General features: G+C 38.9%; 2 protein-coding genes, 3 long non-coding RNA genes and 1 other non-coding gene across 8 annotated transcripts; 3 read left to right on the forward strand and 3 right to left on the reverse strand.

Annotated features, from left to right (window-relative positions):
* Positions 1 to 10635: 10635 nt before the first annotated feature.
* Positions 10636 to 12816, reverse strand: LOC143878946 (uncharacterized). The gene is made up of 3 exons (XM_077381161.1): positions 12714 to 12816; positions 11569 to 12659; positions 10636 to 11415 (listed from the first exon to the last, which is right to left on the reverse strand). Exons 1-3 carry the CDS (start codon positions 12814 to 12816, stop codon positions 10636 to 10638), a joined length of 1974 nt encoding a protein of 657 aa, XP_077237276.1.
* A 23178-nt stretch (positions 12817 to 35994) lies between these two features.
* LOC143878566 (uncharacterized) lies at positions 35995 to 39138 on the forward strand. Its single transcript, XR_013251017.1, has 4 exons — positions 35995 to 36120; positions 37057 to 37157; positions 38594 to 38764; positions 38928 to 39138. It is a non-coding gene; the product is annotated as an uncharacterized LOC143878566 (long non-coding RNA).
* Positions 39139 to 47711: 8573 nt separating this feature from the next.
* On the forward strand, positions 47712 to 85353 carry LOC143878567 (MLO-like protein 3). 2 transcript variants are annotated; one of them, XM_077380838.1, is made up of 15 exons: positions 47712 to 47839; positions 47928 to 47985; positions 48092 to 48303; positions 48566 to 48682; positions 48969 to 49029; positions 56159 to 56247; positions 56341 to 56415; positions 56513 to 56601; positions 82152 to 82201; positions 82294 to 82334; positions 82421 to 82594; positions 82722 to 82757; positions 83551 to 83618; positions 83760 to 83820; positions 84911 to 85353. In XM_077380838.1, exons 1-15 carry the CDS (start codon positions 47714 to 47716, stop codon positions 85169 to 85171), a joined length of 1518 nt encoding a protein of 505 aa, XP_077236953.1. In that variant the 5' UTR covers positions 47712 to 47713; the 3' UTR covers positions 85172 to 85353. The 2 variants fall into 2 exon arrangements, with proteins under 2 accessions (XP_077236953.1, XP_077236954.1); XM_077380839.1 differs by having other exon boundaries at positions 83773 to 83820; positions 84911 to 85042.
* LOC143880513 (U6 spliceosomal RNA) lies at positions 56691 to 56789 on the reverse strand. Its single transcript, XR_013251737.1, has one exon. It is a non-coding gene; the product is annotated as a U6 spliceosomal RNA (small nuclear RNA).
* A 2473-nt stretch (positions 85354 to 87826) lies between the features above and the next one.
* Positions 87827 to 111513, forward strand: LOC143878620 (uncharacterized). Its single transcript, XR_013251043.1, has 3 exons — positions 87827 to 87953; positions 111038 to 111097; positions 111256 to 111513. It is a non-coding gene; the product is annotated as an uncharacterized LOC143878620 (long non-coding RNA).
* A 4460-nt stretch (positions 111514 to 115973) lies between these two features.
* LOC143878568 (uncharacterized) lies at positions 115974 to 118433 on the reverse strand. Of its 2 annotated transcripts, none has more exons than XR_013251018.1 (2): positions 118079 to 118433; positions 115974 to 116207 (listed from the first exon to the last, which is right to left on the reverse strand). It is a non-coding gene; the product is annotated as an uncharacterized LOC143878568 (long non-coding RNA). The 2 variants fall into 2 exon arrangements; XR_013251019.1 differs by lacking the exon at positions 118079 to 118433 and adding an exon at positions 117765 to 117821.
* Between the last annotated feature and the right edge of the window lie 23678 nt (positions 118434 to 142111).

Below are 142111 nucleotides of genomic sequence, written 5' to 3' on the forward strand. Positions count from 1 at the left end.
AGCTCCCCTCGGTTGCCCTTGAGAAGCCCCCCTTAGGTACTAATAACCCATTCTTTGTAGCTGAAAACCCATGCCTTTCACCTTGAGGACCTTCTTCTGGATTTGATGGACCCTCTGAGGGTACTTCTCCTACCCCATTTGAGTGCCCATAATCCCTTCTCTAATACCATCCAAAAGTCCCCTCTATTGCCCTTGAGAAGCCCCCCTTACGTACTAATAACCCCTTTTTTGTAGCTGAAAACCCATGACTTTAATGGACCCTCCAAGGGTACTTCTTCTACCCCATTTGAGGGCCCATAATCCCTTCTCTAATACCATGCATAGCTCCCCTCGGTTGCCCTTGAGAAGCGCCCCTTAGGTACTAATAACCCCTTCTTTGTAGCTGAAAACCCATGACTTTGAACTTCAGGACCATCTTCTGGATTTGATGGACCCTCCAAGGGTACTTCTTCTACCCCATTTGAGGGCACATAATCCCTTCTCTAATACCATCCATAGGTCCCCTCTATTGCCCTTGAGAAGCCCCCCTTAGGTACTAATAACCCCTTCTTTGTAGCTGAAATCCCATGACTTTCAACTTCAGGACTATCTTCTGGATTTGATGGACCCTCCAAGGGTACTTCTTCTACCCCATTTGAGTGCCCATAATCCTTTCTCTAATACCATGCATAGCTCCCCTCGGTTGCCCTTGAGAAGCCCCGCTTAGGTACTAATAACCCCTTCTTTGTAACTGAAAACCCATGCCTTTCAACTTGAGCACCATCTTTGGATTTGCTGCACCCTCCAAGGGTACTTCTCGTACCCCATTTGAGGGCCCATAATCCCTTCTCTAATACCGCCCATAGGTCCCCTCTGTTGCCGTTGAGAAGCCCCCCTTAGGTACTAATAACCCCTTCTTTGTAGCCGAAAACCCATGCCTTTCAACTTGAGCACCATCTTTGGATTTGTTGCACCCTCCAAGGGTACTTCTCCTACCCCATTTGAGTGCCCATAATCCCTTCTCTAATACCATCCATAGGTCCCCTCTGTTGCCGTTGAGAAGCCCCCCTTAGGTATTAATAACCCCTTCTTTGTAGCTGAAAACCCATGCCTTTCACCTTGAGGACCTTCTTCTGGATTTGATGGACCCTCCGAGGGTACTTCTCCTACCCCATTTGAGGGCCCATAATCCCTTCTCTAATACCATCCATAGGTCCCCTTTGTTGGCCTTGAGAAGCCCCCCTTAGGTACTAATAACCCCTTCTTTGTAGCTGAAAACCCATGCCTTTCACCTTGAGGACCTTCTTCTGGATTTGATGGACCCTCCGAGGGTACTTCTCCTACCCCATTTGAGGGCCCATAATCCCTTCTCTAATACCATCCATAGGTCCCCTCTATTGCCCTTGAGAAGCCCCCCTTAGGTACTAATAACCCCTTCTTTGTAGCTGAAAACCCATGCCTTTGAACTTCAGGACCTTCTTCTGGATTTGATGGACCCTCCGAGGGTACTTCTCCTACCCCATTTGAGGGCCCATAATCCCTTCTCTAATACCATCCATAGGTCCCCTCTATTGCCCTTCAGAAGCCCCCCTTAGGTACTAATAACCCCTTCTTTGTAGCTGAAAACCCATGCCTTTGAACTTCAGGACCTTCTTCTGGATTTGATGGACCCTCCGAGGGTACTTCTCCTACCCCATTTGAGGGCCCATAATCCCTTCTCTAATACCATCCATAGGTCCCCTCTATTGCCCTTCAGAAGCCCCCCTTAGGTACTAATAACCCCTTCTTTGTAGCTGAAAACCCATGCCTTTGAACTTCAGGACCTTCTTCTGGATTTGATGGACCCTCCGAGGGTACTTCTTCTACCCTATTTGAGGGCCCATAATCCCTTCTCTAATACCATGCCTAGCTCCCCACTGTTGCCCTTGAGAAGCCTCCCTTAGGTACTAATAACCCCTTTTTTGTAGCTGAAAACCCATGCCTTTGAACTTCAGGTCCTTCTTCTGGATTTGATGGACCCTCCGAGGGTACTTCTTCTACCCCATTTGAGGGCCCATAATCCCTTCTCTAATACCATCCATAGCTCCCCTCGGTTGCCCTGGAGAAGCCCCCCTTAGGTACTAATAACCCCTTTTTTGTAGCTGAAAACCCATGACTTTCAACTTCAGGACTTTCTTCTGGATTTGGTGGACCCTCCAAGGGTACTTCTTCTACCCCATTTGAGTGCCCATAATCCCTTCTCTAATATCATGCATAGCTCCCCTCGGTTGCCCTTGAGAATCCCCCCTTACGTACTAATAACCCCTTTTTTGTAGATGAAATAGAGTTGATTTTCAACTTCAGGACCTTCTTCTGCATTTATGCTAGGTTTTATTTTTTACGTTAATTTTTGGGATGGAGAAATGCGATTTCATTTCATGTACATATCAGGTACCACATTTCCACCTACGGAGTCAAATCAATGCAAATGGTCGTCTGCTATTTGTTTATGCTAGGCTTTTATTTTTACAATATGTGGAGTGGAGAAATGGGTTTTCAAAAACACCTTCTTCAATACCATGTAGAGGGCACAGTTTATAGTTGATGGGCCTTCTTTAATACCATGTGGAGACCCATGTTCATTGTTGAAGCAGTCATGGTTCACTTGTTTTATCTTCGATTTCATTTATTAAATTATTGGTCCAATGGTGGTCATTGAATTCCAATACCTAGTGCTTATCTGCTTTGTTTCTCAAAAGGTCTGATGCTATAAGTTCTTTTTTAAATGCATGTGAGCTAATACTCGCCTGATGCCCATGTGGATGAGAATTTTAACAGACCTCCTAATCTGTTTTGGGGGTTTGTCCTTGTTGTTGTGCTTTCAGAAAATTCATATAGAACACTGATGGTTGCACTTATTGGTTAGCTCTTTTATTTCTTCTTTGCTTTGCTTCATATCTAAGAAGCCAGACCTTAGAGGTTACAGACATGATACATATTTTCAGGTAAGTATGAGAATTGTAATAATTGTTGGTTTGCTTGGTAGCTTTTCTTCATAATAGTACTGATTGGGAATATGAGTTTATGCTATGGGTTGGATTTTATTGATTTTCTTGGTAATTTATTTTAGAGATGATGAGGACGAGATTTTTAATGATTGTCAATATAACTAAGTTTTTGGGTTATGAATTGATCTCGGTGATTTTGATTTGGTTGTTCATTGTTATACAGTTTTTATCCGGTCAGGAGCCATTCAAAGCCTTGAAAGATGGTGATGCGAAAAAGTGATAGAGTGAAAGTAACAAAGCCTCCAAGAAGGACAGAAAGGAGTTTAGAAGGGGAGGAGACGAAAACTGCAGCTGTGAAGAAGAGAGGAACAGATGTAAGTGTGTATGTTGTTAATTGTATCAATGATAGTAAGTTAATTCATTTACGACATATATTTTGGCGATGTAATTTGTTTTGCAGGCTCCATACGTCCCAGCACGATGTTCTCCAGCTTCTTTCAAATCGGCAATGGACATGATAAAGTTCAAGCCAGTCCATTTTCATGCCATAGAAAAGACTCCTTTCCGACATCTGTTTGGCATGGAGGACATTATCATGCACAAGCCTCTCATAAGAGCTATCCACGATAAGTGGACTCCCGGCACTAACACGTTCACGTTAGGGAGTATAAATGTCTCCTTCCTTCCAAGAGATGTGGCATTGGCATTAGGACTGCCACTTACTGGAGAGCGAATGGACGTGGTGAGGGTTCTGTCATTCGACAGGACAAAACCGCAACCTAAAGTGCCTGGCTGGCCATTTCCAGAGGCCAACGTCAAGGCATCGGTTATTGAGAATGAAATTACAGCATTAGTTAGAGAACGCAATAAAGTTTCGATAGAGAAGACAGTGAAATATGTTCTCCTGCATCTTTTTGCCTCTGTCCTTTTCCCAAAAAGCGCACATCGAGCTGACGAGCTCTTCTGGCCCTACATCGACGACATAGGAAACATTGGCAACTATAACTGGGCGATGGCAGTGTATGACTGGCTCGTAGATTACCTAGACAGAGTCAGCAAGGGTGGCAGGTACCTTGGTGGCTGCTCGTTGGTAATTCAGGTAATTTGGACTCATGACATTTAATATTCTAACCGTGCTGTTTATAGTTTGATTAACATGGTGTTTCGTATGTATGCAGGTATGGTTATACGAGCATACCACATTTTGGATTCCCACCAATCCAACTGCTCGTCCACGTGTCCTTAAATGGGACTGGAAAGCAAACGAATCAAAGACATATCGATTAATGGAGCAGAAGCAGATAAAGAAATCGGAGGTGAGATATGAAAAATTTGTTAACGTATATATCAATACTAGTATCTTGATAACTGACTATGTTTTCTAAAAATTCAGGTGGTGGTGACATTGAAAGTATCTCTGTTAGAGAAGTCACAGTACCTACAGGATGAGGTAATGCAGTCGAGCATGACTATGTTGCGTACGTTATTTTATTTTACTTATTGATTTTTTAAATTTGATCATTGACTGTCATGTTTAAACATTAGGATGTTGATGAGACAATGGAAGTCGATAAGGAACAGTTGGAATCCGAGGGGATAGTTTTGGGAGTAGAAAGTGAAATGGAGAAAGGAAGTAGTGAAGATGAGTCGAAGCATATAAAATTTTTGGCGAGAGAGGGAGATGTAATTGATAGACAGTGGCAGATGATTACAGCAGCATGGGAAGAAATAAGAAAAAGAGAGGAAGATGTTGGAAAAAGAGAGGAAGATGTCAGAAAGAAAGAGGAGGATTTGAAAAAAGGATGGGAGTGTATGCGGAGAACAAATGAAGGGACTGGGGGAAGAATGGAGGGGGTTGAGGTGGAGGGGGTTGAGGAGGAGAGGAAGGGCGAAAATGCATCTCAAGGTGCACGATTCTCTTCGCAGCTGTGCGAGGATTGGACGGATTTAGCTGAGCTTGGATGTGACATGGATGCAGCCGCCACCCTAATAGATGTATCGGCTCAGAACCCCAAGTCACATGAAGAAATATTCGGCACCACAGACGGGGTGATCCTTAACCCTTTACAACGATTGTTCGAAATGGAGGTGACCAAGGAAGAGGCACCATCTACTGAAGTTGAGATGAAAGTGAGTGGTGTAAGGGATGAGATGGTGGATTCCGAATTAGGGAGCATTGTGAGGGGTGTGAAGATGGATGGAAGGAGTAGGAAACCTGGGAGAGCCAGAAAAAGCCCCTACTATTCAGGGAAGACCCGAAAGAGGAGGCAGAAGGAAGGGAAGAAACAGGGGGAGGACCCCAACATACCTAAACCACCGCCCAAGAAGAAAGGGGATGACGGGAAGATGCGTAAGGGAAGGAGAACAGCTCTGATAGAGAGACTTCTAAAGCATGATAAAAGGCAAGTAGATGTGAATTATATTATACCATGATTTAAGTTGATCAGAATTGAAAATTATTAACTAACAATTTAATACAATTTTGCAATGATATCCTCATGGAAACGGATGATGTACACCTAATAGCTGAAGACCTACAACATCTATGGAATGTCAGACAATACCTGACTGGCACTGTAAGTGTCATTTTTTATCATTAATTTCTACATTACTGTAGGGAATAATGTACATCTGACATTTACTTCTCTTCCTTGAAGATTGTCGATATATATGGGAAGCACGTGCAGTCCTCCAACGACAATGGGTTAGCAGATCCTGCAATGGGGGGAATTGTCTTCGTTCCATCGGTGGTACATGTAAGTGTTATTTCTATCATCCCACATTGAGGTTTACATAAGATTTTATCTGTAGTATCCCATTGAATTCCTTTTTTTTATAGGGAACTCTTACTGCAGTAGGGACCGAAGTCACTGAGGTCCAGAGGGTAGAAAAGTGGAGGACAGCGAAGGACGCTCTACACAGTAGACTTATAAACCACCACCTCGAAGCAGTAAAAATGGTACTATTACCATTATGTGAAGACAACCATTGGGTTCTCCTCATTGTCGATATGGTCAACAAAATCTTCCACGAATGCAATTCCTGTAAAGGAATAGAGTTCCAGGAAAGAGCAGGATTGACCGTAAGTGGGTTAGCATCTTTAATGTTTTCCTACTTATAAATCTATACGTATAACACTTTTGTTTCCTAAACCTGTCAATGTTAACCACTTGCAGGTTGTGTTGTTGAAAGAGTACTTAAAGGAAAGGGGCTGTGATATAGACCACTTTCAATATGCGCAGATGGAAAATTTCCCACAACAGGCCAATGGGTCAGTATATTAGTATATTTAAATGTTTATTTTTCTAGGCTATGATTTTGATTCGCTCAATACAACTGTTGTTATGCAGGTTCGACTGTGGTTTGTTCGTGCTTAAAGCGATCGACCATCTGTATGCAAATGATCCATTTACTTTCAGCAAGTCTGACATTCCCGCTTATCGGCTGCAGCTCTGCGAAAGATTCTTGCGCGGAGAGTTTGGGGACTGTGGTGATTTCCTTAAGGGGGATATATGACTGAAAAATGAAGAACCTCTCTTCAAGTTCTGATGGATGTTGTAAACATGGTGGACATTGATGGTCTTTCAAGTGAAGTTTTCTGTGTATTTGTAAGCAAAATGGGGTAAAATGGGCTACATTTATTTGTTGGGCGCATATGTGTAGGACAGAAAGCAGGGTGTAGAGACACAGAGGGAGGGTTTGTTTGTATCTCAGCATACTGACAACTATGTATTTGTAATGAAAAATCAAGTTATGTGAAGTGATGGTGTTTGTGGCATTGGGTTCATTGCGAAATATGGTAAAGGTCTTTGAAAATCATCAAATATTTGTTCATAAAGTTTTGGGGGAATTTATATTTCTATTGGATGGAAATATGATTTATTTGTAATTGTGGTTATTCTCTCTACTTTATATTTTCATCGTCATAGTTGGCAATGGGACCCCTGTTTTTTGTGCTTTTCCGGTTTTGTTTGGTTGGTTGAACTGTTGGGAAGAAAAAAATTCTTCCTCAAAGTTGTTCATAAATTGCACACTTAATTTCTTACAACACCCACCCTCTTCTTTCCAAATGGACTTTCCACCCCACACCATAGGATGATCCATAACGTCCATTTGATGGGCCACAATTTCAATAGTTTGTGTACGAAAAGACAATTCATACCAAATAAAAATATAAAATAAATGGGTTAGCAGATCCTAAAATGGAACCTCCAAGGATTCTCGGAATTCCGAGACAATGTCTCGGAACTCCGAGATTCGGTCCAGTATAATGTGAAAACAACCGTCTATTCTCGGAGCTCCGACAAATTTTCTCGGAACTCCGAGATTCGTACCCGTAGCCTAAAAAAAAACCTGTATATTCTCGGAGCTCCGAGAAAATTCTCGGAACTCCGAGAGTCGTTCCAGTAGCCAAAAAAAAACCTGTATATTCTCGGAGCTCCGAGAATAGATCTCGGAACTCCGAGATTCGTTCCAGTAGCCTAAAAAAAAACCTGTATATTCTCGGAGCTCCGAGAAAATTTCTCGGAACTCCGAGATTCGGTCCAGTAGCCTAAAAAAAAACCTGTATATTCTCGGAGCTCCGAGAAATTTTCTCGGAACTCCGAGATTCGTTCCAGTAGCCTAAAAAAAAAACCTGTCTATTCTCGGAGCTCCGAGAAATCCGCTCGGAACTCCGAGATTCGTTCCAGTAGCCTAAAAAAAAACCTGTATATTCTCGGAGCTCCGAGATTCGGTCCAGTAGCATATACAAGAAACCAGAAATTGTCGGAGTTCCGAGAGTAATTCTCGGAACTCCGAGATTCGGGCAATGGAAAAAAAAAATTTTCTTTTGTTCTCGGAACTCCGACACAGTGTCTCGGAACTCCGAGAATCGGCCCAGGAGCTTCATAACCCTGGACCCGGTTCCTTTTTTTTACTTCACTTTTCTTCTCTTCTTTCCCTATACCTAAACCACTTCTCTTGAAACCGTAAGTCCACTTTTTCTTTCGTTCCGTCATTTTCTCCCTACATCTTCCTCCAAAACCCGCTTCTCCCTTCCAAATCCCTCTCTTCTTCCTAAAACCCTAGCATTTCACCCCTTTTTCGTTTTTTCTTTCTTCCCTTCTCTCTTTCTCTTATTGGCCTCCATTTTAGGGCTATTTCTCTTCTACTTTACATATCACTTTTGTCTCCATCCATATTTCCTGTCACCATGCCTCCTAAAACCAAAAATCTCAACATCGGAGGCTCCTCCCAAGTTGAAGACCCCGAATACGTTCGTGAAGAAGTTCCCGACGAAGAAGGGCCTTCACGGAAGAAGTCCAAGGCCAAGGCTGTGGCTGCCGAGGTTGTGGCCAAGTCCTATTTCACTGGGGATAAGGCGAAGAAACTCTGGGACGACGTCGGCACTAGGCGCGTCCTCACCGGTAGGTACATTGATCCCCCTGTCCTTGAAAATTTTGATTTAAAGGCCAAATTTGATGCCCTTCATTGGACACCCATCCTTCACATTAATGAACCCGTTTACCCTCGATTGGTGCGTCTCTTCTATGCCAATCTCACCATTTCCCCTTCCTTCTTCAAAATCGAATCTAAGGTGAAGAAAACTGTCATCAAACTCACCTATCAGACTTTTGCCACAGTATTTGGGATTAGCCATGACGGCCTCTTACACTATTTTTGGCCGGACGATGGGACGCATGAACTTGATGATATTTATCATGACACTGTCTATGGGCGGATAACACGGCGCTACCACCCTAATATGCCCGTACAATCTGCCGACCTCATTCCGGTTGCGCGCGTGCTCCATAACTTCATGTACCACATCTTCATACCTCGTGGTGGGATGCGTGAAGCCGTAAGACCCTTAGAGGCATATATTATCTACAGCATCCTAGAGGGCCGCCAGCTTTGTCTGCCATATATCATGTTTCGCTTCATGTTTCAGACCCCTGAACGCTACCGATCTTCCTTGCCATATGGCATGATTCTCACCCGTGTCTTCCGGCACTTCGGCATCACCTTGGATGGAGAGATGACCATGACTCCTACTGCCCCGTTTGATGTTCCGACATTTAACCGCATGGCTCTTAATGAAGCAGCGATTGACATCGATGTTCACGATGGAGGAGGCTATGAAGCCGAGGACCAGCCTGCACCGGCACCTCAGCCTTCAGGAGATACATCTCAGTTCTGCACTCGCCAGGATTTGGCTCACATGCAGGAGGCCATTGAGCGATCCATGGCCTCTCAGTTTCAGCAGTTGTCTACCCATGTCGACTCTGCGATTTCGACTCGCTTCCACACCATGACTTCCCACTTTGATGACCAGTGGGCCGCCTATTATCGCTACATCTCCAGTGGTCAGTGGGGCCAGGCGCCGGGCAGTTCTTCTCATCACCCACCGCCTCCTTCGGAACAGTAGATAGCTCTAGTTCTCTGATGATGGATCCTGTGTTGTTCAGATTTCTTTTTATATTAGCCTTATCTATATGTTTCTATAGTGTTTGGATTATCAGTTGGTTGTATGGATCATATTTAGGTAGTTGCTTGGATAGTAAGTTGGATCTTTTTGGGATGTATTCCGTTTTATATAATTCTGTCACTGTTATGATGTGTCGTGGATGCTATGTCCTTTGAGTGGTTGTACGCACTTTCATTGGCTCACACCTACTCTCTTTCCTTTTGTTCCACCTTTTTTGGTGATGACAAAAGGGGGAGAATATTTGAGCTCCCAAGTCATAATAATATGCATATATTAAGGGGGAGTAAAGCTCTATGCTCCATTTTTTTGGGACATCAATGCCCATGAAACGAACAAAAAGGTCAATAAATAAAGGTTGCAAAATGACAAACTTTATTGCGCCCTTTCTTACCAGCAGGGAAAAGCTTTTTGCAAACTTTTTTGCAAAATGACAAACTTTTTGCAAAATGAACAAAAAGGTCATATATATACAACCAATTTAATTTTCCAGTTCTTGAATTTTCTTACCAGCAGGGAAAAGCTTATTTTAACAATGCTTGCAAGGTAGAACTCATTCGAGCTTCAGAAAACTGGGCAGCCTTCAACTATGACAACCCATTCCACCTTAAGAAAACATGGTTTCCCTCCAAAAATTATAGTATACCAGTAATTACAGTATACCATTAATTACAGTATAACAAAGAATACAGTATTCCACCTTCAAAAAATTGGATTTCCCTCATAAAACTGGGCAGCCTTCAACTATGCACACCACTAATTACAGTATACCATTAATTACAGTATAACAAAAAATTGAGTATTCCACCTTCAGAAAATAGGGTTTCCCTCATCAAACTGGGCAGCCTTCAACTATGCACACCACTAATTACAGTATACCATTAATTACAGTAGGGTCCAAAAAATTGAATATTCCACCTTCAAAAAATTGGGTTCTCCTCAGAAAACTTGCCAGCCTTCAACTATGCACACCACTATACCTCAAAAAATTATTATATACAGCAACTAATTACTGTGCACACTTTCAATTAATCCACTTCTCCTCCTTCATCCAACTGGAGCCTCCAATGCATTCTCCGCGGAATAATTACGTGAAAAAAGGAGCTGCACAAGGTACACCCGACCTACAACACCACCACCACACCGAATAAGTATGGAATCGGGGATGTTCTATACTACTTATTGACCTCAATATATTACGTATCATGTAACTATTGAAAACGGGGGCAGAGGGTCCAATGGAAGATTCATCAGGGAGTTGTCTCTCCATGGGAGGTTCTCTGCAAGTCCTTTTGTTGTGGCATAGTTTCCACAGATCGTACATTTGCGATGCACTCCACTCTGCAATTCGCGGTCAGTTCTTCTCGTTCGCGGCCGTCCAGGTGGTCTTTTCGCTATTGGAGGTAATACAGTCTGCAGAGGTTCTGGAGGCAGTTCCCATTGAGTGCGATCTACTGTAGGGTGAAGCACCTCACAGTACGTTTCCCGATACATCTGTATACGAAACCATTTATGGCAATAATCGTACTCATCAAAATCTGTGATGGCAATGGCTGCCATGGCATGTCCGCACGGAAGCCCAAGCGTTTGGAACTCACGACATGTACAGGTTTGTTGCAGCAAGTTTACGACATCATGATGATCACGGGACCTTACTTCAAATTCGTGCACACCTACTCGATAAGCAGTATATCCGCGACCCTGTTCCCTGGCCAGTCCCAAATGTTTTTCTGCATAATGCGTGCACTTTGTTTCCCATTGAAGGCCCATCGCTTGACGTTTCTGTATGTATTCGGAGCTCTTAAAACGAGTCAGCTCCACCACAGCTGCAATCGGCAATTTTCTGGCATCCTTTAGCACTGCATTGTAACACTCCGATCTATTGGTGGTCAACACATCATATCTTTCCCCCTTGAAGTAGAAACTAGCCCAGTTTTCCTTCGGAATAGCGGCTATCCAGTTATGTGCATTTTCATTCCTCGCCTTAATTTTTTCCATTGTGTCTATGAAAACACTCTCTCTCAAAGCCCTAGCAGCTCTCCAGAACAATTTCTTAAGTAAAGGGTCTTTGAAGTCGGTGTACAGATTGGCGGCGAGGTGACGCATGCAGTAGCTATGGTTTGCAATAGGCATTACTTTAGGCACTGCTTGCATCAACCCCTTTTGTCGATCGGAGCACAGGGTCAATGCGCCTATCCCCTCAGGCAATACGTGCCGCTTCACCAAATAGAGGAACCAGCACCAGCTATCTTCGTTCTTAGTCTCGACAACACCAAAAGCTAATGGAACTAAGCCGTTGTTCCCGTCTACCCCAACTGCGATCAGTAAGATTCCAAGATACTTTCCACGTAGATGCGTCCCATCGACCAAAACTATCGATCTGAGTGTTCGTTGGAAAGAACGTATGCTGGGACCAAATGCCCAGAATAAGCGAGCAAATTTATCATCTCCCCCTGGACGTAGATCTCTCGCTCGAAAAACACGCATGTAGGTGCCCGGGTTTGTTCTCATCATCTCAACTATCAGTGCAGGGAGCAAGCGGTACGAGTCCTCCACATTTCCACACTTTATTTCAAGGATGATGTTCATCGCAAGGTGTGCTCTACGGTAGGTCATGGTTATACCCCAGTGCGACTTCATGTACTGTCTTATGATCCTTGTCCCCACATCTTCTGGACGGTCAAATAGGGGTAAGCATGTCTCGGCAACCCATGGGGATGTAGCTAGATGATTATCATTGCCCTTTAAGTGAGATGTACACGTATGGTCGCTCACAAACTTCTTCACTAACACATAAGTCATACGGCTAATGCCTGATATACGCCACTTGCAACCTGGTTCTTTGCATACAACGGCATACTTCTTGGGAGTTGACCGTGACTTCTTGAACATGAATCGCTGCCGAATTGCATACTCCTTAACGGCCTTCTTGAACTGCTTCATATTTGGATACATAGCCCCAACAGTTAACTCATCGAACTGAAGATTATCTGCATCTACCTCATCAGCCCCAACATACATGTCGTCTACTTCCAGTGGCCGACTTGTGCCAGCAGGTAGAAATGGCCAACCATTGGCGGTAGGGGGAGCCACTTCTGTTGGCCTACGATTTTCACCAGAATCTTCGTTCTGATTTTCATTTCCATTATAATTTTCAGGATCATGGGCGGCCTCATCACCCTCCTCATCCTGAACCTCAGCCTCGTCATCATCCTCATCATCATCCTCTGCAGGATCATCATCATTGTCATCTTCAGTTCTAAATTCTTCGAAATCACAACCGAAGACATGAAAATCATCCTCCAAAACGTTAATATGCTCCAACGGCACATCTGCATCATTCCCGGGGACAATGATATCTTCGAAGGTAGGGTTCTCATACATATCGTCCGAGAAGTTTTCATTTAGGCCAACTCGTACCCTACACAGTTCAACAATATAAAATTAGGATAGTAGATTGAGTACTTCAATATAAATAAAATTGTACAAGACATACCTTGAACTAAATTGTGCCGAGTCACCTCCTATGCTTGTATTACCCAATTCTGTTTCATATTCTCTTTCTAAGTCTACTTCAAAACGAGAGTCGGGACTGACAGTTACTCGTTCCGATGGATATCTTAGGTGTGGAATCGGTGGAACGGAAGTAGGAGGTATGCATGCATTATGAGAGGGATTTTGAGAGGGAATCGGTGGTACAGAAGTCAAACGTATGGGCAGGTTATGAGAGGGATTTCGAGGTGAAAAGGAAGTAGAAGGTATGACATTGTTTGTGGGCAGAATTGAAGAATAAGATGAATTTAGGCCATTGTCAATTTTTGTTATGTATAGCATCACAGAGTTGAAATTATCTTTCTCAAGCACCTTAACCAACGATTGGAAGATTTCATCGCTATCGACGTCGATTAGAGTGCTTATATATGGATCAACAACATATCGACATTTGATGGATAGTGACACCCCTCCTCCAATACTCCCAATTCGACTGTGGATTAGAGCCTCCAATTCTTTAAGATTCATTCGGGGACTTACCAATAACAATTTCTTACTCCCACCAACATATTCCCAATTAACTTCATCCTTCAGTATGCCATCATAGTGTAACAGCAGAGAAAGCATTGTGCGTGCCAGTTTACGAAGACCTGCAAAGGGCAGACAAGATATGATAAGAAGCAGTACGTAAAGAGGGCTTCTCAAGGCGAATAAGTAGAGGCCGACATAAGCAAAACCTTCGGAGGCACACGTTGAAAGAAGAAAATATGACCTTCCTGATTGAAAACTTGTCTGCAAAAGGAGTATATGATATGGTTAAGACTTAAACATGAGAAGAAGATGATAACATATTTTGATTCTCAGTACATTTAATACCAGACTGAAGCATGGAAATAATTTAACATAAGTGAACATTGCATTTCAAGTACACAGGTCACAGTACGAAATCTAGTTTAAAGACGAAATCTACGAGAAATTAGTTTAACATGTTACATCTGGCAAGGATATAATATTTTCTTAATTAAATTACAGCAAAAGGGATTATGGGCCCTCAAATGGGGTAGGAGAAGTACCCTCGGAGGGTCCATCAAATCCAGAAGAAGGTCCTCAAGGTGAAAGGCATGGGTTTTCAGCTACAAAGAAGGGTGAAAATCCGATATAGGGGGTCCCAAGTTGAATTAGAAATGGCAACTATGAGGAGGGAGAATACGGTTGTTTAAGAAAACTAGAATTTACCAATTTGAAAAACTTAAACCGATTAAGAGATCCAAAAACAATATTTTAAGCATACAAGTTAAATCTAATGGTGCAATGCAAATGAAAGAGCAAAGAGATAGAAAGAGTGCACCCGAGATTTAAAGTGGTTCGGTCCTCAAACTCGAGGCCTACTCCACTCCACCAACCAAACCCGTTGATGGCTTCACTATTTGATCTTCTTAACCTTGGCGAAGATCGGTGCCAATTACAATTGCCTTAACCTTGGTGGCAATCCTCACCACGGAGAAAAAAAGGGCTCCGCTTCTCCGAATACTCGCCCGAATACAAATCTTGAAAGATGAAAGAAAGAACTAAAAGATCCCTTCACAAGGGTTACAAAAGATGTACAATTGAGAGCCTATGATCCAAATCCTAGAGTTGGTGATGAGAGGCACAATTGAAGCTTGATTCACTCTTGGGTATTCAAATGAGGTTTAAGAGTGTTAGGATTTCTAGTTTATATGTTTAGAACACTCATATTTATAGGAAAACCAAAATATGACCGTTCAATGGCATTGAGGTAATTCCAGCAAAATTCCAAACGGCTCTTTTTCAGACCGTTGGAGTGTTCTCGGAGTTCCGAGAATAATTCTCGGAGTTCCGAGAATTCTCGGAGTTCCGAGAAAAAATCTCGGAGTTCCGAGAAGCCTCACAGAAATTGGAAAAAGTCTACTGGACCATTTCTCGGAGTTCCGAGAATAATTCTCGGAGTTCCGAGAATTCTCGGAGTTCCGAGAAAACCTCTCGGAGTTCCGAGAAGCCTATGCAGAGCAGATTTTCAATTCTGTTTTTGGGCTTCCAGTTCTCAACCAAGATGGGATTGCTATGAGGGTTCCAAGGTGTTGGAACTCCACAAATACAATCACTTGTTTATTTAGGGTGTGTGAGATTACTTTAATTATGCCTCTAAAAACCTAATCTAGGTTTGGATCAATTACATTAAGAAATGGTCTTCAATATTAATTTCTTCATGTCTTCAAGTCTTCATGACTTCTTGCTTGATGACTTTGGCCTTCCAATTAGTGGTCCAATGTGGGCTTCTTGGCCTTCAATCCAAGCATCCTTGATCTTACTTTATCAAGATCTACAACTTAGACAATCAAACACATTAGATATAAATGATCACTTGTGTATTGGAATCATCAAAACAAGATGGGAATGCCAAGGTAAAAACCATTGGGCTTACAATCTCCCCCTTTTTGATGATGACAAGCACAAGAGATTTACAAATCAAAGCATATATTCTTTTCACATTTTTCTTACACTAGAGACTTTACTCTAGATTCTTCTCCCCCTTTGTCATCAACAAAAAGAAGGGGTAAGAAAAACAAGGGTTTAAAATTTACAATTTTAAAGCTCCCCCTTTTTCAAAGAAAAATTCAATTTTAACTCCCCCTAGTTAAAATAATTTTATAATACAAGAGGGGTTATCAAAAAAAATATACAAATGAAATATATTCAATTTTAAGTTCAACAACCCCTAATCTACACAATATGAATATCATCATATGGGGGTTTTGGGAACCCAAGATTTCTTGGTCCCACATCTAGCCCTACTCTTGGATGCACATTGGAATTGGTAATGACCATTCATTCCACAAAAATGGCATCTAACAAGAGGGTTAGATACACTAGTCCTATCATGATAAGCATGTTGAGGTCTAAGACTAGTTTTACTTAGGATTATGTCAATAATTTTATTTCCATTTAGAAATCCATGTAAACATAATCTAAGTCTTTCATTTTCATTATGAAGATGGGATGTTTGAACTAAAAGCTCATTTCTTTCATCTTCATAAGAATTGGAGGAGCTTGCCATATTTTGAAATTTTAAAAGTTGGCAAGTTTTCTCATCCAAGCTACCCTTAAGGGTATTAATCTCAAGTTTATGATTTTCAAGTGTAACTTGTTCTTGAGATATGGAAGAAGATAAATCACTTTTCAAAAAATCAAGTTCTTTTTCTAACTTTAAAATGGATTTTTTAAGAACTTTGTTTTTGGAAATTTGGGTATGCAAGGTTTCACATAATTCATCATAAGGTATGCTATCACTTTTACTACTAGATGAAGAATATGAGGGGTTAGAGTTTACCTCAACTTCATGGGTGATTGTCATGAAGCAAAGATCATCTTTTTTATTTTCTTCCCCTTCACTTGAGCTTTTGCCCCATGTGCTTAACGCATCCCAACCGGCGGCAAGAGCCTTATGCTTCTTCCAATCCTTCTTACCCTTGTACTTAGAGGAAGTTGATTTTAGAAGTGGACAATCCGGTCTTTTGTGTCCAATCTTCTTGCAATTGAAGCATCTTAAGGCTCTTTCAACATCACTTTCTTCTTTCTTCTTCTTATCTTTCTTATGCTTCTTTCTCCACAAGCTCTTGAATCTTCGTAAAGCTTCTTCTTCGTCACTATCCGCTTCACTTGATGAGTCTTCCTTGGAAGCCTTGAGTGCTAGGGATCTAAATTCCCTCTCCTTCTCCTTTGGCTTCTTTTCCTCTTGTCGGCTAGTAAGGAGCATCTCATGGGTGATGAGAGATCCTACAAGCTCCTCTATGGTTAGCGTCTTGAGATTTTTTGACTCTTGAATTGCGGTCACCTTTGGATCCCAATGGGGAGGAAGAGACCTAAGTAACTTACTCACAAGCTCATCGTTAGGATAAGATTTACCAAGATTAGCTAGTTCGTTAGAAATAATAGAAAAACGAGTATACATTTCCGAAATACTCTCGTTTGGACTCATTCTAAACATTTCATACTTGCTCTTTAACAAGTTTATTTTGGAATCCTTGACTTGTGATGTTCCCTCATGGGTAGTTGCAAGGGTATCCCAAATAGTCTTGGCGGAATCAAAAAGAGCAACTCTATTAAACTCCTCGGTAGCTAAGGCACAAAACAAGGAATTTATTGCTTTGTAGTTCAAATTAGCTTGCCTTTTCTCTACCACATTCCATTCTTCAAAAGGATTGGAAGGTACATTGTATCCATTTTCAACAATGTACCAAAGTTCCACATCTATCGAAAGAAGATAGATGCGCATCCTTGTTTTCCAATGTCCATAGTTTGACCCATTGAAGAAAGGAGGTCTAGTTGTGGAATGGCCTTCCGGAAGTCCGGTTCCAATTTGGTGTGCCATTTCACAATTAGAAGTTGCCAAATAAAATCTTTCCCTAGTTAGATTTTGAAATAACTTTCACAAAAATTTTAAAATCTTTTAAGAGCCAAGGCTCTGATACCAAGTGAAAATCCGATATAGGGGGTCCCAAGTTGAATTAGAAATGGCAACTATGAGGAGGGAGAATACGGTTGTTTAAGAAAACTAGAATTTACCAATTTGAAAAACTTAAACCGATTAAGAGATCCAAAAATAATATTTTAAGCATACAAGTTAAATCTAATGGTGCAATGCAAATGAAAGAGCAAAGAGATAGAAAGAGTGCACCCGAGATTTAAAGTGGTTCGGTCCTCAAACTCGAGGCCTACTCCACTCCACCAACCAAACCCGTTGATGGCTTCACTATTTGATCTTCTTAACCTTGGCGAAGATCGGTGCCAATTACAATTGCCTTAACCTTGGTGGCAATCCTCACCACGGAGAAAAAAAGGGCTCCGCTTCTCCGAATACTTCCCTTATTTGATGGATCCGATTATGGTTCTTGGTCAATCCATATGAAGATCTACCTTAAAAGCCTAGAGTTTGGGGTTTAGCAAGCTATTGAAAATGGCTTTTCCATTACAAACCCTAGAAAATTAAAAGAAAAAGACATTAGATTATCACTCTTAAATACTAAAGCCATCATTGCATTATGTAGTGCCTTGTCCCCTTGCATGTTTGATAAAGTTTCATCTTGTAAAAATGTTAAGAAAATTTGGAATACGCTTGAAAAGAACTATAATGAAACTATTTGTCTAATGGCTTTAGATAAACCTAATGAAGATGACAATGAAAATGAAACAATGTTATATGAAGAATTATATGATACTTGTGAAAAATTCCATGATAAATTAATGGAAGAAGTATCTAAAAATATTGCTTTAACAAAGGATATGGATAAGTTGAAAAGCAAATTTAATGCACTCTTATCTAAAGAATATGATTTTAAGTAAAATGAATAAAAAGTTTGAAGAAGAAAACTTGAGACTATCGAATGAACTCAAATCATTAAAAAATCAAAAGGAAGAATTAAGAATAAACTCATCTCTTGAAATCAACACTTAGAAAAACCACATAGACGAGATGAAATTCAAAAATGAAAATATTTTATTGGAAGCTCACGAACTACAAGAAAGTACTAATGTACTCGTAAACATTCTTGCAGTGCTACTTGCTCTTCATCTACTAACTCCTTATCTTGTGATTACTGTGGTAGATATGGGCATTACAAGTCTAAATGTAAATTTAGATTTGTAAAATCTAGTAGGTTTGTTTGGGTGAGAAATAACTCATTTGGGTTCCTAAATCCCTTACTTGAGTAATTTCATGATTGAGTAGATTTAGGGGTTGTGATTCAATGTCTAATCATTTGAATACTTGTATGCTAGCTACAATGTAATTAACTTGATTTTAATTAAAAATCATAAAACTAGTTAATTGTGCTTAAATGGTTACATTGTTTGAAAGTTTGTTATACTAGATACAGTGTGCTTATTTTGAGTGACTATCTTGTATCTAGTTAGTTGTGACTTATATCAAGTATCTATACGTACAATACTTACTACATCATTTATATACTTGATATTTATAGTGCTTCATGATCACATCTTTTATGTTCAAAGTTGATAGTTGTATTTCAATGGTTAAATCATTTGAAAAAAAAATCATATGCTTCAATGTTTGAATCATTTAAAAAGAAGTTAGAGATACATGTGCCTATTCTTGATTATCTTCTTGTATCCATCTTTTGCTTAAAAGTTCCATCTTTGGTCTTGTTTCCTACAGACCGTAGACACTCCATTTTGACCGAACCCCAAATAACTTTATTTGAATAAGAAAACCCATCAAATAGATGAATTAGTGCCCCAAAAATCGTCATAGAGTAGTTTAGAGTCCAAATAAGGTCCCTACAAAATTTCAATTAGATTGGATAGAAATTGCCAAATAAGACAAACAAAATTAAGATTGTTAAGGCAGAAAGGGGTGAACTATCTAAGCAAAGGAGTTCCAATATTAGTTTCATAGCACAAACAATTATAAAGAAGATAAAATACAAGCTTTAAGGGTTTGTTTATCAAATATTAGTGTGCTAATATCATTTCTCTAAGAAAAAGCAGAAGGGGGGTGGATCACCGAGTCGATGGTGTGTCAATACCAACTCTATGTACAAGTCACTAAGGTGGGAAAAGACAAATGCAAGGTGCAAATAACAAAGCAAGGGGCGCTAAAATCAGCACATCTCCCTTTATATAAGAAGTGTACGATCAGGTTTGTTTACAAACTATTAGGAAAGTCTATTTCCGAACTACGTTGGCTTGATCCTCTCCCACGAGGTACGTGGGCAGCTTGGGATCTTTGTCCCAAGTCCAGTCAAACCTTCAAAAAAGAAATCATTCAAACCTTTTAAAACAAAAATCTTTCAAATAAAACTCTTCAATAAACTGTTTTCGAAAAGATCTTCCTTTAAACTAGGAGTCTGTCCTAGATATTTAGAGAGTTTTAGAGTTAGGAGTTTGCCCTAAAGTTAGGAGAGCCCTAGAGTTAGGAGCCTCTGTGGGGTCAGTTTGGCGCATAGTCAAACTGATGGCTAGAATAGGATGTACGTAGTTGGCTCATGGTTTTTCTTAGGAAACAGCCTAGTTGCACATAGGATGTAGGAACCATCTGCATTAGTTTGGGATAAACTTGCATTTAATTAGGGCATATAGGGTGTCCTAAAATCTACAATCCACTTCAATCTTAATTAATCACCTGCAAGAAGCTTTAATAACTAGTCCAGTCTTTTAGGTCGAGTTTAGTTTAGTGGTCTAGGCACAAATAGGCATCATAGTTTAAAATAGGTCACTGAACTACGATGATCTTGATTCCAGAAAAAGGCTTAGATACATAGGCAGCTTGGATGACCATCCAGGTCCAGATCATACTGTTGCACATTTTTTATTGATTTAGAGTTTTAGGAGTCTGGTCTGGTATTTGTCATTATTTCTTGTATAGGTACATGATAGTGTATTTATTTCTTATATACTCACATGATTAGTTGTAGCATGTCTATCTTCTTATTGCTTTGTTTATTTGTTTACTAACATGCTTAGCCGTAGCATTTACTTGCCTACCACATTTGGTTTACCTATTTATTCACATGCTTATATGTAGCTCTTTACTGATTATTTGCTTATCTTATCTCATTATATCTGCTCATGTATTTGATTATCTGTTTAGCTGTAGCTGTGCATGTGTATGTTTACCATTTTCTTAAATATGATGAGTTAGGTTTAGGTGTGATGAGTTAGGATTAGTGGAGATAGGTATCAAGGTTACCTTATATTAGACTGACTCTAGTCTTCTCCGCCTCCTTGGGAGACAACAGATTCTAGTGTTCTTTCCAATGTCAGATGATACTGATATCAACTCTCTTTAGGCATGGATATTTTTATTTTCTTTTGTATGTTATTGCCCATCCCCGGGTCATGTATGCTTAGGTAGATGTTTTCTTGGGGATGCTGGTTCCCATTTCACATGATTTTTGCCCAAAAATTCTTCGAAAATAATAAAAATGGTATAAGAGACTAAGTGCGCTTGGACGAGTGGGGTGCCTAACACCTTTCCTACTCGTAACCAGGAACGAACCCTTTTATCTTTGGATTTATCCATTGCACAGAGTGTATTTTATGGGTTCCATGGCCTTAATCCATGGATGACGACTCTTTCATATTTTTAGATACGTCTTGATTCCCGGCTCTGTCTCCAAATCAAGAGGTATCTCATATATCGCTACTCATGCTATGAGGGCACCATTTCGAGAGTTCCTTGGTAGAGCTCTCCTTCACATGTGGAGATCGAAGGATGTGAGAGGGATCCGTCCTCCGCTGTCCGAGATCGTGGGTCCACAGGTTGGCGACTCTACTCGAAAATTCTCAGAATATTGCCTAACTTTGTTTAAAATGCCATTATTATTAATTTTGAAGAAATTTGGGTAAAAATCATGAAAAACGGGGACCTTGTCGTTCGAATCCAGGGGCACCAAGTAGGTGCGTAAAAATGGATGCACACACTTCACTTCATGCATTTTTATTTTTGGGCATGTTATTTATATGAGTCGGCCTCGGAGGCAGATATAGTCAGGCCTGGCAAGAGGTGATGACCTGTACGGGGCAATGACTGAGATCTATACCCATGCTATGCAGCCAATGAGAAATGATCCATGGCTCTGTATATCGTTAAGATATTAGGGATATACGGATAGAGATGTGGATCAGCATAGTGACCCATTTGGTGTAATTGGGGCCTTACTTTGACATTACTATATTATATGCATATAGGATGTACTAGTGAATTTAGCACATATAAGCCTAGTTATGGCCCGGCCTTGACCCATGTAGTGTAGAAGAAGAGTAGTTTGCCTTATGCGGCTACTCGATTCGTCTTGTAGTACTCACCTGTCAGTTATGAGTCGAGACTTCCTTGACTCCGCTAGATTAGACTAGGCTGGTGCCCCTGATTATGATATATATATATATATATATATATATATATATATATATATATATATTTAAAATATGAGGAATAAGATTGTACGCTCGACCGTACCTAAAGTTAGGTACGGTAGAGTGCCAAATCACACGGGTCCCCCATTTTTGGTGGGCATCTAAACCATTCATTTGCAAGGCCCCATCATAGATAGGGTGCATACAAAAAATCAGCACCATTGAATCATCCTAACCCCTCCAAAACTGGAGGCCAAAATTGGCAGATTTGTGGACAAACATTGTCTGTCCATTTTGGCCTCCACAAATGGATGGGTTAGGATGATCCTATGGAGCTGATTTTTGGTATGCACCCTATCTATGATGGGGCCTTGCAAATGAATAGTTTAGATGCTCACCAAAAATGTGGGACCCATGTGATTTGGCACTCTACCGTACTTAACTTTAGGTACGGTCGAGCGTACAATCATTTTCCTCTTAAAATATATACATATTATTATTAGATTAGGGCTTATTTCTTAGTTAGGTTTTCATTCATAATCTAATCATTTATTCCTATCTATCCGTTCTGTGGATTCTCATTAGATTGTTGGCTTTTACCCATAATCTTTTTATTGATTTATTTGTAATAAAATTGATCCGTATTTTCTATCATGGATTTACCACTCTTATATCGTGACCACTAATGGATTAGTTAAATCTTGCCTATCTATCCCATGGGTGCATGATTATTGCTGAGATCCAGACCTATTTAGATTAGGGGTGTTTATCCTTCCTACTCTTTCATACTTAAAAGAGAACAGTCATATCCAAAGACGACTTAAAGGAGTGGACTGAGGATTCTTTGAGATCCTGTTGGTGTAGGTCATATTATCACTGTCTATCTTCTTTTGACCTTCATAGACAATCTCTTTCTGACATTCCAACTCAAAATACTAATAGATATGCTCAAGATTGCTCCTTTCTCGATCTGTGCAGAATCTTTATCTGATGATTATTGGTTTAGTGTATGTGCTTCCAATTTAAAAGTCTGAGTTTAGTAAATGACTATCCGTCCATAAAACTAATCATTTGTAGACTTATTTGATTCATGTAGACTTTCTTCATTCATTTGCCAAATATAGTCTCCACCTATTCCACTCGATTTACCAAATGGCTGAATCTGAGGAAATGTTAAGAAAAATAAGAGACATGATGAAGACCCTCATCACGGAGATGATAAGCGTGAAAAATGACATAACTTATTTGAAGGCTCAAGTACAGGAGAAATCACCAGTTTCTGAGAGTCTGATTATCCCGAACCCTCTCACGATTATGAGGTCGGTCCAACCTGTGAAATTATCAATGGATGATGATGATACATTACATGCCAAGGGGAAGTGTAGCGAAAATATGACCAAGGTGGATAAGGAAAAATCATTGCTAGAATAGCTCGGAATATTAGACTTTAATGATGAAAATATCTGAAAAATCATTAAAATTGGTAAATTCTGAAAAACCCCATGCAGTTACTCTCGGCAAGAGATGAATAATCCATCTAGTGAAATCAATCAAAGTTGGTAAATTCTTCAATCATTTCAACAAGTTTTTTTTTAATAAAGAAAGAAATTGCCAATGACTCTGTGTTTTGGAGTTTGGTCTTTTCTTCAACCATTTTAAAAAGTTTTAAAGAAAAAAATTGCCAATGGCTCCGTGTGTTTGGAGTTTTGTCATTTCTTCATTCATTTGAAAGGTTTTAAAGAAAAAGATTTTACATAAAGAAATTTTCGATGAAGTAGCTCCGTGTGTTTGGAGTCCGGTATTTCTTCTTCAATCATTTGAAAACATTTTAAAGGAAAATATTTTATATAAAGAAATTTCCGTTGAAGTAGCTCCGTGTGTTTGGAGTCTGGTCATTTCTTCATTCATTTGAAAGGTATTAAAGGAGAACGTTTTACATAAAGAAATTTCCGGTGAAGTAGCTTCGTGTGTTTGGAGTTTGTTTATTTCTTCATTTATTTGAAAGGTTTTAAAGGAGAAGGTTTTACATAAAGAAATTTTCGGTGAAGTAGCTCCGTGTGTTTGGAGTCTGGTCATTTCTTCATTCATTTGAAAGGTTTTAAAGGAGAATGTTTTACATAAAGAAATTTTCGGTGAAGTAGCTCCGTGTGTTTGGAGTCTGGTCATTTCTTCATTCATTTGAAAGGTTTTAAAGGAGAAGGTTTTACATAAAGAAATTTCCAGTGAAGTAGCTCCGTGTGTTTGGAGTCTGGTTATTTCTTCATTCATTTGAAAGGTTTTAAAGGAGAAGATTTTACATAAAGAAATTTCTGGTGAAGTAGCTCCAAATTTTAGAGTCTGGTCTTTTCTTTAATCATGGGAGAGTTTTAAAGAAGTAAGAAATGAGCACTGAAATTGAGCTCCGAGTTTTAAAGTCTGGTCTTTTCTTCCTTCGCCCATGACAATTAACAGTTAAATGCCAAATTTTGGCCTGTCTAATTCTCACTCCGCAATGTACCGTTACCTAATGAATTAGGAATTAGGTATATCTGCGCGGATTTATATGGAGCCTTTTTCACATGACCATATAAATATGGGGTAATCTGCTACCTTGAAAGGAAGGAGTCAGGATTATCCGGATAGCTAGTACAGATAGATTTTCAGCAATAGTCTATGTAGCTATCGCCCTGGTATTGAATGTTTGAGTTTCCTCAAATATTTGAATAATCCCGACAATTGACCGAGCGATTTTTGGTTTAATTACCGGGAAAAATCCATCCATCAATAACCAATGAAATAATCTTGACAATTAGTCAAGCGATTTTTTGTCTAATTCTTGAGAAAAATCCTTATGATCAATAAATATTGAAATAACCCAGACAATTAGCCGAGCGATTTTTGGCCTAATTGTCGATAAAATCTTTAATCATTAATAAACTATGAAACAATCCAGACAATTAGCCGAGCGATTTTTGGCTTAATTGTCGACAAAAATCCTTATCCATCAATACAAACAAACGAATGTTTAAAGTATGATTACTTTGATAAACTCTTTAAGTGATTGATTTGTACTTGTTTTGGTAAAGTCCCAGTCTAATAGTAAAAAAAATGCGTGTTTAGTATTTGCTTGTTTTTAATAGAAGTCCTTGTTGACTGATATGGATTGTCGAGTTCAGGGATTAAAGAGAGGCTATCTTATTTAGGTGTTATTATTACCGAGTTAAGGGATTAGGGAGTGGCTATCTCATTTAGATGTCATGATTGCTGAACTAAGAGTCGGTGAGAGGCTATATCCCTGATGCTCGCAGAGTTTGAGTTTTGTTGAAAAATCATTTTGTTAGCTTACCCTTGTGAATACCATCTCAAACAAAAAACCAAAATTTTATCAATTTCAATTTCGGGACGGCCAAAATGTGTTTTCTGTTCAGCTTTGGCATTTGTATGACAAGCATACTTTGCCAAAGAGGGGCATCTGTAGACACCCCATTTTGACCGAACCCCAAAAACCTTGTTTGAATAAGAAAACCCATCAAATAAATGAATTAGTGTTCCAAAAATCATCATAGGGTAGTTTAGAGTCCTAATAAGGTCCCTACAAAATTTCAATTAGATCGGATAGAAATTGCCAAATAAGACGAACCAAATTAATATTGTTAAGGCAGAAGGGGGGTGAACTATCCAAGCAGAGGAGTGCCGATATCAGTTTCATAGCACAAGTAATTATAAAGAAGATAAAATACAAGCTTTGAGGGTGTGTTTATCAAATATTATTGTGCTAATATCATTTCTCTAAGAAAAAGTAGAAGGGGTGGATCACCGAGCCGATGGTGTGTCAATACCAACTCTATGTACAAGTGACTAAGGTGGGAAAAGACAAATGCAAGGTGCAAATAACAAAGCAAGGGGGTGCTAAAATCAACACATCTCCCTTTATATAAGAGGTGTACGATAAGGTTTTCAAGAGGGGGGGTTCCTTTATTTTTTCATTTGGGGTGAAAATGGGGTAGCAAAGGAAGAGGAAAAAAGGAGTGTGCATTATCAAAGTAATCTTGTGCCCATATCATTTCCCAAAGCAACAAAGATGGAAGAAAAGACAAGTTAAGAGTGTTATTTTCATAGCCCCTTTTATTACTCGAACCACCTTGTTTCCAAGAAAAAAAACTTACAAATAGCCACATGGGGGTTGTCCAAGTGGGAGAGGGGCCTGAATTTATGATTTTCTCATACAAAAGGGGTGGTGCATTCTTGGATGAGGGGCTGTCCAAGGAAGAAATAGGAAACGAATATACTAGTCCTTTTCATTTACCCCTATTATTGCCTAGACCCCTTTGTAGCATAAAGAGGAGGCATAAATTCATTAGATGGGGGGCTGTACCAAAGGGAAAAGGGGGTGCAAATTTATTATGTGCCTATAAAAGGCAGCATAGTTCGACCAAAAGGGGGGTTCTCTATTTTTCTTGTCAAAACACACACACACACACACACACACACACAGAGAGAGAGAGAGAGAGAGAGAGAGAGAGAGAGAGAGAGTAGGATTTGTAAAACCCTAACTCTTCCGTAATTCCTTTTTCTCCGGCCAAAAAGCTCTGGTGAGCTCATCTTCTCCGACGAGAACGTTTGCTAGAATCCGTCTAATTTGAAAACTTATGTCCACTTTCTTCTTTTGTTCATCATTTCCTTCATGGAAATCAGTCTTTACAAACCCTAACCCTATCCTTATAGATCCAAACCTTAGATCTCTCAATTTCTTTTCTCAAAACCCTAGATCAAAGCTCTAGATGTTCTTCTTTTTTTGTCATTCTTAAATTTCAGCTAGCTTGAGGCAAAAGAAAGAGTAAAAGAGGCAGATATGTGTTTAGGGCTTTAAGGATAATCTCAGATGTATAAGAGAGGGATCCAGAGAGATTGATTGAGAGAAGTACATATGGTTTGAAAGAAGGGGTTGAGCGAAGAAAAGAGAGATTAGGAGAGGGTTTTGAGAAGAAATTTTAACGAAATCTGAAGCAAAGAGAGTGAGAGGAGAAATTTGATCTCCTTCTCTGGCTATAGCTTCTTGAAATCCCAATAGGCAGCACAAGAGGGGAGGTGAATCGGGTGATTAAAATTTTTGTCTTAGTTAAGTGGAATATTAAAACTAATTTTACCAATTTAGCATTTATAGATCTAATCCTTGTTTATTTAAGAATATTAAAAAGATGTAGACTTTAGAGATTACCAATTACCACAAGAAGGAGGAGGAAGAAGATCGGAGATGACGCAATCATGTATAGTGGTTTGGTCACAAACGGACCTACTCCACTACCTAAGTACTTGGTCTTTCGTTGGGATTTTCTTTCACTATATGATATTCTGCACGCCGAATCTTCAGGCTTTACAATCAACTCCTTCAAGGGACAAAGCCCTTTTTTACAAACCGCCTCCAAGGAACTATCCCTCTTCGCAGAACCGTCTCCAAGGAAATCACTTCTCTTTGCAAACCGCCTCCAAGGTAGTGATCCCTCTTCGCAAACCGCCTCAAAGGAAAAAGCTCCTCTTCGCGAGTACAATGAATAATAGAAGAAATTTAAGCTCTCTCAAGCCTCTAAATAGGCAAATAATACAATGAATAGCTCACCAATCACTCCAAATGATTACAAATATAAGCCCTAAGGAGTGCCTCTTGTTGAATGTAAAAACATAAATCAAAGCATAGAAGATGATTTAATAAACACCTTAGATTTGAACGTTTAAGCTCCAAAAGATGTGAATCAATCTTGCAAAAAGTTGTTTAGAATGTCAATGATAGGGTATGTATAGCCCAAGAGGAAATATGACCGTTTGGGGGCATTTTATTAAAAAACTGTTAAGAAAAAATCAAGTCGCGTAAGCCCCAACGGCTAGTTTTCCAGAGGGGGTCGGTCAACCGGGGTGTCGCGGTCGCCCGCCCCTATCGGGCGCCCTTTTAATTTTCAAATTTTTTATTGTCGCGGTCGCCCTGCAAGGGCTTTCTAGACGATTGAATTTTTCGTCCAAATCCTATCCCCGGTCGACCGAGCCATGGGCGGTCGACCTCCAAGACCTTTCTGGATTGCTCCTTTAATTCCAGGAGCATATCCGCGGTCGACTGGGGTTGCCTTGATCGACTGGCCCACTATTAACGGGAGATTGTGGATTTCCAGCAATCGTCTCGCGGTCGGCCGGGGGACCCCTGTCGATCGGCCCTATTTTGAAAACTTGTTTTTACACATTGAAACTTTAGGGCTTTGGGCCATAGTCTTTGGGCTTTTGTCCAAGGTTTTCAAATACATTTTGGGGTATGTGGATGGTTTCCAGAGATGTCAATTTTGTTTATGAAAACCATTTGAAAACCTTTTGAAATTGCAAATACATTTTGACAAGAGGACTCCAATACAATCTATAAAAGGTATAACCTTGAGTCTTCTTGGATACTCTTGGCTCCTTAGCACTTTCTTGGACATCTTCAACTTGTGAGTGAACTCTTGAACTTGCTTTGAGTCTTGTGACTTCCGCTATTCCTTGAACATCTTCAATGGTACATGAGGTGGTCACCAATGCTAGTTCATCTCCAAGCTTCTGTTAGCACTTTGCTAGGCATGCTTGTGGGATCTTAGACTTGACCTCTTGACTTGAAAATCTTCCAAGGATGATGTCTCTAATGTATGTACAAGGTCATGTGATTCCTTGTGCATGTTGATCCGCAAGCCATGTGTTGAGTTGTACTGTACTATCTTTGGTTTGACATTTGACTTTCCTGTCTTAGGCACAATACTACAAAACAACACATTAGTCCATAGAGACTAATCAATTTGAGTTTGCTAGCATCAAAACAAGAAGGTAAAGGTGCTAGGAAATCAAATTGATTAGCATTGTGGGACCCGATCCCGCGAGAGGGGCGCGACCCGCCTCCCTCTTGGTCTCTCATACCCACGCGAGCGACGTGCATTTTTGTTTATTGATATAAATCATCTTTTCCGTGAACTTGGGATCACTAAAGAAATTCGAATTTCACGCAAAAGAGAATGACCAGAGTCGCCACCTAGGTAAAGGACCTAGAACCCATAAGTGACATTGCAATGATCTGCGATCCTAGAATCTAGATTCGTACCTGATTACGAGAATGGAAGGTATGATGAATACACCATATGCACCTTTCTCGCCCGGTAATCCGGTCTTCATTTCCAAAGGTTAACTCACTTAAATCTCTTTTAAAAGGCTCATTTAAACTCTCTTGATGTGATCTACTTGACATGCATCCTAAAAATCTAATCTCGATGTGGTTCCTAGATGTATTTTTTTTTCTTTCAATATATGTGATAGTTTTCTTAAGATATCTAAGTTTAGGGAATCCTAGATGATTTATTTGATTTATTTTCGCCGTTCACAGTTTATACTTATGCGGGCCAGGAGTGGATCCTACATGCAACTACATGCCTACTATTTTTTACGTTTTCATGAGATTGGTGAGATTTGATTTAAGTTGGATTAGATTGATTCAACTACATGAAATGCTCCTAAGACTAATGCAATGGACTTAAATTGCATTTTGTGAACTTTGGATTCGAAGAATTTTATTTTGGGAAACCTAGAGTGTAATTTCTATGTTCTCCTAAATCTAGAACCTAGAACTTAAAATTTAAAGGTTAAAATTTTAAAATTTTCCATTTTGAGGTAAATTCTTAGATTCTTTAAGGTTTTGAATTTCCTTGAGAGTTCCAAATTTAACAAATACAACTAATTATGCCAACAAAGTAACTAGCATGCAAAGTAACAAAATATGAAAAGAGAAAGCGAAGCAAAACAACTAGCATTGTGATTTCTATGCATACGATAAGAACAATTAAAGCGATATAAACATGCAATTAATCATGCAATTAGACAAAAGAAGCATCTATCATGCAAAAAGATTTAAGAGAAATGAGAGGGTGAACAAGGGAATGGAAGAGATGAAGAGGGGTGTTCGGCACTGGTGGGCGTCCTCCGGCACTGGATAGGCAATTCTGGGTAGTGGCTTTAGGCACTGATGGGCATCCTCAGACACTGGATAGGCAATTCTGGGTAGTGGCTTTAGGCACTGGATAGGCAATTCTAGGTAGTGGCTTTAGGCACTGGGTAGGCAATTTAGGCACTGCTGATGCACATAGTGTATGGTTTTATGGAAATGTATATATATATATATATATATATATATATATATATATATATATACACACACACACGATAGGACTAATTCATCACACACAAAGTACATACTGGCTTGATTACACGCACTGTGTATAACTTATATTCATGCATAATAAGTTGGTGATCCAAATACATGTGCACAACACATAATTTTAATGTATAGGCCTTGGGGAGGGTTAGGTTAGGATGTTGCAGCTAGGCGGGTGAGGCCCAAGTTGAGTCAGGTTGCGGGTCCGGATTAGTTTGAGATGGGGTGAGGTATGGGATGTGATGTATGGGTGATAGGATAGTAACTATGGAATATATGGCATATGGGATAGGGATAATGGGTATGTGATATAGTATGACCGATTGAGTTGAGATGGATGTATGGGCTGTGGGATGCAAGCAGGTGATTCGGCCAATAGTTTGAGGAAGGAAAATGTGAGGTCCGGCCAAAAGCTAGGGTGACGAGAAGGAGCGAAAGGGTGGTGGATTACCAAATAGTTTGGGTTAGTGTGTGATTTGAATTAGGTAGTGGACAGTTAGTGTTGGGAAAATTCAATTGGATTATGAGCCGTTGGATCAATTTAGGTTAGGTAATGGGCGGCTAGTGTTGGGCAAATTAGATTGGGTTATGAGTCACTGGATCGATTTAGGTTGGGTAATGGGCGGCTAGTGTTGGGCCAATTAGATTGGGTTATGAGTTGCAGGTTAAAAGTTCGGGTTTCCTTGGGCTGAACTGGATTAGTTTGTATTGGGTCCGGGTTGAACAAGGTTGGGTCTGAATTGGACTGGGTTGCATCGGATTGGACCGGGTTGACTCGTGTTGAGTTAGGGCTGAAACAGGTTAGGGTACGGCTTAATCGAGGTCTGGTGAGTTCGGGCTACGAGTTGCGGGTTTGGTGAAGTGCCGCTTGCATGGGGTGCAACATAAATAAGTAAAGGTCTGATGGGAATATATATGAGACATAGATGAGGTTGGATGGGATGTAAGAAATGAGGATTGCTATGTGCTGTTAGACTCGGATGACATATGAGATGGGGCTATGGGATGTGAGGATGAGGTCATACATGTTGGGATGTGACTTAAACCATGAGTGTTGTTCGGCTGAAATATGGTAGATAGGACATTTGGATTTGGGTATGGGTGAATGCACACAGTAGATACAAAGAAATTGATAAGGCTATTTACTAATGTGCATGCATGCAGTGCATGGGTTAAGCTATCTGTGATTGGGCTTGGACATCCATTTGTATGCACACATATGTGAACAGTGCATGGTTCGGTCATTTACAATTGATTTGGATATTATTTATTCATGTGCACTGCATATATGCTTTAACCAATGGGGCTACGACCATGGATTTAGGACTCATTTTGGCATGGGTTTGGGGTTTTCTTAGGCATGGATTGGGATAAAAAGAAAAGAAATTAGAGACGAGAGAAAGAGAATGCATGAATTGAACTATACTAATATGATCCTAACATGCATGAATTTAAGAAAATTTAATGAAAATCCTACCTCTTTTGATGCTTGCTACCAATTCCTCACTTTTGATGAAATTCGCCGTGGCTTGATCCTTTGACGAAGGCCAAATTTGGTGGTGGGAATGGAGTGATGAGCAAAGGCGAGAGAGAGAGAGAGAGAGAGAGAGAGAGAGAGAGAGAGAGAGAGAGAGAGTGCCAAGGTTTTCGTTGGCTCTTTTTTTTTTTTTTTTCAATAGAGGGCTGCTGGTCTTCTTTATAATAAGAGAAAGAGAAGATTGCCGTTTTTGCCCCCACCTTCAGAGAGAAGCTTTGCTTAAAAAAAAAGAAATTGCCGAAATTTACTTCCAACAGAAAAAGCATTGGATACTAATCTACTACAATACAGGAACTGGGAAAAGGGAATTTTTTTTAATCTCTCGATTTATCTCCTGCACTGTTTCTCATATGCTTTTACCCTTTTGCCCCTACATCATTCATATCTATATAGTTTTTTCATGACCTTAGACTGTGTATCATTCCTCTACCACGTGTCCCATCTCCCCTTCTCACTCTCTCTTTCTCTGATAAACGACAAAGGAATCCACGCGTCGGAAATATTTGTCAGAGATATTTGTCTTGCATCAGAGAGAAAATGAATGATTTATTTGATTTCTGAGATATTTTTGCATCAGAGATATTTTTTAGATTAGAGATATCTTCTTAGCCACGTGCCCTCTTATTCATCCCGTTTTTAACTTTTTCTCTAAGTTAACTTTCCCTCTTCTTAGCCCTACAATTTTTACTTTTTTACTGTACGTTCCCTTCCCTCTTCCTTCGGAAAACCCTACCTCTTTCTCCGTTCCGGCTTTATCCTCCTCGCGGTCATTTTTTTTGTTCTCTGTGACATCGGTGGCTACACGAAGAAGCTTGGGTCGAAAAATACCCTAAGCTAGCACTTTCGAGATTTCCACTGAAGACTTTCTTGGCCAGTTCGTGAATGCTTTGTTTGGTTACGTTTCTTTGAGTAAAATAGCAGGGAATGTAATTCTCCTAATTACCCGAGGGGTGTTTGGTAGGGATTTAGCAGAAATTGGAATTTTGATGGCCGGTTATGTCGGGCGCTTGTCGGGTGACGTGGAACCCTCAAAATTCGCCGGACGGGTTTCTCCAAATCGAAGGAAAAATGGGAGAATTTTTCAGGGAAATTCTTTTTCACCGTAATTGTCATAACTTTCTACTTTTGCTTGTAATTTTTTTCCGTAATTGTCATATCTTATTAGATTTTGTTGGTATTTTTTTCGTAATTTTCAAACTTTATAAACCATTTCTAGGTAATTTTTCATTTAAAACTTTATAACTTCTGCTAATATTATTTTTTTGTAATGCTTACTTTTTTTGCTTATTTTTGCTTTTGCTAGCAACCTTTGCCCATGTGCGCATCTTTGCACAAGGATGGCCACATGCCGAGAAGTGGCATAGGAGAAGTTTGCAAGCAAATTCCTATAAAAAAAAGAAAAAGAAATATTATCAACACTACTGTTTTCTTATGAGGGCACTCTCACTTTATTAAAAGTACGGTATGGCCCACACCATAGGATGATCCAAACCGTCCTTTAGATGGGTATAGCCTAAATATGTTATGCTCCAAAAATCATTTCCACAGGATGATCCTAACCCTCCAATCTGAATGTTAGAGGGTTGATCCTAACCCTCTATAGATCGGAGGGTTAGAATCAACCAATGGAAATAATTTTGGGCATAACCTACTTAGGCTATGGCCCATCTAATGGACGGTTTGGATAATCCCATGGTGCGGGCCATACCGTACTGTTTATAAAGTGAGGAGTGCCCTCATCAAAAAACAGTAGTGTTGATAACATTCCCCAAAAAAATCTTAAAAAATACGGTAAAAAAACTCATGCACATCTCCTATCCCCAACCAAACAACGTCGGGGAGATATGCACAAATCTCCCCGTTGACTGATTTCCTTTTGATTTCCCTTTGACTCCTTCTTCTCTAAATCCCCCCAACATCTACCAGCATCCAAACAGAGCAGAAGAGATTTGTTTTTCAGGCTACATGTCTCTTCAACCTCTTCTCTCTGTTGCTTCCTTATTTTCATGAATTTTATGGGTTTTGAATTGTCTCTGTAGGGAACACGATCGAATAAAAGCCAGCAAAATAATTAATAAAAAATATTTGTCTTCATTGGTTGCATATTTGTATTTTATGGCGGAGATCTTCCGGACAGAAAGCCAGCAGAGCAGTAGGGTTTGATTTTATTTCCTTCTTATATATGGATTTTAGTAGATTTATGTCTCTATTATCTTTTCCCTTTTTAATTCTTCTTTTTACTCTATCAATGCGTCTGTTTTTTTCCCTTCCTCTGTGATAGTTTCATCTCTTTTGGTTATGGAGCTTACCCTTTTTTACTCTATCAATATCATCTCTTTTACCTAGAGGAGGTTGGGGAATTAATTTCTTTTCTTTTCCCCTTTAATTTTTGGTTCCTAAAGAGTTTCTGATTGTTTTGTTTCATGTGGGCTGGGTATCGATGATTTTGAGGTACAGGGGAGGAGTTTGGCGTCACTTTTTTTTCGCATCTTGAAGACGCTCCTCAACAAGTAAGAACCGGAGCAAAATGAAGATCAAAAGAATCAGTTGGTACGAATTCGATTCTTTTTATTTTTCGACTTCTCTACTACTATGATATATGTTTTCCCTAAAGCGAAAGTTTGCATGTTCTTCCTATAAAATTCCATTTTTTTAATGATCTAAGGCCAATCAAGTAAGAGTCATTCCCAGTTTTTACATCGTCTGTAGTGCACCCATTTCCATTTGCTATAAGTCAGCAACATCATTCTTTTGGCTGCATCTATTTTATAGCATTGGCATGAATGCCATATCAGTGCCATATTGTTATGGCATCGAAAATATTGTAGTTAGCGGGTGAAGGGCCCCTCTCATCGACTAAAAATCACTTCTCTCCATGAGTAAGAAATTATCCACCTTTCGAGCTTGCATAATAGATTCAAGATTTTGTTATGACATGTTAAAGCAACCCACCTGCTTCACACTTCACAATTAATACTTCACAATTAATAGACTGCCCTACAATGAGTCAGTCCAATTCAATCATAATGAGGTTATGTGTTTTAGATTGCAAATTCATGCTCTCGCTTTGGTTTCCCCCCTTTTCTTGCTCATATTTATTCATTTTTCTCAAAATAGTAGAATTATTTGTTTTATTTTAATTCTCCTCATTTGTATGGGCTAATGCTTTTGTCAAAATTGATGTATTTAGGAGTTATACAGGGCACCCTTCAGTATATTTGAGATGACTTTATGTCTATGGCTAGAAGAACAGTTTTGGAGGTAAGATTATGTCGTTAATTATACAAAAATTGTCCATAATAACCTTCAGTACAAGGAAAAATTATTTGAAGATGCGCAGCCGCCTAGGGAGAACTCCAGGGACAGAATTGCCCCTTATCACCTTTTATTTTTCTTTTTCTTTTTCAACACAGATGATGATTTTTATTTTACTTCTACTTTAAACACATATGATGATTTTTATTGCACAAATGATTATGATTTGAATGCCCATTAATTTAGCTTGAAAGTAAAACTTTTGAGCATTGAAATTCTCTTAAGAGTGTGTTCTTAGCAACTTCAATTTGCTAATTAATCATCCTAAATAGTTCTTACCATTTGCCAAATCATTATTTATTTTTCAATTTTTTTGGGCGGGTTTCTTTTTCTTTTCATTCTAATCTTCTCTCTTATGATTCCTTCATTCTCTTTCGATTTTTCTCTATTTCTCGAAATCCATTATTATCTTAGGAAATCCATTTTTATCTTATGCTTTTGACGGATCTTTATGTTCCCATGTTGTTTTTTAGGTTTTATTGGAATACTTTATTTCTGTTTCTTCTTGGATTTGGGGGTGAATTGGTTAATGGTGATGATGAGGTTTGCTTGCATATTGGAGATATTTATGGATCCGATACATCATTTATTTTGAACTTTTTCCACAAGCTGTTACATTTTTATTCCATTATTTCTTTTTCCATGCTCCCAAAGAATCTTAGTCTTCATATTCTACTTCAACTGTTAGCTGACCCAGAGGACAATCATTTTGCAAATAATAATACTCATAGGTGATGATGGGGTTTGCTTGCATATTGGAGATATTTATGGATCCAATCCATCATTTGCTTTGAACTTTTTACACTGGGTGTTACACTTTCATTGTATTATTACATCAGAAAAACTTCTTTTTCCATGCCCTCAATTAATATTAGTCTTCATATTCTACTTCAACTGTTAGCTGACCCAGAGGACAATCATTTTGCAAATAATAATAGTCATAGGTGATGATGGGGTTTGCTTGCATATTGGAGATATTTATGGATCCAATCCATCATTTGCTTTGAACTTTTTACACTGGGTGTTACACTTTCATTGTATTATTACATCAGAAAAACTTCTTTTTCCCTGCTCTCAATTAATATTAGTCTTCATCTTCTACTTCCATGTTAACTGACCCATCCAGAGGACAATTATTTTGGCAGATAATAATAGTCATTGGAGAAGTGCTGAAGAAGATGAAGTTTTTTGCACCTGAGTATTTCAATCTACTGTTTGAAAAGAAGTATTCCATATCATGAAATGACATCCAAGAATACAGGTAAGCTTATACGATCTTTGAATAGCAGAGGTTAAACTGAGCATAGTTATTAATTTTGGTGATATACCCATCTTGGGAAAAGGGCATTTTGTTAAATATATTGATTTACTTACATGGGCTCATGAATATACCGAAGGAATATCTTTGGTATCAATCAATACGCTCATTTACTTTGAGTGTGTTTTCATTTGCACCGTACCCATGAAATAAATTGTTGTAAAGAGCAAAATTTGAGTAAACTACCGTGCTCCTCTTTTTCTTTTCCGTCACATGCTTGTTAATGTTGGATGAATGGATGTTCATGTAGATGTTCATATATTTTACTCTTCAAAACAATCTACATATGCCCATGTTAATGTTTTCTATTTATGCGATTGTTATACTCTATTGATATAATGTGGCTATGCTTTGTGGGCATGCATGAAGTTATTATGATTGGATTCGAAGTAGTCATGTGCAATGGAAATACCTCTTTTGCTCACAGGAACTTTACCATGAGTTGCATGCCTTGGACAGATTTAAACAAGACTAGGAGAATTCAATTGCAGCTCAAAGATGTGACATGGTTTATCACTACATCAAAAGTTTTGTGCTTTCAGCATGTTTACTGAATCCACTGTGTGAATCATCTCTGCGTCATCTCACTTTTTTAATTATATAAATCAGTTTATTGTAGATGCTAGCTCATGTTTCTCAACTGTACTAATTTGGCACAATATACTCTTTGTAAAAAGAATTCTATTTCTGCTTATACTATTGCTTTTGTTATCATATTGATGTTTGGTTGCTTCAGTTTGTTTGCCAAGGAATTGCATTGATGGGCGGGCTATGGCTGAAATTATCCTCTCTCTCTCTCTCTAAACAAATGGAATCCTTTCCTCTGGATTGCCTACGATTAAGGGTGCATGTCTTAACTACCTTTCTTTTATTTTGCAGATATGGATATGAATCTTAATCATTGAAAGATTTGGTTTGACACTGCGAAATATAGACTGATGAAAACAATATCTTCACTAGACTGCTTGCGTCCTTCCGTGGTATGTTATGTTATGTTACTGATTATATGATTGTTCATATTTATATCGAAATTTGTTCACCATTATGTTATGTTACTGATTATATGATTTATTGAAAATATGTTTTAATATATCTTTTGATTATATTTATTGAAAATATTTATTGAACCTTGGAAGTTATATTCTATGATAATGTGTTAGCATCCCAAGTTCATGTGTTCTGCGACAGAGAACGTGGAAAGTGTCATAGCCCTTCCAATATGATGTTCTTCACAGATACTTAATCAAAAGTTGATTTATTGAAGATTCATATTACCAGTCTTCTTTATTTGAATTTTAGTTTTTTCCACATAATTGTTCACTAAGGGAAGCACCTGCAATCCCGTTGCCCTTGCTGTGATATAAATTTTAGTTGTATTGCTATATTTGTTGTTGCTAGACTCCTCCTTATGAATATTTTTTTTAGCTTGGAGATTTCTATTGTGATTTCTAGCATATTTTTCAGCCTTTGATCTAGCTTTTAGGATTCCTCTATACCGTTTTAAAACCTCTTTGATTCACAATTTGTACCAAAAATTCAGCTTATTTTGCACAAGTTTATTCAACAATTCTACTCTCTTTCTCATTCTTTCATGGGTGCCTATGGGTAAGGAATGTTTTGAGGTTTTAATGGGTTATGTTCCCAAATAGGTTTTACTTTTCTAAGCCTTCATTCCTTTTTTTCCTCTTTAGTTGTTCACTAAGTGCATAAAAAATTTAATCGTTGGCCTTCTCTTTGTTACCACGGAATACCTATTTTCCTTGATTTTGAATGGAACTTTTACTATTACTGTTATTATCCATGAAGCTTCTGGCCATTCTGTCTCAGAAGCTTTACCCAAGCCACGAGCTCATGTGATTGATTTTATTTTTCCAATCAAAGCCGTACAAAAATTCAGCATGTATTAGTTGTTCCTATCTTACTGTTATAGTTGATGTATCGTTTAATTTTTTCTTTACCTGCTCTCGTTGTGTATTTTACCCTTTAATGTTTCAGCATAACTATATGAACTTCAATAGAAAGATTTTTATTAGTACTACCTTTGTCTTCATACCTCGGTACACTCCACTACCGTAATGATGTTTATGATTTTAGTAGCAAAAATTGATATAATTTAAACAAAAATGATACACTTGGGAAACTTACGAAATTTTTGGAAGCAATATTACAGTTCCTCTCTGACAACTATGTACATGATTTCTCAGGGCATTTCAAAATGGGGCATATTTCCTGTTATTGGTTCAACCTAAAATTCATTTTACGTAATTATTTCCTTATGCACTATTTAGTTTGCAGGAAATTGGATTGAACCGGGCATTATCCTTTGCCTTAATTACTCTATACTGAAAAGGCTAATCTACGGTTTTAGTTGCTTTTACGGAACAAATTTTCTGTCTCTGAAATTTGATCTAAACAGGGGGCAATACCATCGAGCACGGTGAGTCAAACATTGCATCTGTTGGGATTGAAGAAAGTTTATGGAAAAATTTGGAATGCTTCAGGTTCTTCGCTTCGGTCATGATGAAATACTTCCAACCTATGGCCTTAACGTTCAATGACCTGCATCAACTTCGAATATTTATCATGGGTATCCGTGCTTTAACTTCATTAGAACAAGATATAAGTTGATTAGAACCTCTTTAAACTCATATTTGAATAGATGCTTTATGTCAAAAAGTCTGTTTCACTTCGAAATATTCAGCAACAATAACTGCATACGACATTTAAGCCTTTAAATTGGCTTTGTGCAGGTTTTTCAAGTTGATCATGCTGATTCAATCCATTTGCAAGGATGAATTCCAATCATTATCTATGATGTTCTTGGGTAGAAATATTAGCTTTGAAGGAGGAATCCATGTCTACTTCAACCATGTTGTTTTATTTCGCAACTAATGAGTATTGCTAATGCAATATTTGTTCGGCCCTTGACCCTTGAATTAGAAGGTTCCAAAGTTAATTTCATCGCGACCTATGCTTTCTTTGATTTTTATTTAATGACTCATATAGTAAATGAATATAACTTTACCCATTAAAGCCACATAATTTCAATCTTACCCCCCTCCTTTATGCTTTTTAAATAAAAAAATCTATAGGCATCTTAGCCATCCGATTTAAGAGGAACAAAATATTATGGAAACCTCTATAGATTGGAGGGCTAGGATCAGCGTATGGAAATGATTTTTGGGGCACAACCTATTTATGTTGTGTTCCATCACATGGACGGTTTGGATCAACCTATGATGTGGCCCGTGCATCGCACGGGTTTTTTTACTAGTAATAAAGAAAGAGAGCCCAATGTGAGCTGCTTTCCCACTTGACAGAGATATTGCCATTTCTCGTTAAAAGGTAGAGAGAGCTTGCCTTTATTCACCCACGATGAAAATGAGTTGCTGATTTTATAGAAAAACCATTCTTGAAATTTTCTTTTCTTATGAGATATTTTGAATGGAAACAATCCTTTACTACTAAAAGGAAAAATCCCTAAAAAATCGTCTGCTTCTTTCCTACTATTACCCTATGTGTCCCGCCTTAATTTCAGTAAAACTTCCACATATGCCCTTTTTCACTACTTTTTCGTCATTTCCAATTCTCATATGCCCTTGCACATGAGTTAAAAACAAGACGCCATCTGTCTCCTTTTTATGCATTTTTTCTGTAATTGTCATAATTTTTCAATTTTATTTTTAGTTTTGGCCGTAATTGTCTATTACATTCGTTCAGTATTTTTTTCGTAAATTTTCTGCTTTGCTTCCATTTTTCCGTAATTTTTCATTTAAAACTTAGTACCCGCATGATTATTATTTATTGCTATTATGTATTGCTAGCCACCTTTGCACAAAGCGTACTTCTACCAATCTTCGTAGCAAAGGATGGGCGACAACCAGACAAGTACGCTCGGCGAAGGTGGCTAGCAAATCCCTATACAAAAAAAAATCTTAAAAACATACATAAAAAATCTGGTTGGCCCGCGGGCCGACCCGGCCCTCACGGGCTGGGTGCGGGTCTAAGCCTAATGACCCGTAAAATTTTCTGCATCACTTTGATCCTGCCCGTTTGACCCGTTTCCCCATGATTTAGAGGGAAATGATGTGATTATGAAAGTTTTATATATAGTGTAAGTCCTTACAGTGAGTATTGTTTTTCAAAAAGTACTGTACGGCTTACATCTTAGGATGATCCAAACCGTCCATTTGATGGGCCACAATGTAAGTAGGTTGTGTGCCAAAATTCATTTCCATAGGATAATTACAACCCTCCAATCAATAAATGTTTCCTAAATATGCCGTTCCTCTATAGATTGCAGGGCTAGGATAATCGCATGGAAATGTGTTTTTCTGGATTATCCTATTTACGATGTGGCCCATCAATTGGACGGTTTGGATCATCCTATGGTGTAAGTTATACATTACTTTTTTTTTTAATAGGGAGTGTAAGAAATATGTTTTTGGTTTGCAGGCTTTGTCACAAAATTCTTGTTACAATATATATGGTGTAAGCCCATGTAGTGAACGATTTTTTAATAAGCCGGTAGGGGTCCCCACAAAGCTCCAACTTACCTATCAAAAATTGGAGTGAATATTTTACGGCCTACACCATAGGATGATCCCAACCGTCCATTTGATCATTCCCAAATGTTGATCGCATCCCTACAATCTATAGATAACTGACATATTTTGGAAACCCCGTAACTGTGTTGGGATCATCCTATGGAAATAATTTTTGGCATACAACCTATGGTGTAAGTCCGTACAATCAAGTATTTTTCAAAAGAATCATACGCCCTGTATCATAGGATGATCTAAACTGTCCATTTAATGGGCCACAATATAAATTGATTGTTCCCAAAAAATAATTTACATATGATAATTCTATGCCCTTCTTTTAGAAAAACTTCATACTGTATCCTATTAGCTGGGGGCATTTACGTCATTTTGATGCTAGAAGTTTATCTGAATGAGAAATGATTTGAGGGTACAATCATCAATTGCATTCGAAAAGTACTGACATATGGTACCTGTCTACCAAAAAGAAGTATAGACATATGACAATGACGAAAAAACTACGTTATATGACGCATTCGGGACAAGTTACAAAATATTGACGGATGTCGAGCACCTGAAGAGGAACAACAATTATGGAAACCTCTATCAATTGGAGGGCTACGATCAGCCTATGGAAATGATTTTACAGGCACAACCGATTGATGTTGTGTTCCATCACATGGACGGTTTGGATCAACCTATAACCCTCTATAGACCAGAGGGTTAGGATCAACCTATGAAAATTATTTTTACGGCACAACCTATTTAGGCAGTGGCCCATCTAATGGATGGTTTGGATCATCCTATGGTACGAGCCATACCGTACATTTTAATAAAGTGAGGAGTGTGATCATCAAAATATGGTGAGTAGTGCCATTATAAAATATGGCAGTGAGGACATTAGCACTATATATAATTTAAAACCATCAATGTTCTTGGATGTTCCCACGCGGTTTGGGTTCAACCCGAATTTGAGTTCGGTCGGGTTAATATTTTTCGCAAATCGGGTGGGGTTGGGAAAAATCAACCTGAATTGGAAATCAGGTTGGGTCGGGTTGGGGTGTTGGGCAACCCGACCCGACCCGAAACCCGAATTTGGGTTCCATCTGAAGAAGTTCTGTATATGTGTTTTTCTTTTTCAACATTGAAATAGTCTCCACAGTCCACAATGGACGGTTTGGATAATCCTATGGTGTGGGCCATACTGTACTTTAATCAAGTGAGGACTATGATCATCAAAATATAGTAGTGCGGATAACATTTCCCTTTATTTATTATTAGTCTCTGTTTGTTTTGGATTTTGAGAACCAATTGTGAGTTAAAAACTGATTATTGATGACTTACTATTGGTTCCCAAAATCCAAAACAACCCGGCTTGCGTTGAGGTGGTCAACAATTGGTACCATATCAAATCGGGTCAACCCGACCCAACCCAGCCCGAATTGGAAAACGTGTTGGGTCGGGTTGAACCCAGCCGGGTTGGACATCTGGTTGGGTCAGGTTGGGTTGGAAAAATGGGTTCCTCGGGTTGGCCTCAACTCGACCCGAGTTACACCCCTAACGATGGCGAAAAATCTACTTTTCCTTATTCACTATGCGAGGGTCAAATTACAGAAAGTTTGATATTACGAATGCAGGACACCTGTAAAAATATTGACGAATTCCGGGCACCTTAAGATGAACAATAATTATGGAAACCTCTATAGATTGGAGGGCTAGGATCAGCCTATGGAAATGATTTTACGGGCACAACCTATTTATGTTGTGTTCCATCACATGGACGGTTTGGATCAACCTATGATGTGGTATGTACAATTCTTTGTCGGCCCATGCATCGCACAGGGCCTTTGCCTTCAAAATTTTCCACTAAGTCGGATTTGTCTAGGGTACTTTCGCCATTTCACTGCTGTAATGTCCCTGCCATTTGCCATGTTATTTGTAGGAATTCTTATTTCTGTATATTTTTTTATTTCTCAATCGGAAATCCTGATCAGGTGCCTATGGTTTTCAAAAGAAAATCCGTATAGACTGTATAGTATCCATTCTAACTTGATTTACATTTTATTTTTATCAATCTTAGTAGATAAAATTGTTACTAAGAGCCCAGTCTCTCCGATGGATCAAAAAGCTTCGGGGAGAGTTGTGCGTGTTCTGCTGATGTTTTGAAATAGGGTTTGGAGATTTTTATCATGTGTTTTGTTTTTGGTTCTTAGAAACCTCTAGATAGCGAGATCTTGTTCGGTGGTGGAAGCTGGCAATTGGAGAATTGCATGTTGATAGGTTGCTGAAATGATCGAATTAGGTTCTCCTGAAACTATCATTATGATTTGATTTTTTATAGATTCGAAACTTGATGCAGATTTGCTTAGGTTTGTGATATGTATTTGATACGTTTACAGTCTTATCTCTCTGCCTCTCAAACACTCTCTCCTCTTTGCAAAAAAATATCCCCTTTCTTTTAAGAAGAATGTTGAATTGAAGGGAGCCCCTGGAAAAACTCAGTTTCAGGCAAACATTCGATCAATGCCACCCCACAACATTTATTTCTTCCTCCAATAAATCAGAGAAGTTTATTTGTTCTTTCAAAGAAATTTTTTCCCTATTTCTTCTACTAATTGATCATGTTGCCATTTTTTTGATTATTCTAATATAAAATTTCTTCTGAAATTAACAATAATTATGTAGTAATATTGAACAATATTTTTAAAAAAGTTATACTAATTCATTAATAAAATATTGAAATAAACAAATTGTAAAATACCTTAGTGGCACGTACGGTGCATGTGCATATTTTACTAGTTACACTAACTAACCTTACCCATTATTATTGAAAGAGCTATCAGGGGTTATTATATATCCCAAAAAGCTCTCATAAGCCAATTAAGCAAAAGACAAGCTAGTTTTTTGCAATTACTAAACCATAGTTGTGGCGATATCATTTCCTAATACAAATCACTAACCAAAAAGCTCCTCCAAAGCAACCGGATCACCCCTTTTTTATTTAACTCAATGGCTGTATGATGATATCTAAAGCCTTGGGTGGGCCCCATATCATGTTAGACATATGATCGACTCACATTACATGGCCGAAACACACACATGGGTCACCCCATGGAAATTGATCTTATTATGTTGATAAAGTAAAAATCCATTTTTTTATTATCAAAAGCCATGTGTGGGCCTACTACATATTAAGTAAATGGTGGGGCCCAATATACAACCGAAACACATATGGGACTTATAATAATCGATTTTATTTGGTGGGCCCAAGCAAGGTAAAAATTCATTTTTCCATTAAAAACAATGTGTGGGCCCACTTACTTGACCCAAACTAGCAGAAATGATAATGTGGGCCCACCAAATCATCCCAAACTCTTTCTCATTTGGATTTTTATGAACAATCTCCTCTCAACAGTTGTTGGAAATGATGGAATAGACAGAAAAACACAGGGAATGGACTCCAAAATGAGGAGAACTAACAAACGCCTTTGTTGGATAAAGCGGAACAAAATGGGCGTCTCTACAGATGCCCCTCTTTGGCAGAGGTTACGTAATAACCGAATGCCAAAGTTAAAGAGACAACAACATTTTGTGTAGCTTTAGCAAACAAAGGACTTATGAATCTAAATGCAACCTGAATGCTGATGCGGACAACGCTACATAATGCAAGATTCTAGATGGAGTCCTAGAATTGGAATGTTATCAAAAATCATTTACTCTAAACACCATCACATGGTAGTTCAGAATAATGGAGAACTGGATCCAATCTGGGTGCGATAAATCGCGCAACCCAGAACGAAAGATAATTATGACGTGGCGCCATTTTCAAACAGGCAACGAGGGAAGGAGGCACCGTTTCCTGAATGGGCTCGGAGAAATCAGAGAGTTAGCCTATCTGCGAGCGAGATGGGAGGCTAATGGATTTATGATCGGATTCGATAATTGAGAATGAGACGGGATATGACAATTTAAAAACTGGAGGACTCGATAATTGGAGAATTGGAGGCTTACGGACTTGAGAACCGGAGAACGGAGAAACTGGATAATCGAACAATGGGTGGACCGGAGAATTGAAAGACTGAATAACTTGAAACTGGAGAATTGAAGATTTGATGAACTGAAGAATTGGAGAAATGGAGAAGTAGAAAATTTAGGAACTGGATACTCGCAGAGCTGAAAACTGGATAATTAAGGAACGTAATAGTCGGATAACTGGAGAATTAAAGAATTGAGAAATTGAAGAACTGGTTCACTGGGAATTGTAGAGCGTGATTACCGAAAAACTGGAGAGCTAAAAATTGATAATTGGTGAACTGGGGATTAGATTGGATTGGCATTTTGATTGATTCCTCTGGGATTGGAATTTGATCACTGGATGTTAGGACTGGAAACCGGAGAACTGGAATCTTGATCTAAGCAACGGGAACCGGGAACTGGGAATCTAGAACAAAGACATAATGGATACTAAAATTGGTGTACTCGAACACTGGATTTCCGGACACTAGGATTGGGTACTGGAATTGGAGTGTCGAAATACTGGGAACAGGAATACGGGAACTGGAGTACTGAAAAATGGAACACTGGAGTACTGGAGAGAGGGATACTGGACACTGGAACTAGAATACTGGAATACTAGAATATTGGAATACTGGATACTGAAACTGGAGGCTAGAACTGGCGTACTGAAATACTAGAATACTGGAATTGAAATTGGGTACCGAGATGCTTGAAATCGATGACTGGAAACTGATTAACTTGTGTCTGATTGAACTGGAGACTAATGACAACATTTTGATAATTTAGGACCGAAATAATTTGGGAGTTGGAGAACTGAAATGGATAAACAATTGGTGAACTAGTACTGGCGAATTAGGAATTGGTAATTGATGAACTAGTAAATTAATTTTTACACAAGTTTATTTGCATTTGAATTGTTTACTGGGGATGAACAAGAAAGTCTCACAGGGCTTGAAATTTCTTAGATCAAGATCTTCTTTACTGGGAAAATGAACTGGTACCTCGGAATATTTGGACACTGGTACAGAAGATTCTTCTTTTGACAAGCATTCAGAAAAATATTTCTTGACAAAGATGGTATTCAATGAACCGGAAGGAAATTATAAATTTTTATGATTAACCTTTTTCGAGAAACTGGCTCAACCACCATTGCATCCGAGGCTCTTCCAAGCTTAAGGTGCATTTCTGGGGTATGATCTTCTTATGCGACTTGCGCTTTCTCTTGTTTTTGCTTCTGAACTCTTTCTGAATTGATTTTTACTTAAACTGGATCATTTTCACTTGATTTCAGAAGTCCTTCCCTCAGGATTAGCATGACTTTGGCGTAGTTACAGGAAAACGACACCGGACCTTCTTTCACCGAGACGGTCGTAATATTTGACTAACTAGACAACGATTGATTCTACCCAAAAGGGGAAGATGGTAAAAGACACTATTTAAAGGATTGAGAAACTCTGAAAGGGTGAACTTAGAATAACAAAGATTAACTGACTATACTAACAAACACAGTGATGCTTATGACTCAGTTAACATTTTGTTTGGTAAGTCTAGTCATTCAAATAGTAGTTTCTCAATTGATAAACTTTGGACTTCTTCCTTAAAATAGTAAGGCCTTAAGAATTTGATTACCATTCCTTAGATTGCTTGGTTTTAATGTCCCTAGTTTCTAGGATGACACTTGAACTCGCTTGAACTTCTTTTCGATCTTCAGTCTTGATACCGGCTGTAGCCTTCTTATAATGATTTTCTTACCGTGACCAAGTCACATCTTCAGAATTTTTAACTTGGCAGACCGTGTTGGCCTTTTAATTTCCTAACAGCCATGTTTAGTTTCCTTTCTCTGTGAAAGTGCATATATGTTAAAACTTAAAAGTATGCATGTATATTATAGTGGCACCCGGGGGGGGTTTGTGGGGGTGGGGGTGGGGCTGCGCAGGGAGATATCACAGTTGTAGTGGCACATTGTGCAGGGAGATATCACAGTTGTAGTGGCACATTGTGTTTCCCATACTACGTACTGAAGTGACCCGCATTTTAAGTAACATTCGTCGTAAGTAAATAATTGGAATGACATGGGGCTTGGGATATCACAGTTGTTACGACGACCCACTACATTGGTACAATGAAATGTCTTCTACTTTACTTTCAAGTAACCATACCTTTCCTCAAATTACAAGTTCAATACCAGCTTACCTACAAAAAAAAAAATATTACAGTGGCACATTGTGTTTCCATTACTATGTACCGTAGTGAACCCCATTCCAGGTAAAATTGGTCCTAAGTAATTGTAATGATATGAGGCTTGCACATTGACACTCATTGGATGTCCAACCCAAATGTTATCAATTGTTTCGGATCATACGAATATGGACCCCACTACACTGGTGCAATGAAATGTCATCCCCTTTGCTTTCATGGTCGAACAAGTCTTACCATACCTTTCCTCCAATTACAAATACCAGTCATTTGAATGCCAATCCAAGAAGGAAGAATACATGGGAGATCTCTTCATACAAAGAGAAACAGTTGGACCAATTGAACCAAACAAGGAAGAAATGCTGCCATTTGAGGAAGATTTTTTTTATCATTAATTTTAGGGTTGGAAACTTTCAAAACAAGAGTAATTTGATAATAAATTGTCTCATTTTTGCATGGGACCATCACCCACTGAATGGATTGGTTGCGGATTAGTAATTCAATGGCTCTGATCATGAACACTTGTGCCATGTGTACGGTGGAGATGCATGTGTCGGAAATTTCTTGGACTCATGTGGGTCCGGGTACTAACTCAAATATAAAGTTGTTTAGTCTCAATCTCTCGCGAGAAATACCATGCAACCGGGTCAAAGAATATCATCCAGACTCCACCTGGACCACTGCAAACTTAAATGAATAATAAATTCCACCTCTCTCTCTCTCTCTCTCTCTCTCTCTATAAAGACTTACCTTCTCCAAACACTGCTGCAGAATGATCATCAATGGCCATGGTGAGCAGCACTACACGATCGATCCAAGAAACGCCCACTTGGGCAGTTGCAATTGTTTGCTTCGCCTTCATTTTCATCTCGATCCTCCTCAACTATCTAATCCATCGGCTTAGCAGTGTAAGAAATACAAATCCACCAAATACTTGATATAAGCTCTAGTTTCCTCCAACACCTTGATTTTAAATCGAATTTGAAATCCGTGCAGTGGCTTAAAAAACAACGCAAGAAATCCTTGAGTGAAGCCGTGGAGAAACTCAAAGCAGGTCTATATTTCTACCTCATCTCTTCCCTTTCATTCAGTATCTTTTTGGGCCTTGAAAGTAAAGCTATTTGAGTAAGGATTGATCAGTGTTTATTTTGTTCATGCAGAGCTGATGCTTGTGGGATTCATGTCCCTGCTATTGGCAATAGCCCAGAGACCCATTTCCTATATCTGTATACCAGTCAAAGTTGATGATACTATGCTTCCATGCAACAAGCTTCAGCAAAAAGGCACTGGAGAGAGAGGGCAAGAAAGCAGCGAAATTCACAGGAAATTGTCTTCTTCAGCTGTTTCTGTTTCTGATCACTGCGGCACTAAAGTATGGTTTTTGACTCTTTTTTTTTTTGAGCAACTCATCCAGTCATTGTGAATTTGTGATTCTTTCAATTCTTTCATGATTCCATCCACAATGGGCCCTTTGAAAATATTTTCTTAGCAAGAAAGTACTTTGCAAAGTAGAGATTTTATGCAAAAATACTTATATAAATCGGTGATCGAGCCTTTTGGGTAGTGGGCTATCTATGATGAAATCATGAGATGAATAGCGTAATTTTGAAAGTAATTTGGTAATGGTTTTGCAGGGAATGGTTTCTCTAGTGAGCCAAAATGGAATTCATCAGCTGCATATCTTTATCTTCGTGTTAGCAGTCATGCACGTTCTTTATTGCGTTATGACGATGGCTCTAGGAAGAGCAAAAGTATGTTGATGATGTTTTCTTTCCTCTCTTTATCTTTGGACTCTTGATTTAATACCCATCGGCAATGATATCATACAATAAATAGAAACATCTGTTTGAACAGTCGCTGGGGAAATGATATGTCCACACCCTTGTCCATCATTTTTAGTAGTAGACAACCGAAAGGGGATTGAAAATTCCGAAAAGGGGGTGGAAGTATCATTTCCTTAGGAAAGCCATTGTAAGACATTGGGACCCACAAAACGTGTCATTAGCAGCCACAATAAGGGTTGAATTTTATACGCAGATGAGACGTTGGAAATCTTGGGAGAAGGAGACACAGACAACTGAGTACCAAGTCGCCAACGGTATGTTTCTGCATCTCTTATTGCATGTGGGGCTCGTCTCGGGTGAGATTTTTCTTTTCTTAATTATGCAAGTATAAATTGATATTTAAATCCACTTATTTTTGTGAGTATTGCTAAACTGAAGGGTCCCCTTACAAAACCCCAGTGGCAAGGACTCCACATTGGATCCACATTTCCCTACCACATTTATAAATGCTGTCGGGGAATGGGGGGATCCAATGGAATGCCCTTGCGGATTGTTTTTCACAATGGCACCCTTCAGTTATAGCATTCGCCTATTTTGATTTATCATTTAAATGTCTTCGGATGGCTGTTAAATTCGTGAAACGACCAATTGCTTCATAAGCTGTTGGAGACGGTATTATTTAATCTTTTATACTTTAACACTCCCCTTCATGTGTGGCTACTCCTTTTAGGGTTGGCCTACATGTAGCACATGCAGCCCCTCTTTTGGGTTGGCCATTGCATGTGGATTTTAATATCTAGGAGTTTTGAACCCAGCGATCAATTTCTCCATAAGCTTAAGCTGTTGGAGATGGTGTTATTTAATCTTTTATACTAAAACAAAATTGAGGGAAAACACTCTAAAAAATTAAAGAAGAAAGCAACCAATTTCTCCATAAGCTTAAGTTGTTTGAGATGGAGTTATTTAATCTTTTATACTCTAACAAAATTGAGGGAAAACACTCTAAAAAATTAAAGAAGAGAGTGAAAGTGACGGTCGTCGTTCTGGCCATTAATTATTTGTTTTGCACTTTATTCAATGAATTTGTTGTAAATGGTAAATAGTCAAAGGCCTTTGTTATTGCGTTCAATCATCTTACTTTCCATGCAAGGTAGGGCCTTGACAGTATTCCAGAATTGCTCTAAAAAGGGTTGTTAAATGCATATATTTCCATATAACTGTTCGTTTATATATATGGCACATAAAACTGTTCGTTTGTTGTGAATCAACATAAATAAGCCTTAAGATCCCAAAAATCATCTCCCTAGGATGATACTAAGTCTTCAATCCTTAGCTTTTTATATATATGGCATCATCGTAGTAGATCCGATGGTTAGCATCTCCGATCTCTAGAGGCTGATCAGAGGGTTTGGATCTTCCTATTGATATTAAGCCTATTTATGTTAGGTCCTACAAATGAACGATTTGGATCTTCAGACCAGGGGCTCTAGTGTTTTTTTCTTCAAAAAATTACACTTTTTATGATGTCCACCTTCTTCAAAGATCTAAACCATTCATTGTTGGGACCCACCAAGGATTTGTGCTCAAAGAAATGAGAAAGAGTTCTTCTAAGAATAAGTACAAGTGGGGCCTACCTTCTTCAGAGATATCTCCATTTTGATCTCAGCCCTCTAAATTGAGTGGCTTCTTCTAGGGGTGTTCATTATTCAGTTATAACTGAATAACCGAACCGAACCAAATTGGTTTGGTTGGTTCGGTTTGGTTTTTTTCTTTTCGGTTTGGTTTCAGTTTTTTTTTTTTGGAAATTCGTTTATTCGGGTTTGGTTTCGGTTATCCAAAAAAAATTCGGTTAACCGAATAACTGAAGTTATGGATAAAAACCATTATTTTTTCAAAAAAAGTGCTATATGGTCACTCCGTAGGATGATCAAAACCTTCCATTTGATTTATCACAGCTTAATTAGGTTGTGCTCAAAAAATCATTTCGATAGGAAGATCCTAGCCTTCCTATCCAGATCAAGATTTTTTTTTTTTCCTCATTTTCTCCCACTATTCGGTAATTCGGTTATAACCAAATAACCGAATTTCTAATCGGTTCGGTTTTTCAAAATTTCGGTTTGGTTTCGGTTATCGAAATTTGATAATTATTTCGGTTATAACCGTATGAACATCCCTAGCTTCTTCAATAGTCAGTGAATGCTTAAACCATTCGTCACTGTGCATGTATTGGTCTACTTTCTTAGTTGTACGCCAAGTCACCGTTGACATTAACAGCTTAGGAAGTAGTCATTTCAAGGAACTGAAGGAATTGATTGAATTAGGTGGCCTTCTTCGTCACTTTTTTTTATGGGTGGACAGAATATCATGGAGTAACTGGGCTCGCTTTTGGAAATAAGTGATTTTAGAGAAATGGGTAGAACGGGCCAGGGTTCACAGACCACATTCTCTATTCTTTTTTAAGAAAAATTGCCAACGGGGGACATCAAAATATGAGAATTGCCAATGGGGGACACACTTATGAAAATTTGTTAGAGAGGGAAGAAATAGGGTTATCAAGTCTCTAAAAGGGGGTTATCAACCCTCTAAATGGGGTTATCAAACTCTCAAAAGGGGGTTATCAACCCACTTTAACAATTTTTCAAAACTGTGTCCCCGTTGACAATTCTTGTATTTTGTGTCCCCCATTGGCAATTTTTCCTTTTTAAAATGTTTCATTATCCACAATTTTAAAAGGGAAATGATATGTCCCTCACTCTGAACTGATAAAATCCCCCCTTTAACAGCTTCTGTGAGAATGGCTCACTTCACTGCATGGGGATTTTATCCATCCCTTTTAAAAGCACAAAAATGCTGACCATAATTTCTTGGAAAGAACACAACCTTAATAATTGTAAAGGAAAAAGGAAGAGGTCCCCCCCTCTTTAACTATTCCTGGAATTGGTATTGTCAACCATTGATTTTAGCATTTCTCACCACCTCAGTTTGACTTATTTGATTTCTTTTTGAAAAAAATTGTCAATTGGTGACACAAAAATGATAGTCGGTGAATGCTTAGACCATTCGTCACTGTGCATGTGTTGGTCTACTTTCTTAGTTGTACGCGAAGTCACCGTTGACATTAACAGCTTAGGAAGTAGTCATTTCAAGGAACTGAAGGAATTGATTGAATTAGGTGGCCTTCTTCATCACTTTTTTTTATGGGTGTACAGAATCTCATGGAGTAACTGGGCTCGCTTTTGGAAATAAGTGATTTTAGAGAAATGGGTAGAACGGGTCTTTTACCCAAATACCCCTCATGGCAAAAATACACATTGGAGTAGATTTTTCTCTCTCTTACTTTTCTCCTACCAAAATTTACCGCCAACCTCTTGCAGATTTCTCCATTAATGCCTGAAACCCACGAAGTGTAAGTGAAGGTTAGTAGCTTATCTACTCTCTTAGGATTTGTGCTTCCATTAATGCGTTTGAATCCTGTCTTTAGTGTGTGATAATAACCCTGTCTGTATTGTGTGTGATAACCCTGTCTTTATTGTGATTGATAACCCTATCTTATAACCCTTTTAAAATGGTGACTTAGGGCTTGTGCTTCTATTATCTCTGAAACCGTTCTTATAGAGTTGCTACAAGTGAGTTGAATCACTTCTAGAGTTGGTACCCTGCTAATAAAGTTGGTACTAGTGTTTAATCACCCGAATATAGTGGTTTATATAAATCCTTTTGTACATGAATCACAATTTTTTGCACTTGATAATCCCTTATTTGTCTGTTGGTAAGTCCCATATATGTACCTGATAAACTAGTTTTGACACTTGATACACCTCTAAGAGGCTTGGTAACCCCATTGGAGGGGGTTGAAAAGCCCTTGTACATTCTTGGTAATTCCCCTTTTACTTACTTGGTAATCCCTTTAGGTACTTGAAAATTCCCTTGCGTACAGAGTTGAAAACCCCTAATTGACTACTTGAACCCCCTTAGGGACCTGATAATCCCCTTAGAACACCTTCTGTGTTGACTTGCAAACTCCTATTGAGGTAGTGAAACCCCCCTTTAGAGTCCATAACCCCATTTATGAACTTGGTAACCCATTGTGTACACTTGAATACCCCTCAAGGAGAGATGCGAATGCCCTTTAGCAACAACTTGATAACCCCTTTCAGAGGCTTGATAAACTTTATTTAGAACCCATGTTTACAATTTTAGAAAAATGTCTGAAACAATGGTTTCTCTTCTTTTACACTTTGATGGGGATTTGAAGGATGATGTTTCTTGGGAATATGTCTGGGGGAAGAGGGCATTGTTATCGGTCAGCCGCAGAATCAATTTCGACGAATTTGAAGCTGCAATCCAAGGAGAATTAGTGTTACAGAAAGGTAGGTTTCACTATCGATAAAATATTGATATGTTGTCGATCCATAAATAGTTACTTTAATTGACGTCGATGACGATGATGTCTTCCAAACAATGTTGAGGATGTTTGACAGATACATGTTCAATTCTTTAATGATATACATAACGAAGAGCATAATTGACAATGGTATTAATTCTTTGAATTCGTTAATGCTTCTCCCAAACATTATTTGTACTAGTAGACCCTCTCTTAATCGTAGCATTCCTTCTACTTCGATTCCGTCTAAAAAACGTCGGCGTTTTGAAGTAGACTTGCAAAAAGACTACAAAAGTGAATTTGATGGGAGATATGCAAGTGAAGAGATGGGAGGTGCTCTAACAGAACTTGGGGTAAGATATTGTAGTTATTTGGCAATCTTTCAAGACTTCCAAATTTCAATTTATGAATTAATCATATGGCCGATTGAAACTGATTATATTGTCGAACTATGCAGGTCTCAAATTGACTTAAATGAAACATTGGCAAGTGGTTTGCATGCCAACCATGTTATGGATAAGTTCACATTGTTTTCGCATTTGGTAGGACTTGGAGCTATCTCCTTTGTCTTCTTGCACACGGTGTAACAATAGAGAATCCCATTTATTTTCACAAAAGGGATTTCTATTTTGCTAGCAGCTAGCCCTAATAGCAGTTAGCCATTGATTGATTGGGTGGGTCACCTATGACTTTAATGTAGAGAGGAGATTAACGTAGGACAGCCATATTTGACTCTGAACTCGGCTAGGCAATCATTAACAAAGTTAGATATAAGAGTAGAGAAAAGTACGGAATGTGTGTACTTGTGAAAAATAATTACGGATTTCGGATACCTTTTAAAACAAGCATCAAAGACAGGTGATTCTTCAAAATCGGGTAGAAAAAAGACCTTGATACCCTTCTGCCATCAACAGAAACGTCTTTCAGCTTCCTTTTTCATTACTGCCCATTAAATTGGCGCATTTCACAAGGCTTCTTTTGATTCATTCAAATGTGTATTTGAACAGACATAACCTTGGGTTCGTTTCTATCTTGGCCGTCGAAAATAACCAGAGACGGATGGATGCTTTACACGTGTTAAATTTTTTTTGGAACGCTGGCACCTCTGTACACAGCTGGTTTGGTTTGGATTTGAAATTTTCCTCTGAACCCAAAGTCCCTTAGGTTCATTTAAATCTTGGACGTCGCCAATATGCATAGACAGTCGGATCTACGACAAGTGGACATCAATATGAAACGGTGGTGTCTTCTAACAATACCGCCATATCTCAGTATGAGTTTCCGCCGGCGTACCCATTATTTCCGTCGGCATACCCCTGATTTCAGCCGGCGTACTCTAGAATCCAGCGGCATACATGATACGTTTGGAACACATGTTTGAACCTAGAAAATTCAACAGCGTACTCGATATTTCGGCGGCATACTCTAGAATCCGACAGTGTACTTGATATCTTTTGGAACACATGTTAGAGCCTAGAAAATCCGGTAGCGTACTCGATATTCCGGCGGCGTACTCTAGAATCTAGAGGCGTACTCTAGAATCTGGCGGCGTACTTGATATCTTTAAACGGTGGGTGTTCCTTGAATCCGACAGCGTACTTAATATTCTGGTGGCGTAATCTTGAATTCGGCAGTGTTATTAACCAAAAGAGACGTGAGAAATAATAAAATATTAATAACGTCACCGTTCTAAGCCAAAAGAGATGTGAGAAATAAAAAATATTTAATAACGTCGCCGTTCTCAACCAAAAGAGATGTATAAAACAGAATCCTGGAGGATGTGGGTGTGCCACGTGGCACCCCTCCTCAAAAAACATAAAACTCTCATAAGTTGATATATTTGGATTGTAGAAAAAATCTCACCATATCCCACGTTTTAGCAAAATTATTTTTATTACTCAATATCCCACATATAATAGCAAAATTGTTTCTATTTAATGGAGAAAAAATCTCCACTATATCCCATGATTTTATCAAAATTATTTCTTTCTCTCAATATCTTACGTGTATTAGCAAAATTTTGGCGAATTAATTATATTTTGCCCCGTGCATCGCACGGGTTGTTCACTAGTATTCAATAACGTAGCCCTTTTCGCCCAAAAGATAAGTGAGAAATAATGAAAATATTACTTTAAAGATAATGATTGACGTTGGGTTGTGAATTTGTCAGGAAGGGCAACATACGAGGACTCTATTGAGTCAGAAGGGTATTAGGGTCTTTTTACCACCCATTTTTTGAAGAATTACCCGTGTTTGATGCTAGTTTTAAAAGGTCCAAAATCCGTAATTCCTTGAAACTTTTACCCCCATTCCGTACTTTTCTCATAAGAGTATTAAAACCATTATTTGTATATAAAATATTAAAATTAGGACATGCTTGATACGGATAAGATTCTCTGAATCTTTGATTCTTTGTCATAGCTGGAAAGATCTTGCTCTACTTGGAGTGCGACTGTGCGAGCAAGATTTGGTGAGGTTGGGATCATGACTCAGTTATATATAAGGTGTTTTGTGATGCAACCGCGAGATTATATGTAACAAAAACGGAATAACAAAAGGGAAATGATATTCCCACCCCCTTAAACGGAAAAAATGGCCACCGGTCTTATCACTACCAAGCTCCTCACTAGTAAGGTATGGCCACCATACAATTATCCAAACCGTCCGTTAGATCTATAGATCGGAGGGTTAAGATCAGCCAATGGAAATAATTTTTGAGGCACAACCTATTTAGGCTTTAGCCCATCTAATGGACGGTTTGGATCATCCTATGGTGCGGGCCATGCCGTACTTTTTAATAAGGTGAGGAATGCGATCATCAAAATACAGTAGTCGTGATACCGTACTTTTTAACCGTACCTTTGACATCTGTTTAAATAATAAACGACAAGATAAGTTAGTGCAATTATCAAAACATGGTATTGCCAACGTCAGTAGCCTAAAATATTTCGCGTGAATTCAGCTTTATTTCTACCTGCTGAAAAATAACTGTATCTTTCTGCTTTTCACTGACCTTTATGGAAAACTGTATTATTTTGATCCAAAATCCTCCATTGCAGATCCTGGACGATTTAGGCTTATAAGACAGACAACATTCGCGAGAAGGCATATGAGTTCATGGACAAAAACATTTGTTCATATTTGGATTGTAAGTTCAATTTTTTCTTCATGTAAGAAGGCCATTTTTACTCAAATGGATTTCACTCAAAAGATTTTTCCTAATGAAATGTGAAATGAGCAGAAATGCTTTTTCAGGCAGTTCTTTAATTCAGTAGCCAAAGTGGACTATTTCACCCTACGCCATGGCTTCATCTCAGTAAGTATATTTGGCCACTGAATCGTCTTCTTATTTGAAAGAGACAATACTTCCAAAACAAAATTCGGTTTTTAATGGATGTATTATTATCTTGCAGACCCACTTGCCCACCACTAGGGTTTTCAACTTTCAAAAGTATATACAACGGTCATTGGAGGATGATTTCAAAGTTGTCGTTGGGATAAGGTCAGAAATCTTCTGACTTAGGTTTCGTTGCACAACTGTTTCTTTTTCAAATATTTTCATTTTTTTGACTGATTTTTATTTTAACTCTAAACAATTTGGACCATTTCTCAATTTGTGTGTGTCATCCACGTGGGCCATGCTAATCTTCTCTCTATGGTTCCAACTTCATTGGATGTCTAGAAGTAGGCGTGTAGTTATCCAACTTACTAAATATAGTAAGTAAGTTCGTACTTACTATACATATTAAATTTGATAAACTTTCTCTTTTGATTTATAAATATATTAAGGAAAATGATATGGAGACCTAGAGTGCAAGCTAAAACAGGACCTGCAATAAGACTATGCCACGTGTTACAGAAAAAAATATTTTTTATAATTTCCCTATACTTAAGGGATTGCTCACGTCACAAGTGATATTGTGGCGCGAAACAATTTGTTTTGTTGGGTCCCCTTTTAGATCCTACTCTCGGTTTCCCTAGGCATTCTACTATCTGTAAACATAACAAAATTACCATGGAAGTTGCATTTCAATCGTAATGATGGTACTAACCATCCATTAAATATAATCATATTGTTCAAAAACTGCTATCAATAAATACTATAAAATTACATAAAAATAACTTTAAGAAATAGTGAGCAAGGTCTTATTACGAGGTGTAAATCATTGTATGTACCATTCTTTTCTATCCAGAGAAATTGTATGATGAAGGGCCGTATAAACATGTACCCATCAACCTATCCTTGATATTTGATCCAACAGCTTTTGATTTTTGAGAAGCTGCTGTTGGATCAAATATCAAGGGTGGTACTTCTGTTGTACCACATTTACGTGTTTATACGGCCTTTCATCATATAATCTCTCATCTATCCATATAATCGAGCTGTGGGTGTGGATCTCCATATTGGTGCTTCTTGGTTTTGACATTTTTTTTTGAATGGCAACCCGCAAGCTTGCTGGTGTTGTCATCTTTATATTGGTGTTTTTCCCCTTTAGAATTGGGTAGGAACTTGATTCTTGGATAGAGTAGCGACCTAGGTTAGGGCCTAGGACCTAAAAGTCTCTGTAGAGGCACCGTTCCTCTTCCCTAGAAGTAGTCTGTGGTCCGATACGGTGTCAGGCGATCTCTACTAGAGAAAGAGGTTATTTATGTTAAAAGTGAAGATTACTTGCACGTTTGAGCGACTTGCATTGAGAAAAGCTGATGGAATATAGAGTGAATCCGGATTGAGAGCAGTAATATTTGGCGGCTACTAGATACATTTCTGCGTACGCAGGCGTGCCCAGGATGAGGTCCGCGAATGCTGCTAGGTACGCAGTTCTGCAATGGGAAGACGCTGCTCTCTGGTGGTATTTGCCCTCTTATTCTCAACGTCCCGGTTAGGGGCCCCATGAGCTGTTTGGGAATAACCCTCAAGGGGAATCCCTTTATCTAGAGGGTGTAAAATATAGCAAAGACTGAAAAACTTCCCAATAAGGCCCCTGAAGTGGCTTGTGCAAGCACCATAAAATGGATATCCAAATCCAACTGGTCCCAAGCACAATTGAACCAAATGAGGCTGAAACAGTCAAGGGTGGTGGTTCGTCTAAACTTAATTTGAAGTTCTAGCCAAGGTGTATTAAACATTAGAAGTAAACTTCAAAATCATCTTATCAACAGAGTCAGCGAGGAAGATGGCTTCGCATAGGAGTTGCCTAATTTCAGTGAGCAAGGGACGGACAAAGTAGTCCAAGTTTCACATCCGATAAATGACAAGATCCTCAACCTTGATGGCCTGATAGAAATTAGGGTCGACGTTCCTATAGGAAATCAGATTGATTAGTGTTCCACTGGAACGCCAAGGGTCATTCCAAAAGTTGGTTTTGGATCCATCTCCAATGAGAATTTGTGTATTTTCCAAACCGACATTTCTCGAACTCAAAATGTGATACCAAGAGCATTGTGAGGAACCTTCATATGGCATATGATCTTATTCTTAATATAGTTGGATCTCATTCAGCAGTTCCAATGAGATTCACGCTTACTAATGATGAATCAAATTTTCTTGGCGAGAGAAGCTTGATTCCAATAATCAATCCTGCAGATACAAATGCCTACTTGATTGGTCTTAAAAATGGAGTCCTAATTGATCAGGTGAATCCTCATTTCTAGCTCAGGGCCATCTGAAGGAAAAAAAACATGAATGACCCTTTCAATCTAATAAATCACCCCCTTAGGAAGACTACAAGAAGCAAACCAAAAGATTTGAAGGATATTGAGTACTGACTTGATTAGTTTGACTCTTCTTGAGTGTGTGAGACGAAGCTCGAAGCCAAACCTATGATTTTCTTTCAGTTCTTATCCAAAGCTTCATTTTTCAACAGTTTGAAGGGAAATAATGGGAGGCCGAGGTAGCTGATAGGAAAGGATCCCTCTTCCATATCACATTAAGAATAGCGAATTTGATAGAGGGTCCACGTTAGTAAAGAAAATATTGACCCTTGAGTGTGTGAGAGGAAGCTCGAAGCCAAACCTATGATTTTCTTTCAGATCTTATCCAAAGCTTCATTTTTCAACAGTTTGGAGGGAAACAATGGAAGGCCGAGGTAGCTGATAGGAAAGGATCCCTCTTCCATATCCCATCAAGAATAGTGAATTTGATAGAGTGTCCACGTTAGTAAATAAAATATTACTCTTGTGAACATTTATTTTCAGACCAAAGACATTTTTTTAATCAATGATGATCCCACATGATTCTAGTGGCATTTGAAACATCTGTTGTGGTAAACAACATTGTTATCCACAAAGAAATGGGAGATGGCAAGTTTTTCTTGGAGAAAAGGAAAGTACTTATTTTGTTGTCGATGGCTTCATCAAGCATAATAGACAACATTTCTATGGTGATGTAGAATAGATACACCGATATGGGATTGCTATGGCAGAGACCATTAGTGCTAGCAACAAAATCCCAAGGGGTTGACGATGCTCGAGAGCGTAGCAGTATCAATGCACTTTGATGTTCATTTAACCCACTTTAGATTGAAGCCTTGGAGAGCCATAAAGTGAAGAAGGCACCTCTGGTTGACACTATCAAAGACCTTCTTGATGTCAGCCCCGATGCACATGGCGAACTATGTTTTCATTTCAGTGGAATTTATGGACCAAGTCGTGAGAAAGAGTATTTGTTTTAGAGATAAGCCGGCCCTTGATAAAAGGTGATTGCATGGGGCTCATAAGACTACCGATAGCAATCTTCAATTTGTTGGTCGCACTTTCAAAATGATTTTATAATGAAAGTTTCACAATGAGATAGGTCTGGACATGTCTGGAATGGAGGCATCAGCAATCTTAGGAATTATAACAAGTCATATTTAAAAGAAATAAATCCAAGCAAGGGAAGCTAGTCCTCATAAACACATTTAATTAAACAAGCTGATATATAACAAGTCATATCTAACCAAGTATATGAAGCTGATAAAAACATTTTAACATACCAATAGAAAAGAAGGATAGATCATATACGAGTTAAGAGAAATAAATCTAAGAGAAGCTGGTCCTCATAAACCACGTTCTGGGCAGCATTCCCATTTACATTATGTCCGTGATAACCCCCCGAAGGTCATCCAGACTGTTGGAATATGTAATATGCCTAAGGGCATAATATACTTTCTACCTTTTATTGCTCTAATATAAATACATGAGTAAGGGGGAGATCTCTCTCCAACTTATTCATTTCTCTCTAACTCTTTCTCTTAACATGATATCAGAGCCCTAGGACTAGCATGCCCTAGGGACCTCCATTGAAGCCCCCCTGTCTTCTCCATCTCCGCGCCGCCACTCACCTCCATGCCCTCTCTCTCTCTCTCTCTCTCTCTCTCTCTCTCTCTCTCTCTCTCTCACCCCTCCTCGCTCCTCGCGCCCCTCCCTGTTTCCTCTCGGGCCACCCCACACCCCCTCGCTCCACCCTCCCGCCCCTCCCGTTTCCCTCTCGGGCCACCCCCAAACCTCGCTCCTCCCTCCTGCCCCTCCCTTTTCCCTCTCGGGCCACCCTCACCTCTCGCCTCTTGCCCCACCCCCAAGCCCTCAGGCTTCACCCCCCAGCAAACCCTCGCTCCTTCCCCCCTCTCTTCCGCCGCCACCCCTCTCCCTCCACTTTCTCCCGCCCCTCCCTCTCCTAATCATAACCCTAACTCTAAACCTAACCCTAACCCTAAACCTACTCTTACTCCTAGTGCCTTAATACACTAGATTCTTACTTTGGGATTATCATTTTGTCTTCTTTGCGGCTCCACCTCTGTGATTCATGGATTCCGTCTGGCATTGTGAGTTCGATGTATGCCCTCATTGGAGCCACGTGTAGCACCCTCGCCTTGCCTTAGTTTGCCCCTCCTCATTTCTGGTTGTTTTCTGCGCACCACCGTTGTCAAGGTAGTCATTTCCTTTGTTGTTCGTCATTATGGATCCCGTTATTGAGAGTCCATCGACAACAGTGGTTCTTGTAGTTAGTACGACACCCTTTTCTGCCTCTTCTTCTTCTTCTATATTTGTGGATGGTTCCTTCTCACAGATGACTACTGTTAAGTTAGATGGGGCAAACTATGCTACTTGGAAGGCCGCCGTCGAAACCTATCTTGTTGCTTATGGCAAGGCCCACGTTATCTGTCGTGATCTTCCTCCTAAACCAGATCCCACATATGATCGATGGGAATAGGAGGATACTCTAGTTCGTACTCTACTTTGGCAGATATGGCTCCTCACATTGTTGGTCATCTGATGCTTCTCCCTACCGCCAAGCAGATATGGGATCAGATTACTCTCCTTTACTCTGGTGTAGCCAATAACAGCCGTATCTGCTCCACGTACTCCGAGTGGATACTCCTTCGGCGTGATGATCTCTCCCTTGCCACTCACTACAGCTAGTTTATGGCTCTATGTACAGCTTGATGTCTTCATGCCCCCTCACAACAAATCTCACCGTTGCTGCTTAGCTGAGAGACCAAATTCGTCGTGTTCAGTACCTGGAGAGTTTGGGTCCGGAGTATACTCATCTCCGTCAGCAGATTATTGGATCAGATCTATTCCTTCACTCACAGAGGTTTACTCTCGGGTCCAGCAGTGCTCTCTTGGTGATTCCTTGTCCACCGTCCCTGTTGATGGCTCGGCTTTAGCGGCCTATGAGCTGTGGTCGTAGTCGTGGAGGCCGGGGCGATGGCCGTGCTGGTGGTGGCCGTGAACGGTCATTTTGCACTCATTATCGGCGAGAGGGCCATTACATTGACATTTGCTGCACTCTTCACCCTGAGCTTTGTCAGGCATGCTTGGCGCACTTGGGTGCGACTAGTTCTTCTGAGATCTCTCAGCCCTCTACTTCTGCTATTATGCCAGCTGATGATACTTATATCTTATCCTGTGCTGACTATGAGGAATTCTAGCGGCTTCGTCTCAATGCCTTCCCCCCTACTGCTGGTTTCGCCCACCTAGGTAGCTCACCCACTAACCTTCTATCACCAACGGTTCCCTGACATCGTCAGAGATCTCAACACTACCTACGACGACCTTTTCCGGCTCTGTCCCCGTCGCCGGCAATCCTTTTTCAGCAGGTTGGGATCTAAACCCGACAGAAAGAATTGAGTTGTCTTTACTGCTAGATTCTCCCACAAGCGACAACAACATGCTATTTATACCTCCTTTGGAGACCACCTTAACTCCCACCGAATAAACAAAGGAATCAATCTTTAAGTTCATGGAGGAGGTGATGGACTTCCAGAGAGGAGTCAAAATTAAAACAGAAGCATACGTCAAACAGTGGTCATGGTTGCCAAAAAGGTCGGTCTGGATAACCTGACCCAATTGATTCCCAAGGATCTCCACAGTTGTAGTCGCCTAGGCTTGAAGGGGGATGTCATAAAACCTAACTGATAGTTCTGGCCCCAGTATTATATGCCGGGAACCAGGGTTTCAGAGATGAAAGATATTCACCCAACGCATATGCACCCCGCCTAAGAATAGAAGTAGCCTGATACTCTGAGTCAAAGCTAAAAAGCACATCCATGGCGTTGATAGAGAAAGGTTTATGTAGGTCTTGAAGGTTCCATTGTTTTTTCGCCCATTCCCACACACATCTTCAAGCATCCAAGACCCTGATTTAAGGCTGCCAATAAGGCAGCGCTTCAAGTATCCTTTTCTTTCCTCTATAACTCCATCTGGGATATCAATTGCTAAGGCTTCACTGGTGGTCGCCACAACGGAAGATTTCTTAGTCCTCCATATCTGGTTGGGATTATTGTTTTTAGAATTACCCTCTCCATTTCTCTTAGTCGAACACTTTCTGTAGACATAACGGGTTCCAAAAATTCGGTAGAAGCATTTTAGACACATCCAGTCGCTAGCAGTTGCCGTCATCCGTCTATTCAACTCAGCAGGTTGACGGCCCGGGGCACTTCTAGCCCCAAAGTCCATCCGTCTTCCCCTCGTATCTCTGTCCTCAATACTACACAGGGATCCCGTATGGGATCTGGGACCAGTCCGATTAGACTTAACCACATTAATATCTTGGCCATAAGCGAAAACCAATCTCCGGCAGCAGGGGTTGGATATCCCCAGAGAATCAAATATTTCCAAGTAAGAGTAACCTCCATCGATACAAGCGAGGGATAAACCTGATAATCTCTCAAGATTAAGGCCACACGAGCAGAAGAACGATTCCGACGGGGGACCAGAATTAATACATCTCGGAGGACTGGGACGACGGCTTCTAAAACTATCTCTAATGGTCATCTCTCCTCCTCCGGCCTAGCATATATGTTTAGACTAGCATAATGAAAGCATAATGGTGGATTGGTGGTGGTGCGATTTTGAGGTGATTATGGAGCGGCGGCCGGGACTAAGAAAAGGTGGTGGAAGTGGCGTGTGTGTGTGTGGGGGGGGGGGGGGGGGGTGGGGAGATGGTGGAGGGGATCGGTGGCTGGAGGAGGAGCTTGAAATTTCAGTTATAGTTTGAAGAAGAGAGTATACTGGTAGATCAGTTATAGTTAGATTTTGGGTGCCCCTCTGGCGCCACCAACTTGTTGACCCTTAAGGAATGTGGGCAAGTTAAGCAATGCCAAGAAGTAGGGCTGTTCAATCGGTTTTAACCGAACCGAATTTAGCGGAAATAACCGAACCGAAATATTTTGGTTACCTAAATTTGCTAACCGAAACCGAACCGAATTAGTTGCTAACCGAACCGAACCGAAACCGAAATATAATTTCGGTTGATCGGTTAGTTCGGTTAGAACTGAATAATGAGAAGTACGTGCCTAATCGATTAAAATCAAGCCGATTTAACCAATATGTTTTTGTGTCCAAAACTGATTACTGGACTTAACCGATTTAACCAATATGTTTCTGTGTCCAAAACTGATTATTGTACTCAAAATTAAATGCAATTTTGAGTCTAATAAAGAGTTTTGGACTCTAATTCTGCATTTCCAAAAAAATCATGTAATCCAAGCAGGGCCTAAAAGAGAATAACAGATTTTAATATAACAAGAGAGATTTCTCAATAAATATCTTCAAATAACCATTTTTTTGTTCAACTGCTATAGAAATAGGGTTGGGTTTCATGAGATCTACAGAGATAGGGTTGGATTTCATGAGAACTATAGAAATAGGGTTGGGTTTCATGAGATCTAAAATGATATATACCATTAAAAAAACAAGAAGAAACTGAACTCACCTTTCCCTCTCTGTCGTTGTGGGACCCGATCCCGCGAGAGGGGCGTGGGGCGCGCCGCCACGCTCTCTTCTCTTGGTCTCTCGTACCCACGCGATTGGCGTGTGCCTTTTATTATTAATTTTAATTCATCTTTTATGTGAACTTGGGATCACTAAGGCAATCCGAATTCCACACAAAAGAGACTGACAGAGTCGCCACCTAGATGTGGGATCTAGGACCCATAATTAACCAGAAATCTAGACTCGCTACCTGGTTACAAGAATGGAAGGTATGGGGATTTATCCACCACATGCACCATTCCTGCCCGATAATCGGTCTTCAATTCCAAAAGTTAACTCTTTTAAATTCATTTTTAATGGCTCATTCAACTCTCTGTTAATGTGCTATCTATGTGACATGCATCCTATGATCTAATTTCAATGTGAATCCTAAATGTGTATCTTGATTTCTTAATTGGTTTGGATTCAATCTAAGTGAAAGTTCTCCTAAAATTCTAATTTCATGGAAAATCCTAAGTGATTTGATTGTTTCAACAGTTTTAAAAGTGATTAGCCCGAGTCCTCAGATGATCTGGTATTCATCCAAAGAAGCCTACGTATCCCCGCCTCCACGAGAATCAAGGCAACGTAGTTCTCCGCGCCTATTCTAAGCTAGGATGCCTAAGACACCTAGACTTCTATCCTAGACTCGATCTAAAAGACCGAACCGGTTATTAAAGTTTCTTGTACGATTATTTAAATTTCAGTGAATTGTGGATTTTATGACACCCTATATGCCCTAACTAAATGCAGATTAGCCCTAAGCTAATGCAGGTGGTTCTTACAACCTATGTGTGACTAGGCTGTATTTCTTAAGGAAAACCAAGGGTGGACTAGCGTATCATACTCTAGTCATCACTCGGCGATGTGGATCGCCGACTGACCGGACGGAGGCGCTCCTATAACTCTAGGACAGACCCCTAACTCTAAAACAAGCACACAACAAACAAACAATCAAATAACCTATCAAAAGAAAAACCCTAACTCTAAAACTCTCTATCTAGGAGAAACTCCTAACTCTAGAAGAAGATCTTTTGAAAACAAGATTTTAAAGGTTTTTTAAGAAGGTTTAAAATAGTTATTTACAAAAAAGTTTGGCTGGACTTGGGATGTAAATCCCAAGCTGCACTACGTACCTCGGAAGAGGATCAAGCCAACGTAGTTCGAAACGAACTCTCAAACTACGCTTCTAAAAGAAACACTCAACACTTTAGATTTTTTTTAAGGTTTTTGATGTTTTCAAATGTTTTTTGAGTTTTAAATTTCTAATGTTTTTGGATTTTAAAGCTTTTCCAATGCTCAGGACCTTAAAATGTTTTTAATCTTAAAGGGAACACGCAAGTAATACCACAAACTAGGGCAAAGCCCTAAAGCAAAAGGGGAAACCCCGAATAAGCAATTAGCGTCTCAAAGAGACAAACCACAACAAGAAAGATAGCGTCCCAAGAAGAGAGAAAACGATCCAAGATCCCAAGCAAGCAAAGCTCTAATAAGACTGAGTTAGCCTCTAATCAAAAGCAAAGTAATCAACAACTCTAAAGGAGAAACTCCGAACTAACAACACTAAAGAGGGGAACAAATGAGTCAGAGACTCTCTAATACTACAACTTAGAGGAGGAATGAGTCAAAGACTCCCAAATAACGCCAACAGAAGAACCAATGAGTCAAAGACTTCCTAGTAATACAACAAAAGAACGAATGAGTCAAAGACTCTCTAAAAGAAATGGAAACATGAGTCAAAGACTCCAATAACACCAACTAAAGGATAGATGAGTCAAAGACTCTCTAAAAGAAAAGGAAACACGAATTTGCACATTTGGCAGAGGTAAAACACCAAGCCGGGCCGGACAGCTACCTAGCCCTAGGGTGCAACAAATGTGCAACCCAATACCCATAAGGGTAGGGGTATGAAGCCAAGCCGAGTAGGGTGTTCTCCCAAAACCAAACGGCGCACAAAGAGGACTAACGAGAGAATGAGACCTGGCGGGTCTCCCAAACACACACAAAGATGGGCTCCAAGTAACCTTATCATTGCCCTTGCAAGGGGGAAGCAAGGCTAAGACAACTAATTGACCAAATTGGTCTCTAATTAACAGAGGCACAAATTGAGGTGCAACCTCAGAGAGGATTCTACAAATGAGGCAAAGCAGACCTTCTTAAGGAATTAAGATGTGACAGAATTTAAGGTCCTTTAGAGATTTTAAGATGATTTTCAATTAATTTCGGATTTTCAATGAATTTTATCAATTTTAATCATATGAGTGATTTTACAAGTGAAGTTGTTGCAAACGAACTCAAAATGAGTTGAAACTTCTCCAGCAACAAGATATGATGAGATGTAACTTACTGGAATATTTTTATAGATTATTACATTAAACTCATATTTAATTTGGATTTAAAAATTAATTGACCAGATTGCAAAAATAACACAGAAACTACTAGAAATAGAAATCTAAATTCCATGAAATTTCTACAGTAGTAAGATATAAGTGAAAATAGCATGCTGTGAGATTTTCATGAATTTAGAAAACTATTTACTATCAGTTTCGGATTTTTCAAATGTCAAACCAGATTATGAATTAAGACTACAGCTCATATGAAACAAGATCAAAATCACTTGAAACTTTTACAGAAGCAAGAAGTATAGAATTTAAGACTACTGTAAAAATTTGGAGAATTGTATCTGTGATTTGACATCAGTAACAATTCTCCCAAAATCTGATAATTTTCAAAGAATGCGTAAAATAATATACCAAACAAAATCCAAAAATGCTCACAAATTCATGGTAGAATGTATCATTATCATATTATTTTCCCACGAAATTTCATTATTTTTGGAATCTGTTTAGTATATCTTTTAGTTTTCTTCGTTAAAAATCATACAAAAATCCGAAAATATACCAAATAATTCTAAACAATTCCGAAAACAGTGTACCTACCTGTGATGAGTTCCTCGCCGAATCCGAGAGCCGAAAAACTCGAAAATTCCGCCTCCGTGCGATCGCTTCCGCTTTCTTTCTCTTTTTGCTTCTTTTTTTGTTTCTTTTTCTTCTTTTCTTGTTTCTTTTCTTTTTTTTTCTTTTCAACCCCTCATAGCAACTTTGTTAGAACACATGATAGAAGAGAAAATGAGTTCTCCTCTTACTCACCCTCATTGAACCATTTATAGCAAAGGAATGGGAGGGTGGTGGCCACCATTGTGGACTTATTCCATGGTAGGTGGCCACCATTGTGGACATATTCCATGGTAGGTGGCCACCATTGTGGACATTGAATTTTGACATGTGTGTGGCCCCATGCATGTTTTTTAAAGTCCTTTTGAGTAGGTAAAAGATAACCCAAATGGGTCCCATATGTGACCAAATTCCCAATTGTGCATAAAATCATATGCCCCACTCCAAAGTATGATCGGAACCGTTCATTTGATGGGCGACAATGTGATTTAATTTGTGCTCCGCTAATCAATCCTATGGGCTGATCCAAACCATCCAATAGATCAAAATGTGAATATGTTACCCCATTTTTAAATCACTCCCATTTGATGATCCGAACCGTCCATTTGATGGGCGACAATTGATGATCTTGACCGTTCAAATGGTGGGTCGCAATGTAAATTGGTTGTGCCCCCTTAAATCATTCCTCTATGACGATCCAGACCATCCAATTGATGGGTCCCCTACCTAAGTAGGTTGTGTCCTCCTAAATCATTTCAATGGGCTGATCCGAGTAACTCAACCTGATGATCGAAACAAAATTGGTTGTTAAAACGACTTCTCTGAGATCTTGACCGTTCTCTTGATGATCATCTTTAGGTGTTGGATCGAAGTAGGTTCAAAACTCATTTTTCACTAAAACAATGTGCGGGCCACCCTGTTTGATCCAAATCTAAACAAATGCTCAAGACGGGCCCATCAATCGGATCCAAATTCTCTCTTGTTCGGATTCTTGGGAATAATCTCTCTCAACACTTAACGGAAAAGTGCGAAACATGGCGGAAATGATTGAACGGGATTTCGCCCAAGCATAGCGAACTTGGGTCCGATCAAAATGGGGTGTCTACAGATGCCCCTCTTTGGCAGAGCGTGTGTAACACGCGAATGGCAAAGCTGAACAGACGACACATTTTGACTGACCCAAAAGCAAAGCAAATTTTTGGGTTCTCGGTTTCTAAGGGTGGTATTCACAAGGGAACACAACAAAGTAACATTAAGAGACTCATAAACAACAAGCAAATGGGAGATAACCTCTCACCGACCCGTAACTCGGCAATCACGACATCTCAATGAGATGGCTTCTCTCTAATACTCACAACTCAACTATTTAAATCAATACGCAAAGACTCTTTTAAAGCAAACACAAACATACTCTGTTAAAACAAAGCTTTTAAGAAAACGAACCCAATAAAATTACCTCAAAGAAAGCAGACCACTATCGATGCAGACGTAAATCAACCCTTCAAAGAATATCAAATCAAATTACTCAAAGAGTATGTAACACTCATAGAGTCTCAAATCAAACACTCAGAGAGCTTCAAACACATAGAAATCTTTATACTCAAAGAGCCTCAACCACCCGAAGAGTCTGTAACACTCAAAGGGTCTCAACTACTCAAAGAGTCTCAAACACATGCAAAAACCTTTATACTCGAAAGAGTCTCAACTACATAGAGAAACCTTTATACTCAAAGAGCCTCAACTACCCGAAGAGTCTATAACACTCAAAGGGTCTCAACTACTCAAAGAGTCTCAAACACATCAAAGAAACTATTTATACTCAAAGAGTCTCAACTACCCGAAGAGTCTGTAACACTCAAAGGGTCTCAACTACTCAAAGAGTCTCAAACCAACACAAAACATTTATACTCAAGGAGTCTCAACTACCCGAAGAGTCTATAACACTCAAAGGGTCTCAACTACTCAAAGAGTCTCAAATCAACAAAAAAACATTTATACTCAAAGAGTCTCAACTACCCGAAGAGTCTGTAACACTCAAAGGGTCTCAACTACTCAAAGAGTCTCAAATACACACAAAAAACCTTTATACTCAAAAAGTCTCAACTACCCGAAGAGTCTGTAACACTCAAAGGGTCTTAACTACTCAAAGAGTCTCAAACTGACACGAAAATATTTATACTCAAAGAGTCTCAACTACCCGAAGAGTCTGTAACACTCAAAGGGTCTCAACTACTCAAAGAGTCTCAAACCAACACAAAAACATTTATACTCAAAGAGTCTCAACTACCCGAAGAGTCTGTAACACTCAAAGGGTCTCAACTACTCAAAGAGTCTTAAATACACCAAAAAAACATTTATACTCAAAGAGTCTCAACTTCCCGAAGAGTCTGTAACACTCAAAGGGTCTCAACTTCTCAAAGAGTCTCAAATTACAACATAAAAACATTTATACTCAAAGAGTCTCAACTACCCGAAGAGTCTGTAACACTCAAAGGGTCTCAACTACTCAAAGAGTCTCAAATTAACACAAAAACGTTTATACTCAAAGAATCTCAACTACCCGAAGAGTCTGTAACACTCAAAGGGTCTCAACTACTCAAAGAGTCTCAAAACATTTATACTCAGAGAGTCTCAACTACCTGAAGAGTCTGTAACACTCGAAGGGTCTCAACTACTCAAATCAACACCAAACATTTATACTCAAAGAGTCTCAACTACCCGAAGAGTCTGTAACACTCAAAGGGTCTCAACTACTCAAAGAGTCTCAAATCAACACAAAATATTTATACTCAAAGAGTCTCAACTACCCGAAGAGTCTGTAACACTCAAAGGGTCTCAACTACTCAAAGAGTCTCAAATACAACACAAAAACATTTATACTCAAAGAGTCTCAACTACCCGAAGAGTCTGTAACACTCAAAGGGTCTCAACTACTCAAAGAGTCTCAAGTTAACACAAAAACGTTTATACTCAAAGAGTCTCAAAACAAATCAAAACATTTATACTCAGAGAGTCTCAACTACCCGAAGAGTCTGTAACACTCAAAGGGCCTTAACTACTCAAAGAGTCTCAAATCAACACAAAAATATTTATCGATCTTATATCGAGTTCATTGATAGCATAGCTATCTCCTGCCGAGAATAAATGGGAGTGCATGATCTTTGCTGAAAGCAAAACTCAAGTAGATTGATGAGATTTTTAGGTGCTGACTCTCTTTAACAGATGAAAAGCATTCTAATGAGGTTTGAAGGATGCAGGAGTAGATTATATACCCCGCTGGGAATTGAAGTTTATGAAACTTTGACTCCAAAAGAAACAACTTGATCAAGGAATTCAACTCAAAGAGTATGTTCAAGCTTCTCTGGTTTCTATTTGCTGAAAATATTTATCTCAATTTTCTTGTATTTGATATCTTTTATGACTCAAGTCATAAAAGATGCCCCTAGTATGATTACTTCCATGACAGAATCCATAGGAGAGCAAAATCAGGATAGGTAAGAAAATTCAAGTTTGCATGGGTTCTTTCTCTGGTATATGGGTAAATGGATATCCACAAATGGATGAGTCTGAGAATTTTTTTCTTCCATTGCTCACTACTTGAGGCTTTGATGTCTTTGGCAAGTTTGAACAAAATGTCTCTTGCCCTTTCCTTGATTTCTAAACCAGGATCTACTCTGAATTTTCTTCACATTTAAAAAGGTATACTCTCGCTCTTCCAGTGCCAAACACTTCGGACATTGAGAGAGAAAAAAATGATAAAAATAAGACTAAGACTTCCAATGACTCAATCAAAGAAGACTCAAATTACTCAAGGGACTTGACTCACTTTTGATTCACCCTTAGATAAAATGTGTTATTTTATTATGGTAAGGCTAGGCACTCTTAGAGTACTCTTGAAAACCATGTCAAGAGGCTCTAGTTTCCTCCATCGGGATTTCCGTCATGGTTATTAACCCCTTCGGATTGCTCAGTCTTAATGCCCCTAAAAAAAAAAGATATCAAAGCAAGTCTTGTCGACACTACTCGGATTCCAGGATCCTGCCCTGTGTAGAGGTTGCTTCTCTGTCTCCTTGATTTGTCTTTTCGGAAGAAGTCAAAATTAATGTCTTCCAAGTTTTCAGTCTAAAAGACCACTTATCTCAACTTTTGCTTTCCAAGCTTTCAGTCTAAAAAACTACTTATCTCAATTTTTGCTTGTACTCAAACTTAGGAATTCTATGTAACTGAGGAACTCCTTCTGCTTCTATTCAACTCAACTTTTCATGGGAAGTATTTGCCTCTGACTAGATTGTCTCTTCAAGTTTTCAATCCAGCATACCACTACCCTTACCTTCTGATAAGTCAATCATTTTGCTTGTTGACTTAGCAAGAAAAACGACTTTCACCTTTCTCTAGGCCGCCCTTTCGGGTTTTCAACCTAGCGGATCTTCAGACTCTCATTCTTTTCTTTCTGTTTTTCTTTTCATTCGCCTCGAACCTTTACTTGTTTCACCAGAAGGACTTTCTAGGTGGGCTCGGGTTCAAAAAGGGTTGAATACCTAAGGTTCTAAGGATTTGGACCGAATCTGGTATAGCCAGACTACCTACGTACCCCAAAAATGGAGGATCAGGTCCGCGTAGTTCGCTTAAGGATTTTTCAAAGAATGGTTTAGCATTTAGCTTCAAAATTTTGAAAAGGGATTTTATCCCAAGGTTTGACCGAACCTGAATTAATCAAGTTGCCTACGTACCCCTGAAGAAATGGGGATCAGGTCTGACGTAGTTCGGGTGCATAAATGCCCCGAGTTTATAATATGATTGAAAAGAAATTGTTTAATTTTGCTTTTGGCCCAAAGGGTTTACAAATGGATTTTAAAACATTAGGATTTTGGCTATAAAAGCTCAAATGATCAAGGATGGCCTCCTGATGTATTTGATGTACAAGCTCTGTTGCTTAAGGTTCAAAGACTTAGAAAATTTTCGAGGAGTCTGATGGCATGTCAGGCAAAACTTCAACCACTATGCTCCATTCTCATCTCAAAGATCTTGGATTTATGCTCAAGATTCCACAACTCCTTGTCCGAAAATCTTCTCTCAGTATTTCATCAGCTCCACAGGATGTCTGATGCTTATCTCTTTAAAATTTTACTCTTCAACTGGATGTCTAAAGCAGATGAAGTCTTGCTTTGCTCAACGACAGGGCATTCCCCTGGTTTATCCTTATAGGATCAAGCAAGACTACCTCAAACCCCTCTAAACAGGTTTATCAATTCTTTGCGTTCCTCGGGAGATAAAGTTTTGCCACTCCATCTTTCTCGAGTTTCGAATTTCGATACCACTATCAATGGCTTCGATTTCTTGTTCAAGTGGCTATGCTCGACGCTCTTCCTCTCGTTTGACCATCTTTCAGATCTCGAGGGGAATTTCGTCTGCATTCTCATCCGAGAAGGGGGTCTTGTAGTTGTTTTAAACATTTAATCCAAGAGTGAATCATAAAAATTTGAAGATACAGACTCAAATGCTTTATTGAATTGAAATACTTTGAAGTACATAGATGACTTTGAACGCGCCTCAGTAGGCTCTACATTGAATTTAATCAAAAAGCTAAACACCGACTTTGAACGAGAAAGACTGATTGACATGACACATTTTCTTTTCTTTTTTTAACATCAACATAACTGAACTTTTCCAACTTCGAGAGAAGAAAGTTGATGTACACTCAATGAAAGACAAATCTAAAGACACAGGACACTTCTTCAAAGGTAGTGAACCGGCACTGAAAGTTTATAGGTGATACACCTTTCTTCATGATAATGATAATTACAAAGTTCGATCCTGAAGTAGGAATCCCAGAAAAGGCAACTCCACAAGGTCTAGTTTAAATGGGGCAACAAAAGGCTTATGCTGACAATGTGGGTAAAGCAATAGACTGATGTATCGAATGAATTCAGAAATGGTCAGTCTTTTGGAAGAAGGGCTTTTTGTTGAACACAGACTTTTGACTTAGAAGCAATCACACTATCTCAATAGTCATGGGATAAAAATTCTAAACAAATAGAGAAAAGAGTAATCTTGACATACATCAACGGGTATGTTAATTTGGAAAGAATCCTCAATCTATTCCTTAAGATGTTCTTTGGGTATAACCGTTCTTCTTTTGTGAATGAAAGAGTCAGGAACGATAAACATCCCTAATCAAAATAAGTTTCGATCTCAGCAACGATCATGCACTCAAAGAATACAGGTAAGATCAAACTTTTCCATCAATGATTTCGATATGATCCAAGGGTAAAAGATATATGATAGGTAAACATTGATCAATGAAAAATCAATGGCTCAGATAATAGACCATGGCCATAAGAATGACAAAAGTAGAGTCAAGGGCCAGATCTAAAATCTGAATGATGGATATTAACAACTGTAGATCAATATGATTAGATCAAGATGAGATGAGATAGCATAAGATTGCTTTCAACGGATGGATCATGAATGACTAATCCTATGAGATCTTTGGAAATGAATGGGATTTACATCCTAACCCCAAAGGAAAAGTTTTTTAATTTTCGCACATTTTATCAGTGTTACCTGAAGGCATCAATCCTAACCCTAATCCAGCGGAGTGGAGAGAGGATCTCGACTCATGACTTTGTTTGTGTACCTATGACCGATCGTAGCCATTGGAAGATGAACTACGGCCTAATCTAGACACAAATGGGTAGGATATCCTAAACTAGGCTCACACACGTGATGCACATGTGTTCGTATACTACATGCATGTGTGGGTTAATCTAGGGGTAAGGCCAAGAGTTCCCTTAGCGCGAATCCATGTTCGATATACTGTACCAGTGTCCGGCGTATCAGTACGTGAACAAGAGATCCGTTTACGTACCATAAAGGTACTAGGCTAAGGGTGGAATGCTTCTCTAGCACAGAGGCACCAGGTGATGAAATCCCAGTCAACCATGCTAGATAACACTCCGGGTTCCTAAAATAGGACGTGTGTGCATGTGAGATGCAGGGTTTAGATGAAAGTGATGTAAGTGTGTGCAATAAGTTCGCGCAATCTATGATGCCTTCAGGTTTTGTTAGATTAAGTTTGAGTAAATGTGATGAGAAAATAAAGCATACAAAGTAATCTAACAAGCATAAAAGAGATAGAGTTTTCATGAGCCGGTTGAAATAGATTCAAATGAGTTATCCTTTGGAATTGTAATGAAGTTAGGTTGTCCCCAGCAGAGTCGCCAGTCTGTGGGCCCCGATCCCGCGAGAGGGGCGTGGGGCGCGCCGCCACGCTCTCTTCTCTTGGTCTCTCGTACCCACGCGATTGGCGTGTGCCTTTTATTATTAATTTTAATTCATCTTTTATGTGAACTTGGGATCACTAAGGCAATCCGAATTCCACACAAAAGAGACTGACAGAGTCGCCACCTAGATGTGGGATCTAGGACCCATAATTAACCAGAAATCTAGACTCGCTACCTGGTTACAAGAATGGAAGGTATGGGGATTTATCCACCACATGCACCATTCCTGCCCGATAATCGGTCTTCAATTCCAAAAGTTAACTCTTTTAAATTCATTTTTAATGGCTCATTCAACTCTCTGTTAATGTGCTATCTATGTGACATGCATCCTATGATCTAATTTCAATGTGAATCCTAAATGTGTATCTTGATTTCTTAATTGGTTTGGATTCAATCTAAGTGAAAGTTCTCCTAAAATTCTAATTTCATGGAAAATCCTAAGTGATTTGATTGTTTCAACAGTTTTAAAAGTGATTAGCCCGAGTCCTCAGATGATCTGGTATTCATCCAAAGAAGCCTACGTATCCCCGCCTCCACGAGAATCAAGGCAACGTAGTTCTCCGCGCCTATTCTAAGCTAGGATGCCTAAGACACCTAGACTTCTATCCTAGACTCGATCTAAAAGACCGAACCGGTTATTAAAGTTTCTTGTACGATTATTTAAATTTCAGTGAATTGTGGATTTTATGACACCCTATATGCCCTAACTAAATGCAGATTAGCCCTAAGCTAATGCAGGTGGTTCTTACAACCTATGTGTGACTAGGCTGTATTTCTTAAGGAAAACCAAGGGTGGACTAGCGTATCATACTCTAGTCATCACTCGGCGATGTGGATCGCCGACTGACCGGACGGAGGCGCTCCTATAACTCTAGGACAGACCCCTAACTCTAAAACAAGCACACAACAAACAAACAATCAAATAACCTATCAAAAGAAAAACCCTAACTCTAAAACTCTCTATCTAGGAGAAACTCCTAACTCTAGAAGAAGATCTTTTGAAAACAAGATTTTAAAGGTTTTTTAAGAAGGTTTAAAATAGTTATTTACAAAAAAGTTTGGCTGGACTTGGGATGTAAATCCCAAGCTGCACTACGTACCTCGGAAGAGGATCAAGCCAACGTAGTTCGAAACGAACTCTCAAACTACGCTTCTAAAAGAAACACTCAACACTTTAGATTTTTTTTAAGGTTTTTGATGTTTTCAAATGTTTTTTGAGTTTTAAATTTCTAATGTTTTTGGATTTTAAAGCTTTTCCAATGCTCAGGACCTTAAAATGTTTTTAATCTTAAAGGGAACACGCAAGTAATACCACAAACTAGGGCAAAGCCCTAAAGCAAAAGGGGAAACCCCGAATAAGCAATTAGCGTCTCAAAGAGACAAACCACAACAAGAAAGATAGCGTCCCAAGAAGAGAGAAAACGATCCAAGATCCCAAGCAAGCAAAGCTCTAATAAGACTGAGTTAGCCTCTAATCAAAAGCAAAGTAATCAACAACTCTAAAGGAGAAACTCCGAACTAACAACACTAAAGAGGGGAACAAATGAGTCAGAGACTCTCTAATACTACAACTTAGAGGAGGAATGAGTCAAAGACTCCCAAATAACGCCAACAGAAGAACCAATGAGTCAAAGACTTCCTAGTAATACAACAAAAGAACGAATGAGTCAAAGACTCTCTAAAAGAAATGGAAACATGAGTCAAAGACTCCAATAACACCAACTAAAGGATAGATGAGTCAAAGACTCTCTAAAAGAAAAGGAAACACGAATTTGCACATTTGGCAGAGGTAAAACACCAAGCCGGGCCGGACAGCTACCTAGCCCTAGGGTGCAACAAATGTGCAACCCAATACCCATAAGGGTAGGGGTATGAAGCCAAGCCGAGTAGGGTGTTCTCCCAAAACCAAACGGCGCACAAAGAGGACTAACGAGAGAATGAGACCTGGCGGGTCTCCCAAACACACACAAAGATGGGCTCCAAGTAACCTTATCATTGCCCTTGCAAGGGGGAAGCAAGGCTAAGACAACTAATTGACCAAATTGGTCTCTAATTAACAGAGGCACAAATTGAGGTGCAACCTCAGAGAGGATTCTACAAATGAGGCAAAGCAGACCTTCTTAAGGAATTAAGATGTGACAGAATTTAAGGTCCTTTAGAGATTTTAAGATGATTTTCAATTAATTTCGGATTTTCAATGAATTTTATCAATTTTAATCATATGAGTGATTTTACAAGTGAAGTTGTTGCAAACGAACTCAAAATGAGTTGAAACTTCTCCAGCAACAAGATATGATGAGATGTAACTTACTGGAATATTTTTATAGATTATTACATTAAACTCATATTTAATTTGGATTTAAAAATTAATTGACCAGATTGCAAAAATAACACAGAAACTACTAGAAATAGAAATCTAAATTCCATGAAATTTCTACAGTAGTAAGATATAAGTGAAAATAGCATGCTGTGAGATTTTCATGAATTTAGAAAACTATTTACTATCAGTTTCGGATTTTTCAAATGTCAAACCAGATTATGAATTAAGACTACAGCTCATATGAAACAAGATCAAAATCACTTGAAACTTTTACAGAAGCAAGAAGTATAGAATTTAAGACTACTGTAAAAATTTGGAGAATTGTATCTGTGATTTGACATCAGTAACAATTCTCCCAAAATCTGATAATTTTCAAAGAATGCGTAAAATAATATACCAAACAAAATCCAAAAATGCTCACAAATTCATGGTAGAATGTATCATTATCATATTATTTTCCCACGAAATTTCATTATTTTTGGAATCTGTTTAGTATATCTTTTAGTTTTCTTCGTTAAAAATCATACAAAAATCCGAAAATATACCAAATAATTCTAAACAATTCCGAAAACAGTGTACCTACCTGTGATGAGTTCCTCGCCGAATCCGAGAGCCGAAAAACTCGAAAATTCCGCCTCCGTGCGATCGCTTCCGCTTTCTTTCTCTTTTTGCTTCTTTTTTTGTTTCTTTTTCTTCTTTTCTTGTTTCTTTTCTTTTTTTTTCTTTTCAACCCCTCATAGCAACTTTGTTAGAACACATGATAGAAGAGAAAATGAGTTCTCCTCTTACTCACCCTCATTGAACCATTTATAGCAAAGGAATGGGAGGGTGGTGGCCACCATTGTGGACTTATTCCATGGTAGGTGGCCACCATTGTGGACATATTCCATGGTAGGTGGCCACCATTGTGGACATTGAATTTTGACATGTGTGTGGCCCCATGCATGTTTTTTAAAGTCCTTTTGAGTAGGTAAAAGATAACCCAAATGGGTCCCATATGTGACCAAATTCCCAATTGTGCATAAAATCATATGCCCCACTCCAAAGTATGATCGGAACCGTTCATTTGATGGGCGACAATGTGATTTAATTTGTGCTCCGCTAATCAATCCTATGGGCTGATCCAAACCATCCAATAGATCAAAATGTGAATATGTTACCCCATTTTTAAATCACTCCCATTTGATGATCCGAACCGTCCATTTGATGGGCGACAATTGATGATCTTGACCGTTCAAATGGTGGGTCGCAATGTAAATTGGTTGTGCCCCCTTAAATCATTCCTCTATGACGATCCAGACCATCCAATTGATGGGTCCCCTACCTAAGTAGGTTGTGTCCTCCTAAATCATTTCAATGGGCTGATCCGAGTAACTCAACCTGATGATCGAAACAAAATTGGTTGTTAAAACGACTTCTCTGAGATCTTGACCGTTCTCTTGATGATCATCTTTAGGTGTTGGATCGAAGTAGGTTCAAAACTCATTTTTCACTAAAACAATGTGCGGGCCACCCTGTTTGATCCAAATCTAAACAAATGCTCAAGACGGGCCCATCAATCGGATCCAAATTCTCTCTTGTTCGGATTCTTGGGAATAATCTCTCTCAACACTTAACGGAAAAGTGCGAAACATGGCGGAAATGATTGAACGGGATTTCGCCCAAGCATAGCGAACTTGGGTCCGATCAAAATGGGGTGTCTACAGTCGTCCAAGGAAGGAAGAAGATACAGAGGTGCACAAGTTGTTTGGGTAAGATATAGAGGCGCACGAGGGTGATTGAGGTGGCTGATGAAGTTAGGGATGATGTTGGTGGGAAGGAACTAGGAAGCAAAGTGGTGAATAACTGGAGAGAAGAGATGGCCGAAGTTGGGAGGCAAAGCCGCGGAGGCGAGACTCGAGAGAGAGAAACGGCAGAGATGAGAGAAGAAAACCCTAGCTTTCTGTTTTGTGAGATGAAGTGAATAGAAAAGAAAACCCAAGTTTTAGCTTTTAGGTTTAACTCATTCACCCCTTTTTTTGTTTTTATTACTCACGACACCAACCCTTTCACTTATTTTACATTTTTACTCATGAAGTAAGGGTTTTCATCTAACCCGTTGTTCGGTTATTTGGTTAACCGAAATATTTTTTGATGGAAACCGAAACTGAAACTGATAACCGAAATTTGGGAAGATATGAAACCGAAACCGAACCGATATGTTTTTTAACCGAACCGAAATAACCGATCTAATTCGGTTCGGTCGGTTATTTCGGTTTAAACCGATTAATGCACACCCCTACCAAGAAGGCTTCCAATATGATCCATGGATTGGCTCTTGATCAACTTCATGTAGAGGTTAGAGAACCCAAGCTGATTTAGAATGTTTAGATTTGATGGCATATGCCAAATAAGGTGTACTAAAACTTAGTATACATTGTACAACAAAAGTGAATCCAGGGGAATCTGGAGTTGGAAATATCTTCGGGATGAGAGGGCTTCAGTTATTCTAGTTTTTTTCTTTTTCTATGGGAAAAGCATGAACATGGTAGCGGAAACTAGATCTTTTCTTGATGGGCTCCATTTGTGTATGGAAATTAGTCCTTTCCATCTCATCGTTGAGTCAGATAGCAAGTTTCCTGTCAACCTTTTGAGAAAAAAAGGGAATGGTGCATTAGTCGATCAGTGGTTATTGGGAAGAGATCCTGAATGTCCAAGCTCTCTTGTAGCCTGTGATTCATCACAATTCCAGAGAAGGGAACATTATTTCCGACTTCCTTACCAACAAAGCGGTTGATTCTGGGTCAACTGTGACTACAGATTATGGAGGGAAATGTCTTGCGCCGAAAGGGGCTGCAAGATGTGATGGGCTGGGCCTCCCTGTCATTCGTATCATGGCAGGGTAGTTTTTCTTGGTTTGGGAGTGCTGTGTGGCCTTGTTGGAGCGGGTGTTTGCCTTGGATTGTCACTTTTTCCTCCATTTGTGTTTGGCTGCAGGTTCGTTGGGTCCTTGTAAGCCCAATGGTTCCCACCTTGACAATTCCCATCTTATTTTGATGATTCCAATACACAAGTGATTTAAGATCACTAATGTGTTTGATTCTTTAAGTTGTAGATCTTAATTGTGCTAAGACAACATTGCTTGGATTGAGGCCAAGAAGATCTCATTGGACCACATCATGAAGGCCAAAGTCATTGAAGTCCAAGACGAATGAAGACTTGAAGAATCGCATTGAAGATCGAAGTCAATTTAGATTGTAAAAGATCAAATCCTAATTTAGATTTTAGAGGCATAAATTAGTTAATTTAACACATCCTAAAATGTTTAAGAGATTGTCCTTGTGGTGTTCCAACACTTTGGAACCCTCATAGCAATCCCAACTTGGTGTATAGTTGGAAGCCCAAAAACAAGAATTGAAAATCTGCTTGACATAGGCTTCTCGGAACTCCGAGAGAATTCTCGAAGCTGTAAGCTCGGAACTCCGAGAAATGGTCTAGTAGCTCTTTTTCAATTTCTGTTTGTATTCCCGGAACTCTGAGATTTTTTCTCGAAACTCCGAGAAATATTCTCGGAACTCCAAGAACACTATAACGGTCAGATTTATAGCCGTTGGGAATTTTCGCAGGAATTAGCACTATGCCCCTGGACGGTCATATTTGGTGTTTTCTATAAATATGGGCATTCTAAACTTCAAGACAATCAATCCTAACACTCTTAAACTCTACTTGAACATCCTAAGAGTGAATCAAAGCTCATTTATGCCTCTCATCTTCTAAGATTAGGATTTGGATCATAGGCCCAAATTTGTACATCTTCTACACTTCTTGTAAACCCTTGTGAGGGATTTTTATTCTTTCTTTCTTATCAAGAACTTTGTATCGGGCGAGTGTTCGGAGAAGCGTAGCCCACTCTCCGTGGTGAAGATTGCCACCAAGGTTAAAGGTAATCAGAATTTGTGATCGGCACTGATCTTCGCCGAAGTTAAGAGGATCACATAGTGAAGCCATCAACGGGTTTGGTTGGTGGAGTGGAGTAGGCCTCGCGTTTTGAGAACCGAACCACTTTAAATCTCGGGTGCACTCTCTCTTAAACTCTTGCTCTTTATTTGCATTGCACCTTTAGATTTAACTTGTGTGCTTGAATTTCATTGTTGATCTCTTAATTTCCAAATTAGGTTTGAATTTTTCAAAAGGTTAAAACTTGCTAGCAACCTAATAATTTTCACTCCTCATAGTTGCCATTTCGGGACCACCCTTGGATTTTCAGTCCTCCACGACGCCAGTAGCTGTTTTCCTGCTTGTTATTTTCTTTTCAAGTGTTTCCTATGTGGTGTTGAGGCAAGACAGCCAGTCCTCTTAGATTTCCCTAATCATATACGACTTGTGGTCTGCCCGGGGCCGTATTTTCTGGGTTAAAAAAAAATTAAGCAAACAAAGCCAAAATTTGAAAACAAAAAAAACGTAAGTTCAAGCAAACAATTTGACAGAGCAGAAAAGGCTAAAATCCGATATTAACTGAAGGAAAAAGCAGAAAAATCAACAAAAAAATTCAAGTTTTTGAACCTCACCAAGAATTCTTCATAATCAATTAATCAATTCCCTTGAGCTAGAATCAACATTTCATCACACATGCACGCACGCAGAGAGAGAGAGAGAGAGAGAGAGAGAGAGAGAGAGAGAGAGAGAGAGAGAGAGAGAGAGAGAGAGAGAGAGAGAGAGAGAGAGCTTTCCTACAACATAACAATAGCTCTAGAAATCTAAGAGTACAGAGGTGCAGAGAATGATTTGATGTTTTGGGAGGAAATTTATACTTGTTTAAGGTAAAGGATAGTTCAAGAATACAAGTTATAAGATGTGGGTTTTACCATAAGAGGAACTAAGATGAAATGGGTTAAATAAAAAAGTATGAGCTTTGTTATTTAACTTTATTAAAGGACTGGAGTGTAGATTTGATGCTTTATGAGAATCATCCTATAAAACCTGTAAAATTCAATGAAGTTTCATGTGAGCCAAACTTCAGTACTAGGACTTAAATGACTGAAACCACATTTTTTATAGTACAAGTCATTATTTTCAGCACTAGTTGCGTCATTCTAAAATGCATTAATCAATATTTGTGGTTTCAAATGCGTCTGCTAATGCATTTAAAACTTAATTATAAATCCACTTCGGGGCCTCGTTATTTGAAATCCAACTACATTTTCTGTAATTTGATTTTGATATTTCACATTGATTTGAACCTTGCCAATTAAACTCAATTTTGTTTCTCTTGCCTGAACAGCCCTGTCATGTGGCTTCTCGTAGTTATCTTCCTGCTCATCGATGTACATGGTAACTTATTCTTAGCTTTCCAAATTCTGATTCCTTTTTCCCTTTACCCTGCGTATTTTTCAATTCTCATTCTCATTTTGATATTATCTCAGGAGTGTACATATATTTCTGGATATCTTTTATTCCTCTGATTGTAAGTATATCAGGACAAGAAAGCTTTTTGACAATTGGTTGGTTGTTGCGTTTTCTCAGTTGCCCATTCTGTTCTATGTACTGCAGATAGTGCTAGCTGTAGGAACCAAACTTGAGGTCATCGTTGCAAGAATGGCTCTTCGACTCAAAGAACAAAGCACTGTAATAAAAGGAACTCCTCAAGTGCAGCCCAATGATGAACTCTTCTGGTTTGGATGGCCCAAGTTGGTTTTGATTCTTCTGCATTTCACTCTTTTTATGGTAAATCTGTTGTCAAAAATATAAGTCCTTTTATTTTTTTACAACTATGTATCGATGACAGCAATAAAAGGTCAGTCTCTAGACACTTGAAACTAACACTCTTTTATCTTTTTTGGGGATTTTTCAGAATGCATTCCAGCTCACATTCTTCGTTTGGATTACGGTACGTACTTAATTACATCTTCTATACCAAATTCCAGACACTCATCATCTATACACAATAAAGAACACAAAAAAAAAACTTGCATGACTAGCTAAAGGCTAGGTGTACTATCAGAATTGTTAATTTGGCTGGCCATACCTCCAAAATTTCGGTGATTGGGAAATCCCTGATATGTATCACTGTAAGTTTTGCCCATTGAATGGAAGTCTGAAACTAGGGAATTTTTTCCTAGGAAAATGAATTTTCTACACTTTGGCTTACTTATTTTCATAGAAAAATCATTCCATAATCAAACTGTTTTCCATTAAAAATATAGGGAAATGTTATCAGCACAACCGTATTTTGGTATTTGCACAAACCCAGCTGTCTTTTCTTCTTTAATTGAACCCTGAGAGCTTTTTGGGAAATGTAATAACCTTTTGACAGCTCTTTCAATACTAAAAGACAAGATAGGTTAGTGAAAATATCAAAATATGGTTGTGCAGATATCATTTCCCAAAATGTAACTTTTTTTAGATAGGAACATTTTTACTGAACTATGACAACTACAAAAGGAAGCTTATCTTATCAAGTGATGCGGCAACCTTAAATAGAACTGTATCTTTTTCTTTAAAAAGCCTCCATTTCATAGGAAAGAGGCATTCCATTCTCCATTCTAGTAATGAAATATATTTTTAAAAGAAAGCAGTGATTGCACTATAATATAATTTTTACTTACAGATTTTAATAAAAATCTAAAAAGAAATTTATCAACTAAGATTTGGTCTTCACATTCTTTTTCCTTATTTTGCAGTATGAATTTGGGCTGAGATCTTGCTACCATGAGTCACTGGCAATTGTCATCGCAAGAGTTGTGTTAGCGTAAGCTCCATCTTTCATTTACTTCATAATTTGATTTTAAAAAATTTACCATGGGTTTAAAAAAAGATTTTTTATTCGTTTCTCGCTCTTTTTAAGTCAATGTAAAACCTTCTTTTTTTTCTTCTTCTTAATGGGTAACAGGATCGCTGTGCAGTTTCTCTGTAGCTACATCACCCTTCCTCTATATGCACTTGTGACACAGGTAAATGATTTTGATGACTACTTCAAATTAATGAGCTTTTGCTTGAAACTGACCATCATGATTATCATGTTAGCTCACGTAGAATCAGAGCGGCAAGAGAAAATAACACAAGAACAGCCTAAATATTTACGAGCACAAGAAACCTTTGGTGGATTGAAGATAACCCCATTTCTTCTTCAGGATCCATTTGATTTTACTGCTTAACTTGATTTTGGCTGCAATTTGTTTATAAACTTGCAATTTAAAAACAAACCTTAACATTTACCAAGGAGATTGAAGTTGATGCTCTTTTATAGGTGCTGATGTGCAACCAAATTACATTTAGGTCAGACTTGTTATAAAATTCATTTGGAATGCACACCCATATGGACCCTAAGAAAGGGGTTACCTTCAATCGTCCAAATGTGTAGAGATTTGTTTTAGATTGCAAGTTTACGCACAAATTATTTGTTTTGGTTAGCTCATTTGAAGGTGAAATGGTAGAGGTAGAAGTTTAGTTAATCAGAGAATCCCATACATGCACAAGTAAGCACACAGCAACTGTACATCACACCTTTGAGCCGATTCATTAGATCTTCCAATTGATTCAGAGCTTCTTTTGGATACCACTATAAATTATTTGCATTTAATCTTATATTCATAAAATATAGATAGTAAGCAGTTAATCATTCATGACAAGATTGACTGCAATCACACCCAGATTTCACATCTAGAAATAACAAGGATCCCTTCCTGTTAATACCTTGTATATCTCTTTGTCATATTGCGAAATGTAAATTACATGTAAGTATTCATCAAGCCTTAACTATTTTGGTACAGGCAACGTAAAAAAATTTCTCTTTTCAGAAGTCAAATGTACATCTTTATCTACGTAAAACAGCAGAAACTGCACAATATTTTGTTTCAAGCGTCTTACATAATTTTTCATTGTGCTAAGCTTGACATATCGGGTTCAATATTACATTTGTTTGGGGCATTTTGCTAGGAGGCATTGTTTTATTCAACTTCACATTCTATGGGAAATGCATTGTAAATTTGCTTACATAACCAAGTACATTGATCTTTTTTACTTATATCTGTACTTCAACAGATGGGTTCTCATTTCAAGAAGTCCATATTTGAGGATCAAACAGCAAAAGTTTTAAGGCAATGGCATGCTGATGTGAGGAGGAAGAAGAAGAAACAGAAGCAGTCTCCCTTCACTGATCTCGTTGGTGGAGACACTGCACCACGCTCACCCAAAGGTCCTTCCATGGTTCATGAAAGCCTTATGTCCATAATGGTAGAAACACCATCCATACCAAACCAACAAATGGTGAGCCAACATGAAATCATCCAAGAGGTACAATGACACGTTCAGAAGAGATGATAGATAGCAGATTTGGTGAATTAGAAGAATCTAAACTTCTTGGGGATAAGTGATCCCATCATATAATGTCACCCTACTTCTTGGGGATTTTTAAAAAATATTTTTGTCATAATCTATTGTAGAGGCTCTAGAAAAGTAAAAAGCAGGGCCTTCACTTGCTCAGTCATGCTAGATTTTGTGAAATCTTTGGAAATGATACGGGATGGACATTACCGCATCTATCTCGCAAACACACACACACACCTTTCTCACATTGGCAAGGGTTTTCCTTGAAGCCAGGGGCTAGGAATTTGCTCTAGGGGAGCATAGAATTAAAAAAAAAAACAATTATAATTAAGCCATAAAGACAAGGCATAAATTAAGCACTAAAATTCTGAGTATTTTTGTAGCTGCAAATTTCCCCTCCATTCGAAGGATTTGATAGAAACATGTTGAAACAATTAGGCCCTGTTTGTTTTGGATTCTGGGAACCAAAACAAGAAACATTCTTTAGAACGGAAGTCTCTAGAATGGAAAGGCCCAAATGCTTCTACATTCTTATTTACTAAATCTTTTACATCCACAAAAGTCTACATTCTTAGGTTTTCTTTTTCTCCAATATAATTGTGTTTGTGTAGTTATGAACTTATGATGTCGATCACATTGTCGATCTTTCAACAGTTTAAAATTCTCTGCGTAGTTTGTTGCAGGGTGAAGATAATTAAGGTTTACGTTGAAGATAGGCAGCATCAATTGCATTAGTTTGTTGCAGAGTGAAGATAATTAAGGTTTACGTTGAAGGTAGGAAGCATACATTCTCCCAAAACTGAAGGTTAAATCGATCAAAATCACAAGGGTTCATTGCCAAGAGTCACAGGGGTTGACCAGCCTAAATCATATGAATTAAGTTGAAGACCCTCAAATTATTAGCCAAACAAGGCAAATTCAGTTTCCGGAAAAGTGCAGGATCTCATTGAAAAAATATAAATCTACATCGTACAAAATACAAAATGCAAACAATGTAAAATCTATTACAAGAAACTAATCAATGTTTTAAGCTTTCAACAAATCCAAAACTTCACGTGAAAGCAAAATTGACGCATCGATGCACCATGCGAGGAGTTTACTAGCTTCCTTTCTAAAGACTGTCAATGTATATCCTAGTAGCAGGGAGACCAACAAAATTGCAAAATAAGAATAAGGCAATGAGGAGGATGAAAACTTGTTTTCTTGGTTTGCCCCATCCTGTGTCATTGTTGTAATTTTTTTTTCCTTTTTCCTTTTTCCTTTCCAATAAGACGTTCAATTTCTTAAAAAATAATAATTCAAACTTATCAAAGGGTGGTGATAAATTCACCCCCAAAAATTCCTCCATTCGCCCCTGTAGCAATTAATGTTAGCAACAGTTAAGTCCCCCCCCTGCGCAACATGGAGTTATTGCCCTGACCACAACTCTCAGCACAAAAAAAATTCCAATGCAAAGTGCTCTAAACTGCTTGGTTTTGGCGTACCTCAAGCAAAACCCATTTCTAGCACACCGCTGTGATTTTTTCGGTTGTAGAGTGGGAAGCTTGAAATCTGGGGTTGGAGAAAGGATTGTATGTATCAATAGAAGCTTTGCTTGAGGAAGAACGGATTCTTATTTTGTGAGTGCTGTCACGCCCCGAACTGGTGTCATACCCCGAACCAGGATCCGTGGTCCGATGCATGACAGCCACCGCACACTCATAGGGCCGCCCCCACGAGAGTGCAAGGCATCTCACTTTTCCATACACAACATTTAGAGCTAGCCCGGAACATCCACATCGGCGAATCAATACTGGTGGACCACCACGCATGGCTGACACCTAGCCCGGAACACACGAACGGCTAAGGATGGCCCAACGTCTGCTATGGGCAATCTAATTTCGACCATGGTCTATGTGATACCGGCCAGTGCCTATCCCCACTGGCAGGTGTGGGTACAAAAATCCTCGCCAGAGGTCAACATTACTGGCGATCCAATACTCCATATCAAGACTGAGTACAAAACTATTTCCATAAAATTTCATAGACGATTCATCATAGAGCTCAAAGCATATTTCGAAAAACTATTTTATTCACATCCATACACCAGTTTCAGTCAATTTTCATAGTTCTAAATCCAACTAGGTAAGAGTCACCTCTCAAGGAAGAATATAATTTAATAATTGTAATAAAGGAAAAATATCTTGCCTCGGGTTGGTAAGCAATTTTCTAGCCAATTTTCCCACATAAAATTAGCAAAGGACTTGCTTTGGAAATAAAATAAAGTGACAAATTACTGGCATCGGGAAGAGGAGAAGTAAAAGATCTATAACATAATATTCTTTGTCATAAAGATATTTATGATCTTATATTATTATGTTAATAGTTGCAGACCCGTGCAAGGCTAAAAACAAAAATTGATTCATAAAAAATTGTGGTAACCATGTTGAAAAGTTATTTTATAAATATTAAAATTTAGGGGAGAAAAATGCAAAGTTTATTCGAAATTATGAATGAAGGGTTGTAATTTGATAAATATAAAAAAGGGGTGTGAGGTGAGAGAAAATGTGTTTGAGACAAATATACCCTTTTTAAACTTCTTATTTTGTTAGTTTCGTTTACACCTTGCTCGTCTATCTTCTCCGACGAGAGTTCTCACCGTTGGTGGAGAAACTCCCTTTCTCATCGTCGTACGTCGGCGTCAATCTCACTGACGCACGACCTACTCGCCGGAAAGCATCCCCTCTTGCCGGAGATCAGATTCGTCCACTATTCCAAGGTAATTTTTAAACATTTCATCTAAGGTTTTGTTAATTTTGGGTTTTTTTCGTGATGGGTTGGATCTCACGTATCTCAACCTGTTTTAAGTACCTCTTTGGTAGTTTGTGAGAGGGATTTGCATGAGTATGTAGTTTTGAAGCCTTTGAAATGCTTTGCAAGGGGTTTCATTTGTATGGATTTAGAAATTTTTGGGTTTTGATGGGCTGGAACCATTAATTGTTTGAAACAAAATATTTTTATATAGGGTTTATAGGTTTTCAATGGTTGGGCTTTGATTTTGTGTTTGAAAGGGTTTCATTGAGGGCTTTAAATGGGAATAATGAGTAGGAAAATCAGAGGAGATCTAAATCCCAAGGGTAGGAGAGAAGAGTATGGGCATGGAATAGTCCTGACCAGTTTCCAATCATGTCTTTTTATAAAGTCCCCTCTCCTCGGGCAATCTATCACCTGGTGCCAAAGTGTGGCATGTCCGTATCCCTCAAAGAGGAGAAGCTTTCAGTTCCTGGGAGCAACAAATAACATTCTAACTTGCAATCATAACCAAAATAGGAAGATCCATCTGGCAAATTGGTGAACTCTTGTACGAATGCAGCATAGGTGATGAACCAGTTCTTCATTCATTGTTCAATCGTAAGAGTAGTTCAATTTAAGAGATTAGTTTTTTTTTTATCAATCTTTCCGCATGAGATGATATTTCATCAGTAGCATGGTTGAGAGGGCCACTAATCGTATAACAAGGCGTATCTTTAGGAAACTATATCATATGCTATTATGTCATTTTGTTCAAAAACTTAAAAAGAGAATGGAAGATCGTTTAGCGATAAAGGCACATCCTTACTGGAGATGAAGATGTTAGTAATTCATAGGAAATTGTGAGGAAAGGGATTAGAGACATCAACATAGAAGACTTGGAACAGAAATAGATGATGCAGCAGAAAGTCACAAGTCCTTGAAACAAGAAATTGGAGAAGGAAAGAAAAGCTCTCCATGGTGAAAGTCATGATAAACCACAGGCCCAATTCCTCAATAGTGAAAAAAGGTGAACAAGAAGAATTTAAATACCAACAGAAGGAAGGGGTCACTGATAAAAAAAAATGTCGCAGAACTTTTGGGCAGACACGGCTTGGTTAGGACAAAAAAAGTAGAGGGTGGTGTTGTTTGATATATTTGGATTTATTGATTTTGCTTGAAATTGGATGAGTCTACCTTTGCATTTGGTGAACCTTACCCAGAAAAACAATAATAACGGTGATAGGGTTGTTTGCTTGTACTTTTGAATTAGTGGTTAAAGTGTTATACAGAAGTTGTCTTAGGAAACGATTGAAGTCCAGACAGAGGAAGTTGTGTTTTTGGAGTTGAAAAAGGGTTTATTAGGTTGAATGATGCTTCCCAAGAGTGAATGGGACTGATATTAGAAAGCCATTGACGTCTAGGTAGGAGTTAAAATTTGTCGCAAGATAGTAGAAAGGCAAAATAGAAAGGTGTTTGCGATTGACTTAAGTTATTATAAGCATATAAAAAGGTGTCATATTATTGATATAGTCACTCAAGGTTTGAATCTGGAAACCTCTTCAATAGATCATGGTAGCGCATATAAAAAGGTGTCATATTTCATAGTGGTTCCGGCGTCTAAAATGTGGTTTTCAAGTCGTTCCGGGGTATAAGATGTGGTTCCCTAGTGGTTCCGGTGTATAAAATGTGGTTCCCTAGTGGTTCCAGGGTAGAAATTTGGTTCCGTACTGGTTCCGAGGTATAAAATGTGTTTCCATAGTGGTGCCGGGGTATAAAATGTGGTTCCCGAGTGGTCACGGGGTATTAAATGTGGTTCCCTAGTGGTTCCGGGGTAGAAAATGTGGTTCCCTAATCGTTATGAGGTATAAAATGTGGTTCCGTAGTGGTCCCGGGGTATAAGATTCGGTTCCCTAGTGGTTCCGGGGTATGAAATGTGGTTCCCGAGTGGTCCCGGGGAAATAAATGTGGTTCCCTAGTGGTACCGGGTTAGAAATGTGGTTCCCTAGTGGTTCTGGGGTATGAAGTGTGGTTCCCTAGTGGTTCCGGGGTAGAAAATGTGCTTCCGTAGTGGTTCAGAGGTATAAAATGTGGTTCCGGACTGGTTGCGGGGTAGAAAATGTGGTTCCGTAGTGGTTACGAGGTATAAAATGTGGTTCCATAATGGTTGTGGGGTATAAAATGTGGTTCCGTAGTGGTTCTGGGGTATAAAATGTGGTTCCCTAGTGGTTCCGATCTATAAAATGTGGTTCCGTAGTGGTTAAGGGGTATAAAATATGGTTCCCTAGTGGTTACGGGGTATGAAATGTGGTGCCGTAAGGGTTCCGGCGTATAAAATGTGGTTTTCAAGTGGTTCCGGGGTATAAGATGTTGTTCCCTAGTGGTTCCAGTGTATAAAATGTGGTTCCCTTGTGGTTCCAGGGTAGAAAATATGGTTCCCTAGTGGTTCCAAGGTATAAAATGTGTTTCCCTAGTGGTTAGGAGGTATAAAATGTGTTTCCCTAGTGGTTAGGAGGTATAAAATGTGTTTCCCTAGTGGTTAGGAGGTATAAAATGTGGTTCCGTAGTGGTTGTGGGGTATAAAATGTGGTTCCGTAGTGGTTCCCGGGTATAAAATGTGGTTCCGTAGTTGTTCAGGGGTATAAAATATGGCTCCCTAGTGGTTCCGGGGTATAAAATGTTGTTCCCTAGTGGTTCTGGTGTATAAAATGTGGTTTTGAAGTTGTTCCGGGGTATAAGAAGTGGTTCCCTAGTGGTTCTGGGGTATAAAATGTGGTTCCCTAGTGGTTCTAATGTATAAAATGTGGTTCCGTAGTGGTTCAGGGCTATAAAATATGGTTCCCTAGTGGTTACGGGGTATGAAATGTGGTGCCGTAAGGGTTCCAGCGTATAAAATGTGGTTTTCAAGTGGTTCCGGGGTATAAGATGTTGTTCCCTAGTGGTTCCAGTGTATAAAATGTGGTTCCCTTGTCGTTCCAGGGTAGAAAATATAACTTCCGAGGTATAAAATGTGTTTCCCTAGTGGTTAGGAGGTATAAAATGTGTTTCCCTAGTGGTTAGGAGGTATAAAATGTGGTTCCGTAGTGGTTGTGGGGTATAAAATGTGGTTCCGTAGTGGTTCCCGGGTATAAAATGTGGTTCCGTAGTGGTTCAGGGTTATAAAATATGGCTCCCTAGTGGTTCCGGGGTATGAAATGTTGTTCCCTAGTGGTTTCGGAGTATAAAATGTGGTTTTGAAGTCGTTCCGGGGTATAAGATATGGTTCCCTAGTGGTTCCGGTGTATAAAATGTGGTTCCCTAGTGGTTCCAGGGTAGAAATTTGGTTCCGTACTGGTTCCGAGGTATAAAATGTGTTTCTCTAGTGGTGCCGGGGTATAAAATGTGGTTCCCGAGTGGTCACGGGGTATAAATGTGGTTCCCTAGTGGTTCCGGGGTAGAAAATGTGGTTCCCTAGTGGTTACGAGGTATAAAACGTGGTTCCATAGTGGTTGTGGGGTATAAAATGTGGTTCCGTAGTGGTTCCGGGGTATAAAATGTGGTTCCCTAGTGGTTCTGATGTATAAAATGTGGTTCCGTAGTGGTTCAGTGGTATAAAATATGGTTCCCTAGTTGTTACGAGGTATGAAATGTGGTGCCGTAAGGATTCCGCCGTATAAAATGTGGTTTTCAAGTGGTTCCGGGGTATAAGATGTTGTTCCCTAGTGGTTCTGGTGTATAAAATGTGGTTCCCTTGTGGTTCCAGGGTAGAAAATATGGTTCCCTAGTGGTTCCGAGGTATAACATGTGTTTCCTTAGTGGTTAGGAGGTATAAAATGTGGTTCCGTAGTGGTTGTGGGGTATAAAATGTGGTTCCGTAGTGCTTCCCGGGTATAAAATGTGGTTCCGTAGTGCTTCCCGGGTATAAAATGTGGTTTCGTAGTGGGTCAGGGGTATAAAATATGGCTCCCTAGTGGTTCTGGGGTATGAAATGTTGTCCCTAGTGGTTCCGGCATATAAAATATGGTTTTTAAGTCGTTCCGGTATATAAAATGTGGTTCCCTTGTGGTTTGAGGGTAGAAAATATGGTTCCTCAGTGGTTCCAAGGTATAAAATGTGTTTCCCTAGTGGTTTCGGGGTATAAAATGTGGTTCCCGAGTGGTCACGGGGTATAAAATGTGGTTCCCTAGTGGTTCCGGGGTAGAAAATGTGGTTCCCTAATGGTTCTGAGGTATAAAATGTGGTTCCGTAGTGGTCCTGGGGTATAAAATGCGGTTCCCTACTAGTTCCGGGGTATGAAATGTGGTTCCCGAGTGGTCCGAGGGTAATAAATGTGGTTCTCTAGTGGTTCTGGGGTAGTAAATGTGGTTCCCTAGTGGTTCTGGGGTATGAAGTGTGGTTCCGTAGTGGTTCCGGGGTAGAAAATGTGGTTCCGTAGTGGTTACGAGGTATAAAATGTGGTTCCATAGTGGTTGTGGGGTATAAAATGTGGTTCCGTAGTGGTTCCGGGGTATAAAATGTGGTTTCCTAGTGGTTCCGATGTATAAAATGTGGTTCCGCAGTGGTTCGGGGGTATAAAATATGGTTCCCTAGTTGTTACGGGGTATGAAATGTGGTGCCATAAGGGTTCCGGCGTATAAAATGTGGTTTTGAAGTGGTGGGATGCTGTTGGCTGTACACAGAGTGCTGCAGAGGATGGCATTGTGTCTCTATACAGTGTGATTGCGGTACTGGATGCGGATTTCCATTCTCTTCCATCTACTCAACATAGGTAAATACATGGCCCCAATCTAGATAGGATAAAATGCAGGCTGCTGGAAGGTACAAATGCTCAGGATGTGAGGGCACTTGTCCTGGATATGCAAGCAAGATTGTTGCTGGATATGTTAGGAAAAGGGATCGAATCTGCGCTTGTAAATCCTGCAACGTTAATACCAGAGCCTTGGCAGGCCTCTAGTGAGACATTATCTGGTATTGATGCTGATGCAATGACTGTTGAACAAGCATTGGTTACAAGCATCCAGGCCTATGTTGATGATGTTCTTGATCTGGCTTCTCACTTCATTACCCGCTTGAGGCGTTATGCAAGCTTTTGTCGTACTTTGGCAAGTCATCATGTTGGACCCTCAGCTGGAACAGGGAGCACCCGAAGTATGGTGGCAAGTCCAACCCATAGTTCAGCGTCTCCTTCTGCCAATCAGGTGGGTCAAAATGGTGCAACGAGTTCCACTGGAAGCTCCCAAATGCAAGCATGGGTACAAGGTGCAATTGCTAAGATAAGCAGCAATGCTGATGGAGTTTCCTCTTCGACACCAAGCCCCATAAGTGGACCATCTCCATTTATGCCAATTAGTATTAATACAAGAACATTTCCTGGAGCACCTGCTGTCAGGCTTATCGGGGACTGCCATTTCCTCCATCGATTATGCCAACTGTTGCTTTTTTGTTACTTCTTTAGGCGAAGGCAATTGCCTCGCCTTATTGGGGCTGCACAGAGAAACCTTGATTCTAATATGCAAAAGTCTCAGCCTGTTACCGGTGGCAAGGTGGAGGAAATCAATACTTTAACAACAAGGACCACACCAGGGATGGTCAGATCCGAAGAAGGCCAGGCAGGGCAAGCTGGGCAACTTATACCTGGAGCAAAAGGGTTCGAAGATGGTTCTGCAGGCCGGGTCTCAAGGTTAGGTTCTAGTAATGCTGGTCAAGGATACACATCTGAAGAGGTGGGTCCAGGCATCATTATCATTCGATCGCATTATATAGATGGGAACTACACTGTCTTACCAGAGGTTGTGGAAGCAGCACTTGGCCCATATATGCAGGCCAATACATGTCCCCTTATGATCCTGATGAGGGGCCTTCAATCACAGGATGGCGTGTTCAACGTTGGGAATCCTCTCTTCAGCATGTTGTTCTTCATCCAATTTTCGGAACTCCTGCTTCAAATTATGGGGGGCAGGCACCCATGCAAACAGTTTGGGTTGCCAGAGTCAATAAAAGCATTCCACCAGTGGGTGACTGGAAGTGTCCCCAAGCAGCTTCTGTGGCACCAAGTTTACCTGATGATCGGAATTCATCAGATTCTAGTATTGAGAAGGCAAACCAGCTTACTTTTGATCCCTATGATCTGCCAAGTGATGTTCGAATGCTCGCTCAACTTGTTTATTCTGCTCAGGGCGATGAAGGCGCTAGCCCAAGCCCATCCTTAGGGGACTCGCTTAGTCCAAGTAGTTTTCCCCTCTTTCATTTAGTAGGCTAGCCCAGCCTTTAAGTGCGTTTGGGCGTTGGACATTAGTAGCCCAAACCCATCTATAGGGGACTTGCTCAGTCCCAGTAGGGTTTGCCCTCTTTTATTTAGAAACTTTTCTAATCTTTTAGATGGTAGCTTCTCCTTTTCATTGATTGAGCGATGAAAGAGTCATTTAGAGCGTATCCTTGAGAAGGTTGCCTTAGCAAAGAGTACTCATAAGAGGCATGTCTTGTCTCATTTGTGGAGTCCCTATTTAGAGACAAGCCTTGTCTCATTTAGGGAGTTCCTCTTTTAGGAGGTTTACTCAACCTCATGTTAGTGTCTCCCTCATTTCTAGAGCGAGTCTTTGACTCATTTGCCCTCCTTTATAGAGCAATAGAGAATTTTGGACTCATTGGCTTCTCATTTAGAATTAGTTATCCTACATGTTAGGAGTTCGCCCCGTAGCCTTTTAGTTCGTCTATTAGATAGAAGTTTATCCTTTAAAGTTGCTTTTACCTGCTAGGGTTCTTAGATTATTTTCTTTGTTCTTGAGACGTTTGTTTACTTGTTTGTGGATTGTTACATCTTATTTTGAGATACTAGTTTGTTGGTTTAGGGTTTCCCCTTTACCCTAGGGTGTTCCATTGTGTGTTCCCTTTGGCCTTTAACCAAAGGGGTGAAAACATTTAAAATTTTAAAATCCACAAACCATTGAAATCTTAAAATCTCAAGAGCATTGAAATCATTTAAAATCACAAAAACATTAGAAATTTGAAACCCAAAAACAATTGAATATTTTAAAATTCAAAATAAAATAAAATATTGAAATATCTTAAAATTCAAAAACAGTTGAAAAATATAAAAAATCTTAAGTCATTTTGAAATGCTTTTGAGCTTTAGGAGTGTAGTAGGAGAGTTCGTTCCGAACTACGTTGGCTTGATCCTCTTTCACGAGGTACGTAGTGCAGCTTGGGATCCATATCCCAAGTCCAGCCAAACTTTTTGTAAATAATGTTTTAAACCTTCTTCAAAAACCTTTAAAACCTTGTTTTCAAAAGATCTTCCTCTAGAGTTAGGAGTTTCTTTTTGATAGGGTGTTTGATTGTTTGTTTGTTGTGTGCTTGTTTTAGAGTTAGGGGTCTGTCCTAGAGTTATAGGAGCGCCTCCGTCCGGTGAGTTGGCGATTCACATCGCCGACTGATGACTAGGTCTTGGATACGTTAGTGATCCCATTGTTTTTCTTAGGAAACACAGTCTAGTTATACATAGGTTGTAGGAACCACCTGCATTAGCTTAGGGCTAATCTGCATTTAGTTAGGGCATATAGGGTGTCCTAAAATCTACAATTCATTGGAATCTAAATGATCGCTTAAGAAGCTTTAATAACTAGTCCGGCCTTTTAGGTCGTGTTTAGGATAGAGGTTTAGATGTCGTAGGCATCATAGCTTAGAATAGGCGCGAAGAACTACGTTGCCTTGATTCTCGTGGAGGCGGGGATACGTAGGCTTCTTTGGATGAACATCAAATCATCTAAGGACTCGGGCTGAAACATTAGAGTCTTAGGGTCTGTTGTTAGCACTTAGGGCTTGTGTTTGTATATCGATTCTTACATAGGATCATGATAGTTTGTGTTCATCTCCTTGCTTACTTACATACTTAGCTATAGCATTTACCTGCTTATGTGTTTTACCTAGTTGCTTAGTTGTAGCTCTTACTTGCTTAGTTGTAGCTCTACCTGCTTAGCTGTAGTTCTCACATGCTTAGCTACAATTCTCTATCGCTATTAGGTTATTGATTATTATTTCTTTACTATCATCTACTGACGTTTGCTCATTGCGTAGGTTTATCTTCTTAGCTGTAACACTTTACGGTATTACTGCATTTTTTATCTGTTATTTACTGCTTTCTAGATGAGATGTGTTAGGATTTTATATTAGGCGCTATGTATTCGCCCCATTGTAGATAGGCGCTATGTGCACGCCATAGGTTTTTATTACTGCAATTGCTATCTGTCATTTACTGCTTTCTAGATGAGATGTGTTAGGATTTTATATTAGGCGCTATGTATTCGCCACATTGTAGATAGGCGCTATGTGCACGCCATAGGTTTTTATTATTGCAATTGTTATCTGTCATTTACTGCTTTTTAGATGAGATGTGTTAGGATTTTATATTAGGCGCTATGTATTCGCCCCATTGTAGATAGGTGCTATGTGCACGCCGTAGGTTTTTATTTCATTATTCCGTTATTTGCCTAGCATTTTATTTATTCCTTATTTCATTTACTATTCATGATTAACTGTTAATTTTAGATTTACTTTCATGTACAGATCCTATACCTTTAGCTGTAGCTCGCATGTGTATATCCACTAGAACTTAGACACCCATTAGGCATGTCACTCATAACCTAGCTTTGCTTATGTGACACATCTCTCATTTCATTTTGTGTATGCTTATTTCTTTATCCTCAAGAAATGCATGCTTAGGTAGACGACTCTTGAGGATTGTTCCCATTTCATATGATTCTCGCCCGAAACTCTTCGAAGTTAATAATAAATGGCATAAGAGACCAAGTGTTCACACTCAGACGAATTAGGGGTGCTCTCAGACCTTCTCCATTCGTAATCAGGCACGGACCCATACATATCTCTGGTTATCCATGGTATACGGAGCATATTTTTGTTTAAGGATCCATGGCCGTATACCATGGATGGCGACTCTGAGTTTGTTTAGGTACGTTTCGAATCCGGACTTGTTCCCGAATCGAAACGTATCTCTTTTATATCGCCACTCGTGCTATGCTATGAGGGTGGCATCCGTTTCGAGAGTTCCTTGGTAGAGCTCTCCTTCACACGTGGATGATCCAAGAGGCCGCTGGGGGCTCGTCCCCCACCTCTCTCGCAGATCGGGGTCCACATACACGTTGATGGGTACTTGAAGGATAAAGTATCATTTGAGTATATTGGCGGGACGAAGATGTCTTTAATTGTGAATCGGCATATAAAATTTGCAGAATTTGAGTCTCTAGTTCACCAAAAAATTCATATCACAGCAACCGGTATCTCACAATCTATAAAATGTTGATATGTCGTGGATCCATATCAAATCGTGTTGTACGACATTCGAAATGACGATGACCTAGCTATGGTGATGATGCTTTTTGAGAATAGCCTCTTCAATTGTATGAGCCTGTACATAACCAAAGAGTACAGAGTAGGAGGAATTAGTTCAGCACTGATCCCCATCCGGAGGTAAAATATTCAGTCAGGTAGAAATTTCCATTCTTTGAACTCTCATTCCATTACACTATTAGGTGATGTGAAATTTGTCATTGCTCAGGAATATGAGGGATCGATTTCAACATTATGAAGATCCTATTTTATATGGAAATATTTGTGAACCTTCTTGTCGTCCTCTTGAACCGCCATTGATCCTCATAAATAAATCCATCCGTGCAGCGTCAGCAACACCTAATCCAAATGACGTTGGTGCTCCGAAGAACATACAAATATTGGGCAGAAACCGAGAAGATAGCAATATTCCTCGGAATCTGAAAAGATATTCAGTTGACTTGAACCAAGACTATGAGGACCCTATTTTTAATGAGACAGAGGAAAATACAACTCAACATATGAGCACTGCCATGTAATCTTGTAATTACTAATTACATTTACTTCGCCAGTTCTATGTTTCTCTCATACAATATTCATTCTAACGTACTCCCTACTGTGCAGGCATGATGCAGAGTTCAGCAGGGATTTCCATAGTGATATGCATGTTAGTGATGGCATTGAATGCGAGGATGGTAACAGTATAAAGGGTGATGATTCATTTGGTGATGATGACTTCGTTGAGGACAGTGTGCGCGAAGGTGACTTTGGTAAGGAAGATGAGTGCGAAGCTGTACGCCCCCTCGTTGGTCTACAGAACGTTGTGGGCGACCCGTTGTGTAATACATATAGAAGGGAGCGGTTGGAAGTAGATGAGATGGTTGTAGATGAATTAAATGAGGGACGTATAGGACTTGAGGAGATGAAGGTGGGGGGAATCTTCCCGAATTTGAAAGTATTTAAGAACAAAGTAAAAGAGTACGCAATTGAACGGAAGTTTGTATTCGTCCCAGTAGATTCAAAGCCTACAAAGTATGCTGTTAGATGCAAGGATAAAAGTTGCCCCTTCAGAATCAGTGGGAGAATTTCTTTGGATCATGTTATGGTAAAAATGTTTGTGCCAGAGCATACATGCTCAGGTACTATGAGGGGTAATGACCATCCCCTTGTCACAGCAGCTTGGGCAGCAGACACCTGTCTTGGGTTATTTTCCTGCCCAGGAGATGTGAGGCCTACTTTGATAAGAGCATACATCAAGGATAAGTGGGGTATAACCATAAGCTATGTGAAGGCTTTCAATGCGAAGGTCATTATACACGAAAAAATGTGTGGAAATGCCGAAGCGTCTTACTGCATCCTTCCTGCATATGCTGAAGAGATGGAGAGATGCAATCCTGGCACCATTATGTGTGTATATCGAAGTCGTCAGCTATGGACGGGTGGAGATAATACATTTTGTCGTTTATTTTGGTCATTCGGCCCTAGCATTCGCGCCTTCAGTCGAACAATTAAACCACTGATACTAATTGATGGGACACATTTGCGAGGCAAGTATAAAGGAATTTTATTAGCTACCACTGCAGTAGATGGTGACGGTGGATTATTTCCGTTAGCATATGCAGTGGTTGAGAATGAGATGTATGAGAGCTGGCTATGGTTTCTTCGTTTACTCCGCCAAAGGGTGATACCAGCAGGAAAAAACAACAACGAATTCACTATTTCCTCTGATAGGATGAAGGGTTTGCCTAGAGCTATAGACGAAGCATTGCCGGGATCATACCATAGCTACTGTATTCGTCACCTCAATGCCAATTTCCTGAAGACCTTTAAGAGCCAAATACTTTGCAAACTTTTTTCGAGAGCCGCATATGCTTTAAGGGAGAGAGACTATAAGGAGACGATAGAATGTATTAAAGCGAAGAACGCAAAAGCAGAGAAATTGATATATGAGATTCCTAAAGAAAAGTGGGCTAATGTATACTTTAAAGGGTCTAGGTGGAATATGTTGACAACTAATGCAGCAGAGTCCTTCAACAACGTATTAAAGGGCGCACGGGAGTTACCAATTGCGGCTCTAGTCTATCACACTAGATGTAAACTACAAGAGTACTTCCACCTTCGCCGCAAGGCTGCTTCTGAATGGAAAACGCATTTGACCCATAATGCAGAAAAATGGTTAGCCAGATCATGTCTGTATGGCAGTAAGTTTACACCTCGGCCGTGTAGTTGGAATGAATATGAAGTGATATCGTCAACTAATACGGATCGTGTGGACTTAGAGCAGAGAACGTGTACGTGTGGTCTTTTCCAAATTATGGGATTGCCGTGTGGGCATGCCATAGCAGCCATGGGAGTCAACAAGCTGGACAAATATAGGTACTGCCAGGATTGGTTTTTGGCTTCAACTTATCGGACTACATATGACGACGTGATTCACCCTACTTTAGATCGCACACAATGGCCAGAGCCATCCCATGTTTTAGAAGTAGTGTTGCCACCACGAGTAAGAAGACAGCCTGGACGACCCAAAAAAGTACGAATGGAAAGAGGGCTACAATTTGGACAACATCACAACTACAAATCATGTGGGGAACCTGGACACAACAAAAGAACGTGCAAAAATCCCCCCCTTGTAAATCTTCAGTTAAATATGACACTCATCGGTCCATCCGCACCTACAGAAAATACGTATGTTCCATTATTACTCACTCGATATGATTTCTCTATCAAACCCATAATTTTATTGATTGTTGCATGTTTTTCTTGTAGGTCCAGTGTCTCATTCGCACCTCCTTTCTTTGCTTAGGGATGGAGTTGTTGGTTTGTTTGTACAAAGTGGCATTGATTTTGGGACTCTTCATACTGCACATAAATATTTACTCACACAGAATTTGTATAAATTAAACGTTATTATAGACTTATAGTATTACATTTGTTGTACAGCTGATCGTGACTGTTGTAAAAGTGATCATTAATGTATCATTGGTGTTGGCAGTGTACAACAAAGTGATCATTAATTTATCAAAGTGTACGTACGATTACTCGAAAGTCCGAACCCAGCGTCGGACTTCCGAATGACATCCAGTGGGAGCGCAATTCCACTGGTCTCCCGTCGGAAGTCCGATACTGTGTTCGGAATTCCGAAACAACGTCCAGACATCCGACGGACCTCCAGTAGAGTTGCCATTCTACTGGAATTCATTCGGAAATCCGAACAGCTGTTCGGATTTCCGAGTTGGAATTCCGAAAAATATTCGAATTTCCGAATGAAGTCCAGTAGCTTGGCAACTCTACTGGAGTTCCGTCGGATGTCCGGACGTTGTTTTGGATTTCTGAGTCAGAATTCCGAACACAGTATCGGACTTCCAAATAAAGTCCAGAACAATGGCAACTATACTGGACTTCAATCGGAAATCCGACCATAGTCTCGGACATCCGACGGAAGTCCAGTAGAACAACGTCTATGTGGAATTGAATCGGAAGTCCGACGAATGATTCGGACTTCCGTGTCCGAAATCCGAAACAAGGTCCGAAAATCCGAACGAAATCCAGTTGAGTTGGCATTCCACTGCCTTCAATCGGAAATCCGAAATTTGATTCGGATGTTCGTATCGGACGTCTGACCCTTGCGTCGGACTTCTGACTGATGACCAGTACAATAGAAAGCCCATTTCAGTGGACTTAATTCCGAAGTCCGAAACAAAGTTTCGGATTGCCTATGTAACACCAATTCAAATCCCAGTGTTTCGCAAGGGGAATGGGGTTCGGAGGGGTGTATGGGGTCTTCATTACCAGAGCTTCTGTTTGAAAGAGGGGGCTACCTTACACAAAATGAAACCTTTAAGAGGAGTTCGCCTTAATATCAAAACATTGTACTGCCAATATCAGCGGAAATAATAAATTGCAGATTACATTTATAAATAATGAGAGACCAATGGCGGGGGGAAAAAATAGCACCTGCCTCTTGCTTTCATTGAACATAGGGACTGAAACAAAAAGTCCCAGCTGTGTCAGTTATGGGTTCAAAATAAAGATACAATCAACATTTAGAAGTTAAAACAAATAAAAAATTTCAGTGTGAACAATGAGTACTACTACTAAAAAATCATATGAGGCAATCTCTTATGTAACATCCACGACTTCTTCAACTTCCACTTCTTTGGCTTCATATTCTTCCTCTTCATCACTAGCTTCGCCATCTCATGCAACTGTCTCAAGTGCTTCTCCCATCTCCCCCATTCTTCCTGCAACTTCTTCCGCTTCTCCCGATCCTGGTCACTCAGAAGCTTGCTATTGAAGGAGCAGATGTTGAAGCCATTCCTCATCCACGACTTCTTCAAGTTGGCACTAACGCTGAAGAGAGCCAGGATTTGGAACAAGGCTTACCTGCAAACAAGCACAATTATCATAATGAATAACTAGAACATTTTGATGTTTCCCAATTGTTTGCAAAATATCCACTCATTCTAGCAGGTTGATTTCTTCCACCTACTTCTGGAACGAGGAGAGCAAGTATCGGATCGGCCGCCAAGCAATTGAAGTCTAATACATGTACAACCAACAACAATGACTCCCAGGTAAGAATGTGAACAACTTATAGGGATACTTTCCCATAGACCCCAGTCAACATTTCCGAAAGTAGCGAAGCTCGCATAGCCGTAATATCTTTCTGGGTGAAATCGAGGCTAGCGTCACGGGTAATGTATTCCATCTCTTTCATAACGAACAACCCACAGTCATGGCTACAAAACATGAAGCAAAACCGAGAAGAAGAATTAATCGTTTATGGAGGTATCGTAAACTGAAGTAATTGCATGTAACATACCTGTTACCTTGTAGGGGCCGATCGACCACTACATCAATGGGGAATGCACTTATATCAATGTCTTTGACCATTCTGAACCATTTAACAAGGTAATCGACCTAGAAATCAAGAATTCCGTACGTTAGGGCAGTAGTAAGAAAAAATTAATTAATAATTACCATACGAATCAAGTAAAGAGAATCGTAAAGAAGGAAGGTACGATGCCCCATATCCAACACTAGAAGTACCCAATGAACCATATCTATGTTAATTGGAATGAGTACTTTTCGTATCATATGAAGAGGGATGTTCTGTACACGAGTTACGAATCTGGAACATGCATCAGGACGTTCACATCTTTCGTCAAGAATAAGTTGCTGCAACCAGAAAAAGAAATGTTAGAATTGCCCGCAGCTTCAAAAATAAAAACCATTACTTATAAGTGAATTTAATCTCACAGGTAGATGGGTAGGAAGGCAAATGCATGATCCCTTTTCTGTTGTTCGCAAACATTCGTCCCGCAACTTCAAGTAATCCGTATATACATTAACAATCTACAGAACAGACCATAGGTCAACGAGAAGGAATTTAAGAAGATATGTGTACCAACGTATTATTCACGCTTTACGTTACTAACTGAACCATATAACATCTTACCGGAGATGATATCCACCCTCTACGATCGGTTAGTATAAGCAAGTCTTCTTTACACATGTGGTACCCATCACTGTGAATGAGTCTCTCACTGCAAATCGAGTAAAAAGTCACCTACCTCTATGGACCTTTGGTCATATAATTGTACTGAAACAACCTATGTATGAAATTAATCGGAGAAATTAGAATTCCAAAACAATGTAGGTTGTACGAAAATTTACCTAGGTTCTAGCGCTGCCAATGCGGATACCTTCATCGCTGCAGGCCCGGTGATATTCTGAAGAGCATACATGCTTTTCCGGTTGCTTATGACATACGGTGAACTGACTGCTCTACTAGGTTGTAACTTCCTTCGACGTTGCTTCACATTTTTTTCAATGCTCCCAATCACTTTTTCATCTTCTTTCTTATTTGATTTCTTACTCTGAGTGAGGTTCAAATGAGGACTGTCAAGCAAGATAATCATATTAGCTGCAGCATCCCTGACATCCCTAGTAATTAGGCTATCAATAGAGATATGTTCTACGCTATCATCAACTATGTGTTTCCCCATATCATCTACAAAAACACCATACCCTACTTCCCCCTTCGCAGTCACTATCTCGGCTTCCCCATCCATATTGTCGGCCTCTCGTTCCCTCTTTCTCATTATCTTCGTTGGGATATTATTCCCTGACTCCAAACCTTTCCTCTTTCTGGAATCTCTCCCGAACAAATGAGTTTTTACCTCCCTCATTTCACGTTCAACTCTGGTTAACCTCTCCAACAATGAACTCTTTGTAACAGATTCATCTACTTCGGACTTCTCATGTGCCCCACTTCCTCTCCTACTCCTCCTCCTTCTTTCCATCCCCTGCTCTGCTGCAGTTGGCGCCATTGAATCCCCCACTACACGCACAATTGGACCCATGCCATCCCCCACTGACCTCTTTGTAACGGAGTCATGTACCTCAGACTTCCCATGTTCCCCTCTTCCTCTCCTACTTCTCCTCCTTCGTTCCCTCCTCTGATATGTCGCAATTGGCCTCATTGGATCCCTCAGTACAAGCACAGTTGGACCCATGCAATCCCCCACTGCGACCACAATTGAACCGACTGAATCGCAAGGAATACTACCATCGTCGTGTTGATCATCGAGTCGAAGTAGAGATTCTTCCCTTGCCGTAGCTTCGACCCTCCTAACCACCTGCAATACATTCCATATTATTAATTACAAGTACGACTGTAAAAATAACACGAAAGACATACAACGACCAACATGCATTATACTCTCACCTCTGAGGCTTTCACCATCCCATGAAGAATACAGTTAATCAACTGTTGATGCTCCATCTTCTTCGTATTCATCTGAGCGGTCCACTTAAATAGACGCGGATCTCATGAGGAGAATTAGGTGCCCATAACATCGTATGCTCAAATAGCCATACCTGATATCAAAGTAGATTAGATCCGCATAAGATAGAAAGAAAAAACTATATGCAATGAATGAAAAATTACCTGTAAAAGGATAGAGCAACCAAATATATGTCACTTTCCACGGAGTGCAGCATGTGAATCTAATGATCTGACCAAGAACTCATGAACGGGATAAGCTCATGCAACATTTCCTATAGTCTGCAGATCAATATACGGGAAGAGGCAAGAACATGCCTTCTGGTCCCTCTGCGCAAACAAGACAGTGCTACAGAATAACAATATCAAATGCTTCACAGTCGACTTCACGAAGTCTTCTTCGTCTGAATCCATACCGGCATGAATAACCTTGACCACCTCGTCAAAGGTGGCGGTTGGACCCCTAAACCTCCAACCATCCACAGTATCCCTGCTAGACCAATCAAATTGCGGCATTTCCCCAATCATACTTAAACCTAATATTTTCGCTACATCACTAACTAGAAATGGGAGTACGATGCCGCCCAAACAAAAAGCTTTCCATTTGGGATCCCATTTATTTACCATTGTTGTCAAAATCTTCTTCCGCAACTCGACATCTTCGAGGCCCTCATACAGAATCAAATCTGTAAATAGGGTATCCTTTATGAAATCCCTATGCACATCCCGTAACCGAAAATTTTGTAGGGACTCGTGAAAGCGTGACGGACAACATCTAGATAAGACATATTTCGCCTGCCAAAAATGGCACTATTAAACAGTTGAGCTAGAAACAGGAGGAGATGCAGACGGAAAATATAACAGTTACTCACCATGACGAAGATGGAAAGAATTGATGGGAAAGATCAACAATTTTCTTAACTTCGTCTGTATCTTTCGAAACCAGCAACAATCACTTGAAACACAATATTAGTCTATTCAAACACAGTATTACTCCATTCAAACAACAAGGATAGAGAAACCATATGTAATCACTTTAAACAACACATGGCTCCCCAAGTAACTTGAAACAACCAGACATAAAGATCATCAACACCATATATGACAACCGTAGCTAATCCCTTCAAATTTAAATAATCAAACATCGGTTCAAACAACATATGGCTCCCCAACTAATAGCAACCATAACAAACCGTACGAGACTCAAGCTAAACCATTCAAACTTAAACCACCAAAAATCACTTAAAACAACCATAGCTATATAGATACTTGAATCAAATTCATAAGAACCATCAGAAACATACCATGCAAGCAAGACACAGAAATATAACGATAATAACATTTCATCCATCCATCCATAATAACATATGAAACCCGTATATAACATAACATCCATCAACCATTCAAAAATAAAATAAAAATAAAAATAAAAACATAACATCCATCAATCCATAAATCCATAAATCAACCACAACAACCACAATAACATACGATCCATATACATGCCAAAAACAGTGAAGGGAAAAAAATTTCCACAGCAACGGTCTAATGATCTGGGGGCAACAGACGGCGGACCAAGTTGGTCAGTGAAGAAACTTGCTCCGTGAGTGAGGTGACCGCTGTGCCGTAGTCCTGGCGGAGGGTGGAGACCTCGGTGCGTACCACAGTCAAAGCTTGCTGAGTCGCCAATTGGTCCTGATGATGGGATTGTAGAAGCTGATGAACCGCGGTAAACTGCCCTTCAAGGTACTGACGATGTGCACGAAGCTCCTGCGCAACAAACTCCTGTGATGCAAAACGCTGAGCCGGCTGACGAGGAGGGGGAGCAGGGCCCTGTATATCAAGCCGCATGGCCTTTATAGTTTTAGCATTGAACACAGCAGAGGGACTAAGGCGTTCTTCACCACCTTGTATCAACTTCTCATGGTTGAAGACATGCGTGAGAAGCATCCCGAATGGTAGACTAGCCAAGGCCTTCATCCTCGTGTCCTCCATGAACCTAAGGAGGATATAGCCAAGGTGAAGGGGCGTGCCGCGAAGAAGTCGGTGCATAATAAAAGCCTCAAAAGGCCGGACCATGTCAGCATTGCCTCCGCGAGGCGTGATATTGCTCGTCAGAATCTTGTGTAGGACTTTGCACATAGGGCTGAGGGAATTGTAGGATACGTTGGTTGACCCGTCAGCAGGTGGGCCTTCGCAACCAAGCTCCCCATAGGCGGCGACCGGATCATGTATACAGGCACTAATGTCATCCATGGTTCCGGGCCAAAAGTAGATTTTGTCGCCTGTGGTGGGAAGAGAGACAACTTCACAAAACTTTTGAACTGTCATATCGATGGTTTTGTTGTTTACTCTGGATTGAAACACCTTCAAATCTCTGTCGAATCTGTAATTGGCATAGAATTGCTTGACGAGAGTCGGGTACGAGTCACAGTGAATTTCGAGAAAATTGACCCATCCAAAGGCCAGAAATAAGGGTTTCACATTAAAAACTTCGACATCTTTAAAAATGACTTTCCTACCTCGGAGTATGCCCTTCGTTTCGATACGACCGAGGGACCCAACCTCTACATCTGCATCCTCATTGCCCATATCCTCGTCAGAGGCGGGAGGACTAGGGGAGGGCTCACGGATAGCCTTCCCACGCCGTTTGCGGGTGGAAGACCCTTCATCTACATTCACATTCTTCTTTCTTTGCTTCGCGCGCTGCATGACTATAGGGGTTTTGGGTTAGGTGGTTAGTGGGGTTCACAAAGTAAAAGGGGAGCCGCTTCCGGTCCTTATCTGCAGAGAGTAGGAGAATAAACTTGGAGGGGAAGATACTTCAAGTAGAAGATAGTTGAAAAGTTGAAAATAAAGATACTTCGAAGAAAACCATGTTTCAGAAAGTTCGTACAAAACACACTATTTAGAAACTTCGAACCACTTGAAACCAATGTTAGGATTGAGGAACTACGGAACCACATATTAGAAAGTTCACAAATACGATTACTGGAACCACATATTAGAAAGTTCAAACCACAATAACTGGATAGAGGAAGTACGGAACCACAAATTACACAGTTTGAACCAGTAATACTAGATACAGGGTCCATGGAATACTGGTTCCAACTTGGGCAGAATATGTGGTTTCATGGATCCAACTTCCATGGAATAACGGTTCTAACTTTCAAACCCCTAATTGAAACCCTTCAAACAAATTCAAAACATTGCAACCATTGAAAAGCATTGAAAACCATGGAAACCCCAAATGAAACCCTTCAAACCATTGAAAACCTATATGCAACCATTGAAACCCTAAATGAAACTAGCCAAACCATTGAAACCGTAAATGCGAGCCTAAACTATTGAAACCCTTTCAAACAAAAAATTAAACTATTGAAACCCTTTGGAACCAAAATTGGTTCCAACTATATACAAAAAAAGAAACCAGATGAACTTATTGAAAAATGCCGAAATAGAGGATCCTTGTTACATGCAGAATCTGTACCAGTTATTTAGTTATTTTCCTTTATGTTAAGTATATGTAGGGTCACTCTCATGTATGTAATGGAGTTGGTTTTGAGTGATTGTCGTGTCAGTTATGGAGTCCTGTTACTAGTACGTGGAGTCAGTTGTGGAGTTGTGGTAGTTGTCATTTGGAGAATTGTATTATACTTAAACTCTTTTCTCATGAATGAAAGGCAGGCAACTTTCTTCTCCTAAAAAGTATACTCTTTCCTGCAGGTTGGCTCCCTCGAAGTACCCATATTTGAGGATAGGAAAATCCAACAGAAAGAACGTAACAGATTTGGTATCAGAGCTAAACGGTTCTGGTCTGGCGGACGGAACCCGCTTCACGAAATTGGATGAGCCAGTCACAGAATTGAAGGAGAGCACCATGAGAATACAGTGGGGACTAACTCTACAGCTTCAACTGATGAATGATTTCCTTCAAAGATTTTCCACACTAGACTCCAACTACGAACACCTTACATGACAGCCTTTTCAAGATAGAGCGGAGGATTCAAACCGCCAATCCGGGAATAGGCAACCCGCGACTTCACCAACTGATGGGAGTGGGGGGATCGAAACGCGGTCTACCATGTCAGTTACTAAGCATATTGAAGTAGTGTCATGTTGTGTGATAGAAGGTTATGGGTGGAGAACTGGAGATGTTTCTACACCATTTGTGTAAGTCAGAGGATCAGTTAGCCGACTTGTTTACCAAGTCGTTGAATCGGGGGCGTGTGGATACTATCTGTGCTAGGCTAGGATTATATGATATATATTCCCTAGCTTGAGGGGGATGTTAGAATATGTTTATAAGTGTATGCGCATTATTGTTCATCACAATTTTAGTATATAAATACGCAACGTGAGTGAGGGTTATATACTACCCTCTTATCACAATTCTATCCTCTCTTCTTTTTCTCCATCTTCCTCTTTCTTCTTCCTTTGTTTATTGCCCTAATATGCAACCACTAACATGAGCATAGAGATTTACTGTTTTCTTGCAAATTATGGGTATAAGCAGAAATCATCATCCCCGGTACTTCTTTATTTTGGTAGATAACTTGGTATCAGACCTGCATGATCAAGGAATGAAAATGCATTTCGTGCCTTAGCCATTAAATAATAGTTGTTTCGTAATGTGCACAGCAATATATTGCCATCATTCTAATTCTTTTTTACTTCTTTTTTTATCCAAGTCTGAAATTTCTTCTCAATATTTGCACTTCGCAATTGCTAGAAGAACCTCTTTCTGCTTAGAACCTTCAACTTATGCAGTTCAATGTTAAGTTGCTAAGTTCCTTAAGGTGGGTAGGTTCATGTCTAGCTTTTCAATACTTTTGATGGATCTAAGGATCTTATGTGTTGCTCTGTATTGTTAATTCTGTTGGTTATCTATCTCCATTTGATTTCTACTTCTCTTATTTTAGCACTCCCTTCTGAATGTTGTGAAATGAATATATTCCCCTCCACATATCAGCAGTCCCTGTTCCCTCACCGATTTGACATGCTATTTCTGTAAACAAATTCACGCAAAAAATGTGGTTTCATTGTACATATTGTTGGAAATAGTAAATCAAAATTAATATTAGTATGGTTTTGTGGAAAGTCTATGTAGTCTTCTAGGTTATTTATTATGCATGAAAAATGTAAGTCTTTTTGTGTAGCTAATTTATCATAGAGACAAATGTGGATTTCCTATGTAGTTGCTTAGACTTCCTAGATGACTCATGGGAACTACAACTATGGTTTAATGTATTTACTATTTTTAGGAGTCTTTTGAGTCTACAAATATGGAGTAGTGTTGTAGAGATTGCAAGCTTAAGAACTTGAAGGGAAAGTTAAGAGAGAAGGGAAAGTTAAGAGAGAAGCTTCAAGGGTGAAGGCTTAAGGGAGAACAAGTGTAGAAATCTTTTGTAAGTTGTTTTGATATATATAAAGAGTTCTTATTTTGGTGTTACATTTCTTGTTTTTGGTGGAGCTCTACACGTCCCCTTTGGCCGTGTATCTCCAAGCCCCCTTACCTTTCTCTTTTGACCTCAACACAATATAATCAATCCATGTTTATTGGGGCCAACAAGTGGTATCAGAGCCTAGGGCGTGTTATCGTCAATCGGAATTTTCTACAAAGAGTTATTGTCAAAAGACCAGACATATGTCAAAGTTGACTGTTGTTCAAGATCTGAATGTTCCTTCAAGTGTTTGGGTTGAAAGGATTATGGTCCATTTAAAGGTTTAACGAGGAGGTTTTGTTTAAGGTTTTTTTTTTGTTACAATAGAGAATGACTCTCTTCTCTATATCTATTTGTGGTATTTTCATTTCATTGGCTGGTGTAAAATTTATGGTGTGAGAAAGAGAACGATACTCTTCTCTTATTCTCAAGATTGGAAGGACAAGTGTCATCTTTTGTGTTCCGGGAAAGAGAACGATTTTCTCTGATTGGCCCGATGAGTGTTGGGAAAAGAATAATTTTCTTCTTTATCCCGTTGGTGTTGCAAAAAGGCAACGGTTATGATGTTTGATGCACCATGATGGAAACCAATATTGTGAAAGTTTTGTTCAAAGCATTTCTAATGGAAGCTTCAGAAAAGTTGAAGTTAAAACCTCCCATTTACAGTGTTTGGAAAGATGGACCGGACCTCAAACTTTTTTTTTCAAAGCCTCGGTTGAAGTTGAAGAAAGAGATCGTGTGGCGGATTTGAAGAATCGGATCAAGTTGCTTGATGGCGAAATTGTTATGTTGAAAATGAAGATTTCATCAAGCTCAGATGAAGATCATGTTGATGAAGACTAGAAACATTTTCGGATTTTGATTTAAGGAGGGGTGTTGGAAATAGTAAATCAAAATTAATATTCGTATGGTTTTGTGGAAAGTCTATGTAGTCTTCTAGGTTATTTATTATGCATGGAAAATGTAAGTCTTTTTGTGTAGCTAATTTATCATAGAGACAAATGTGGATTTCCTATGTAGTTGCTTAGACTTCCTAGATGACTCATGGGAACTACAACTATGATTTAATGTATTTACTATTTTTAGGAGTCTTTTGAGTCTACAAATATGGAGTAGTGTTGTAGAGATTGCAAGCTTAAGAACTTCAAGGGAAAGTTAAGAGAGAAGCTTCAAGGGTGAAGGCTTAAGGGAGAACAAGTGTAGAAATCTTTTGTAAGTTGTTTTGATCTATATAAAGAGTTCTTATTTTGGTGTTACATTTCTTGTTTTTGGTGGAGCTCTACACGTGCCCTTTGGCCGTGTATCTCCAAGCCCCCTTACCTTTCTCTTTTGGCCTCAACACAATATAATCGATCCATGTTTATTGGGGCCAACACATATATGAATGACATTTCCCTAAACCATCACTATCTTTTCTTTTAATAAAAAATTTAACTCTCAGAATTTATTGCTGATAAGCCTTTGCTATGTTATTTCAGCTTCTTTTACTTAAGTAACTATTTTGTCCTTATAATGCAGGCAAGGTCAGTTCACCCAGACAAAAATCCTGGAGATCCCCAGGCAGCTCATAATTTTCAGGTAGGCACATACAGGCTGGAACAGTCACAACTTGTTATGCTATATATTCCTTCGGATATTAGATATTTTCCCCTCAAACCTAATCTTCTCAGTCCTTACATGACCTCTATATTATCGGTGCGTATTTTTTATTTTCCAATATTGTTGTATGTGTCAAGGTACTTGGTGAGGCTTATCAAGTTCTAAGTGACCCTGGAAAACGTGAAGCATATGACAAGCATGGAAAGGCCGGTGTATCCCAGTAAGTTTACACGAACAAGCACCACCACAGTGCGAAAGGGGCACGCATGAAACACTTGTTCCTTAGATACTACGCCGTCCATTTCATTGCATCAAGTTTATCATGTTTACTGGTTAAATGTCTTTTTGTCTTTTTTTTCCCCATTTTTTCTAGTTTCAAATACTGGAAAGAGGAATATTAAGGCCAATATAAGAAAGGCACCTTTGCGGTTTTATGTAATACACTCAACACATTAACCAGTTCCCTAATTTCAGGGATTCTATGGTGGATCCTGCCACAGTATTTTGAATGCTTTTTGGGAGTGAATTTTTCACCAACACGACACTACTTCAATATGCTTACTAACTCACATGAATTACTAACATCTTCATCTCCAGTAAGAATCTACCTTTATCGCTATACGATCTTCCATTCTCTTTTCAAGTTTTTGAACAAAATGACATATTAGCATATGATATAGTTTCCTAAAGATGCGCCTTGTTATACGGTTAGTGGCCCTCTCAACCATCCTACTGATGATATATCATCTCATGCGGAAAGATTGAGAAAAAAAACTAATCTCTTAAATTGAACAACTCTTACGATTGAACAATGAATGAAGAACTGCTTCATCACCTATGCTGCCTTCGTACAAGAGTTCACCACTTTCCCAGATGGGTCTTCCTATTTTGGTTATGATTGCAAGTTAGCATGTTATTTGTTGCTCCCAGCAACTGAAAGCTTCTCCTCTTTGAGGGATACGGACATGCCACACTTTGGCACCAGGTTATAGATTGCCCAAGAGGAGAGGGGACTGGGGACTTTATAAAAAGACATGATTGGAAACTGGTCAGGACTATTCCATGCCCATACTCTTCTCTCCTACCCTTGGGATTTAGATCTCCTCTGATTTTTCTACTCATTATTCCCATTTAAAGCACTCAACCAAACCCTTTCAAACACAAAATCAAAGCCCAACCATTCAAAACTTATAAACCCTATATCAAAATATTTTGTTTCTAACAATTAATGGTTCCACCCCATTAAAACCCAAAAATTTCTAAATCCATACAAATGAAACACCTTGCAAAGCATTTCAAATGCTTCAAAACTACATACTCATGCAAATTCCTCTCACAAACTACCAAAGAGGTACTTAAAACAGCTTCAGATACGTGAGATCCAACCCATCACGAAAAAAACCCAAAATTAACAAAACCCTAGATGAAATGTTTTAAAATTACCTTTGAATAGTGGACGAAGCTGATTTCCGGCGAGAGGGGATGCTTTCCGGCGAGTAGGTGGTGCGTCATCGAGATTCACGCGGACGTACGACGGTCACAAAGGTCCTTTCTCCACCGGCGGTGAGAACTCTCGTCGGAGAAGACAAAGGTAAAAAAAAAAAACCGTGTAAAAGGTTAAAAACGAAAGTAATAAAATAAAAACAGTGTAAAAGGTTAAAACCTAAACTAAGGGTATATTTGTCTTCATACGATTTTTCTCTCACCTCACACCCCTTTTTTATAATTTCCAAATTACTACCCTTTACTGAATTTCGAATAAACTTCGCATTTTTTTCATCATTTGCCCTAAAATTTAAAAAGAAAAATAAACACTACAAAGAGTTCCCCTTCATTTGCGATACCCTTTGAGATTATTTTACCATCACACACATTGAAGATTATTATCTCAAGGTAAAATTGAGTCTAAAATTTTCTTCTTCTATAAATAAATTATTTGTAGTCGTATTTTTTAACTCTCTGAGTGTTGATGGGGCTAGAATTTACACCTTCGATGTTTTGATATGTACAACCCTGTCTCTTTATTTAAAACTTTTCTCCCTGAGTCCTAAAATTCTAAATTACTTCCAATAGTGAAAAGGGTTAAGAATAAAGAAGAGATACGGCGTATGAGGAATTCAACAAGAAATCTTCAACAACACTTTACTAAATTAATACCATACAGTTAAAGCCTTGGTTCGATTGATAGATCTACATTTTGTAATCCTTGGGCACAAGAACGGCTGATGGATGCACCATGATCAATTAAAGCCTTGGTTTGAAGGCGTGGCTTGCAATCGATAGAATCAGTCAAACATTGGTTTTGAAGAACAAGAAATCTATAGAGAATCCTTAATCAGTAGATTAATACATTTAATAATGATTAAGCCATCGAAGTATGCAAAAAGAAAATTTTGCTTTTAAAAAGAAATAGGAGAGAAATATTTTGCAGTCCTTATGAACCATATTCATCTTGTGCATAAAGAAAGCAAAAGTACTATATGAACCCACTATAATCAGCCTACTAATTTGAATATCTGATTAACCAATTATCCAAACCTAATAATAACCTACTGTCCATAGCAACTGTATAAACAAAATCAAGGACAGGCAGATAAAGTAAGACAGAGAGCTTTAGCATTTTTGTTAACCATAACCTACTATACATAGCAACGGCATGAACAGAATCAAGGACAACCAGATAAGTAAGACAGAGAGCTTGAGTATTTTTCTTTTAAAAAAAAACGGCTCCTATGGTTTATGATTTGTCTTTATGACTATAGTGAATTTTTTTGGGCTCTCAAGCAATGAATATCACCTTGAACACCATATCATATATTACTAAAAAACCAACCAGAAAATGAAACAAAGAACCTTACTTTCCATGTAAGCACATGAAAAAAGCCCATAAAACCCTCCCTGGAAACCCAATTGAGCTCTATCGTCACCATCCAAAGTCCATGACGTTCACCAATGGATCCCAAGGGAATCCACATAAAGGATCAGTTGCAATTTTGAATGCTTGTACAAATGGATCTATTTATGATTTGATAGAGTACTTGAATAAGTGGAGACATTTTTATGTTGGCTGCCTTAATTTTTTTTTTTTTTTTTTTTTGTATTTTGGTAAGAACTTTGTCCCAAGATCTGTCCATTCTTTTGCTTTTGAGCCGTACCCTAAAACCTTCAATAAAAATACAACAACCTGGGGGTGCTTTATTAAACAATGAAATGGAAAGAAATAGGATGTTTGTAACATATTTTTTTATACAGTTTCAAGTATTCCGCACTTGTGTTATTTCTTTCTAATTCCGACCAGGGCAAGTAGGGGTGGCAATGGTTCGGTTTCGGTTCGTTTCGACCCCCAAACCCAACCGAACCAAAATTTGTATCGGTTTGGCTTTACCAAACTAAAACCGAACTGAAACCAAATTTTCGGTTCGGTTTCGGTTTGGTTCCGTCAATTTTGCCACCCCTTACTCATAATAATTGGAAATATTCAGTTTCGGTTCGGTTTGATCTCCAAACCGAACCGAACCGAACCGAAATTTGAATCGGTTTGTTTTAACCAAACTGAAACCGAATTTTCAGTTTGGTTTCGGCTCGGTTCCAGTTCGGTTCGGCCAATTTTGCCACCCCTAAGGGCAAGTTTCAATTACGTCAAAAAATATTGAGGAAAGTTTCAACACTTCTATAAAAATACCTAGGTACGCTGTCACAGCTAGGGCTGCAACTCGAGCCGGGTTTTACCCGACCCGCATCGACCCGACCTGAAAATAGCCTGGGTTGGGTTCAGGTTTCATGGGTTTCAGGTCGAGCCGGGTTGAGCATTCAAAAGCCCGCATGAATCTCGAGTCGAGCCGGGTTTGAAGGGGCCCGACCCGACCCGACCCGAGTTACATAAGTTATAGTATGTACATTTTTTTCTATTGTTAGTTAAAAGTTAAAAGTGAAAACCCACGCACCCACTGTTATTGTATGTGAGTGTAATTTCTGCTTCTATGAGTTGAGTTGATTCAAGTGTTTGATTCAGCATTGTTTGATTATAATTACAACATTGTTTGATTCAAGTGTGATGTGAGTGTAATTACATCATTGTTTGATTCAAGTGTAATGTGAGTGTAATTTCTACTTCTATGAGTTGAGTTGCCTTGCCAAACAAGAATTTTCCTTAAAAAATTGCGTCAACATGAAAAAACCCGACCTGACCCGACCCAAGATTTATCATGGGTAGGGCCGGGTTTGGGAATCGTGGGTTTTCCGAAAAAAAACCCGACCCGAGATATTTCTCGGGTAGGGTTGGGTTCTCCAAAACCCGACCCGCCCGACCCGAGTTGCAGCCCTAGTCACAGCCCCCCTAAAATCAATATCATGACATTGAACACGATTTCATTTTATAATATACATAAGAAGCCAAACAAGAAGATCCTCTTTTTTAATATACATAAGAAGTGAATGAAGAAAATCTATTTTTTTAATATACATAAGAAGACACACAAGCCAAACTACAAATTTTAATACATAGAGTTGCTAGAAACAGGTCACTTTATTATTTCGTAAATCTGATGGCATGAAGTAGATCCTATACATAAGAAGTGAAACAAGAAAATCCATTTTTTTTAATATACATAAGAAGACACACAAGCCAAACTACAAATTTTACTACATAGAGTTGCTAGAAACAGGTCTCTCTATTATTACCTAAATCTGATGACATGAAGTAGATCCATTTTTTAATATACATAATAAACCAAGCTACAAATTTTACAACATAGAGCTGCTAAAAACAGGTCATTCTCTTACTTCCTAAATCTGAGAATAAGTCTAAAAATTAATGAGAAAGGGCTTATTATATCATAACAAACAGCAGGAAACATTAAAGAAACAAATTTGATATCTGCATTGCGAATGACTTAAAATTACCAAAGTGAAAAATCAAATCTTTTTATTCAACAAATATCTAATCCATAGAAGTTGAATGATAATAATGTCTCGAGCATTTCTTATTTTGGTCTTATGGGGACTCTTGCATCACGTATCACCAAATGTTTCTGCACAAAGGAGGACCGATCCTTTCGTCAAAGTGAGTCAGGAGGCTGATCTTCCCCCCCTAAGAAGTTCAATCACATTGCAAACCGAATTGAGTTCTTAACAATTAAGCATTTGCTGAACACTTCAAAGAGATCTTGCGTAGGTATAATATTGATAAGTTTAAGAAACTGAAGCTAAAGATAATAGAAGCTGTATATCATATGCTGGGTTATGACATTCTAGAAAATAAACTTCAAAAAACCTTCACGAATTATTCAAACTATTTGAACTAATGTTTGGGTCCCCAAATAAAAATTGACAGAAATCACATTTCTGATGAAAAATTTTTTGTTGGGAAAAACTTCCTTCCCACAATTACGAGGGAAATGATATGATTATGATTAATTGAGGGGGATTATGGGTGATTTTAAGTCCAATAAAAAAAATGACTCAAAATCGATTCTCATAGTCAAAGTTTGTAGCAGAAAACTATTTCTAAAAATTACTACATTTTTCAAACAATAGTATCTACAAAGATTTCTAAAACTTCATAAAAATTCATACATGTTATCTTGAAGATTCCATAAGAAGCTTTTAAATATGAAATGTTGGTGTCATTAAATGGGTAGTTATTGACCCTACATACTGAACATGATTGCACCTTAATATCTGAGGATTCAAACAATTCATATGTTTTTTCTTTTCGTTTTCAATACTTCCTTTAATCATCTCAAATCATACTGAAATTTTTTTTTGAATCTATCTGGATTGCAAGAAAATCTGTTTCTCACTCTATTTTACACTATTTGAACTAATGTTTGGGTCTCCAAATAAAGAAATTGACTGAAATCACATTTTTGATGGAAATTTTTTGTGGAGGAAAGTTTCCTTTCCACAATTACGAGGGAAATGATGTGATTATGGTTAATTTAGAGGGATTATGCTCTATTTTAGGTCCATAATGAGTTTTCAACTCAAGATCGATTCTCACAATCAAAGTTTGGAGCGGAAAAATATTTCTAAAAGTTACTATCTTTTTTACACATTGAAAAGTATAACCTGTACCAACCCTATCAACTTTTATGTAGAGGAACCTCCAATTTATGATAATATCATTCAAAATGAACCATAATCATATAAGTAGCACATAAAATGAATTGAAATAACAGGGAAGAGGTGAATCATGAAAATTTCATATTACCTTTATTGAAATATTTAGGCCCTGTTTGAATTTTGGTAATTTTATGGGAAAAATTGGGAAGCAAATATAATTGTAAATGTTACTATTTTTTTTTACATATCAAAAAGAATTTTTCCCTAGAAAAAGTTTTCGGTCAAAAATATTTTTCTTGCAATCCAAAGAAGGCCTTAAGGAGTAAATTGAGTATTTTTAGGCTCTTTTGGGTTGCAGGAATTTATGGAGAAGTTTGGAAAAGAAAAATATTTATCGAAGTTAACCTTCTTTTTTTTTTTGACAAATGCTAAACATACAACAATGCAGGAAGACAAAGGAGGAGACATAGATAATAGGAGAGAGAGAGAGAGAGAGAGAGAGAGAGAGAGAGAGAGAGAGAGAGAGAGAGAGAGAGAGAGATAGAGAATAAAGGAAGCAGGAGGGGTGAAAAAAAAATCATACCTTTTGGTCTTGTTTAAAAAGCAGAAGTGTTTTCCCCCAAATCCTTGTGATTGTGGAAACCCAAGATAAAGAAAAGAAAGTAAGAAAGAAGCAGATGTTACTTTTAAACCCTAGGTGAAGAAATTGAATGAAGCATGAAAGAGAAGAAAACATCAAAAAATATTGAAACCCTAGGTATGGGAAAAAAAGGAAGAAGCAAAGAATTGATGCCCAGAAAACAGAAATCAAAAGACTCATATTCATAATCAATATACGTAATGCTCAGGTTGTTGAATTTGCACATCTTTTATGAAAAAATTTAGCATGAATTGTACCTGTCCTTTCTCTTCGCTGTTTCCTAGGGATAAAATGATAGAGACGAAAACAGAAGCCGCAGAGTCTTGTGGAAATAGAGAAGGCGATAAATGTGCGTGGAAAGGTGGGATAGGCGTTCAAAAGAGGGCAAGTTTTGGACGGATTTTCGAGCGTAAAAAATTGTAAGGAGAGGGGAAACACAGAAGGAATTAATGCAAAACGAAGGAAGACATTAACCCATGATTTTGGATGGATATGCAAGAGTACAGTAGAGGCAGAAATGACGAAATTGGTCTTTAAAGAGAGAATGTAATTGGAATGCTCAGCAAAAGATGTACCGGACGCAAAAGGAATTAACGGAAAAGTGAGGAAGACAATAACCCATGATTCACACTTTATATATAGTATAAGGATTAGAGAAAGGGAAGTGATATTTACGCCCCTTTTGATCACCAGGGACACCCAACGTCAGTGTATCAAAGGCAAAAAGAGAGATGATGTACTTTATGTCAAAAAAATCCAGTGGCTTTGATTGCAAAGTACACTGGCAAATGGGTGTCCCTGGTGATGAAAGGGGCGTAAATATCATTTTCCTTAAAGAAAACGTGTTAGACAATCAAACTTTCTGTCAACACAATATAATATATATTATCTTTGAGAAGAAGGGATTTTAACCCCACACACCTTCACTTGTAACAAAGGGTTGGCCGAGTCATCTCACTGAGTTGACTCGGTTGTTGAACGAGTCGGCTAACCTAGTCCACTCGGTCACAGTCGGGTTATCCTAAGATTACAGTTATATTTGAACCAAACACAAGATAATAAGTATTCCATGACCAATACATCTCTGTCATTGGAATCACCTTCATTTATTTTAGAAACACATTCATTTATACGGTGGATTAGGGATGGAAGTTTGGCCCTGTCAGCCCTGAGCCCGAACAGGGTCAGGGCTGGATTTTCCAACCCTGAGCTCGGGTCAGGGTTCATTTTTTTAGACCTTGACTCAGGTCGGGTCGGGTTCTGGGTTAATGCCTCGGGTACCCTGACTCGGCCCGACCCTAAGTTTTCTATTATAGAATTGAACCATCCGTGCATGTTTCTTTTGCTAATGTTTTCGATTATCTTGGATTGATGTTTCTTTAGATTATTATTATTAATTGTCTTTGTTGCCCGTCGTGTTGTTGAATTCATATTGTCTTATTTTGTTCTATATGATAGGTGGTTGCTTTATTTTTGGCACTCTTAACAGGCATTTGCACTAGGGTCAATTAGGGTCGGCCCTGCCCAATCAGGGCCAATCAGGGCAGGCCAAGGCCAGCACCGAGCCTTGTAGGGCGAGCACTGGGTTGAGGTTTTTCGGCCCTGACTCAGGGTCAGGGCGGGTCAGGGCCGAGATAATGGGATCCAGGGTTGGGCTAGGGTTTTGAAAAACCCCACCTTGTTGCAGCCCTACGGTGGATGATTCGTCGAGAAACAATTTGTAAATCATTGTTACATTAGTGGAATAATTTGGAATAAGAAAATTATACCTATTCTAGAATAGTATTTACTATTATTCTTGAACAAAGAGCAGTATGGTCTAAATTTGTTTGAACTGACTTGGTGAGTCAACTCAGTCCAACTAATTTTCATTTGGAAATAGAAATAAGAATTGAATTATTACTTTGCAATTGCTGTTCCAGAATAAACTATTATCAGGATAATCAAATTCCATTTGTGTCCTTTTTGGACTACAATTGTCCGTTCTTGCTTATACGGACCTCGATTAGCTCAAGTTTGAGCAGGTGATCACCATAAATTGTAAATTGAACAAATTTTATTTTTGTTCAGATTTACTTCAAATGGCTAGTAGACTCATCTCGGCCGACTTAGCCAGGATCGAACATCTAAATGGCATAAACTATGACATGTGTCGTCGAAAAATGAATTATGCTCTTATTAACGAGGGCAAAGCATATGTAACCAAAGGCGAGAAGCCTTAGTTACGGGAGAATTCAACGGCTGTAGGAAAAAGGGAATATGCCAAGTGGTTGGAAGATGATGAGATTGCAAGAAGCATTCTGCTCATGTACATGGATAATCACTTAATCCGAGTCTTTGAGCATCAAGAGACTGCGAGGGAAATGCTAGAAGCTATAAAGAGTAAATATGACACCACATCTGAACTGAGCATTCAATTGCTTCTCAAAAAGTATAATAATTCTAAGATGGAAGAAGGAGAGAATGTAATTGAACATGTTAACAATATGATAGTCATGGCAAAAGATCTTGCAGGAGTTGGAAGTGAGCTTCCAGAGAAGTTACACGTATCAAAAATCCTAAACTGTTTGTCTCCTTCATGGAGCACCGTCACCACTTCAATCAGATGCAGTGGAACTCAGAAAAGTTCAAAAGATTTGCCTTTGACACTCGGATTAGAACAAGAATGCATGCAACATAATAAGAGTCATAGACTACTTTTGACTCAAAGTGTTCCAAAATATCAAGGTGAGTCAAGTCATAGCAAGGACAAACCGAAGGGACAGGCTAAGTGTCCTTTTAAAGGAAGGAAGAAAGGAAAACAATTTCCAAAGGGAGCATGCTTCAATTGTGAGAAGTTCGGTCACTTCAAGATCAACTGCCCGAAAAAACATGGATCAGGTGACGACCGTGATCCTCCGGTTAGTAGTGGGAGCCGTAGAAGGTAGTTTGCAGGGATCGTTGAGTGCAACCTTAGTGGTGAGCAATTTGAAGGCTGGTGGGTGGATTCTGGAGCCACCAAACACATAGCCTGGACCAGGAAGGGGCTCATCAAAATGGAGGACCTACTGGCAGCAGAACATAAAATCTTCATGGGAAATAATACCTACAGCGATGTGCGAGGTACATACCGCTTGAATGTTGGACAAAGCGATATGGTGCTTCATGATGTGTTGTATGCAGCAGACATGAGGCGTAACCTTCTTTCCGTTCCAGCACTACTCAAGATGCAGTTGGAAGTTCGTTTCTACAACGGAGTGGTTACCATAGGAAAGAAATGGTTTGTTTTTACCGCGGGGCGTTTTGTCCCAAAACATTGTCTGTTTTTACTTAATGTAGTCGAAGACAATGTCTTAATGACTGAAAATAAGGAAGCTTCCAGTTCTGCTTATTTTGATAGTGTTTACATTGTGGATGAATATCTGTGGCATGCTAGGTTAGGGCATCCTGGTAAAAAGAAAATGAATAAAATAATTCAAAGGGAACTAATTCCCGGATTAACTAAAGTTAGCTATAAAACGTGTGAACACTGTTTGGCCGGTAAAATGGCCAGAAAGCCTTTTCCAGTGGGAGAGAGGGCAAGAGAACTACTTGAAGTAATTCATTCTGATATTTGTGGGCCCTTAAGTATTAAGACCCACAGGCAAAAGGAGTACTTTATAACATTTACCGATGACTTTTCCAAATATGGAAATGTATACCTGTTAAGTAAGAAATCCGAGGCCTTAGGGATCTTTAAAATCTACAAAACTGAGGTAGAAAATCAGTTAGGTAGAAAAATTAAGGTTCTCAGGACTGATAGGGGTGGTGAGTATAATTCCAGAGAATTTGACGAATATTGTCAAGACTTTGGAATTAAGAGACAAACCACCATATCTTTTACGCCGTAACAAAACGATGTAGCTGAAAGGAGAAATAGAACGTTACTTAACATGGTGAGGTGCATGTTATCCCATTCCAGTCTTCCTAAGATATTTTGGGGAGAGGCACTGAGTACAACAATATACATATTAAATAGAATTCCGACTAAAACAGTCGAAACAACCCCCTATGAACTATGGACTGGAAGAAAACCAGATCTAAGAAACTTGAAAAAGTGGGGTTGTACAGCCCATGTAATGATTCCGGCAGAACAAAGGAATAAATTAAATCTACGGACTTAGAAATGTAAGTTCATTGGATACCCTGAACAATCTAAGGGTTATCGATTCTTTCATAGAGAAAGAGGGTTGATTGAAAGTCAGGCTGCAGAATTTTTAGAGGATCAAGAAAAGGAACAACCTCAATCAGAGAGTGAACAACCTCTGGTAATAGTGGGAGATGATAACGACAGGTCTGAAGGGCATGTAGAAGATCCCAATACACTTGATATGCATCCAGACTTAGTAATTCCTTATCAAGATCCCATGATGTCTGGCAACAAGAGGCCTCGAGCACCACCATCCTATTTAGACGATTATCATCTTAATCTATGTATGGAATGCGCCTATTCGGCTAACATAGACACAGATGAAATCATAGATCCCTTGAATTTTGATGATGCGATAAAATCGCGAGAGTCGGAAAAATGGCTAAATTCCATGAAAGAGGAAATTGATTCTATTAAAAGAATCAAGTATGGGAACTATGTAATTTACCTGAGGGCATAAATGCCATAGGATGTAATGGGTGTTGTGGAAGAAATATAAATCAGATGGGACCATTGACAAGTTCAAGGCCCGGTTAGTTGCCAAGGGGTTTACACAAAGAAAGGGCATAGATTATCAAGAAACTTACTCACTAGTTGCCAAGTTTGCTTCTATAAGGATAATATTGGCATTGGTGGCTCATCTGGATTTAGAGCTCTTCTAGATGGATGTAAAAACTGCTTTTCTCAACAGAGAATTAAAGGAAACCATTTATATGAACCAACCTGAGGGTTTTCAGGTGACGGGTCAGGAAGATAAAGTATATAGATTGAAGAAATCTTTATACGGTTTAAAACAATCTTCACGTCAATGGTATTTGACGTTTCACCAGTTCATTCTCGAATTAGGCTATGTAGTTAACAATCTTGATTATTGTGTATACGTCCAGAAGAATGAGAGCAAGTTTACTATGTTGTCCCTATATGTGGATGATATACTCATAGTTGGAAATGACTTAGAAATGATTGAAAGAACTAAGTCAGAACTTAGCTTAAGATTTGAGATGAAGGACATGGAGAAGCATCCTATGTGCTCGGGATTAAAATCACTAGGGACAGGAATAACAAAACATTGTCTTTAAGCCAGGAAATGTACTTAAATTCAATACTTAAACGTTTTGGAATGCAGAATTGTAATCTTGCGCAAACGCCCCTAGTGGTAGGCAAGAAATTATCTTTGAAACAATGTCCAGCTGAAGGACATGAAAGACTCAATGTTCTGTATGCTCAAGCGGTTGGCAGCCTGATGTATGCGATGTTGAGTACTAGACCGGATTTGGCCTATCCGGTGGGCCTAGTAAGTAGATATCAAAGTAATCCCGGTCCTGCTCATTGGGAAGCAGTGAAAAGAATATTGAAATATATCAAAGGTACAAAGCACCTTAAATTGTGTTTTCAGGCAGAAGAGCTTGAGGTTCTTGGTTACTCTGATGCGGATTTCGCAGGTGACACGGATGACGGAAAGTCCACTTCTGGACATGTTTTTTTATTTGGAGGTGCAGCTGTTTCTTGGTCAAGTAAGAAACAGGGTTGTGTGGCAAGATACACACATGAAGCTGAGTACATAGCCTGTAGCATGGCAACTACTCATGCCGTCTGGATTAGACGATTTTTGGTCAATTTGGACCTTGGTCTGGTTGAAGGACCAATAGAAATATATTGTGACAATCAGGCTGCAGTAAGCCTGATATACAGTGGAGTGAATAGCTCCAAGGGAAAACATATACGCGTGGAATATCACTATATTAGAGATATAGTGGAAAAACAAGAATTGAAGGTAAGTTATATACCTACTTGTGATATGATTGCCGATCCTTTGACGAAAGGAATTCGTGCGGAAACCTTTATCAAGCATGTTGGCTTGATGGGACTTAGAAGTGTCTAAGTCAAATAAAAGATTGTTTGGGAGATTATCTCAAACTGGATAATTGCCGATCGGAAACTCTTATCAAGTATTAAGCTTGATGGGACTCAGAGACATTTGAGTCAAAGGAAATTTGTTTGGGAGAATATCCCAGACGAAATACTGCCGATCCTTGGTTAAAAGGAGTTCGTGCAGAAATTCATTAAGCGTATAGCTTGATGGGACTCAGGAATAATTGAGTCAACGGTAACTTGTTTAGGAGAATGTCCTAGACAGAAATCTTTTGTGTTACATTGCCGGTCCTTGGATCGTGCGGGAATTCATTAAGCGCATAGCTTAATGGGACTCAGGGATATATGAGTTAAGGTAAATTCTTTGGGAGAATATCCCAAGAAGGAAAGTAAAACACAAAAGGAATACACTTGGCCAATGTGGCCAAGTGGGATATGTTGGGATGTTTATCTTATCCCTTCCGAGGAGTAAAGCCGAGGTATGGGCGGCAGGTAAGGGGGCGTAGCAAACGTGCTGACAGTTAATATGGTGGTTGGCTCTATGATCTATAAATAGATAGACAAAGCCAATCCAAGATAAAAAAAACCTCAAAGTAAAGCTCCCACATCAGCTGAGCGTAACCCCCTTCCAAAATCATCTTCTCCTCCTCTATGATCTCAATCCAAGAAGATCCTTCAACAACTGGTTTAGGGTACTATGTCAAGTTTGAAACCATCATGCATGAAGTAATTTTCAAAGCCATTTAATGCGTTCAATCACATAAAATTCGATACACATCACATCCATGTAAATAGAGACAAATATTAAACTGATGAAATAATTGAAACCCAAGGAGGCTCCTATTCTATATTAAACTTCCTCATACACCCTACTCTCAATAGGGAACGTCCATACTCTGGTAATAAAAAAAATTGTTCTAATTAGTATTCCAAACAATTAAGAAGGAAGGAAACGAAGGCTTTTCAGAACTTTCCATTTGTATTCTTAGAATAACGGGTTCCCTCTGTCTCTTTAACCTTCCTAATCCTCCCTTAAATAAACTCTCCAAAATTTCTTAAGGCCATTGAATTTTTGAGAGGGGAGTGGTGGGTCCACATGGATTCCATGCTCTCCCATTGGCCCAAAAATTTCAAGGAATAAATCATACGCTCAATTTTGATAAAGACGCCCATTTGAGAAAATTTCTAGCACGGGCCAGGTATTACAAATGCTACTTTGGATTGGCAACCTCCGGACAAGTGTAACTATGTGACTTGTAGCTGGGGTCAGGTCTCCCAGATTAGTTGTAACGACCTGGATTTTTTTGGAGGCAATGTTTTTTTTTTAATCCCAAAACCCAAATCGCTATCACAAGAGAAACAAGATAAGTCTCAATTGAAAAATACTAAATATATTTTCTTGAAATTAAATTATAACAAGGACTCAAAAAAATATTGATTTGAAAATCATATACATCCTAGGGGTGGACATGGTTCCGGTTCGAACCGACGAACCGAACCGAACCGGCACATATGGTTCGGTTTGGTTCGGTTCCATATGTATATGGTTCGGTTCCGGTTCAGAAATCCGGGAACCAATGCAAATTCGGTTCGGTTCTGGGTTTGGGATTCCGGAACCGAAAACCGAACCGAGAACCGACCCTCACCTTAACTTAAGCCCTTAAGTTTGATAAAATCACGCCACTCCCATTTTAATTCACCCCCTTATAACTTATAAGTTTTAACTTAAAACTAAAAAGTTAAAAAACCAAAATATTCACAAAATCACAAATCAAAGATTCAAAACCCTAGTTTTCTTTTCTCCTCTCCGCCGCTTCCTCCTTCTCTTTGTCTCTCTCGGTCTCTTGCCGTCTCTCGCCGCTCCTTCTCTCCGACTCTCTCGCTCCGACGCTCTCTGCAAACCGCAAGCCGGCCCGCAAGGTACGATTCTCCTCTCCATCTTCTTCCCCTCTCTCTCTCTCTATTTTTTTCTTTTTTTCTATCAGATTAATTTCTCCCTCCCTCCCTCTCTCTCTCTCTCTTTCATTTTCTCTAACCAACGACCCTTCAAAAACCCCATTTCATGTTTTTTTTATTTATGTTTTTTGGGGAAAACCCTATTTCGGGTTTCATTTTCCCTCCATTCCTCTCTCTCTCTCTCTCTCATTGTTGTGTTTTTATTTCTCATGGCCTTGATTTCTTTTTTTTTTTATAGATTTATAGATTTTAGGAATTTTTTTTGGGGGGTTTCTGTTTTGCAGATTGGTTTTAGAATTTTTTTTGGGGCTTTCTCTACCCGGGTTGGCCTTTGTACATGAAATCATCAATGGGCAGAAGTTCTGGGTCCAGTACATCGAGAATGTTATATGTTATTAGAGAAAGCCGAATAAACCCATTTGTATAAGCTTAGATCTCCAACGAAAAAATTGTCTGTTGGGCTTTTCGAAATTTGAGTTTCCTTTGTCTATATTTTTCAGCCACTTGAGAGTGTTAGATACTTAGATTAGTATTTTTGACTCTGTTGAGTAGTTTTTCTTTGTTACAAATTTTGATCCATTTAGCTCTGTTAGGGTTTAAACTTAAAGATTAGGGTTTAAACTTAAAGAATAGGGTTTGTGATTTTGTCCTTTGCAACATTAATTTTTGATAACTTTATTTTCTTAGAATTCTTATATTTTGTGAAAGGGCATAATTAATTAGGGTATTTTCTTCTGAAACCACATTGCACGTTTTCTTGAGGCATTTAGATATTCTTGTTGGCAGCTTGTCTGAGTTCAATTCATTTTATTGATGCAGCTTGTCTTAGAATTTCTTGTCACACCATCTAGGCATCTAACCATCCATATTCCATATCTTGTTTATCTTGTTAGATGTCGAGCACGGGAGACACCAACATTCCTCATGATGTACCTGTTGGAGGTTTAAGTCCTATTGAGGAAGGCATGTCTCAAAGTAAAGCAAAGGTATGCCAAACTAAGGAAAGGTCTTTTACATCTGGAGTGTGGGAGCATTTTGCTAGACTTAAAGATCCGGAAGGGGGGAAACTTGAAAAGGCAACATGCAATTATTGCCAAAATTCTTATACTTATAACAATTCTTATGGTATTAGTACGTTATGGAAGCATATTAAAAATTGCACTAAGTATCCCAATTTTCAAGACACGAGGCAAACACTCCTTTCTTCATATCAATCATTGTCACAAGAAGGGGATAGTAGTCTTGTGGCATGGAAATTTGACCAAGAGCTGTGTAGGGAAGCGCTTAATAGGATGATTATCATTGATGAATTGCCTTTCAAATTTGTAGAACGAGAGGGTTTTCGACATTTTTGTAGTGTCATGCAACCTAGATTTAAGTTGGTTGGGCGGCGTACAGTGGCGAGGGATTGTTTGACAATGTATGCAATTGAGAAAAAAAAATTAAAGGATTTGTTGCATAAAATAGACCAAAGAATTTCCCTAACAACAGATGCATGGACATCTTTACAAAACCTTTCTTATATGTGCCTTACAGGTCACTTTATTGATCATGATTGGAAATTACATAAAAGAATAATAAACTTTTGTGTGATTTCTAGTCATAAGGGTGAGGCAATTGGACAAGCCGTCGAGTCATGCATGATAGAATGGGGTATAGGAAAGGTGTGCACAATTACAGTAGATAATGCAAGTTCAAACGATACTGCTGTTGGATACTTGAAGAAAAACATTTCTAATAGGAACGGTTTCATTTTAGATGGGGAGTTTTTTCATATGAGGTGTTGTGCGCATATATTAAATTTGATTGTCAAAGACGGGATAAGTGAAGTCATCGATTCGATTTCTCGAATTCGTGGGGCTGTGAGGTACATTAGGAGTTCTCCATCAAGAGCACAAAGATTTAAGTTTTGTGTGGAGAAAGAGAGAATTACATGCAAGAGTTTACTTTGCCTAGATGTTCCAACTAGATGGAACTCTACTTATCTTATGTTGGAAATTGCATTGAAATTTCGAAAAGCTTTTGAATGGTTTGGAGAGGAAGATGTACTTTTTATGGCAGAGTTGAAAGATGGGTGCCCCAATGATGATGATTGGGATAATGCTCGAGTATTGACTCAATTTTTGAAATCTTTCTATGAGGCTACTCTACGGTTATCCGGATCTTTATATGTTACCTCTAACTCGTATTTTCATGAAGTTTTCAAGATTGAACGTCTTTTGGATGAGTCGTCAAAAAATGGAGATGTTTATTTGAGCATTATGGCGTTGAAAATGAAGGAAAAATTTGACAAGTATTGGGGGAACATCGATAAAATTAATATGATGTTATTACTTGCCGTGGTGTTGGATCCTCGCTTTAAGTTGAAGTATATTAAATTTTGTTACTCTAAACTCTATGCTTCGGAAAAGGTTAGTGCACTCACTAATAGAGTATATGGAGTATTTCATCGTCTTTTTGTTCATTACCAATCTCTTTCCACATCGCCTCCCAATAAAGTTCAAAACTTAGATGAGATGGAGGTTGACAAGCAAAACCTAGACGCTTGTAAGCAAACTATAGATCTTGTTGATTCGGACTTTGTTGCATTTTAAGAAGAAAAGGAGAGCGTGGATACTAAGTCTGAGGTGGATAAGTACTTAGAAGAAGGATGTGAAAAGCAAGACCCAAAATTTGAAATATTGGGTTGGTGGAAAGTGAATAGTTCTAGATACAAAATTCTTTCCAAAATAGCAAGAGATGTTCTAGCTATTCCCATCTCTATTATTGCCTCAGAGTCCGCTTTTAGCACTGGGGGTCGTATTCTTGATCAGTTTCGTAGTTCTCTAACCCCTAAATTAGTAGAGTGCTTGATTTGTGGACAGGATTGGTTACGGGCTTCGTCACTCCCTATTGAAGTAGAAGAAAAGCTAGATGAACTTGAAGAATTTGAATCAGGTAACATTTTATTTGTTTTTTTATTGTTGTCTTAATTATTTTGTTATAATTAATTATTGTAACTTGTATGCCCACATTAATTGTTGTATACTTTTGCAGTTGTTACTTCTCTTGATTGACCTTGAAAGTCCAACTGTCACTTCACTCATGTGCCTGATTCTTGGACATTGGAATGGAGGATTTGAATCATTTGATGGCGTTCCTTTTTATTTACTTTTCCTTTCTATTTGGATGTTTTATGGGTTGGGATGCTTGGATGTTATGTTATGTTACATCCTTTTGTGGTTTGAACTATTATTTGAAGTTTTGAACTCTATAGCTTGGGACTGACCCAAGGGCCAAAGGCTATGCTTTTGCTATAAGTTAACTCTATCCCAAATATTATGTGCCTGATTCTTTCCCTTAAAGATAGGTTCTTGTGGAACTTGACTTTTATATGCAGGTTGAGGAATTGGTTTAATGTGATTTTTGCTTTGGATATTTCATAGTGAAGTTCCATAGTGATGATATTTAATTGGTTTTATTGATGATATTTCCATAGTGAAGTTCTTATTTCAGTTTTAAGTGCACCTCCACCTCCGAGTTGAGTTCTTATTTCAAGATGCAAGCGGAGGACAAAGAGAAGTTGAACAGTCAAGTTGCAGAGATAATTTCTTTGCTTACATGTAAGAAATCTTCATTGTCTTTCCACAAGCTGAAAACCGAATGCATGCTCAAAAGTTGTTACCTGAATATGTTGTTATATGCTTTTTTCCTTGCATGACGTAGTGTTGCCCATCACTCAGAAAAAAAATGGGACATGATGCTAATTTCTTTTTTGGGGTAGTGTGTGTCAAGAACACTAGGATTAGGGATGTGAAGGTAGTGATGAGATCCAAAACTGAATACTGCTAAGTTGTGGATTTGATCTCAAATGATGCTCATTCTTTTCCTTTTGATTTGTTGAGGGTTGAATTGTTAAATGTATCTTGTCTACTGCAAGCTGCTGTCTGTATGATGCATATTTCTGGGTTTATGCATGTATTTGGTGCTGTATTTAATCAGATAATTTACTGTATGCCCATGTGGTTTTTTTTTTTTTTTGGGCGTGAACGGAAAAGAGCTTTTATTATCTTTCTCGAAGTTGATTGGTGACTAAATTCCCATTCCTTTTATACATAGGTAAAAGTCGCAGATAGAACTGCTGTTATTACAACAAATGCAGAAACAGTGGTAGTAACTAGTAAGGCCCTCAGGTCTTCAGGAGTTGATCAACTCTGAAATTGGTAAGCAAATATAGTACTTGAACAAATGACAATTCCTTGATAGATAAAACTTGAGGAATGTCTAGATTAGCTAATTACACCATTTTCTCTGAATATTTGTGCAGCTAAGTATGTAAGAGGTCGATGTTTTGTAAGGCCATCTGGTACAGAGGATGTTGTACGTATATACGCAGAGGCATCCACACAGGAAGCTGCTGATATCCTGGCTCAATCTGTAGCACAACACATAGATCACTTCCTAGGGTCACCCCCAAAATGACAGAAGTTGGTTTTTCCTAGTGAAAACTTCTCAGCAGAGTTAGTGAGTAACTGAAGTTCATCATTTTTTTTTACAAACCTTGTTCCAGTAGAAAATTGTATCCCTTTTACGAGATAAAAATCCCTCCCCCTTTCTCCTCACCCTCAGATCATGATTTCAAGAGAAGCACACACTTTTTTATGATTAACGATTGATAATGGTGGTATAATATTTTTCTTGGTTGTGATTGCTGAAAATTATAGATTTGAACATGGTAGGTTTGAACTAGGTGTGGTATGGTTAGATCTGGTCGTTATTTTAGATCTAGACATGGTTTAGTTAGATCTGGACACGATTTTAGATCCAACCATGGTATGATTATATTTGAACGTGCCTGCACTATTGTTTTTTCTTTGGTGGATCGTCCCATCTTCAGGGTTGTTGATTTGGTGTCTCTGTTGCTGCATGTGTACATCACTTTGCAACCTTTTTTGTAGGCATGACCATGTGTTAATTAATAATGGGTAAACCCATAACCGAACCGAACCGAACCGATTATATATGGTTCTGGTTCGGTTCGGTTCCATACATATATGGTTCGGTTCTGGTTCCAATTTCAGGGAACCGAATATATATGGTTCGGTTCTGGGTTTAGCCCAAAACCAAACCGAACCGAACCATGTCCACCCCTAATACATCCTTGTAAAATACCAACATTAGTTAAGAGAGTTTAACATAATAAAAGAACACTAAGACGGGGCTTCCGTCAATGCCACACGACCAAACCAGACTCTTTGTGCATACCCGATTTTCCTCAATGGCATTTGTTTCGTCATCCACTGTCGTGAAACCTGAGATATATATATATATATATATATATATATATATATATATATATATATATATATATATATAGCAACATTAGATACAACGATCTAGCAGAGTCATTCAGCTACTCAAACAAATATAGAGATTAATAAAAGAGTGAAGCAGTAATATAGTCTACTGAATAGAATGACAATCTAGAATAAGCAGGAATAAAACTCAAGAGGACAATTGGAAAAATAGAAATATGAGTAATAAGGAGAATAACTAAAAATGGGTAATATGCGTGAAGTATGGGACGACTACCAAAGGTGCTCCGGCTTCCATAGCATGTTACATTTGCCTGCATGGACTGCCCACTTCCCGTCCAAAGATAGAAGCCATGAGGTCTTGTTATAGTAGACCCTACCGCCTCATAGACACTCGGTCTTAGAGGATTCCACATCGACAAGGGGTTGCGCTTACCACCCATGTCGTCTAAATATTAGGGGATTAGCTCAATGGCCTCCCATCAGCCACCCCATTAACCGTGCTCATGTAACGGTTCTTTCTTCTTCTTTTGAATCAATGACATAATAACAATTTCTCCTTTTTTTTGTCATAGGATCTACTATCATACGACAGGCATAGCATCACATCTCTATAAAAGAACCAACATGTTTCAAATCATTACATGCTACGAGTATAATAAGTAAATGTGGTGTCGCATTTCATCAGGTCTAAGTATATGACATGCTATCATTCAAAGAAACTACATTATTGCATCTACTTCCTTTATTGAAAACCATACAAAGTTTAGGTTAGTTGTCACCTGCCTTTTCAAACATGTGAAAGTGAGAGAATCAGCACGATCACTAAGTGAGAGGATAGACTAATAGGCATGAAACCAAGGAGTCATACACTAAGTTTTCCATTTACTTCACAATTCAAGTCATATCCTATGGTAGATTAAGGAATTCACCTAGGTCTATATGTTCTTACCTTAAAACAACCCCCATTTTGACTCTATATGCATAAATATGCATACATATTCATTTACACTAAAACAATACTTGAAACTGATCACGTTTGTTTATAGAAGATAATACACAGTACCATTATTGATCATTTTCTTTTTTTTTTGAAAAATACACGAACAATACTTATTCTTATCATGCTCGTACATGAAGGTAACACACAACAATACTTACGTTGATCATTTTTTTTGTTTATGATGATAGTGCACACAAACCGTACATATCTTGTCCTTCTCGTATATGCAAATATAATATAAGCAATACCGAGTTTGATCAATTTTTGTTTTTGAAAAATATATGTAACAGTACCCAATATGGATTATCTTGTTTGAGGAAATACCACATCAAATTGTATCCGAAACTAGTCATTTTGTACACAAAAACACGTGTGAAATAGTACCCTATATGGGTTATCTTGTATGTGGAAATAGCACATCAAATATTACTAATTTTTTTATATGAAAATACCACACATTATTAGTACCAACTTTGGACAGATTTGCGCTCAGATTTAGGGCACACAGTCCAAAATCTGGACAAATGTGCGCTCCAAATACTTGCACAACCTATCCCAAATCTGGACAGATGTGTGTCCAAAACTCACACGCAACCCGTCCCAAATCTGGATAGATTTGTGTTCCCAAGATAAAGCAAACGAACAGTGTGATTGCTGTCCAGGTTTTATACTCACTCTAATACAAACAGTTACAAATCTGACCCAAATTATTCGAAGACAGACCGCACAAATGGTTCCAAATCTAGTCCGAATTGTATTCGAAAATAGATTATATAAACAGTCCCAAATCCATAAATACACGTACAAACAGTTCTAAAACTGATCATACATAAATATGAGAATACCTACTCAGATTAGTCCCAAAATAATCGATCTTTACATGTGCGATTAACAACGTACAACATGAATTTTTACCCTCAAAACAGTCATAAAAATTTGATTTTTACATAAGAGATTAATAACATACAACATGGATTTTTACCTCCAAAACAGTCCCAAAAATATGATTTTTAACGAAGAGATTAATAACATACAACATGGATTTTTACCGTCAAGACAGTACCTCAAAATTTAATTTTTACATATAAGGTTTGTAGCATATAAACATAGATTTTTCACTAGAACAGATTCTATAAGTTTATGAGTATTTTTTAATTAAGAAAAACTATTTTCTCGATTCTGTTTTCCAGGAACATATTCTGGAAATCTATTTTCTGGATCTAGATTTCTAGAGAAACAGGTTCTGGAAACCTGATTTCTAGGTTCAATATTCCAGAAAACAGTTTCTGAAAATCTGTTTTTTTTTTCTAGATTTCTGGTTCAAGTCCTCCCTTTTTTATTCACAAGAACTCTCCCAAGATATCAATCAAATATTCTTTCTTTCATTTTAGATAACACAAGATTGGATAGAGGGAATATAGAGTATCCAACAAATCTTAGAAAATTCCATACATTAATAGTACCAACTTTGGAAAGATTTGTGCTCAGATTTATGGCACACAAACAGTCCCAGATATGGACAAATGTGCGCTCCAAACACTCGCACAACCTATCCCAAATCTGGACAGATGTGTGTTCCAAAAACTCACGCTCAACCCGTCCCAAATCTGGACAGATTTGTTCTCCCAAGATAAAGCACACGAACAATGTGATTGCTGTCCAATTTTTAAACTCACACTACTCACACAAACAGTTACAAATCTAACCCAAATTGTACTCGAAGATAGACCACACAAATGGTTGCAAATCTAGTCTGAATTGTATTCGAAAATAGATTATATAAACAGTTCCAAATCCATAAACACACGTACAAACAATTCTAAAACTAATCTTATATAAATATGAGAACACATACTCAGACTAGTCACAAAAAAATTCAATCTTTAAGTGTGTGATTAACAACCATCAAAACAGTCCCAAAATTTTGATTTTTGCATGAGAGAATAATAACATACAACATGGATTTTTACCCTCAAAACGGTCCCAAAAATCTGATTTTTACCGAAGAGATTAACAACATAGAACATGGATTTTTACCCTCAAGACAGTACCTCAAATTTTGATTTTTACATCCAAGATTTGTAGCATACAAACATAGATTTTACACTAGAACGGATTCTAAGAGTTTAGGACTTTTTTTTTTATTGAGAAAAACTATTTTCTTGATTCTGTTTTCCAGGAACATATTCTGGAAATCTGTTTTCTGGATCCAGATTTCCAGAGAAACAGGTCCTGAAAACCTGTTTTCTAGGTTCAGGATTCCAGGAAACAAATTCTGGAAATCTATTTTTTTCAGAATTTCTGGTTTCCAGGAAACTGTAGACACCCAATTTTGTCAAGGTGGAACTAATGATAGGTTGTCGCGAGGAAGAATCTCGTGACGAGTCCCAAAGCACTATCTTTCTCTCAATCTCTCTTTTTAGGTTATTGAAACAGAGGAATACCTTTTCAAAAATAATTTTTATCCCAGAGATGCAATGCCTGTCTTTACACAGCATCCGCCTTTTAGGGCACACCCAAAGAGCCCGTTTTCACATGGCATTCCAACCAAGTATTTAACATTGAGTCAAAAACGTCCGTTTTTACCCAAAAATACTTCACGTCCCAAAAACTAGTTATATTAAACTCATTGGAATCTCCCTGAAATAAGGAATCCAACGGATCTGATCATGTAAGATTCGGAGTCCAAACGGAAGAGTTATTGCCCGCTGAAATTTCCCCAAAAATCATCAAAAAAGACAAAAGCTCACATTTTCCGAAATGTTGCCGACGTGACATTCTGGTCCAATTTCGCAACTTGAGAAATTGGAAAATTCTAATTTTGCAAGTTGCGAAATTCCCCCTGGATTCCTATAAATAGGGGGTAAGAGTAAGATCAGATTTTAACTTCAGAAATTATTTTCAGATTAATTTTTACTTTGTTTTTTAGCTTAAAATCCCTTCAGACTTTCAGAAAACCTTAGTTTCTTTACTTTAGAAGAGAGAAAGTAGAGAAATTCTTAGGTAGCTCACACTGGGCGTAGGCACTCTGCCGAATTTTCGAAGACTCAAAACGACATCCTTCAAATAGCGTCGTTGTTTTGCCAAATTTCACAGAACTTTGGGCTATTTTTTTATAATAGTGTTGTTGTTCTGCCGAATTTTCGGAGAAACCGAAGCTCCTTTTATCCGAATAATGCCTTTGTTCTACCAAAATCTTGGCAAACTCGAGGCCACTCTGTCCAAATAGTGCCGTTGTTCTGCTGAAATCTCGGTAAACTCAGGGCCACTTCGTCCAGATAATGCCGTTGTTCTGCCAAAATCTCGGCAAACTCAAGGCCCCTTTCCTACAAATAGCATCGTTGTTCTACCGAATTTTTGGAAGACACGAAGCTACGTCATCCAACTAGCGCCGTTACACTGCCGATTTCTTGGAAGAAGTCCTCGCCACTCTTTTGGTAAAATTAAATTTATTTCCCTGCTTTCTGCACTTCTGTTACAAAAAACCGATACAGTATAGTTATGGGATTTAGGGTTCCCGTTACCCTATATCCTATAACGTAAATCTTTCTCCTCTCTTTGTAAATAGGGCTAAGTTCCCTCTCCTTATCTCGCCACTCTGTCTCCGGTCCTACCATAGACAAAAGAGACAGAGACGAGAACCCTGGTGCTCCACGGTGTTGGACAAACAGAGGGAATCATAAACCTAGAGTTTTCTTTCCCTTATGTATAGTCTTTTCCGTTTGATTTAAGTATCCTGATTGTGGTCAGCTGCGAGATCCTTCCGGGACTCGTACTACAGTATACGACTTCAATCCGGATAACGACCTGAATCTTTTATTTGCTTTTCTTTGTAAATTCATTTTATTTACATTCTGGAATTAAGCCTAATCCAAATAAAGCATAAAAAGAAAAGTTTTCTGATTAAATTCTTCAAAAATACCAAATCAAGTCAAGGGACCGGGTTTACCCGGGCATGAGGGGTGCCTAACTGTTAGAATATATGCCCTGAAAAGCCAGTAGAATGACATTTATTAATTAATAAAGGTTTATTTCATGACATGAATGGGTAATTATATTAATGAATGTGTGTGATGTGCTTGTTTATTGACACATGTTCGTCCTTAGGTAGCATTCTAGAAATGCATGCTCAAATGATTCACAGATCAAAGGGAGCAAGGAGATATGGCATCTCGGTTCTATGTAAGCCTTAATAGTTCTTAGTTTGGACAGAGACTGGACGTCTCTTTCTGTATACAACTAGCACCATTCTTGCCTACATGCACGTTTCATGAGGTGACTTATCTCGGTCATCTGAGCAGTGGACCCTAAGCAAGAAGAGTGGGTGTGACGATTGGATCGTGCAACCGAACTGGATCAAATAAAGTACAACTTGTGGATAAGAAAGTATAAAGTTGTTCTTCCAGACATGACCCTCCATATTTTCACTAGACCTGAGGGATCTTATTGGTCTGTCGGCCCGTTCTCGGGTCTTAGTCTATCTCAGCGATTCTAGTTTAGAGTCACATTCGAATAGAGCTATATACTTGAGCAAACCCTCGAGACCAATAGTGATACTCAAGAAAGGATTCTTCTCCCTAAAATTTAGGGATTGACATCTACAATTTTGTCAGAGCGGTAGGCCTATTAAATAGCCTAGCTAGGCAGATTTGATAAAATATTTATCAGAAAGTTTTATGAAATATTGAATTATTTTCAAAGGATTTTACAAATGCATTTAGAGCCCGAACACCGCTTGACCAAAATGGTATACCAAGAGTGGGCCAAGGGGGTAAATGGTGTCCACCTCCCGTATAACTCAATTCAGTAGATGTAGTTAAGAAGAAAGGACTTGCACATACATGATGTGATTAAGGGTAAGATGATCTGACAGTCATCTTCAGGGTTACGTCTTGATGGAGGCCACTGGCCCAATCCAAGTGTTGTTTAACTACAGAGCGAGATCGCATTGGGGCACACCATAGGGTTCTGCAGGATTGACTGTCGGATCCCTGCGACGATCCCACTCATAACTCGAATGACATGATAACATCCAAATGGATCAGGGTTCCACATTTTGTGTAATTGCACGGACGGATATGATCCGTTAGATTAATGTGGATATATATATATATATATATATATATATATATATATATATATATATATTTGTTAAGTCAGTAACAAGTGACAATAAGAGAATTTTTCGCAGACAAATTGGAGCCGAAATAACCCCCATTGGATGTGAGTTGTTAATTAATTAAATTATTAATTAATTATTTAATTATTATACATTATTATGTATTATTAATTTGATTAATAATAAGCACAATAATGTGTAATCCAAATGAGGATAGTTATTCCCAAACCGGTTTTGCAAAAGTTGCGGAATTGGAACGGAATTGAGAATTGGGATAGGACTACACATTTGGATAAAGTTTGTGGGGCCCACAACACTCCCAAATTTGTTAGAGAGTTAGAGAAAAGAGTCTCAATTACACACTCAAACTCCTTGTTGGATAAGAATTGCTAAATTGTAGGATCTACAAAGCAAGAAATTTGTTTCTAGCACCAACTCTTATGAGATAAGGCCACAAGGGCTGGAGACACGTTCTCCCATGTATCTTGAGTGTCCCCACACAGCCTTGGAGGTTTGGGAGAGTCCCATTCACTTGAGGAGTCTCAATTCAAGTTGGTTTCAATTGGAAAGGAATTGGGAGAGAGAAACAATTATTTATGAAACCAACTCTATTTTCTATAAATGAGAGAGGGCTGAATGAAATTTTGAGTGACGAATAATAAAAAATCCATTCTCCCTTGCTTCCCCCTTTGGAAAAATCTTTTTTCATCTCTCTCTCTCTCTTCCAATTGAAATAGTTTCAAAGAGAAAGGTTTTCAATCAATTTCTCTATTCTCTGCAACAAAGGTATTGATTAGATTAGACCTTAAAGAGTTGAATAAGAGTTATTCACATCCACAATAGTCCGAGCAAAGAAAAAGAATCCATCGGTTCAACTTGCGGGGTTCGCGGCGTTCAGAACGATCGTAACCGTTCGAGGAGTAGATCAAGCAACGTAGTTCCTAGATTTCTTCTTCAAAGAGATTTCTCTATATTTGATTAACATAATTAACGAATCTAGACTCTAGGATCTTGGGCAATTGAAAGATCAAAAATAAAAATTTAAACTTCTATGTATTTTTTATTCCGCTGCGCATAGCGATCTTGCCGGAAGGGGATAACCTTACTTCACTAACACCTTCTCCGAATGTAACCATAACCCTTACCCAAATATATGTAAGGACCATGCCTTAATAAACAGAGCAAAATTACGGGTTCTAGGCCCTGAGCAAGGAAACCCCTTCAGTTATTGCTCCTCCAATGAAGCTCAGGTATCCATCCCTATTTCATCGGAAGAGCAAACACAGGTCCTAGGCCCTAATCTAGGTGGTGACTCTGAGTTTCTCTTTTTTGTGAAATCCAGACCATGATCCCGAGTTCACAAGAAATGCAGATCAACAAACACTCCCAGAAAACTTGATGTTGTGATCCCCTGCCGCCTTGCGTGCGTAGGAAAAAACCGGCTCCCACATAAACAAACTCTGAAAATCTATTTTCTGGATTTAAAATTCCATAAAAACAGATTTTTTTTAATAGAAAGAAAGTGTTTGGTGGATTTCTACGAAAGATGGAGCAGGGTCCTTGGATTCGTACTTACCTGGAGGGCCGGAAAATGCAAGGTTCTCCTCCAATAATCCATTTCTCTCTCCCTCTCTCTCTCCACACAAATTTTCTTTTTCTTTGGGAAGAGCTCCCGCTCTATTTAAAAGAAACGCACCACCAAAAAGGATAGCTACGAAACCATTTCCATGTTTATTCCTTTGACATGTGTGCTTGCCTAATTAGAGCTACTAAAAAGTACCGATTCCATGAGAATTTTCCCTCTCGAAAACTAGCCTTTCGAATTATGAGCAATTACTAAAAATAGAAGATAATGCATAAAATCTTGCTACAAAAAAGATTAGTAAGTCAACTTTCCAACGTGGCAAGATATTAAAGATACAATCAAATCAAATCAAATTTCATCGGATTCAAATTATAAAGGACATTATTAATAAGGAAAACTCATCCAAAAGGTGAGGAGGAAGAAACTTTGTGAGCAAGTCTTCCCCTTTTTATTCACAAGATCTCTCCTAAGATATCAATCAAATATTTGATTAACATAATTAACGAATCTAGACTCTAGGATCTTGGGCAATTGAAAGATCAAAAATAAAAATTTAAACTTCTATGTATTTTTTATTCCGCTGCGCATAGCGATCTTGCCGGAAGGGGATAACCTTACTTCACTAACACCTTCTCCGAATGTAACCATAACCCTTACCCAAATATATGTAAGGACCATGCCTTAATAAACAGAGCAAAATTACGGGTTCTAGGCCCTGAGCAAGGAAACCCCTTCGGTTATTGCTCCTCCAATGAAGCTCAGGTATCCATCCCTATTTCATCGGAAGAGCAAACACAGGTCCTAGGCCCTAATCTAGGTGGTGACTCTGAGTTTTTCTTTTTTGTGAAATCCAGACCATGATCCCGAGTTCACAAGAAATGCAGATCAACAAACACTCCCAGAAAACTTGATGTTGTGATCCCCTGCCGCCTTGCGTGCGTAGGAAAAAACCGGCTCCCACATAAACAAACTCTGAAAATCTATTTTCTGGATTTAAAATTCCATAAAAACAGATTTTTTTTAATAGAAAGAAAGTGTTTGGTGGATTTCTACGAAAGATGGAGCAGGGTCCTTGGATTCGTACTTACCTGGAGGGCCGGAAAATGCAAGGTTCTCCTCCAATAATCCATTTCTCTCTCCCTCTCTCTCTCCACACAAATTTTCTTTTTCTTTGGGAAGAGCTCCCGCTCTATTTAAAAGAAACGCACCACCAAAAAGGATAGCTACGAAACCATTTCCATGTTTATTCCTTTGACATGTGTGCTTGCCTAATTAGAGCTACCAAAAAGTACCGATTCCATGAGAATTTTCCCTCTCGAAAACTAGCCTTTCGAATTATGAGCAATTACTAAAAATAGAAGATAATGCATAAAATCTTGCTACAAAAAAGATTAGTAAGTCAACTTTCCAACGTGGCAAGATATTAAAGATACAATCAAATCAAATCAAATTTCATCGGATTCAAATTATAAAGGACATTATTAATAAGGAAAACTCATCCAAAAGGTGAGGAGGAAGAAACTTTGTGAGCAAGTCTTCCCCTTTTTATTCACAAGATCTCTCCTAAGATATCAATCAAATATTCTTTCTTTTTAGATAATACAAGATTGGATAGAGGGAATATTGAGTATCCAACAAATCATGGAAGGACCTCTCTGCAAAGCAGGGGCAAGGCTGCGTAGATCTAGCCATCCCCATACCCCGCAATGGCGGGAGCCTCATGCACTGGGCCGTCCTTTTTTTAACAACTCATGGAAGGAATCATATCTAGTCAAATATGGGAGGCAAAAGAGGTCAAACATTGTGATTCACTTTTTCCCTGCAAGGGAAATTCGTCAACCAACAAGGGGCCACTAGATTTGTTGGGAAAAATAAATTCCAAAGAAGATTTTAAATGTAAATAGCATACTGGTGACTTTTTATTTTTATTTTTGAAAAGGGAAAACAAAGAGAGCCCTTGATCTCCATACTCCTTCATCATAAAAGATCAAGAAATAGTTTTATTCAAAGAGTAGGATCATATATGTACTCAGGATAAATCACTGATCCAAGTGATCCAACACTTGATCCGATGGTCCAAAAAGGCTCTTAATTAAGATCGGACTTGAGGGACCGTCGATCAAGAGAAATTGATCTTAAATAAAAGAAATTGTTAAACCGAGTGATCCAAGGTCATCAAGAGATTTATGGTCACATCATTGGATCAAACACGCACACACACACAAAACTAGACAAAAGTAGGGTCGGGTCTTTACATTCTACCCCCTAAAGGGAATTTTCGTCCCCAAAATTCAGCCATTATTCTTTTTTTTTAACCCTCTATTAATATTATCGGCCCTTGGCTGGGTCGGGTATTACATTAGTCGAACAAGTATTGACCTGGTAGATGGTATTTTCTACCACCTTGTCTCCATTTTCTATACTATTTGGTTTTGGAGAGAAGAGAAAACCAAAAAGAGGACAAAATGAAAAGGGAAGTGATTTCAGCACAACTATATTTTGATACATGCGCCCATGTATCTTGTCTTTTAGTATTTAATTGTCTCTTAGGTGCTTTTTGGTAACCGTAATAAAGGTATTGATATTTACTCCTTTGTATCACAGGGACACCCAGTGCTAGTGTACATGGCAATCAAACCCACTTGATTCATCTGACCTAAAGTACATTAGCCCCCCTTTAGTCCTTGATACACTGACACTGTGTGTCCCTGTCCCTAGTAATAAAAAGGGGCGTAAATATCACTCCCCCCTAATAAACCTTTTAGAGCTCTTTAAATACTAAAAGACAATCTACATGAGCGCATGTTATCAAAACATTGTGATGAATCATTTCCCAATGAAAAAAGGGAGTTTTGCTTTGAATGTTTGGTTACACAAAGTCAACATCCATTGGAATTTTAATAGAAAAGTAACATTCTTCGTTTGGTTGCCAATATTACAATGAATTTTCAAGAGACTCCTCATCATGTTTCTAGCACAATTATTGGTCGTCTGCCCATGTGGCTTTCATGCCCCCTCCCCCCTTCTTCTCTTACTTGATTGAAAAACCTTGAAAATGGTTTTTTTTATCTATATTGGTAATGCCACCCTACTTATTCTCCTACTCTCCGAGTCTATGCACGCAACCAAACACTCCTACCACTTTTCCACCATTCTCCAAGAGGTAACTCTAGACAAATCCAATGCTCGTCTCCTTTTTAACTTCTTATTCCACTACTCACCGACCCAACCCCCGCTCATCCAGACATTTACAGAACGAGTCTGCTTCTATGAGGAATCTCGTTTCTCGATTG

This window comes from Tasmannia lanceolata, unplaced genomic scaffold, assembly GCF_043159265.1.
Source record: "Tasmannia lanceolata isolate RefF3 unplaced genomic scaffold, GAP_Taslan_0.1 ptg000006l, whole genome shotgun sequence".
Classification (NCBI taxonomy): Eukaryota; Viridiplantae; Streptophyta; class Magnoliopsida; order Canellales; family Winteraceae; genus Tasmannia; species Tasmannia lanceolata.

Excerpts from the sequence above, each read along its gene's own strand:
- LOC143878946 (XM_077381161.1), bottom strand. The coding sequence starts at position 12,816 with ATGTATGAGAACCCTACCTTCGAAGATATCATTGTCCCCGGGAATGAT. Across the intron at positions 12,660-12,713 it reads GGATGATTTTCATGTCTTCG|AGGATGATGATGAGGATGAT; the intron begins GTTGTGATTTCG and ends ATGATCCTGCAG. Across the intron at positions 11,416-11,568 it reads TGATGCAAGCAGTGCCTAAA|GCGAGGAATGAAAATGCACA; the intron begins GTAATGCCTATT and ends GAAAAAATTAAG.
- LOC143878567 (XM_077380838.1), top strand. The coding sequence starts at position 47,714 with ATGGCCATGGTGAGCAGCACTACACGATCGATCCAAGAAACGCCCACT. Across the intron at positions 47,986-48,091 it reads CGTGGAGAAACTCAAAGCAG|AGCTGATGCTTGTGGGATTC; the intron begins GTCTATATTTCT and ends TTGTTCATGCAG. Across the intron at positions 56,602-82,151 it reads AAAGTTGTCGTTGGGATAAG|CCCTGTCATGTGGCTTCTCG; the intron begins GTCAGAAATCTT and ends TTGCCTGAACAG.